General features: G+C 38.5%; 8 protein-coding genes and 3 non-coding genes across 17 annotated transcripts; 8 read left to right on the forward strand and 3 right to left on the reverse strand.

The window, feature by feature from the left end:
• The first annotated feature begins 3,276 nt into the window (after positions 1 to 3,276).
• map3k14a (mitogen-activated protein kinase kinase kinase 14a) lies at positions 3,277 to 16,426 on the forward strand. 2 transcript variants are annotated; one of them, XM_067476676.1, is made up of 16 exons: positions 3,277 to 3,425; positions 9,610 to 9,876; positions 9,960 to 10,038; positions 10,162 to 10,384; positions 10,668 to 11,072; positions 11,147 to 11,281; positions 11,385 to 11,514; positions 11,942 to 12,070; positions 13,467 to 13,571; positions 13,668 to 13,825; positions 13,939 to 14,089; positions 14,381 to 14,650; positions 14,750 to 14,856; positions 15,289 to 15,427; positions 15,541 to 15,641; positions 15,737 to 16,426. In XM_067476676.1, exons 2-16 carry the CDS (start codon positions 9,624 to 9,626, stop codon positions 15,896 to 15,898), a joined length of 2,547 nt encoding a protein of 848 aa, XP_067332777.1. In that variant the 5' UTR covers positions 3,277 to 3,425; positions 9,610 to 9,623; the 3' UTR covers positions 15,899 to 16,426. The 2 variants fall into 2 exon arrangements, with proteins under 2 accessions (XP_067332777.1, XP_067332778.1); XM_067476677.1 differs by lacking the exon at positions 3,277 to 3,425 and adding an exon at positions 7,548 to 7,729.
• A 654-nt stretch (positions 16,427 to 17,080) lies between these two features.
• On the reverse strand, positions 17,081 to 20,418 carry LOC137099611 (apoptosis regulator BAX-like). The gene is made up of 6 exons (XM_067476678.1): positions 20,334 to 20,418; positions 19,698 to 19,746; positions 19,446 to 19,604; positions 19,189 to 19,324; positions 18,793 to 18,897; positions 17,081 to 18,688 (listed from the first exon to the last, which is right to left on the reverse strand). The coding sequence occupies exons 1-6, from the start codon at positions 20,359 to 20,361 to the stop codon at positions 18,590 to 18,592; spliced, it is 576 nt and encodes a 191-aa protein (XP_067332779.1). The 5' UTR covers positions 20,362 to 20,418; the 3' UTR covers positions 17,081 to 18,589.
• A 355-nt stretch (positions 20,419 to 20,773) lies between these two features.
• Positions 20,774 to 23,303, forward strand: rps11 (ribosomal protein S11). The gene is made up of 5 exons (XM_067476679.1): positions 20,774 to 20,841; positions 21,333 to 21,473; positions 21,796 to 21,871; positions 22,435 to 22,564; positions 23,104 to 23,303. Exons 1-5 carry the CDS (start codon positions 20,827 to 20,829, stop codon positions 23,225 to 23,227), a joined length of 486 nt encoding a protein of 161 aa, XP_067332780.1. The 5' UTR covers positions 20,774 to 20,826; the 3' UTR covers positions 23,228 to 23,303.
• Positions 21,528 to 21,612, forward strand: LOC137100641 (small nucleolar RNA SNORD35). Its single transcript, XR_010910946.1, has one exon. It is a non-coding gene; the product is annotated as a small nucleolar RNA SNORD35 (small nucleolar RNA).
• On the forward strand, positions 22,269 to 22,353 carry LOC137100642 (small nucleolar RNA SNORD35). Its single transcript, XR_010910947.1, has one exon. It is a non-coding gene; the product is annotated as a small nucleolar RNA SNORD35 (small nucleolar RNA).
• LOC137100643 (small nucleolar RNA SNORD35) lies at positions 22,907 to 22,991 on the forward strand. The gene has a single exon (XR_010910948.1). It is a non-coding gene; the product is annotated as a small nucleolar RNA SNORD35 (small nucleolar RNA).
• A 24,845-nt stretch (positions 23,304 to 48,148) lies between the features above and the next one.
• Positions 48,149 to 55,698, forward strand: lfng (LFNG O-fucosylpeptide 3-beta-N-acetylglucosaminyltransferase). The gene is made up of 8 exons (XM_067477859.1): positions 48,149 to 48,680; positions 52,552 to 52,600; positions 52,803 to 52,905; positions 53,001 to 53,154; positions 53,266 to 53,351; positions 53,647 to 53,812; positions 53,929 to 54,014; positions 54,111 to 55,698. Exons 1-8 carry the CDS (start codon positions 48,282 to 48,284, stop codon positions 54,175 to 54,177), a joined length of 1,110 nt encoding a protein of 369 aa, XP_067333960.1. The 5' UTR covers positions 48,149 to 48,281; the 3' UTR covers positions 54,178 to 55,698.
• A 7,692-nt stretch (positions 55,699 to 63,390) lies between these two features.
• Positions 63,391 to 83,932, reverse strand: ttyh3a (tweety family member 3a). 3 transcript variants are annotated; one of them, XM_067477322.1, is made up of 16 exons: positions 83,636 to 83,932; positions 82,447 to 82,631; positions 80,033 to 80,202; positions 78,457 to 78,568; positions 78,085 to 78,305; positions 77,218 to 77,313; positions 76,763 to 76,835; positions 75,870 to 75,945; positions 72,470 to 72,525; positions 71,929 to 72,021; positions 71,040 to 71,132; positions 70,138 to 70,274; positions 68,789 to 68,971; positions 68,275 to 68,350; positions 66,911 to 67,012; positions 63,391 to 65,533 (listed from the first exon to the last, which is right to left on the reverse strand). In XM_067477322.1, the coding sequence occupies exons 2-15, from the start codon at positions 82,570 to 82,572 to the stop codon at positions 66,932 to 66,934; spliced, it is 1,593 nt and encodes a 530-aa protein (XP_067333423.1). In that variant the 5' UTR covers positions 82,573 to 82,631; positions 83,636 to 83,932; the 3' UTR covers positions 63,391 to 65,533; positions 66,911 to 66,931. The 3 variants fall into 3 exon arrangements, with proteins under 3 accessions (XP_067333423.1, XP_067333422.1, XP_067333424.1); XM_067477321.1 differs by having other exon boundaries at positions 82,447 to 82,669; XM_067477323.1 differs by lacking the exon at positions 66,911 to 67,012 and having other exon boundaries at positions 82,447 to 82,669; positions 83,636 to 83,930.
• Positions 83,933 to 84,708: 776 nt separating this feature from the next.
• On the forward strand, positions 84,709 to 94,067 carry snx8a (sorting nexin 8a). 3 transcript variants are annotated; one of them, XM_067477829.1, is made up of 14 exons: positions 84,709 to 84,967; positions 85,069 to 85,135; positions 85,843 to 85,989; positions 86,753 to 86,882; positions 87,655 to 87,845; positions 88,056 to 88,176; positions 89,607 to 89,743; positions 89,885 to 89,965; positions 90,057 to 90,217; positions 90,394 to 90,523; positions 90,619 to 90,687; positions 91,249 to 91,398; positions 92,049 to 92,198; positions 92,544 to 94,067. In XM_067477829.1, the coding sequence occupies exons 2-14, from the start codon at positions 85,130 to 85,132 to the stop codon at positions 92,622 to 92,624; spliced, it is 1,554 nt and encodes a 517-aa protein (XP_067333930.1). In that variant the 5' UTR covers positions 84,709 to 84,967; positions 85,069 to 85,129; the 3' UTR covers positions 92,625 to 94,067. The 3 variants fall into 3 exon arrangements, with proteins under 3 accessions (XP_067333930.1, XP_067333929.1, XP_067333931.1); XM_067477828.1 differs by having other exon boundaries at positions 85,862 to 85,989; XM_067477830.1 differs by lacking the exon at positions 85,843 to 85,989 and having other exon boundaries at positions 84,710 to 84,967.
• On the reverse strand, positions 94,065 to 98,109 carry nudt1 (nudix (nucleoside diphosphate linked moiety X)-type motif 1). Of its 2 annotated transcripts, none has more exons than XM_067477831.1 (4): positions 97,949 to 98,109; positions 97,705 to 97,861; positions 95,833 to 95,996; positions 94,065 to 94,445 (listed from the first exon to the last, which is right to left on the reverse strand). In XM_067477831.1, the coding sequence occupies exons 2-4, from the start codon at positions 97,854 to 97,856 to the stop codon at positions 94,273 to 94,275; spliced, it is 489 nt and encodes a 162-aa protein (XP_067333932.1). In that variant the 5' UTR covers positions 97,857 to 97,861; positions 97,949 to 98,109; the 3' UTR covers positions 94,065 to 94,272. The 2 variants fall into 2 exon arrangements, with proteins under 2 accessions (XP_067333932.1, XP_067333933.1); XM_067477832.1 differs by having other exon boundaries at positions 95,833 to 95,978; positions 97,949 to 98,101.
• A 661-nt stretch (positions 98,110 to 98,770) lies between these two features.
• Positions 98,771 to 102,150, forward strand: mrm2 (mitochondrial rRNA methyltransferase 2). Its single transcript, XM_067477926.1, has 2 exons — positions 98,771 to 99,151; positions 99,754 to 102,150. Exons 1-2 carry the CDS (start codon positions 98,803 to 98,805, stop codon positions 100,182 to 100,184), a joined length of 780 nt encoding a protein of 259 aa, XP_067334027.1. The 5' UTR covers positions 98,771 to 98,802; the 3' UTR covers positions 100,185 to 102,150.
• Positions 102,151 to 143,320: the final 41,170 nt, after the last annotated feature.

Raw genomic sequence — 143,320 nt, forward strand, 5'->3', positions numbered from 1 at the left:
TATTTAAAATAGAGTCAGTGATGTGAGAATCATGTTCAACAGGATGGCAATAAGGTATTCTGGAGTGCTTAGGAAACACCTAAGAATGTGCTACTGCCATGAGTACAATCAGTCAATAGTAATGTATTTATATAACACCTTTCCCATAGGTTAATGCAATTCAAAGTGCTTCACATATCACTAAATGTTTATGAAAAGGCTTACCAAATAAGAGCAATAAAACATAAAAACAGTCAAAACAGTGACAATATTGCACACAGAAACCATCAAAGGAAAGATAGAGAGAAGATGATAACAAGGTACACCGAATGAGGTATATAATGCATAAAGCTACAAGACAAGAAGACTAATGCAAAAAATAAAAGACTAAGAAAAGAGAATAAAAGCAAGTAAAATAAAAATAAAAATATACATTCATATATTTACATTTGCAATAAATAAATAGTGCACCAAAAATATTTATTCGAAAGCAATGCTTAAAAGGTGGGTTTTAAGTTTGCCTTTAAAAACATCCACACGTTTTGTTGTCTGAGATCCTCAGGAGGACTGTTTCAGTCAAACGTTTTTGTCCAGCACTTTTGAACAACTAAAAGACTAGCGCAAAAGGATTTGAAAGCACATACTGGTTTATCCACAGGAAGCATCAGATAGGTAGGTTGGTGCAAGACCATTATGTGCTTAAAGAATAAATAAAAGATAATAAAATCAATATGGAAGCTGACAGGCATCCAGTGTAAGGACTTTTAATCAGTGTAGTGTGTTCTCTCCTTCTTTTCCCAGCAGTACTTGGGCAGCAGGTACTTACATTAGTTCACTCTGCTTGATATACAAGTCAGTTTGTGTCGCTCAGAGAGAGAAATGGCCAGACTTCAGCTATGCTTTTGAGGTGGTAAAAAGCAGATTTGATAACAAGCCCTACAGGAGGCTTCTTGAGTTGGAAGACGTTCTATGACATGCAGGCACTAATGTTGAATTGCAAAATGAATTGCCTGATTTGACTATGTTTTGACATTTTTTACATATAGAATAAGTGCTATCACAACATGAAATAGGCTATTTATGAACTTGGTTTTCAAAAAGAAGAAATTAATAATCACAGATAATCAGTATCCTATATATCTAGCTTCTATTCACATGTGACATGGACACAGAACTTCCGGCATGTTTCTATATATATAGCTGCTCAAGTAACTTTCAGTATGTCAGTATTTATATCCAGCATTTACCACTGTTCAGACAGTTCTGACAGACCCGGCAATGGCAATATAAAATCACGAGCACTGTGATAAATAGTGAGGTTTTTCATTTTCATGATTGTATTCGTTGAAATTATGTGGAGATTTACAGAGTGTTCCTTATGTTTGTTGTCCAAACTTGACCATTTTTCTCACCCTCCTTAAAATCCATGTTTTCTATATGAGAGACATTGACACATACTAACTGATCTTTACAGTATTTAACTATAATAATGACCTTAGATTGCACATCAGGCCAGCTACAGTGTAATGTTACATGTAGCCTAAATATGTGAATCAGAAAAATCTTTAGTCAATAGTTTGCAACTCCATCTTGTGGTACTTTTGAGTCAATACACGTAAATATAAAGTAATGAATTAATAATTTTTTTATTTTATCATTTTACTATCTAACATATAGGGTTATCCTATACAAAATACAAACAGTGGATTAACCATTAATAATGCTAAAGTGAATAAATTTTCAAAACAAATGCTACAGAAATATATAAATAAATTTATAATAATCAAATAATTGATTATGCAAATAATTGATACTGCAAATATAGTGAAGGTATCTTTTTCAAAGAGTATTTTCCAATATATATGCATCTCCCATACTAAAGTAATCTATTGTTTTTCTAAACAATGAACTTGTATTCATTATACAAATTAAACAGTAAAACTTTTTCATTCATCTTTACACAGACTTCTGGAGGTTGGGAAGATGTGAAAATGTAATCAGGCCTGCCTGCAGTCCAGACCTTTCACCAATACAAAACATTTGGCGCATAATAAAAGAAAAACATCCAGCAACAAAAGCCCAGGACGGTTGAGCAGCTAGAACCCTGCATGAGACAAGAATGGGACAAACCTCCTCCCCAAAAACTCCAGCAACATGTCTCCTCACTTCTCAGACATTTACAGACAGTTGTTAAAAGAAGAAGGGATGCCACACAATGGTAAACACCGCCCTGTTCCAACTTTGTTGAGAATTGTAGCTGCCATCAAATTCAACGTGAGGTAATGTTCAAATTTCTCAATTTCAACATCTTATACGTTTATGTTCTATTGTGAATAAAATATGGATTGATGAGATTTGTAAATCATTGCATTCTGTTTTTATTTACATTTTACAGATCTTCCCAACTTTTTTGGAAGGTGTCCTATCCACATTTTATTCTGTTTGTAACTATAAATGAAAACATATAATAAGCACGGGCCTTACCCCTTCTTGGAATTGGACAAAAGATTTTTTTTTTCAAGAAAGTTAATCAATCTGTCATAACGAATAGAGGTAGAAAGCTTGTACACAGTACTCAAGAGGCTAATACCTCTATAACTAAGAAGGACTCGAAAGGCCTCTTTTTGTGATTTTCAAATACGACCGATGATAGATTTACACCAAACTGAAGGGAATTGACATAAATGAAAACATTTACCAAATGGAGCATGCAGAATGTAAAGACGACATGATATTCTTAAGATTAATGGCCTTTAATAGGTTTGTATTACTTAGTGCCGTTTGGTCTTGTTCTAACAAAACCACACAATTAGAATTAAGCATCTGTAAATTATGGTCCATCTCATGTTTAAAATTAGCAGCAAATAAATTCTTAAAAACATTTTTCTCTCTCTTTAACCTAACTGTTGGAATATTACTTATTTCTTTTTAAAGGGTCATTATTACGGTAGGGATTAAGACCTAACTTTCTGGTACTGTTCTAAAAGACAGAAGGATTTAAAGTCTGCACCTTTTCTTAGGCCTACACGTTTTTATTCCAGTCCACCTCAGCCTGTTATTCAATCATTAGCGCCATTGGCTGGTGTCAGCTCACTTTTCACATCTCACAACCATTTCCTCCTTCTTCTTACCTTTACGAGTTGAGCTGTAGCTGTCAATAAGAACACAGGAGCCCACGGTTTTAGTTTCAAATTAAAAGCATAACCGTCACTTACAGAAACATGCAAAAATATTACTAGCGCACAGGCACCAAAACAAACGTGCCAGAGGAGTTGGCGATTATTGTTAGTAGTGCCAAAGTGGTTTGTATAATGTGACTGTATGATATTGTCGTACATCTAATGTAACATAGTCGTTACTTTGAAATGCATAACCGGAAAGAAGATATATTTTGATTCTAAACCGATTTGATCGCAATCGGCCGACGCCTACAACCTATAAACTCGGTAAGTAAATTATCAGCTCTGTTTTTGTCTTTAAATGATTTGTGTAGAATGTTAAACGTCTGTCTGGCTTTAGTAGTTTTATTACTCTTTTGAGACCAGCTAATTTGTCAAACCTTTGGCTTCCGAACGAATAGGAAAACATATTTGCGTGTGAAATGGCGGTAACGTTATTGTTAATGTGACTGGAGGAAGTAGTTATTTCGGTTCACTCAGAGCTCGTATGCTCCGTCGAAGAGGTGTACAGCTAATGGGAAATTAACTGTCATGGTTTTTGGCGACTGCTAAAACAGTAAAGGCCACAAGCATTAGACACAGTTAACTCGGGCTGCTGTTACTGTAAGTTTATCAGAACAGGTCACTAAACTTTTGCAAAACCGCCTTTACGACAATTGAAGCCAGATGTTCCTTCAGTGGTGCTGCTTTTGTTAAACGCTTTTGTTTGTTATTAAACGGGATATATCTGTATGAAAAGAATTCTTTATATTGCTTTTGAGAAATAGACTTCTTTTCAAGTGTCCAGAATCATATTATAGCTGCATGCAGTTTTAAACATTATGTCATTTTAAGCTTGTATGTACCTGATTGATTTTTTTTTTTTTTTACGAAAGGCAGCCTTGGCAGGTATAGTGCTGTATTTGTGCAGCTTCTCGCAACTGCAATTTCTGGTACAAAGTAAAACTCCTGGTTTGCATTTAGAGCTAAAACAGCACTGGCCTAGATCCATTCTTGAATGAGAAAACAGCTGTGTTCTGTCAGTGCAAATGTCTTTTCTCCATCTGCAAATATAGAGAGAATGTAAAGAAAGCAATCATTGGAAATACACCAGACCCCATACTCGAGATCCTTTATAGAGCCTTTGTCCATGATACTATATAAAATATTTGAAATGCAATCCAGACTTCAAGTTATATACATAAATTGTTTAACTTTAATTCATACTTGAGTGATTTAAACGTCACTCCTCTGTAACTGATATAAGTACTCAATTAATCTATTAGGAGGTTAAGAGAAAATTCACCTACAGTCATTTTGAAAATCATTTTAGTCAAATTGTTATGCAATGACCTAATAGTGTGAGTAGAATGTAAACCTGTGCAATTGTAGTATGCAGGTTTCTGAAATGGTCTGGACATGTGTAATGCAGAACGTTTTCCTGAGAAGCGGCCAGTGTTTTCTTTAAGGAATGCTTGCCTGTGTGTTCTGTGGTCGACTTCAGGTTGTGTCCCTTTTTCTCAGTCCTTACTAAAGGCTTTGGAATTTCATTAATCTGTGTGGGAGTATAGCACACAGATACTGGTTCGGTATAGGCATTAATTTTATATGCAGTCATTCCAAGGTTACTAAGCCAAACTGGATTATAAGTATTTGTGTTGTGGGTTATAGTATGTATACCCTTAGGTACTGGTTTATTAATGTAAGGCAATGCAGCAGCCCTGTAATAACATGTTGGAAATTCCTGTGATCTTGATGGTGTTCTTGTTTTTGTTGACATTGTAAAAAAGGTGTTGGATAGTGGCTATTGGATATATGGAAATTTGGTCCGTAACAAAATAATCAGTTCAATTATTAGTTAGTCGATAGAAATGTAATAGGCAGATATGTGGCCTATAATATTCCATTTGTATTCTGATTGACAACTTTTCTTTAACTTTCTTTAACCAAATAAGAAAAAGTGCCAAAATAATAATAATGAAAATAAATCTTTATCAGTTTTTACTTGCTTTTGATGAATTTAATATCTGAGACCTATTTGTTCTTGTGTTCAGCCATGGCATCTAATATTTACTGCCATATTATTAATATTCTTTTATTCTGTTCATTCTGAATCATTCACTGCTACTGGAAATGTCAAATGTGTATTTGACTTTTTCCTTGAAATGTTTAAAGTTTTGAATAACTCTGGCTAATTCAGTAGCACAGACTATATATAGTTGAGTATAACAGTGTCAACAAAGATATTGTTACAATAAACTGTTTCATAATTACAAAGGAGGCAGTAAGCAATTTGCATGTTGCTTTTGACTTGTAGCAGAGCCTCACAAGTGGTATTCTAAATTTCCTGTGTACTGTAGCGGTTTTTATATGAGTAAGTTGTTTTGCTGCTGAACAGAGAAGCAAGTGAGATTGATTTTAGATAAATACAGAAGTGACCTAACATTGAAGTGACAGCTCATATGCTTTCTCAAAATTCTCTTGGGGGCAAATATTTTCTAAAATAAGAACCCCATAAATGAAATACTTTATCAAATTTTTATATGTTTTGAAATAAAACAAAGAAACTGCTGCTGTTCTTGATGATGATATTTTACAACATGTGTTTAATAGCACAGTGGCTAGAGGAAGTATTCAGACTTCTTCACAATTTGCACACTTTACTGTGCTGCAGTCAGTTTGAATTGATAAAAAAAAGATAATTTATGCTTATCATTCTACATTCATTCACCCATAAAGACAAAATAAAATTGAATAAAAAAAATCAAAAACAGAAAAAAAAACTTTTCCTATGGCTCTTGTTGTATGTGTGTGTATGTAAGGTTCCACAATTCACACTGTATGGCAGGACAAACCCAAGTTATGAAGTCATAAGAACTTTCAGAAGTTAAAAGAAAACATTTCTAAAACTTTGAGTGCACCCAGAAATACAGTATATTAAATGTGAAATCAAAGACATTTGAAGCCAGTAGGATTCTTCCTAAGGTGTTCCATCTGGCAAAACTGAATAATTGGACAAGAAGGGCCTTGGTCAGGGAGGTAACGAAGAATCCAGCAGCCACACTAAAAGAAGTGCTCCGCAGAGATGATAGAACCTGCTGGAAGGACGTACATCTTCGTAGCACTCCATCAATCAGGCTTTTTTGATAGAGTGGTCAGATAGAAGACACAACCTGTTTAGATTTAAAGGACTCTAAATTCATTAGGAAATGAGACAAAAAAGTAATGAAATGAAAATATTCAAATTCAAAACAGCTAAGTTGTTGTAAAAGACAAGTAAGTAGTGCTGAATATTGTATTTGTTATTTGACAACGTTGGCAAAAATATTGAAGTAAACAGATTAATAAAACTGGATAGAGTCCATTTTATAGGGTGCTGCTTGTAAGTTCGACATGTAAAATACCTTATGCATTGTCACTATAATTCACCAGTTTTTTACACATACTCTCTAAAGATAAATATAATTCAAATTATTATTTAACATAAATTGTGTCTATTTAGATTTCTCTACAGTTGCTGTTCAGGCCTTTTACTTTACTATTTATTACCGTGGCAAGTAATAGTATTGGGAACTGGTATTATAACAGCCCTGCTACGGAATGTGTTTTTATTCTGTGTTACTTGTGGCACTACATGAAACCAAGTATGAAGGGCTGTGTTTTACTTCCAGTCCTTCTTTGCCGGAGACTGGGATGTTGGCTCACATTTTAGCACAACGGTGTCTGAAGACGTCTCTCTGCATTGACTTTCAGCCAGTATCCAGAACTATACGTCCCACCTCATTCATTAATAGATACCCTTCAGTTTAACATCCCATAATTGGTTACATTCTATGGTTATTGAACTAAACATTTCAAGGGCAAATTGGAAAAAGTAGCATTAACTCGTTCCATTTAAAAATATATTTAAAACACAAATATGATGGACTTATATTAGCTGGCTCATAATAATAATAATAATAATAATAATAATAATAATTCATCTAATATATAAAGCACTTTACGTTTGTCGACAAATCTCAAAGTGCTTACACAAAACTCTTTACTTGTAATTTATTTGTGTGGGTGAATTTAGAAGGTTAATGAACAATCCTAAAATCTTTAAACAAAATGCACAGAGCAATAAGACAGTTATGTAGTGTTGATTGTTTTTCTTTGTACTTCTGTAATGATGCTAATCATTTCTTAACATAAACATAAAGCCTGACAATATCTTGATATGCATAGGCTTGCGTTGTGCTTATGCTCCTGTCCATAGTTGATCATCAGATGCAAAACCAAACATGTTATCCTGTAATCTAGTTAGAGGGAAGAGCAAGTAAGCCAGCCCTGTTGGAGGGAGCAGAGGGAGGGGGGAATATGGGGAAGTGAGATGCATTTCCCATAAGTCATTGTCACTCTGCTCCTCCCGCCTGGTTGGCTGAGAGCCAGCATCAAAGTAGAGTGGAGCGGCAGAGACTGAGCCGATGCCTTACTGAGAATTAAAGCATGAAGGACAAGGCAGACAAGCAGCTCTTGGTTTTACTAATGTAGAGGAGGTATTCAGAGCGGATCTACAGGAAAAAGATCACAGTTCAGACTGGCATCTTTTGGTATGTCTAAATGCCCCTCGGCTTCCCGTGTACACAGAGTTGTTTTTGTGGTTATGTTTATTGCACTGGGGTTTTCTCTATTTCCTTTCCACGTAAATTCATTGGGGTGTGGTGTTGCTGTGCCGGGCTTTCAGTGCACCGGTGCAGAGTCTTAAGAAGGAAATGACAGTTGAATTGCTTTGCGCTAGATAATCTGTCGGTACATGAAGTTTGGACAAAGTGTAAATAGTAAAAGTTAAACGGCTTTAATTGAAATTCGACTGCAGTTTCATCTGCAGTTTTTTTTTTTTAATTATTACTTCTATTAGCACTGTCAAAAGCAGGAGTATACTAAAACTACTCAAATATTCAGATGATAATCTCATGATTAATCTTGATGCGCAGAAAGAGACAAAAGCTGAAAAGAATTGGTGAACTATAATGGACACACTGATGCAAAATGCTGCAGGTGTAGTGTCAGTTCTCAGTTCGTCCCTTTCAAACTGCATTCATTGTGTAGCCTGTAGCCAATGTTGAGATGAAAGCACTGTGTCTGAGAGTTTTGATTTTAGAATTATAATGTTTTGCTAATCATAACCTTTAGACTACAGCCATTCAATCATGTTGACCATAATTCAAATTTCAGCTTGTTTGTACCTGTACTTTACTTCCTCTGAGTGAAACTGAATGCTTGTGTCTAACGACACAGTTGCAACTGTCAAAACAAGGCTAGGGTTGAATTTCCTGTCTCATCTGCCAACCGGAAACGAAAGTTTCAGTTAATACCAGTGATCGCCCTGCTCCTAAACTGACAGGGCATGGTAAGATATGTTAATTATGTGTCAAAGTGACAAAGAAGCAGATTAATCAATATTAAAGTTTATGAATCATCTGCTTTGTTTGATTACAACTGTTGATCAAGGAAATGAGAAGATTAACTTTTTAGGTGTGGTAGTATTTGACAAATGTCAGATAAAAACAAACACTAATAGTTATACAATTTTATGCATAGCCAGATAAATGAAAGGGCAAGAAAAGACCAAAAAACAGAAGGTATGAGATCTTGAAACCAAATTTGAAATGGGGTTAGAACCCACCACGCTCCTATTAGCAAAGATTAAAAGCTAATTTGTTACATTGCATTACATCATTTATAAAGGTCATTTACTAGCGAGAATAAACAGTAACCATGCGAATTACTACATAAACATGATCAACAAAAGGAGACTAATTCAGCAGCACTGTTAAATATATCTGTTAAATTTTACCCTTTTTTTGTCTAGGGTAATAGCACAGAGAGGCTACCTCATCAGTTGGGCAGTTTATCCACATTTAATCCTGCTGGTCAGGTGGATTAAACGTGTGACTATGTGATCACAGCCTTGCTTCTTGCCATCAGGCCACCACTGCCTCCGTTTTAAGTCAGCTCAAAGCAAAAATACCAACATTTGTTTCATCTTTATATATGAAAATATGATGCATGTGTTTATCATATGCTGAATGTTGAAACATTTGATTATCTTCACTAAGCATTTTTCACAATTTACCAACGTTTCTTTGAGAAAATGGTTAATCAAGAAAAGATTTGTGACTGTAGTTACTGTATAATGTATTGTAATCCTGGTTTTATCGTCACCATATATACAGTCAACTCCTTACATCCACAAACAAGCCATTGATTCTTCTTCAGAGAAGCATCAGTTCTCTGATGGGTTCCCCAAAAAAGGCACAAATATTTAGAAAAATCAGGTTGTGAATATGGTTCCAAAGATACTGTATGTGATCAGCTGTTGTTACAATGATTTTTTTTTTTTTTTATTTAGCAGTAATGCGGGTATTCAAAGACAAATGTCAGTCCTCTGAGCCCTTGACTTAGAGTTAGAGTGTTATTCTCTTTCCAGATCTAGCAGATGAAATGGCGGTGAGGCAAAGGATTTTCAACTCAACAGCACCATTCTCTGGGTCACCTCAAGCTGAGCTCAAGGGGTCATACCCATCCAGCACAGCCCTTGACCAGGAGACAGAGGAGGAGGAGGAAGACGGAAAGGACAGCAAAATGGGCTACCCACATTTTAACCCTATAATTAATAAACTCTTGACACATGGAACTGCAGAGCAAGTGGGAGAAATGCCACTGAAGAACTCGACCTTCATTGCTCAGGCCGAATGTAAATATGTCTTTGTGATTTGTTTCAACACTCCAAATTAATATACTTGGACAGAAATAATCTAAATACTGTGCTCTCCTCAGGTGAAACCCAGGACTCCCAGGAGTTTAGTCCATCTTGCTATGAACGCTCCTTTGTTCCCTCCCCCAACTGCTTCACCAGGTGATATGACCTGACTTTGACAACATTGCTTGCAATTCAATGCTCATATTTCTTGACATATGTTACACTGTTTTGTTTAATGCCATTTCTGGAATTAATATTGTTGCTCTATTTTTGCATTAGTCTTTCCTCAGAGCACAACAATGTGGCGTGGCCTACAGCAGCCTCTGAACAGGAGCCAACCATCACATCGGGACTGATCACCCCCAGGAAGAAGAACAAGAAGAGACAGAAGCGTAAGGGAAAGAAAAAACAGGACAAGAAGAAGGAAAATCAGCGAAACAGACATCGCATGCCTTCTGGATTCCCTGAACAGGAGAGTGGAAGTTCTCTGGTTCAGATTGTGGTGAGAACTTTTATTGTTTTTTACATCTAACTGAAATGTGTAACAGCTATTGAAAGTGCAATTTAGAAGCAAGTTGGTAAGTAATATACTTTTATTTCTAAGACAAGTCCTCTTCAAGGATAAATTAAAACTTTCTTTGGCAGCCATTGCTCCGCTTCTAGACATTCCCATGCACTAAATTGAGATAAAGCTGTTTCTCACAGTCTTTAATGTTCAGCCCAAAGCTGCTTACTTTAATCACCATATAGTTTGATCAGCAATGCTGTTTGGTTGTCTCCTGTAGGAGCAGTTGCCCCTTGGAGGCAGAGACAACCTCAGTGGTTCTTGCTGTAGCAGCATTGAAAGTTCAGAGGAGCAGGACAGAGGGCCTCCTGTCTACAGCCATCAGATCTACAACACAGGCTCTAGCTGCGCACCTCTAAGCTGGAGGCCACTAGATATCTGCAAACCCCGGTCCAGCCCCCTCTCCAGCGTCCATTCCTATGCAGATGACAGCGACTCAGATTCCTGCAGCAGTCTGGGAGACTGCTCGTTGGCTCTTGCTGGCCTCAGGGGCAGTGTCAGTCAAGGGGACCCTTGCTATGCAGGGCCCTTTTTCAAAGATGTGGAGAGGGAAGCAATAGAAGAGGAAGATGAGCTATCAGCAGCTGATTCAGTCTGCAATGAGGGAATAATCTTTTACAATGAAGTATGTTCTGCTTTACTTGAGTCTACTTCCTGTTTAAAATGTCAACCAATCTAACTTCTCACTTTTCATGACAGAAAATTCAGCCAGTGGATTCTGAGTATAGGGAGGGGAGGGAGTATGTCCTCTCAAAGTTTATCAAAGAAGGGTCCTACGGTGAAGTACACAGTGCACAAGATGTCAACACAGGCTTTAAATTTGCTGTTAAAAAGGTAACAGTGCATATCTCCCCAATTTGTTTTCCTAACTGCCTACCTTTAAAATGAGTGATTATGTCTACATTGATTATTCATTTGTTCCATTGTTTTCTCACAGATGGCTCTGAAGAGGTTCATGAGTGAGGAGGTGGGTGCGTGGAGTGCCCTCAAATCTCCCCGTGTGGTGGAACTCTTTGGAGTGGTCAGAGAGGGGCCTAATGTTGTCCTTTTTATGGACCACAAATCCGGTAAACAAGCCTTTGCTGTGGCTTTTATACACAGCACATTTTGACTGCACTCACCACTGTTGTTCACATACAGAATTAGGTTTAAAATAGTTGATTTAAATGCGATGAAGTACAAACACATGTACAGTAATTGCACTGTGGGGATAACAAGGTTCAAGTATGTAGAAATGAATGGAATTAGTGTGAATTAGATGTGGAAGTGGGTGATTCTGGGATGGTAGAAATTACGGTGCTATGATCTAAATTACAGCAAACATATGTGATTGATAAACATACCTCACACTTTTTCCTTTGTCATTTAACTCTACTTTTGCTTTAAATGCTTCCCTGCAGACAGTAATCGTTAAAGTAACAATTAAAGTCATTGTTAAATGAGTTGCTATTTATTGGTAAATATTATTAAGACAAAATCTGCTCTGACTTCTAGGCTCCTTGGGACAGCTGATAGTGGAGCGGGGTCAGCTGCCAGAAGATCTATGTCTCCACTACCACTTGCAAGTCTTAACAGCGCTGGAGTACCTAGTGAAAAAAAAAGTGGTTCATCTGGATATTAAAGGTAGGTTATACAAACTGGATATTTCTTTGTCACAAATACACAATAGTTAAATATACATAACTTTCCTGAGTTACTCTAAAAGCATCAAAAGCCAAATGTTGATGCCACAATAAAAAAACCTATTCGATCTCTTAAAGGTGCATCTCTTAGCCACATAATTACTGATTATATCTTGATTCAAGTTCCTAAGAGACAAGTTAATAAACGTATTTGAATCATTGTCAGTATTTATAACTTAAAGTTATCACTGCAATGCAGAAAAAGCAGAGAAATAGGCAGGTTTTTCACTTATTTTGTAAAATTTGGGAAAACTGAAGTTAAATTTTTATTCCATTCCAAGTGCAGGGATAAAGTAGGAAATGCTGATACAAGTAAAACAAAATCTGTTTGACTTTTACTTATGGTACCTTGTGGAAAACAAAACATTCAGAGAAAGTAAGTTGGATTGCTAATTAGTTCTCATCTAAGGATTTTGTGCAGTTTTGTGCAGCTGTTGTGTGGAACACAAGTGTCATAGATACAGTCTAGATCTGATCTTCACCTGTGTGAAACCAGACTACCACAGAGAAGATGAGAGGCTGGGAATTTCCCATAGTGTGACTCACTGCCTTTTAGAAACGGCGCATGTGCACAAAATCAAGAGAGCAAGAAAGAAAGGAAGAATGAAGCAGAAAGGGGGAGGGGTGGTAGTGAGAGAATAAGAGCAGAAAAGTACTAGGATAAAAAGAAGGTAGAACATGAAAATAACAGTGGAAAAAAGTGTAAGAAGTAAGGAAACAGAAACACAGAAAAGGAACTGAGTCAGTTTAAGAGCAAAAGCAACAAAGCTGTCCTTTTCAGGTTTCTGTTGTGAAAGGACACAGCATAATTGTGCTGTTGCAGCTCAGGCGCCATCTGCTGTCTGTAATGCCCCGGAAGAAGCAAGGCAGTTGCTCTAAATAAATTTGCTGCTTGTTCATTATATGTCTCCAAATTCATTCCAGGTTAAATTGTTAAATCAGCTGTCAGTTTCACTTTTTTCTGGAAACTGCTTAATGTCTGTGTGGCTGCCATTTTTGTAATTATGTCATCCTGTACTAAACTACAAAGCAAGACACTGAACCCCCAACAGCCCATCCCAATCCCGGTAGAAATTGATGATGGTTGCGTCAGGAACGGCATCTGGTGTAAAAAAAAAAAAAAAAACAAAACAAAAAAAAAAAACAACTTGCAGGCAGATGATCTGCTGTGGCCTGAACTCACAGGATAAGCCGAAAGAAAACTACATAGCAAAAATCATGGACAGTGACAGCACTGAACAGTACCAAGATTAGAAAAGTCAATTTAATTAAAGAGAGCATTTAAAAACAACACATCCTGATCTAAGTGCTTGTCATTGCCTCTTTGTTTCCCACAGCTGACAATGTGTTGCTGTCGGAGGACGGTAGAGACACTTTTCTGTGTGACTTTGGACATGCTGAGAGACTTGACAATGTGGGACAGAGCCTCAGTGGGTCCAATGGTAAATAGTGTGTAACTTCAGTGATTAATCTAAGATGTGTAATTTTTCCACTCCCATGTCTGAATTCAATGTTTTTCCCAATGTAATTCAATGCAGAGCTCAAGGGAACAGAGACCCACATGGCCCCTGAGATTGTAAAAGGGGAACCACGCGGAGCTAAAGCAGATGTGTGGAGCAGCTGCTGTATGTTACTGCACATGCTTAACGGGTGTCAGCCTTGGACAAGATACTACACCTGTAGACTTTACCTGAAGGTATTCTTCACAGTGACACAGACACTACACCCTGATTCATCACATATGTTTAGTCTGCTCTGCATAGTATTCACATGAAACCTTGAACTAGTCCACTTTTGCGGTGGTTTCAGATTGCCAATGAGCCCCCCCCTTTGAGAGAGATCCCACCTTACTGTAACCCTTTCACGGCTGAAGTGATAAAGGCAGGACTCCAGAAGGATCCAGTGCAGAGAGCATCAGCATCAGATCTCAAAGAAAAAACTGACAAAGCACTGAAAGAAGGTGGCTAAAACTGCGTTTCAGTTTTTTTCTAGTGTTCCTATCAATGCTGGTCTCCGGGGTCACAGATTTGGTTTGAGAAGTGGGCGGTGACACAGTGCTCATCATATATATATATATATATATATATATATATATATATAATTAACCCAGTCAAGCAAAGAAATTCTGATAATAGTATTTTTTTTTTCATAACAGGGTAGTATGACAAAAAACCCAAATGTCAGTAAACTGTATTGTAGCCTTATTGTAGTACTTTCCTTTATCTTGATGAATGTGTTTGTGTAATTTTAGCTGGAGGACTTGTCAGCCCAGCAAAGGGACCTTACAAACCGCCAGACTCCCTGCAACTCATCACTAGCAGTTTTGACTATAAAGTTGAGGAGGAACATCAAGAGTCTGTTGAGAAACAAGGGAGGGGGAATGATTACACAGAGATTGACTCTAACGAGCCAAAACCAGGGTTGCCTCTCTGTCCACAAATGCTGAGCTCTGAGCCAAACCACAAGAGGGCCAACAATATCACCACCATGTCTGAACTGGAGCTGCGTAAACTGGAGCGAGGTGTGGCTTTTATTCATATTCTGCTCATTTTCTTGTGTTCAGTCTGGTGCAGGTTTGAACTCCACTCACTGTTACTCCACTCTATTTGTTTTACTGCAGAATTCTATTTGAGCAGTCTTTCCCAGCCTCAGTCTGCTGAGATGCAGGAGCAGCTCTTGTCTTGTCTCAGTAGTGACACTCCCAATTGGGAACCATCGGACAAAAAGGTAACCCAAATTACACAATAGGACATCTTTAATTTACTTAATTGTATGAAGAAAGAAAATAACCATGTAGTTGTATATTTGTAAATCTGAGTTATCACTTGTTTCTATGCATAAGTCCCAAATGTTGCTAAGACCACCATTTTACCATAATCTGTACCCCCATCTTAAAGCTGTGTAGCCAATATGATGTAATTATAATTGTTTGGATTGGCACATTAAGCCCTTGGTTACTTGTTAGGACTTATGAGTTAATGTGATCACAAGAGACATGAAGAAAAAGTAAAGGATTGAAAAGTGTTTTCTTGTGGTATCATTTAATAGAAATTTTTCAATTCAGTATAATAAATTACCAATTAGACCTAAACAATATTCAAGATATTTCTTGGTAAACAAAGAACTTCTCATTTTCTCCTTTCCAAAAATGTATTTCAGGACTCTGGCCGCTGGTCCCTAAGCCCAGGGGATGACTTCAGCTCTGGTGCGTTCTCCGACAACAGTCAGCCAGATGTGCAGGACTTCAGTATGGAATTACTGGGCAACAAACAACTACCTCCACCTTGTTGTTTCGAAGGTAGGATAAAAAACATTAACATCTCTGTTATTTGGATTTTTTTAAACTATAGTACCAGACTAAATATTTGATGCTATTTCAATTAAATCCTGTGTCTCTCTTCTCCATACCAGGGGTGGATGTCCACATCAGAGACTTCAGCAGAAGTAGCATCCGGATCAGAGAGACCCGGCGGGTAAAGGTCGGCCACATCGCCACTGGAATCAGTGACCAGGTGAGATCTATGAGGATTACACATTAATGCATCAATTTCACTAAGCGCAGGATTACTCTTGTTTAATGCTTACATGTGCCTCTCCTTATTTTTAGATCTCCAGGCGGGTCTTCACTCTGGAGACCCAGCAGGGCAAGCAGATTGCTCATGATGAGGAGGTGCATGAGTCTGGTCTGGAGCTCTGCTGTGTTCCTGCCCCAGACTTCAGCCCGGCCTGGAAGTGGAGGATCAGAGACGGGGTTCTGGAGACTAGATAGAGTCCACAACTCTCCCCTCTTCATCAACAACTTTCAGCTTGACCAATAAGCACGATGTCTTGATTTTAAGCATTTTTAATGGCCTCTCTTTGTGTCTGTGCAAGGACCAATTTTTTTAAATCTGTGAAATGCATTTTTCAATACCTGCCTTGTGTTTTAAATGCTGTGATGGGTTGTTGTTCAGTTAAGATAAACTTGCAGTTTGAAAAAGTAAAAGGTACTGTACATGCACACTGGAAATCTTGAATGGCCTCTTCGGTAATGTCCAAAAGGTAACACAAGTGCCAAAAGTAACACAAACACGATGAGTCCATGCTACTATTATCGGTGCCATAAGAAAACAACAGTGGCTATCACCGAGTAGTAAGTATTATGGTGACAAAATCTGTGTGAAGTAATTCAGTGTTCATTGCTGCATACTGCTGTGTACCCTTCTTTCCAGTGTTTACTCACCAGCTGGGAGTCTACTGTGATGTTTAAGTTTTTTTATATCTTGCTTACATAGTCAATAAACAGTATACTCACCTATGCACTGTGTGACACATTATTAATTACATTTATTTACCTATTTTCTTTGTATCACAGTTGCAACATGAGCATAGACTTACCATTTCTTAGATTCAACTACTGTTTGAATCTTCACCAATGTCTATTTGGGCCGTGAGCAAATTGAAGGTGTGTCTTCAAAAAAAAGGTGTGCCCTTAAACATCTAGTTAGTCTGATGCACTTAGTTTTGTATCCACTGCTGGCTGGATAGTGATGTCATACAAGAGTTTCACTTTCCATTTCTAGTCCCCAGAAAATAACTTGAACTTCTTTTTTGTTTTCACCATCGATAATATGTCCCCTCAGAATGAACAACTCTCAAAAGATTCATAGAAATCTTAATTGAAGTTACTGTAAATGATGAGCCCTAGATGTTCAATACATAGTTATGGTGGACCCTGTTACCTTTACACTAGCACCATTATCAGGCCAAATCTACGTGTCAAATCAACTTGTAAATGTAACAGACATGTTACCATGTAAAAACAGTGTTCAGGCCCCCTTGTGATATGAACCCTTTTAATTTTGTACTCTCAAAACACTGCCAATGTGCTAGCTACAGATATCATACACACTAATTTATTTACACACCTAACTGAAAACATATCTTTAAAAAAAACAATAACAGCATAATCTTGAGTTTGTAGATTTGTATGATTTTAAAATATCCCATTTGGAAAATTTAATTTAAATATCTCAATAACATCTGAAATATGTGACAAAACAGAGTATAATGGGGCTTTAAAAAAAAAGATTAACTTTATGTGCGGTAGCACTACTTGATATGATCCTCATTCCTAAAGTAATTCATATCTATACCCGCAATAAGAGTTTTAGAGATTTATTTCCCGTATTTTAACATACAAGGTCACTGCAAAAAGATTTTCAGAGAGACTTGAAACCAATTTTAACGTTACAAATGTGATAGAAAAAGTTGAAAACCTCAGAATATCAAAGTGATTTCAGAGTAATAAAAAAAAACACCAAGGCACTGACAAACAAGAAAAATGTATAAAAAGCCTTCTGCTGCGTAGATAGGATAGCAGTTGGAATTACTCGCATAAAAATACAGTACTTTGAATAGGTGTAAAGTGAGGTAAGATTCTGTGAGCAACCCAATGCTTTGTGTCCACAGTGCAAGTTCTTCCAATGACAACAGGAAGCTTCAGTTTGAGGTGTGGCTCCAATTGCAAAACATTACAAAAATCACAAGCAGGACTTTTCTCATTAGGAGCCCCATTGTGATCAAAATGCTGGTCAAAATGTTTGAAGACAGCATGTGGTTGAATGTTACACACAACATGAATTTTGACTCATGCAAGTCCTTTTGCTGAGATCATATGCCATTTCATCAATTTGATGATTAATGTTAAATGTAACATGCATTATACACAAGTGCCTGCTGTGGCACTTTTTATCAATTAAAAATATGGTTCAACAGTGTTAATGGGAAGAAAGTACTTAAGGTTATGTTTAATTGTCATATGTGTACCATGTCTATTTCATGGTTTTTAAAAAATCTCTATTTAACGTGAAGGGATATGGCCACATACTAACTTGCTTAATACCAGCAGGTCATTGCAGATTTACACCAATGAACACTCCCAAATACACAGGATTTTTAGCACACAGACACCATGAGATGGTTGACATGGTGGGGAGATCAGAAATTAAAGTAGAGTGTGACAAGAATAGGACTACTATGAAAAGAAGGCTGAGAGGAAAATCCTAAATTCGTCAAAACATATCAGTCCTTACAACATTTAGGACAGAAAACATATTGCAGTTACTTTTAATCTGTCCCAAATAAAAGATAAATTATTTAAAACACATTCCCTGCTCAAATCTGACAACCTCTCCACCCCATCTTGTGCATTTAATCATGCAATGGTCACTTCCCCAGTGGCATAGGGATCATGGTATGACAGTGTGTTCGGTCAAACTGCCAATCCTTAAGACACGAATGGGATGCAGAAACAAGGAGTGGGTCACTGTGTTCAAATACAGGGTTTCCCTGTTCAACTTGTTCACACAATCATAAGTTCTCTCTCTTGTCTTTTAGATGTTCTTGTGTGTTTTTGTTCCTGTTCCCAATGCTGTTCGTCCATAATTCTTCCCATCTTTCGCTGGTCTTCAAATATCTCTTACATCTTACGAATGACTAGAACAGTGGTGAGAACACCAGCCAAGAAAACGCCCACTGTCTGCCATGTGGGTGTACCGAAGTAGGAGCGAATGCCCTCCTAAAAAAATAAATAAATAAAAAATTTCAGACATATGGAAATTCTAATTCTATCAAATTCTAGTCAACGAAACGTTCCAGCTGCGATCCTTTTTAGATTCTTACCCATCCACCTTGCTCGCTGATCCAGTTGATTAGATGCTCCCGAAGGTAGTCCATAGTCCATCTGATAATCGTTCTGATGATATCAGGAACTTGGGTCACCAGAGCCTGAGAAGATACGAAGGGAAGAGGTTTGGATATATTGTATTCAACAATAGAGGTGTGTGTGTGTGTGTGTGTGTGTGTGTGTGTGTGTGTGTGTGTGTGTGTGTATATATATATATATATATATATATATATATATATATATATATATATATATATATATATATATATATATATATATATATATATATATATATATATATATATATATATATATATATATATATATATATATATATAGTTCTTTTTTTCCCTTCCTTTTTTTCCCCTTTCCTACATTTAGGCTTAACTCACTTTGATGACAAGTCGACAGGCAAAGTAGAACAGTGCAACCACTCTGCCCCAGTTGAATTTTCCATCAGAGAAGATCTCAAACGCAACTCTCACGAACATATCTTTTGTGGGAATGAGTGACGAGTCATTTAGCATCCTGCGGAAAACAACATTAAACGGTAAAGCAGGACGTACTTTACAATTTTTACTCTTAAAACCTCATATTACATCAATAATTAAAATTCGTTGGAGGAGACACCCAACCGGAGAAACGCTACCTTTGGAGGTCTACATTTGCATCGAGCTCGTCTCCAATCTGCTGAAGGCAATGAGCAAGCTTCTTGTGGTTTGGATCACACAGATCTCCTCCACCAAGCTGTTCCCGGGTCACTACCACATTACTGTCCCCATGCCTCTGAATCCGTTCATAGATGAAACTGCACAAACATAAATATGCATGGCAATAATTATCATCTGACTATTTACTTAATCAATACTAAATAATCAGTAAAGGTGTATTACATACTTACTCTTTTAACAAAACCGTCCCTACTTCCAGTATTTGATCTGAGGTATTTCCTAAAAAAAAAAAATAATAATAATAATAATAATAATAATAAATAAAATAATAAAAAAAATAAAAAGGACACGCGCCGGTTTTACTCTTTATACATTTGTGTTTGAATACAACAGGCTCAAGCGGGCAACATGTTCAGACATGTAGAGGCGGCACCTTTTATCGACTATGCTAATACTTGTTAGCTAAGGTAAATCAATCTCATTAGCGTTAAGTTAGCGGTTTGGTGTCTAGCGGTGCCTAATGTTAAATAAATTTTGAGCCAAAGAAATGAGAACAGGTAGCAGAATGTGGTGTTCTAAAATCGGTGGTTTGGGTTCGTTTAAACACATATGTTAACTCACTGTTGCATAGGTATCTCTAGCTAATGAAGCTAACGCCATGAAGAAGCAAAGTAGTTTGATAACTGCTAGGTGCTAGCTAGCGTTTAGCTATCTTGCTAACTACAGTTGAGGTAGCTACATTCAAATTACATTAAAAACATTTTTAAGTAAATGTTAAACGTATCAGGTTGTGTACGTTTATCAAACTATTGGCGAACGTGTCACCGTCAATTTGATCTTATAATATTGCTGAATCTAACTGGTACCTTGATCTCCTCCCGGGTGTGATGCCATCTTGTTGACTGTTCAGATCGTTTTGTACTTTCTTACAATCACGTGACAACATACAGGTCGTATGTACTTCCTTACAATCACGTGACAACATTTGAGTTGTTTTGAGGGTTTATTAATTTAACATATTGTGTTATTGTATAACATTTTAGCACAGGTATAAGTGATATTATAAACAGTGGCGGTGAGGTCATTTATTATTAACTAGGCTTCCTAGATCTTTTCATGGCAGTGTGACACTTATCACGCAGTTCATGGGCTTACGATTTTGAATAGGTTGTTTTCCAAATAAACATAATTTTAAATGATGTGTTTAAATCGCTTATTTAGCGGGTTACATTGAAAAGTAGATGAAACAATGCAAATGTTTTGTGAAAATTTGAGCCTCGTATACGTAACTTCCTGTGCCTCGTAGCCTTCAGGCCGTGGCGCGCATGTTCCGGCCTCTTTACGACTCGGCTGGCAAAGATGGCGGATGCACAAGTACGTTCAGCTAAACGGCGTGGTGAATTTAAATCGAAAAAATACATTTAAATAAACGACTTAGGCGTTTTATTTTTAATGTATATGTTTATGTACTAACTATTCATGACCCTGAGCTATTTAAAGTCACTCAAATGGAGTTCTACACCTGATATTTGTTTATGTATTCCTGTACACCCTCGTGTAACGTTATCGTTGAATGCTAACTTTGTCAACTAGCCTAGCCTGCTAACTAATTACCCCTTTTCAGAACAGTGCCTTAGTATTTCTATATTACGGATGTAGCGATTCATACAAGGGCGGTCATCTTGTACTTTTTAACATTAGCCACCTTAATCTTTCAGATAAGGAAGTAAATCTTGAAGAAGTGGTTTAGCGAGGCCGGTTAGGGATTGAGTAAGGGTATCGTTAACTTGGTAGTGTTTCTGATGCATGTAATCGTAGGTTATTGTTTCACTGTTCGATAAATCTGATCTTGATGATTTTTGCAGACCGAGAGGGCTTATCAGAAACAGCCCACCATCTTCCAGAACAAGAAGCGTGTTCTGGTCGCTGATGGTGGCAAGGAGGGCAAGGAAAAGCTCCCCCGTTACCACAGGAGCGTTGGGCTGGGCTTCAAAACCCCTAGAGAGGTAAATCAGTTTAACAACTAGAAAACTAAAGCTGTTAAATGTTTAATCGTAAGTTGCAAATGATGTTTTTCTCACGATGGTCTTCCAAGCCTTAATGGGTACTGACGACAATGCCTATTGGCAAAACTGATGCACTTATGTGGCCAAAACATAAGAACCACCTCCTATGAGTTAATTGCAGAGCCACTGTACTGGGTTGCATTAAATTGCCCAGGTGGCTGTAACTTAATGCCTGATTGGTGTGTATATAACTGCACAAAAGTCATTTTATGTATGGGAACCTTTTATACAGTGGTAACAATGCTATCTCTGTTTTGTCCAGGCTATTGAAGGCACTTACATTGACAAGAAATGCCCCTTCACTGGAAATGTCTCCATTCGTGGCCGTATCCTCTCTGGTCAGTTTAATCATTTTTAAAGAGGCGTGACACCTTTTTTTTTTTTTTTTTAACTGTCTCGCAGACTGATATAAAACCAATGTCACACAAAGTGAAATTTTAGTGCAAACACTTTTTTTTTTTTTTGGTAATTGTCTTGCATTGAGTCTAAGTATAGCTGCCACTAACCGGTAGTGAATGGGGGATTAAGTCTGAGAGATACACACCCTTGAGTATATTTTAATTTCTGCACTGCATAAATAGTGCAGGGCTTAATGTGCATTTTTGTAAGTATTGACACTTATTTTTGACTGTAAGGAATGAGTTTTAAGATGCAGTAGGATCATTCCAAGACCAATGTCTTAACAGGCTAACATTGTACAAACATTTACAATTTATTTATTTTTTGTCACTCTCCTGCATATGATGTTTTTTCTCACGATGGTCTTCCAAGCCCCCTGGGCTCTGACGACAGTGCCAAATGGCAGTACTGATGTATTATAGTGACAAAACTGGAAATGCTTACCTTGACTTGTGCTTGTGTTGAGTGCCTTTTGTAATTCTTTTGTAAATCTGTCTATAAGGTGTGGTCACCAAAATGAAGATGCAGAGGACCATTGTTATCAGACGTGATTACCTGCATTACATCCGCAAATACAACCGCTTTGAGAAGAGGCACAAGAACCTCTCTGTACATCTGTCACCTTGTTTCAGGTACTACATCTCTTACATATTTTAGGGGTTCCTACAGACACAGGAAACATACTGCAGTCAGATGCTGATGATCTGATTTTGAGATTTTTTTAGTTCACAATTAATTGTCCACATATGGACTGGGAAAACGATCCCAATAATTATTCCCCTTATCCAAGATTGATTTCCACATTTGGGTTAATTCGCCACTTCACTATCTAAATGTGTATAGTATTAATTTCATTCCAAAAGCTGTGCAGTTCTATCACTTGGTACAGAAAAGTAAATGATAAACAAATCAGGACTAGTTTAAGTGTCAGTTCATGTGATTTTCAAACATAGCCAAAAAAAGTCCAGTTTTGCTGCAAATGATGTTTTTTCTCACGATGGTCTTCCAAGCTCAAGAAGCTCTGACGACATTGCCTTTGGCAAACGCTGATGCAGCTTTGCTTTACACTTTGTGCTCCAACAAGCTATTTATTATATTTATCTGCTTGATCTTGGACAGAGCTTTTCCAACCATACCCTGATGTTTGTCTTAATTGTTTTTTTTTCTGCAGAGACGTCACAGTAGGAGACATTGTGACTGTTGGAGAGTGCCGACCCCTCAGCAAGACTGTGAGGTTCAACGTCCTCAAAGTGACAAAGGCTGCTGGAGCCAAGAAGCAGTTCCAGAAGTTCTAAACATGTGACTATGAACAGGAAGGCTGTTATTGGCTAACTTGTCAGTGTCAAATAAAGAAGACCTTGTTTAAATTTCCTATTTGATCACCTATTTCATTTAATAAATCCCCCCCACCCCCGCGCTTGGAATTAAATGCCATCAGATAAGCAGTTATGCTTGACCTTTGCTTCATTTCTAAAGTTTACTCAGTCTTTGCTAATTTGCATTAAATGTGATGTTAGTGTTTTGTACTACCTTTTATATATAATGGGGAAAATGAATTCTATTGAAAGTTGTTTTGAACATTGAATTATCAAAACCTAAAGTTTATTCAGGCTGAACATTAAATAAATGTTAAACTTGGTGAAGACAATTATTTTAGACAATGTCATGGTTAATGAAATTCTCAAACATTAGGATGGATTAGGATTATTCTAAACATTCTAATCAACTGTCATTGTCCCATAGACTCCAATTGAATTCGGGACTTATTCTGAAACATATTTTCACTGTTTATTTAATATCTGCCTACCTCAACATCTATTGCTTCCTAGTGATGGTAGCATTTTTGGGGCCCAGTTATTGCACTGTCATCACTTTGGAAGGTCCCTGGAGATTGTGCTCTAACAAACCTTCCTGTCATAAGTTGTTTGATCTGCACATCACAAACTGAAAACTTTGTATACATTTTATTACATTAGTGTGAGTTGGATCAAGAACAAAATGGTGTGAATAATTCAATCAAGGCAATTAGATTTTTATGAGGCGTTTAAATGGAAAAAATAATTGGTAACATTTGCTAACCTTAACCAGTTATGAAGAGGGAAGGGTCCACAGGTCCTACACACCACAGCAACTGAGGTGAGGGGCTGAAAAAAGTTGAGCATGTATTTCCTCACTCCTTACATGACATCCCCACACAGTCTTACAGTCCTAGTCGATGTCATCAACTTGTTCTCCTCTGAGTGGGAGGTACAGGGCATCCATCTAAAGGAGTCGGTGATCCTAGCCTAGGTGAGGTTTTTATCAGATTGGGAGCAAAACCAGCTGGGATTTTAGAGAACGATGTATAAATTAACACAAAGTAAGCTACTGCCCTACATTCAGTGAGTATGAAAACTTTGAATGTACATTAAAGTATGACCTTAAAAAACATCTTCACCTATTACATTTATGTAACGCAGCAAGTTTCTAATTTTAACATTTAGGTTTTGTTTAAAATTAGTCATAACTTAAGAGTTGATGTGTTTTTAAGTTTTAATCTATCTACATTATGTTTGTAAACAGCGCCGCCTAAAGGTTTAGAAATGTCCAACAGGTTTTGCACACAAGCTACATTCGTCCAGCAGAGGGCGATATAAACCCGGTTTATGTTGACAGACTAGTCTTAGTCAAATCCAAATAATCAATGATGAATCAGTGAGGGAACTAGTCTATGTATTTGTTATACCAGATAAACTAGAGATGAAACAATAACTGTTCTATTCTAATACTCAATTTATTCATACAGTCAATACAAACCAAAGATATGCTTTAAAAATAGATGCAATTAGAGTGAGCTGGAAACAAACAAATGCTGCTGAATCAAGGGATATTTCATTATGAAAATATTCCCCTTGTTTAACTTCATATTTGCAGCAGCTGCTCTGTCATTTAAAGGTCCTTTACCCTTAACTATGGCTTTCTGAAAACTGTGATCAAATCAGACATTTGCACAAGGAGTGATACAAAATATTAGAGACACAAGATGCTGTTTTTGTGATTGCTTGATTTGGTAAGGGTTTTATGTAACGAATAAGTTGATCAACATGGTTTCAGCATCACTTTAAGCTGATTTAGCTATGACCTTGTTCCTTTGTAAACCTTCAGCCTCAGTAGTGTCTAAGATCCAAATTAAGTCATGCAAAATCAACTAATCCGGATTTCAGAGTGTACGTTGCTTGGTTATTTGCATGTGTCCTTATTTCTGCTCGTGAATATGACAGCTTTTCTATATGGGAATCAGTGATACCACCCTCCACTCAGCCTGGCCTTCCGTCTGGTGAATGCCATGGCAGAAGATTAACATAATGAAGCTCTATGCGTTTCTTTTCTAATGCCCCAGTGAATGTGGACCATATGGTGAAGACACAAAAAGGAGAAAGTGGGTATGTGAGTTCATGCGCGTAAGTAGTCCCATCATTTAATGATTAGCTACCATCAATCTGAGGGTTTAAAAAAACAAAACAAAAAAATATTTCTCCAAATTACTGTTTTCATTTTTGTTTTTTGTTCTAGTAGCAAAAATCCCAGCTCTCCGCCCAAGCTGCAATATTTACCTAAACAGCAGCGTCCCAGTTTCAAACCACAAATTGTCCTCTTAGTACAGGGGCTTTCCCAGACGCTACGGGGGGGTGGGGGGTGGTGTATGTAAGTGTGGGGAGGGGGGTCAGGATGTTCTCTGAATAACAGGCTCACTTATGTGCAGACACCCCAGGGAACACGATGGCCCAGCAGGCCACCCAAGCCACTTGAGTACATACATGCTCCCACAGAGTGTTTGTTTGAGGGCAGAGGTCTGATTACCCCAAAATTTGAGCAATTGTAATAAAGCCAAGCTGTTCATGTATGTGTGCTGTTGGAGCAGTTTATTATTACAGATTATCTGCTTATCTGTTTGTGTTAAATGTTTGTTAATCAGAAAGTCATGATGAGACCGTTTGGATTTAAACAGAGTCAACAGATATGGGAAAGAATCCTATTTGAGTTGAAGTTCATTTTAACAAAACCAAACTCTTACCACACATAATTCATATATGGGGGCACTGATGTGCACAACATTTAAACATTTCTACCTATGTCTCCTCAGACTGAAGCAGTGGACACAATGTTTTGAAATGTTTCACTTCACATTCCTCAACTTTGCCACCGTATTTACCCAGTGTCATGGGGACGTTCTTGGAGTCGTGCTTACTTGTGTATCTAATAGCATGGATATTAGCTTAGAGAGTCAACCCAGGGAGGCTAATAGTCACTATCAAAACATAGGCCTTCTGTTGGCTCAGCAGGAGGTTTGGCCAGACGAGGGGTCACATAGTCCCATCCTGCTAGCAGCTAGCAGCACCCAAACTGCTTCCCAACAGAATCAGCAGCAGTAGATCTGATAGGTTGAACAGATGGAGCCAATGTTATGTGGTAAAACGGGCTGTAACAGCCCTTTATCCTTTAGCCCTTTATCTGTTCTGTCAGGAGCAGGCCTCATCTCAGGCTGTGCTAGTATCACTTTTGGAGAATAAGCTATTTCAGAATAGTACTGTCTAGTATGTTACATAGTTGTCATTGTTTTAAAGCATCACTTTAATGCTGCAGCTAGTGAAACGAGAGCTAATTTTATGTGTTTAAGATACTGCTAGATGGCTGAATCAATAATACAGATTATTTTATGTTTTATTTTATAAAGATTTATTTAAATTCTAACTTATTTTCTTCATTGTGATTTCATAAGGGTAATGTGTTCATTTGTTTGTTTGAGACAGTAATAGTATAAATGAAGTGTACAACTCATTCTGTTTTTTTTTCACTGTAATATAATATGCAATCATTAAATCGTCAGGGTCCAGCAGCTTACTGCTGGAATACACAACAGGAACACTGTGGGCTTCGCTAAGGGTCAGCACAGGGTCACTGTCCACATCTGGACATGTCATCAGCTCTCTAGATCTACACAAAGACAGCCAGTGTTCCTGGTCCAAAGGCAGACTGTCCAACAACATCCAATTGCTAAAAAATATGCATCATTATATTCAGTAATCAACAAATTGTCGTTTGAACAGGCTTCAAATTGTACTTACTCATATTAAATCTGGACTGTGATGGTCTGTTGCTGGGGTTTAGTATCAGTGAAAGTAGATACGGTGACTAATGCGCATGTCAAGATCAATTACTTTCAGGTTAAAGGTTCTGGACACGGTTAGCAGCATCTAATGTGCACAACAGCACCGTGAGCTTCTTAACTGATTTTAAGTGAGTTACCATATGTGGCTGCTGCTCTTCACTCACACACTTCTTCTGTCTCATCAAGCCTGCAGAGCTGCGTCTGTGTCACTGCTTTATAAAAACATTGGTTGTTTACATCAAAGTAAAAATTATCTGAAGGGTAAAGCTTCATTCCTGCTGAGAGCAAATGATAACAAAACCCTGATTGATCACTGCTCACCTGTCCTGTCTGGTAACCCGAGAGCCTTGCAGGCACATCCTGGATATTAATTCTAATTTAATGTTCTAATGTTCGGCCGTTTGTATGCCTGTCTATCAGGCAGACTGCATATTTGACATGTGTGGGCAGCTCCAATTTTACACCGTGTTGTCAGATCAAAGACGGGCCTGGTGCTGGCAGGTCACAGGAGAGTGTGTTATGTGCAGCAGCGCTCTTGGGTCATGTGTTGCCCGTCCAGCATGACTGTCATCAGAACATCCCTGGGGTGTGCTCTTGCTGACTGATGGCCTCACTCCAGAGCCCTAAAACCTACAGTCCACAAAGGTGGCAGGATCTGGACTGCAAATCTAACAAGTAATATTGTTAGTGCTGTGTATGATGCCAGGTGACTTGGGTCTACAACGCATTTATACACACAGACATGCTCTGTTACAGCAACAATAAATAGAACTAAAAGCAGAGCAGATGCTACAAATAGTTATTAATAAAAAAACATCAACAACAAAGGATTATCACACAAATACCAGAAATTCTCACATTCTTTGAGCTTGTATTTGAAACTGCAACAAAAGAACTGTAAAGTGTAACACTTCTCTCTATAAAAGGTAACAGGAGAAACTCAAAGCATTGCCCTACAGCAACAGTTTGTCCAGCTATTGAGCGGTTCCTCTAAAGCCAGAGAAATTCACCCCGGCAGATGGCGGGGCCGAGGCCCCCGAGGCCTAAGGCAATGCTACACCCTGGGACCCGGATATCTAATCATGCCCTGTTGAGTCTCTCACCTGCTGCTCTGCCACTCACAATGTTATCTCATCTCCCTGACCCATTGTGGCTCCCATTGGTGATAATGATAGTTGAGAGACCACGCAGTGCTGGAGCAGAGGCTCCCTGTCCCTGGAGAGATACACGATCATGGGAAATCTCAGAGTAATCGATCTCCCCATCATGCCTCCTCTGGTGGATCTTGTTTCGTATCACGGCCCACAGCTTTGTGTGTTGTTTGAGTTTAAGGCACAGATAGCTTTGATATTCGTCAAGTTGCAGGTTTTATTACTTTTTATAAATTAAGTGTTGACCTCATTAGATTTTACATGGCAGTGTAATCAAACAGGAAGTAACTTCAAGAGCAGAGGACACTTGCATATTAGCTCCTTAAGCTGGAATATTTTTCTCAGACAGCAAAAAAAATCTGTGTAATATAAACTCTAACAAAAAGTCTAACATCTATAATTGCATTCATTTTTTTATTGATGTTCTCTTGTCTTGCCACAATGGGAGAACATTTCCACTCTTTCACTATGAGTTCATAAACTGGCAGACCATGAATCTGCCGCCTTGGGTAACCACAGTTGGTTGCATTTTGAAAACCCAGTTCTCGCAACCTATTTAACCAAACCGCAATGCTGTTGTTGTTGTTGTCTTTTTTTGCTCTCTGCTGTTTTAATTTTCACTTAGTCATTTTCCCTGAGAAAGTACTATCCAGTTCCTGCATGACCTCAGTTCCCAGCAGCTCAGTTAGAGACTGTCAGTGTGGCCCAGTTCTCACTGAGCTCCACTGCATCATTAATTAGACTTTCATAGCTTCAGCCTAAATGTGTATTTCTTTAGTATAATAGATCACTCTGTGGATCAGACAGTGATTGGCTATGTCATAAATAAGATAAAGGTTTGTTTGTCAAAAATGTAGGATTCCACAAGAGAAGATCCAATTCCACTTTAACCATCCCAACTGAATGCCTAACCCTACCCCTGACTTACAAACACACACAGACATGCACACACGCACAAACACACACACACACACACACACACATACGTATGCAATAAACATGTAGAGTATGTTTTTGACATTCTATTTAAAAGAGGATGTTTAGCTTTTCAAACTCTGTTGTGATGCAAACATGAAGGAAAGGAAGTGAAGAAAAGATTCACAATGACGTTTCAATGCCAGTTTCTCTATGAACAGAAAAAAGAGTGTTTTCTCACTTCAGTAAACTATAGGTGGCTGAGGAGATTAAACAAAAGTGATTATATGGAAAGAACACACCCAATCACTGTTTTTCCTCTTGTAGTCACACAGCCGATATATAACGAAGTAAAAGAAAGCAACACTTTAATAAGGAAAAAAAAGAAAATTAACTCTTTATGACTTCTTGCTTTATAATTGTTCAGAAAGTTGTTCATGCAAAGTGCTAATAATGTTTAGTATGTTATGTTTATAGCTGTTAGATTTATTGAGCTTGACATTATGCAGTTCATGCTTATTTCATGTCACAGATCTCTGTCTGAGGTCTAAATGAACAAAGACCTGTCCAAGAAATGTCCTCGTGTGAAAAATGGAAATTGTTGAAAAATTACAGATCATGACCACTGGATGTTATGACCCTGTCTTACAGGGCCCCCTCCTTGAGAAACAGTGAGGAGGTTTCACTGCAAAGTGACACAGCTGATAACCCTGTGGATTGTTTGCCTGGGTGCCAGAGCATCTCTGTTTCACTACAGTGTGTTAAAGATGATGGAGATAACAGCAAAACCCAAACTTCACATTTTTCTCCCAGTAAAACAAACACCAAATGTCCTTATCTTGAGATAGATTGCATCTGCAAGGCCACCGCAATTCAAAGACAGGAAACTCTCGTGTTTTGTAATGTTTGCAACTCAGAAGAAAACATACTTTGTTAATAATAGGGATCAGACTAGAGACAGACTTTACCATTAGGCAAGGTTACAATGTAGAGGTGCCCTAAAAACAGGAATGCGCTTCCGCTGTGGGGACTCCTGAAAGGGACAAACCAAAAGCCTTTGATCTTTTATAATCTTAGGATAACTTAGTTTCAGTAGGTTTAAATAGAAATACACTTGTCTTAGACTTAAAAAATAAAATACATAAATATGGAGGTCACCTATATCTGTGTTTGCCTGTTGCTCCCAAATCACTAAATCCGATCCTGGGTCAGACTGAATATGATTTGCAAGCTGGTTGAGTGTAATCATAATGGTCTATTAACTGCCTTATAAACCAATTTATCATTTATATGCAGGTTAGTTCAAACTGAAAAGTGACTGTTGTGTTCCTTGATCATCAAGGCATGAGGTTAGATTTTAAACACCATTTTAAAAACAAAATTGTTCAAAACTATAACCATATTTAGCAATCAGCTTAAAAATATTGTTAGACCCACTTTACCAGCTGGATTCCACTTCTATCAAACTCATTGTGGAGTCCATCAATAACAACTGAATCAATTTGTTTGCTTTCCACTTATCATGTGGAACAATGTGACCAATTTAATGACAGACATGGAAAGAAAAATAAAATCAAAGCAACTCTGCATCATTGCAAAGGGGCCCCAACATAAACAGTGATCTGTAGAGCAGCAGAGTAAACTTCCTCTGCTTGCACTGGTGCAGACGCTTCCTGGGGGATTTGAGCGACACATCAGATTTAACCTCAGTCTCCGTAAAAGTCGGAGGTGTTTCGCTCTGCAGGAAAATGGGCCAACCATAAAATTCAAGCCACATGCGGATCTCATTTTTCTCTTGGTCCTCATGTTACTGTAACCAGAATGGAAGAACCAGGATTACAGTGCCTTCAAAAGATTTTTCCGCATTTTGTTATGTTACAAACACTAATGTAAATGTATTTTGTTGGTATTTTATGTGATAGACCAACACAAAGTGGTGCATAATTGTGAAGTGTAAGGAAATTGTCTTATAAAATAAATATCCAAAAAGTGTGGTGTGGGTTTGTATTCAGCCTCCCTGAGTCAATACTTTGTAGAACCACCTTTTGGGATATTTATCTACCAGTTTTGCACATTTAGAGAGTGGAATTTCTGCCGATTCTTCTTTGCAAAATAGCTCAAGCTCAGTCAGCATCTGACCAGCAATTTTCAAGTCTTGCTCTGGCTGTATGTTTATGGTTGTTGTCCTGCTAGAAGGTGAACCTCCTCCCCATTCTCAAGTCTTTTGCAGACTCACAGGTTTTCTTCTAAGATAGCGTTATATACTTAAAAGGTTGCCATCTTTGACAAAGCCAATTTTTGGTCAGTGCTAGCGGTCGGCTGCCCTCAGAAGTATCTGCTCAACTATTAAATTTGCTACAGATGTGTCTTTAACAGATATACTGTATCCTAATATGATCCTCTGACATCATTCTAGTGCTATTATCAATTCAAAAAGAGTGACAGTGAAGCAATTTTACTACTAGAAGAATGGGCAACATTTTTTCAATATTCAATATTCATGGTTTCTACAGATGTATTTGAACATGAGTATAACAACCCCATGACATTTTCTCCAGTACCATGAAATTTTGTTTATCAACTGATGTTTTTCAGCAAATATCAGATATAATTGTCATATTGCCATTGGCAATTTCCATATCTGCTAATTTTGCGTTAGTAGCAAATAAAGATAGAACCCATTGTAATACGTCTAAAATCAAAATACTGGTATTAGGTGAGCATGTAGCATGAATATAGACCTGCATTCAAAATTTGCTTCCTAACATTTGAGCCACAATACACAAGCAAAACAATTACACAAGCAATTAAATCGCATCTACCTGTTTCCACGTTATTTACTCTGCTGTGTTTAGCCTGTTTAGCTTGCATGGCTATCACATTGTGTTATTTTGTCAAATATCATGGTAGAAGGGATTTTCATGAAATACTGTAAAAACATGCTAAACTAAGTAAAACCGGGGAATTTTCAGTTTCACCCTGAAAATCAAACAAATCACATCATAAAAAAGTATGGATCTCTTCTATTTGTATTGTTTACTCTGTTCTGTTTGCTTAACTAAAAGCATGCAAATACAATGCGACTATTGTCCCCTTTTCACATTATCTTGTGTTACAATGACTTTCCTCTCACAGATGATCTCAGCACTAAGATGTTTTCCGAGAAACATGCCCGTTACATGATTGTTCTGGTGAAAGTGGATTAACGAGCTGTTTCCACTAATTCAGTGTGTTCTACAGCTTATTTTTGATTTCCTGCTCCGCAACTACAGATTAGTATCTCCGGTGGCAGCAGCCCAACTGCAACAAACCCTTGACTGTATGAGGGTCCTTAACTTCAGCACCCTGAGAAACATTATAGCCAGTCTGAGAAGGCATAGCACTGGATAATTGAGACCTGATTGGGGAACAGTAGATATGTGTGAGTTTTAGCGGGCTGGGGGGAGCCCCACCCAGGGAGACCGGAGGAAGCTGTGCAGATGGAGGTCAGAGTTGGATGGCTCACATCCTACTCAGTATTTGTCCTGTTATTCCAATCTCCGCCAACACACACACACACGCACACAGGATCCTGATTGAGGATTATGTCCAGGGAATCATCTAAAAAAAATGCACTTATTTAAAACTCTGCTCCACAGAGATTTTGTAAGTCAACACAAACCCTCTTCGTGAGTTGCTTCATGAAGACTTGAAAAGATACTGCAGTGTGAGCCACAGGATTTTTGGTGAGTTGTAAAATTTGGTAATTGGGATAAACTTGCCATGACACACTTTAAAAGTCTTGTAAAGTTGTATAATTAGAAAGACTTTTTCTTCTAAATGGCCATTTGTCATCTACAAAGGGTCCCAGATGCAACATTACAGCGGGACTTGGCAACAGTAACATCCTCAAAGTTTAAGGCCCTCCAACTGGTATTGATCATTTCCATACATGATATCCCTCCGTGATGTTGTTGCATGACTTGTATTGAAATATTCCAGGCTGTTCCTGAATTCGGCATGCAGAAGCATAAGCTGGTTGATGTTATTTTTGCACAGTAAAAGAGCTTTCTTGAATGAAAAATGTGTCTGAGCATATCAGTCTGTGCCCTCTCTGGATTTTATATTTAGCAGCCATGACCAAGTTTTGATCCCATTAAAGGTTGACACCAATTTATGATCCTGCCCTTTCCAAAAATACCCAAACTACCCTGCTGTGTCATTTTATCTTTGATGTATTTTGTTCAAATGACAGGAAAAAATATAATTGATTGTGAAACAACAAAGGAAAAATTACAATGAGGACCCTTCCTGGAGATGTGACTATGTTCACGTTACCCTGCTGAAGTCATGGTGAGGCAGATCAGGCCAACTTGAAGCAGCCGCGGTGATGACCTGGGAAATCAAGACATTTTCCGTCAATACCACAGAGACAAAGAGATGTCAAAGGAAGATGACCCCTTCCTGCTAATCAGAGATTAGCAGAGAGGAAAGAACTCCTCCTTCCACTTCTGCTCCAGCAGCGATTTCCATATTTGTGTTGGCATGTGGAGGTATGTGGAGGTACCTGTATCCTTTCTGGCAGATTAAATGGATACAGAGACAATAATCTTATGGCTTTGGATGGAAAAGTAGACCTTGAAGGTTTCATCGGTCAAGTTTGTTTATTATGTTTGAACTAGAGTGGATTTCCTTTCTGTAGTTGTGAGGGTGGGATGTTGGCGCTCACATATATAGAATGCTATGATAATTTAATTTTTTTTTACATTTTTCTGCACCACATTCTTTATTTTATTGATAAACAAAGCTAATTTTACTTCTATAGGGAATATAGGGTGAAATCTTGCTGTTTTCAACTTTTTATCCCTGGTACCACCATAGCCGGTTGGTCTTTCATGTCAGGACTAATACATTTTAGCAACTGCTTCATGGCCTCACATAACATTTTGTGCAGACATTCATGGACGAGATATATGGTCCATAAATGTACAAATGGTGGCATAAGCAAATAAAACACGAATAGCTTGACAAAATTTAAACCTTGCAAGTAGATTTGATAGACAGCGTATATGATGTTATAAAGGTCTTGTAAAGATAACAGGATCTTTGAGGAATGGAACAGAATGGCCAAGCATTGCCTGGAGATCCATATCCACATATGTTTTAACCTGTGCTTTCTTCATACTGGCTGAATTTGTCCAGAGTCCCGACCCACTTACTTTTATTCATTCATTTTGACTATAGGCTGTGACCTTAATAATGTTATACAAATGTCATGTGTCACAGGACAGAAAGCTCCCATATAAGGGGAGAGCATTTGGCCTGTGAACATTGTCAGAGGACCCTTTGTGGATGGACACAGACCCCTAGCAAAATGAACAATGGTGTTTTATGGACAAGATCAGGCAGAAAAAAAGACAGTGAGGCAATGTTCTGCTCACAAAATAAAAAGTGCTTCTGCAGAGTGTTTTGCAATGTCTGTTGTTTTCCAGAAGCAGTTTATTACTTGACTTTGTGGAAAGTGTTTTGTGTTGTGGTTTTCTAATTAAAATGTTTCAAGGGTTTCTGGATTTATCACAAGCACTTTATCACCATTCATAAGCTTTGTTGGTCAAGGGCAGATGGTGAAAGTTCTGGTTTTGTAACGCTCTGGAACAAGCTTGTCACTAATGTGTCATTTTAACTCGTTGCAGTGAGGATAACACGTAATCCTTTAAAGAAGAATTTCAGCAGTATTGAATTAACATATTCCTCGAAGCCTTTCTGGAATTCCGTTGCAAAAAGGGTGTGACCAGCTCTCGAGATGGTTTGTGGCCAGGTGAGTGGTTTATTGGCCATTTACTGTAGTTCATATTGAGATAAATTGATAAAGTCAAAGTTTGATCAAAGGACACTGGTGGAAAGTCACATTCCTTTGCAGTCATCACCTCAAAGGAAATGAATCACAGTCGAGCTACAGTAAACAGTCAAAGGACAGCAAGCTGTGTTTTTTATCTCTGCCTTATTTCCGTGGCACCCCATGGCTTTGAAGCTCTGCAGCTGAAACCATCCCCACAGACATTGTAGTCACTGCTTTTCTGAAAATGTAGTGTTATGTTTGTCTACAGAAAAAGCATTAGAAAAACAATGTGAAAGGAATGATAAGAATGATAAATATTGTGCTAAAAAATAGCGTTCTGAGATAAGACACTGTGAGCGGTGGAACGTTCTCAAGCACAAACTCCATTTCTAGACGTTGGGGCACTGTGTAAAACATACATACAAAAGTAGGCAATAATCAGCAAATCTTTGAAAATCTACTTTTGATTGTAAATGGTACAAAGATAACATACCAAGTTTTTACTCGTTTGAAACCAATACCATGTGTTAAAGAAGACTTCTTTTACTGTATCAACACTCATTCTGTATCAACTCACGCATTTTGGAACTGAGAAAACAAGTGGCTTTAATTTAGAAAACAAACTGCTTAACAGCACCTTCATTGTCATATTTTTCTCTTCACAATGCTAAAAGCGTTGGTAAGAGGTCTGTACAGCAGGTAGTATAGACATCAAGACACTGCAGACTGCAGATCATAGTTTGGTATTGTGTCGCTAAAAGAAGGAAGGCTTCCCTAAAAAAGTATTTTGTCTGGATGTCAGCATATGTCACATCAAACCTATTTATTTTGTTTAGCAGGACTCAGATGTTCAAGTTACCCACCATCACACATGTTGGTGTGCGGGCGTGCACTGGAAACAAGTTAAATGGTCAGTCTTCTCTATAGCACAGAGAGCTCCCATGATCTCTTAAAAGAATAGAAACGTTTGGCTCATCGGACCATAGGACAGTTTTCTTCTTCATCTCTTGTCCTTTGTGAATGACTGTGGGCCCTAAGAAAGTTGCAATGCTCATGGATGTTGTTAATATATGGTGTAGTTGTACATAGTTGCTTTTAGTATTACACCTTTTTTTTCAACTAGGCAAATATGTAAATTTTTATTTTTTAAAATAATTTTCAACATATACTTTTTATAACTAAGACAAGGTTTCACATTCTCATTTTATTTACCTTTTACACCGCATTCCAACTTTCTAGAAATGGGGTTTGTAATATTAGGATAATATATAAAATCATGTAACATTTGAAGAGGTCATACTTCACATTTGCTATTTTGAGGACATTTTCCTTTTAATACTTAAATATTATTTTAAAACCATGAATTTTTCCTGCAATTATTAATCTAGGAATTTTCATCCACTGCTGTCTGTAACATACATTAATTCGGCTCTTAGTGGATAGACCATTATATAACAAACAACATCTTGTTTGTAGACTGTATTATTACTGTATGGCATCATGGTGGAGCTAATTTTAACAATATTGCGTACATTTATTTACTACAGTCCAGGTCGTGGCTCTAAGTTCTGAAACTGAATCTGTAATTCACATACTTTCAGAAGCTTAATAAAGGCTCGTTTTGTCAGCATCCCAGAGCCAAGAGTCTTGTTTTATATCCCAGACGGCTTAGTGATGCAGCAAGTTGCCATGGAAACCAGGGCTGTGTGTTGTGTTGCTTGTGTCAGAGATCTGCCCTTTTGCCCTGACCTCTTCCCTTTGTGGCGGCACACTTTCCCCAGGGGATTTCTCATGCAACATCTGCCCTGTCTCCCTCCTCCTCCAGAGCCACCCACTCCAAAAGCCAGAGAGCTTCTGGACTGGCTCCTCTCTATAAAGGCCATCCCCACACACCTGCTGAGAGGGTTAGAGGTCATGACCCAGGCATGAACAGCTCCAGTTAGCACCAGATTCTCATAGAACATTACAAAGGAAAAAATGAAATTCTCACACTTTGCGAGACAGACATATGAAGAAGAAAATCAGCCATCTCATTGTTCTTCAGGTGATCAGTGGAAAGGTTTTTCTATTATTGGAATGTCTGATGTGTAAACTAGAATATTTGTTCCTTTGAAAACATTTTTCACTTTCATAGGTGTAGTTTCATGTGACTGCGGATCATGGAGAAAAGGAAAGGGAGTTCCCTGTGGTGCCTGCTGCATCGCTGCACCCTAAAGGAATCACCCAGTCCTCATCAATCTGTCTCCACATTCCTCAATAGTGGACAAAGGGACTCCACTCTCTCTGCAGCAGATGGCTTCGCCTCGGGCTGTCCACGCCAAGCTCCCATTGTTTAGGCTCCAGGGATCTTTTCGGAAACACTGAGATACTTCATTTCACATTAGTTTTTTGTGTTCTACTTTGTAATTTATTTTCCTCCACCACAATTATCTTTAACGGTTGCTACTTTGCAGATTAACACAGGGTATTCGTTTCTATTGTCATATTTAAAATTTGATATTTATCTATTACTATGAAAGTAATAGTTTTAAAACCTTTGTGAATTATGTGGAAAGCAGGTTGAAATAATCTGACCAGAATATTTGTTTCACTGTAAGTAAGAGCTTTAGAACTTCAGCTAACGTTAAAATGAGTGCATAGATGAGAAAAACATGACAATAAGTAATATGTTAACACCCTAAAAGGGCAGTTCTGCATAATACAATAATTACTTTAGATACTTCATTTGCCCATTTCAGATAAAAATTGTGTACTTCAAAAAAATGTTAAATGCATAATTTTCCTTGTTATATAATATTCTGCTCTATTCTTCTCTATGTGGGCTCTAAGGTGCAGTTTGTCCATAGGTCTTGTAACAATTTTATGGCCTTTTCTTTGTGGCTCTCTTCTGTTCTGGCAGGAATTGAAGCCTTTATGATGTGGGCTTCCTTGAACGTGTTCACTAAAAAGATGCAGCACCTTTGACTGACTCTATTTAGCAATTAACGTAAAGCTGCCTCGCCATTAAAGAGCATGCAGCCCTGGCTCTCTGTGCTTTTTGTGAGGGAGCCGACTATGTTTAACACATCTGTTGTCTCCAGTGTCTAAGCAAACCACGGACAGGTCCGTCCACACTGATCCTTTTATTCAACTGTGAAAAGACCTATAGGAACTCCTGATTGATGGTCTTCATTCCATTGAGAATGGAAAGCTGGATAATGGGAAGAATAGGCAGCCACCATGCCAGCACACCCCCTGCTCCACGTCCCTTAGCATCCTTATAAAAGGTTCCTCTTAAACAGGCTGATGTTGAGCTTAATCACGCTGAAAGGAGAAACAATGTCGAAGCAAGTTTTAGTTTCCATCTCTAAAGTGAGAATTTTCCCCTCTAACATCACAACATTAATAGAAAACTTCTAACCTAAAATCTAAATGTTATTCTAAGGCACAATTTAAATGAATAAATAATGTGCCGTGTGCAAATTTTAAGCAAATTCCTAGATTTGTTAAAGAAAAATGCTAAGGAAGGCACATTTCCATCCATTGCTGAATATATAAGTGTCTTTGAAACTTTCCAAATGAACAACATACAAGATTATGGCATTTGTGCTGTTTTTGTTCGTTTGATAGTGTAGCTACAGTATTTCCATTTTGCCTCAATTCATAGACCAAGTTTCCCTTCACCTCAGTCAAGCATAGAATAATATAGAATGAGTTTTTACATGTTGAAAATCTGCTTTCAAACACATAGAGGGAAATGCACCTATAGTTGCTTTTCGTTAAATCAAAATGGCCAGGACTGCATGCTTTAGATTTTTAATGCTTTCAGCAAAATAAGTTAAAGGATAAATGAACTTCAGTTGTCAATAGCTTGTTTTAAACTGTCCACATTTCTCCTGCACATTCCTCACACACAGAGTCCTGGACAGTGTAACTAAGGATGAAGAGCATGAGGTCAGAGATTCATGGGAGTGGAGTGTTAGAGAGGTCAGAGGATGTTTACTGCAACGCTTCAGCATCAGTGATCAGGACAGCACGAGTACAGAGAAACAATAGCCAAAACAATGTCCTATTTAAAGATGGGTCACTGCTATTTATAAACCAGAGAAGAGGCTGGAAGAGGTGGGATAGAACATAAAGACAACATTTCATGCTTTCTGTCCATGACATGCCTTTATTGTTGTCCTTTCAACACTATTTTTATCACTGTGCCTTGTGTTTCCAGCTAACTTGAACTGATGAATTCTCACCGGTTTATTAGAATAAGCTTTTATTTTGGTGCTTCTAAAAGGCCCATTAAAGTCCATTATATATTGGCGATAGGCTAAACAGAACAGCTACAAAGGGCAATAATTTGCTGCCGAAGTAGCTGATGATGTGTTCACATATCTGTTATTAGCTGAGGTGGATTGTGGTCTCTCATGTTGAGAATGATGCTGACACACACTCAACAATTGCTCAATAATTTTCTAGTGCTGTGCCGTCCTGAATGAATCCCATGTGTTATTCCTGATATTCATTGTCTCCTTGTGAGATCAACTTTTAAATCAAAATAGACACTTGTGGCCAGACACAATGGGCAGCATTGTTTCTCTGTGAAGGGAGAGCATGTGCTTTGCTAATGCCACACTTGCAGCAGCCAACCTCCTGGACAACTCGTACATTCAGCATTTGATTAAGGACCACAGTTATGCATGGATGACTTCCTCCAAGGTGCCTGGAGGTTGTGGGAACAGACCAGTGAGTAAGTGTGGCCTCAATTGCGGGCTAGTCCTACCTCAGGGAAAAGATTACAGAATTTAATGGGGGAAGACTCACTTTACGTCACACAAAGCCAAGGATATTTTTAACAGGACAGAACAGGCTAATATATTCACATATGCACAACTTTACACACACATACACCATTTGACCTGCATGCATTTTGGGCTGTTCGTTATGAAATACCATTGATGTCCTAATGACAAATTAAATGATATATGAACTATGTCAACTGCATTCTTTAAAGATTTCCATTTTGTAGAGGAATAATGTTTTAGTAATAAAGTAATTATTTATAGTTATTTCTTCTTATTTGCTATATGAGAAGGTTATACATAATATTATTATGTCCACTGTATTGTGGATATATTTGAAAAATTATGAGCAAACATTTACAGAAAAATTTCACAGTCTATAAACATATATGATCTTTAGTAATATGTGTCAAAAAGATATTCTTGTCATATTCTCGAGACATTTAAAGTACTGGTTTTGTTAACAACAGTATTTTGTGTCTGATTTGTTGATTTCTTTCATGTAAAAGATAAAATCTTAGTTACAAATCCCCCCTTCTTCAAATGTGATCAAAAATGTCTCGAATTTAAGGAAATTAAGAAAATTTTCAACTTTCAGTAGATTATATTGAAAACAGCCGAGTACAATTCTGCACTAGTTCTCCTACCGAATAAAGATGAAACATCTGATTAAACTGACTTCAATTAACTTTACAGGAACAATAACATATTAATCATAGATTGGAGGGCCCATTGACTGTCTAAAGTCAAGAGATAGCAGCAATATCATCACATGCTGAGGGCAGTGGCCAAAAAACAGACTAAAACAAGATTAACAGTACAAGGTCAGGTCCTGGAGCGCGAATGTAGGGCTGATCTGGGGTCAGACTTGTTTAAGCCCAGCCTAATCTCAACACATCGGCGCCAGTGTGAGTGCTCGGCATCAGACAGCCTCCCCTTAAACAGTGTAATTAGTGTGGCGCCCATACAACCTGTGAGGGAGAGGGGCTGGTTGTCTTCTAAAGAAGATTAATCCAAGAGCCCTGGCAGGGAGAAGCACCTGCCTCACAGACTGGCAGAGCGTGAGATCTAACACTAACCACTGGGGAACAAAGAGTCAACCTGGTATCTACAACATTATCTCAGTCCTCCCATGAAAGCACTGGATCCCAACCTAACCTAGGTTATGGATGTCTCTCATGGGGAGTTAAAAGGTTGCGGGCAACACTAATTCTATGGTTTTTAATGGATAATACTAGAATTAAGAACAATGAATACTCACAGAGGTCAGATAAGAATCCTGCTTCCGACAATTTGCAGAAATACTTAAATAATTACTTAAATGTTCACTTAGAAAACATTGTGTGAAACTTTTACATTATTTACATGAAAAAAAAGCCAAATCCCTATTCTTTTCATGAGTTCCTGACAGTAGAACAAGGCCTCATCTAATCCATTTAATATGAGAGGATCAGCCCAGTTGGACCCACCACAGGGGATAAACCGCTGCTCTGTGAGATGGAAGCTGCTCTTGTTCTGTGGCTGGACCTGGGCCAAAGCTGGTGCTAGAAATTAATCCTAGTAACAAACAAACTGGATTGATGAAGGTGTATGTGTGTGTGTTTGTAGAGTCGAAAATGATGCAGGATTTCCTGACAGGTGGTATTTTGAATAAACACCATGTGGCAAACCCGGCCTGGCCTTATTGAACTTCATCCTTTAATACAGTGTCCTCCTGTCATTTAAGATCAACTTATGTGATTTTAATTGAATTTAATGGCTCATGAAAATCAATACCAGCCTTCAGTGCAGGGAAATGAATGAGAGATCATAGAAAAATAAATCTGCCGTCACAATAATTCATCAAGAATTTGCTTTTTTAAGACCCTTTACTATTTTTACTACATGTCCATATAATGGTTTTATACTATTATTATAAGCAATTCTCCTCATATTGTGCATGGCACATTCAACCAATTACCACAGTGTCTTTGACAATTAGCCAGGGTTACTATATTGTCTGTCACTGTTTTCACATGGCAGTAAAGCAATTTAGCTGCCCTACAGTCACATCTGCTTTTCATTGTCATGGCTCCTTAATTTGTCTGGCTGCTCATGTTGCTGTATATCACCCTGCTCCCTGCAGGGCTCCCTCTTGGTAAACAATAAGCCATGACTGAACTTTGCCACTCTGCATTACAAAAACATGAACTAAAATCCTCATGAGCCATAAAAACAACACGGAAAAGGCAAGGCAAGTAAGAGGAATCTTGTAGATTGTGGGTGATTAATCGTTTTAGTTGCTAATAGGGCTCCGGATGCATAGCAAACATTCATTAAGATCCTAAATAGCTACAGATGTATGTATGTTGGAGAGATGACTGACCATCTGTCATTTTTCTCAGTGGGGTACTGCATAGAGTATTAGTATCAGTGGGGAGTATTGTAATTAGGCTCACTGTGCACCTAGCTTCTCAGAAATGTTTGGACCTTTTGTGATGCAGGATGCGTGCTGTAGTTGCCTTTCAGCCCAGTGAGAGATACCACAAAGCCCTGAGGCCTGGGAAGTGAGGTGGTCACAGAGGAGTGGCCATTTCTAAACAGATCAAGTAACAAGATTCTTTTGGCCCCAAGAGGTTTGGCCCCAAGAGGGTCCCCTCGCCTTTTTACCTGTAGTCACATGATGTCCCATACTACATTCTACTTCAGGAGTTCACAGCAGGAAGTCTCCTTTTTGATTTGCACTTAAGGCCTTTTCCCAGGAAGTAAACTTATAACTAAATACTTGATATGCAGCCAAATGTCCTATCACTAAGCTACACCCCACCTCACTCTGGGGCTCACATCATTCATAGAAATCGAATTTATGGAAATGACGAAGTTTACAAATAGTGGCTCGGTTTATCTCCTAAAACCTAGTCTAAGGAATTTTGACTGAAGATGTCTGTAGCCATACAGATAACTATGGAAGCTCATTTATACCACCAAAATATATATATATATAGTAGAATGATAAAGTGAAAGTAAAAATATCAAATAAAAAAAGTCAAAATTATCATTAAAAAGTCAAAACAAGTAAAATAGAAAATATAAGATGTGTTTTTTTTTTGTCCCAAAGAATGACAAACCATCAATATTTCTTAATTTTTAAATGTTTTTTTTTTCAACAATTGGATTCTATAGAGCTCCTTCTGTAACAAAAGAGAAATTATATAACATCCAGATAACTGCCAGAGTGCTCGGCTGGACAGGGATTAAAATAGGTCTTCAGTCCAAACATGCCCACAGTAGTTGAATAGATACCACATATTTTGCACTTCTCTTTAATAAATGTATAAACCACCAGGAGTAGAATATAACTCAAGTAGGCTACTGGACTAAAGTATGAGATTGAGGAGTATTTCACGCCACTTTAATTTGTATATTATACTCCACTTCAGGTATCTTTAGTTTTTTACTTGCTGCTTCCTATTTTTAGTTAGAATTTATTTTAACTAGGTTAGCTCAATCATATAAAAAATAGAATGCTTTAAAAAAAAATGAAGTATGTATAAGTATAAAAAATTTGTATTAACTTCAAAGGCCCCAAATTTACTATAGAGTGTTTTTTCAGAGCAATAGAGCCAACTGTCCTTGTATCGACTCGAGAGGGCAAGTAGGTACCAAAAGGTACTCCCCACCCCCGGACGCACTGCATTTGGGCTTGTCCACAGGCCCACTGAGAAATTGCCTGGTACAGCAGATGGCCAGTCCACGAGTGCCGGAGTGTAACTTCATCAGTTTCCCACCGGAGCCTCTCTCTCTGCAGCACTACTCTTCCTGCTGCCCTGTGAGAGTCTGACACATCAGACTACTCTGTCATTTTCACAGTATTAGATCTCACAGCCCCATTCTTTCACCATAATACAGACAGAGATCATATCTCGACACCTCTTCATGCTTCTCATCACAAAGCCCTGCATGTATCAATGGTGAGAAAGGAGACAACAAACAGGAAACCATGCCAAACTCCCACATCATTCATAATTCAGACTGTCCAAGGCCTTTTTCTGCTTGGAGCCACAATTGTGAAGCCGTGAGGACTAGACTAGACTAGAGTCCATTCAATTTAATGTGTCAATCATTTGAACTTCCCAGAACAACTAGAGCTTCACACAAAGAGAGAATGCTGGGATGCATTAGACTGACAGAGTGGAAGTAGGACAGGAGCAGGGGGTGACAGGCAGGCCTGAACACTTATGCAAATAACTTGTGTTTATGGGGAGAACAGTGAAAGGGGAGCAATTATGACAGAGGGCCACTTTAAAATAGGACATCAACCACCAGCTGTGGGTTTCCTGTTTTCATTGGATCTGCAGAGTCATGTTTTTCTCTTTTGCAGCAAAAACCTCTCCTGGATCAGAGCACTGAACGTGTTTATTTTGCTAATAAAACATCCTCAACATAAATTAATAAATAAATCAAGAGTGAGCTAACTGTAAAATGGTTATACTGTCATGTGACTACAGAGCTCATGCATGTTACCTCTCGTGTGTGTGGCTCGCACATTTGATGTGTTTAAATGAGAAAGGACCTGATTAGAAGACATGTAGCATTTAAAGTACCTCAGTGACTCCAGTGTCTTTTCTTTGTCTGCTGAACTTCCCAGCAAGGTAGCTATAGGCCACAAGCACAAAAGAGTTTCTACTTCTTAGAATAATGGACCCCAACACAAGGGGCCATTTCACACTTTTTAGGTCATGCAATCACCAACTTCCTGCCTCTCCAAATTTACATTACTCTATTTAAATACCTCAAAGCTGCCAACAGGTTTTAAAGGAAATAAAAAGCTGGAGGGTATGCAGTCAAAATCTAGTTTCTAGGGATGTTGAGTGGGTTTGTACAGTGTTGAAACAATTGTGTTCAAAGGATGGATGATATGCAACTACACAACATTTCTCCATGTATAATTTCTTCAGGCTGCTATTTCTTTGATTTACAAGTCTACCACACCCAAAATGTGGTTTAAAAATAAATCCTCTTATTGGAAAAATGAAAATATGTTCATAATGTCTGGGCATGCCAGTGTGTGACCAGACTCCCTCTGATTGACCATTTACACTTAGACTAAATCCAACTGCTTTGGCAGAAATTAGCAGCTATATAGAAAATATAAAAAGAAGAATCACAACTAAACCAGATACTGTGAAATAAGAATACTTAATTTGACCTAATACTTAATGAATACTTACTTAATGTCACCACATTTGAGGATATAGAAAGACTATAGAAAGTAACCTCTATTAGATAAAAAGATGTATCCAATTTAATAGAAAAGAAGTTAGATTTTAAACACTTTTGGGATTCTGTGACTGTGGCATTTTAATGGACATGATACAAAGTACATTAACCTGAATACAAGTTCAGTACTCTTTGTGATATTTCCATTTCATATGAATTTAGTTCTTTATATCTAAACCCTTTTTTTTGATGTGGTTTGGGGAACACGTGAAACTGACAAATCAAAGCAAACACAGAAATGATCTGAAAGGCTTGTGAAATCCTTATTAACAAGAATATAATGTGAATGCTTTAACAGGCTGCAGGATTTTTTGCTGTGATTTGCGAGTTAATTTAATGATCCACGATAACTGCTTGTCTATGAAATACAGCAGGTTGAGTTTGGAGGGGCTAAAAAGGGGGGGCACTGCTACTACTATCCACCCAGGTTACAGTATATTTAGTTTGTGCACAGTCTATAAGACAAAATGAACATTTGCACCCCTTCTTGCATTATCATTATGGCCGTTGTGTGATATGACAATTTGTCCTGCCTTTCAACTAAGAATCCAGTCTTTTGTTCTTTTTTCATTATGTTACCCGGGTATAGTTCATTCACACATATGGGAACTCTCCCTGCAGACAGAGGAAAAATAGACCTTATTTATTTGTCTGAACCATTCTCAGCCATGGCCCCTTGGAGAGTTCTCTCTGTTGCATGAGGAGGGAAACTGAACCTGAGTTGTGGAGACGATGCCCAGTGCTCAGGTTTTCACTTCTGGTGTAACCCATAATCCCATCAGAGCTGGTGTGGCCAAAGTGGGAAAACAAGCAGGACTGAAGACTGATGCCACTGCCTCTGATCCTCAGACGGTCAGTCAGTGAAACCAGAACAAATAGAATAAGGAGATAAGATTAGATTAGAGCTGCAACAATTACTATTTTAATAGGTTTACAAATATATAATTAAAAGTAACACATAGTTAAAATGTCAAAGATTTGACAGTTTCATGTTCTCAAATTTGAGAATTTTCTACTTTACTTGATTTTACAGTAGGTTTTGGAACTTTTGGTCACACAAAACCAAACCAATGATAACATCTAAGTGTGTTCTGAAGTTTTATAAACCCAACTTTAACTGTGAAAACACTGTGAAAGCTTAAAGTTTGCGAGATGTGGAAATACAACAATATTTTAACAAAAGACTGAGAAGGATATTCAAAGGTTATGATCTTGACATTGAAATAAATGTGAGAAACTGGAATTTGTTTTTATTTGAATCAGTCACTAATAAAGAAAAGCAGAAACGGTCAAGAAGTCATCCTTATTATGCAACAAAATAAAATATTAAATAAATGGAAATATAAGTTGAGCTAAGTTTCTCAATCGCATTGTGTTATTTTTTGAGAAACTGAATACTCTGTACAGAGTATCAAGTCAGAGCTGACACTGTAAAAAGCTGAGTGTGCAAATGTTCACACTTAATGTGACGTACCACTAAGGAAATAAAAGATACTTGGCGTTGTCCTAATGTTTCCTGGGCAGTTGTGGGATAGTCATCTAGATGCTCATGCAATGTCACTGGACTGGGAGGCTGCGTTGGTTCTGCATCTGCTGTATTGTATGTTCATCATAATCAGCTTTGAAAAAGTAGGAACTATAAATAGTTGCTGTTTATTTTTACTATCCACTGTGGATTTCACAGATCCCCCAACACCCATATGATCAGGGGAAAAATCAAGGGCGCTGTAGTGTTTATTTATGGGTTTGTGGGCACTATGGTGAGGAAGTGGGCTTGTTTGATGAAACTGTGACTAATTTCGCTGGAAGTTAGCAGTAAGTTTAGACGGGCAAGGCTCAAAGATGAGTTGTGGGACAATTTCAGTAGAGACAAGATTTTTGTTTTCGTATTATTTCTAAAGGGAGCACAAGGTTGAAATAAACCACGAACCGAAAGGGCCGGCTGGCGCTAATACAACTGGAGAAGTTTACTCTTTCACTTGCCATTTAACAAGCAACATTGTTTCCATCTGTCTACAGAATCAAAAAGAGTTTCCAAGGTGGGACGAATGCCCTGCAAGCTTGGCAGAAACAGGAGGTTGATAGTGGAAGAATGAAGATTGCTAAGACAACCCCTTGTGCCTGGTTTCTTATACTTACAATTAAAAGCCTTTCTAAGCATACTTTTTAAGAGGTGAACAAAAGGCTTCGTCAGAAGCAACAAAGCAGAGAAATAACTCATGTCCTGTGTGTCCCAGATTTTAAAAGAATAAAACACCTGCAGTCTAGAAGAGTTTTTTCTCATGTAAATGCTTTGGACAGACACATTTCTGGTGCTTCAAGTAAAGACAGGGGAGTTAGAGAAGCAGGATATGGTGAGAATTTATCACAGACATGAATTGTATGACTGGGTTTTTCTCAGACACCTCAAAGGACAGCCTTGACTTTGTGGAGGTGTCCACATATCAAGCATCTGGTTTCAAACCAAAAATCATTTTAGCTGAGTTGGGATAAGATGCATTGTGTACAAAGCATTTAAATCTACAGACACTTGCATGCATATTTGTTTGATACCAAGCTGTTCAAACATGATGGTTGCTGGGAGTTGGTGGCTTCTGAGGCTCCACCAGCTGCATGCTGGTCTAAATGGAGCTAACGTCTTTTGGTCAGCATCCCAGCACCAGACGGCACTCAGTTGTGAGAATCAGAATTTGAATAACAAGTGTTCAGGAATGGCCAAATGTTTAGAGTCCACACAAGGTCACTGAAAAACAATAGAGCCTGTTACTGTGGTGAACACCAGGCTCACACTCAGCTGAGTTTAAATAGTTTCACTTTGGAAAAAAAAGTGTGGTTTCAGCTTTAGGTCTTGAGCATAAACTTTTTCTCAAATGAGTCATGGTTTTGTGTTAATGATGCAGTATTTCTCCAGGTCTCCAGATATTATGTGTAATGGTAAAACTGCAACTGACAACACATTTACTCTCTCTCTCTCTCATTCTTTGTCTTTCTCTCTCTCTCTCACACACACACACACACACACACACACACACACACACACACACACACACACGCACACACACAGTCATATTCACACCCCAGTTTTCAGGGACCTCCCTGCAGGCGTGGCCAACATGGAAGCTTATATATTTCCTCTTGTGACAAGTGACTTATTTGATATTCAGCTACCCAACCTGACGGACTTATCCTTTTGTGTTTTATTGAAGAAAAAAAAACGTATGGACTTATCAGTGGGGATTCGTTGCGCCGCTTTGTAGTGTTTAGTCGTTTTTAGTTTTAACCATGTTGAAGAACAATGGAAAGAAGACAGCTATCTCTGTAGTCAGCACAGCCTGTCTCTGCCTGCTGCTGCTCGTGGTCGCTGTGCAGCATCTCCGGGTTCAGGTGGCTCAGGAGACGGATGCAGGGGACACCGGGACACGTTCTCTTCTGCAAGATGCCGCGCAAGAAGAGGAGGGCGCGCAGAATAAGAAAGGATTCTCTGCGTACATCACCAAACTGACCCGGGGACGCAGGGAGGTGGAGAAACCTGCAAGCTCCTCCGCATCCGCCGCCGACCCGACTCCAGCTGAGGACATCACCGCGAATGACATCTTCATCGCTGTGAAGACCACCAAGAAGTTCCACCAGTCCAGACTGAATCTGCTTCTGGACACATGGATCTCCAGAAACATGCAACAGGTAAAGAAATGCAAAATTTGATTCATGTTATGTTCGTTTGCCACGCGTAACCACCACTCTGTGAAACCCAGGCACAAAGTGTATATTTGAGGAAATGATCTGCTTGTTTGTGGATTGATTTCATTGTTGCTGAGCCTGTGCTGCTGAGCTGAACAATAAGCCAGTGTAGGCAGGTGATGGCTGTTTGATGGCTGCTTACAGTGCGGTATTGTTCCCCTTGTCACCAGATGACAGACTGAAATAGCCACACAACCCCTGTGAACCATGCTGAATTTCCTCGGCTGTGTCACTTTTTATTCCACTCTAAATGATGTCCCTGAGAACTGGAGGGAACAGCTTGAGGACTCCCTCTTCTCTTGCGCTCTCCCTCTCTCTCTCTCTCTCTCTCTCTCTCTCTCTCTCTCTCAGCCCCCCTCTCTCCCCACTCTCTATTATCCCTCCTCCTTTTGGGTGCCCCTGTGAATGGCCCTGGTGCAATGGATGCTTCACAGCACCAACTCCAGCGCTGTCCCCCTTCCAGGACTAACAAAGCATCTTTCTGAAGGGGGAAGAAAAGCTTTCCCAGCCCCTTGTGTCCTCTCTCTCCATGGGAACGTGGGAGCTGAGTCTGGGTCAAGCTTACTGCGGAGGGATGGGAAAACGGGGGTTTTTAAGGGGATGCCTGGTGGGACAAAGGGGTGCATCTATAGGCAGGTTTGTGCTGAGAAGTAGCACGCTGAGTACAAAAATGTGGCCTTGAGAGCCGAGCTCCTCTAGAGGCTGCACAAAGACACTCACAGCTATAGTGTCAAAGTTATTTTATCCTGCACCCAGAGGTGTCATCTTCAATGTCAAGCACCAGAAAAGTGTGATATCTGGAAATGTGTAATATTAGTAGGCTGCGACAATCCCTTGCTAATGGTAATGTCCAAACCAGGCTCTAAAGCATCTGCTCATATGTGAACGGATTGTGTTAATTGGTTGTAATAACTGTGCTGGATGATGCTGGTTAACCCATGTGACAGAGTTAACAGCAGGGCTTATAGGCAGGCAGCTGGTGGGTGGCTGTGCAGACAAAAAGGACAGACTGAGCGCCACAATGCAAGAGGGAGTGCCTGAAGAAGGGTGCCAGGTGGTTGGGGGAGACACAACAAAGGGCGGTCTTAATGCCAGCCATATGATGCTCTGAGTTCCCACCGTGTACATATGGGCCATCCCCTGTATTCAGGTTTGATTCTCACGCTCAGCTGATGAACATCTGTGGCGCATGGAACACTTTTTTAGCAGTAGACACAAGTATTATTTCTGCAAAAATAGAGGAAAGGTACACTGTTTTATTTCTGTTTGTGCTGTTACTTTTATGGTCAACGAGGGATTTCATTACTTGTATCCACATGGAGTTGTTATCTTATGCTGCTTACATAAGAGTGGGAAGGGCAGATTAGCTCTGATTTCTGTGTTGACTCAATACTGAGCCCATTCAGAAGAGAGAAGAGCATATCTGTGCAAATCCAACCAGGTAGCACCTTGCTAATTGGTACACTTCACAGCTGATAAAAAACTAAGGCAATATTTTTTTTAATTGCTGCTTATTTTGTGCATATTGTACATTTTCCTGTTTTCTATTCTCTATTCATCACACAGGAACAACACTGAACAATAGTGAAAGACGGATGTTAAAAGAAGTTGATCACAACCTTTCCTACTACACATAAACAAAACCACAAGTTTAAAGTTTAACGACGCTGAGATGATCTGGACCCTTCTTGTTCTACTTTTGCTGACCTGATTAGTAACACTGGCACGTAGTAGCTGCTTTTAACAGAGCCTAAATTCATTTTGTGAGTTTTTGGACAGCTGGCACTGACATCTTCATGGTGGTGTGCCATGCATTCCTCTCTTTAGGGTACGATAATTAGCCAGCTCTCCAACAATGAGCGTCTTAGCATTGAGAAGAAAACACTTGGCGCCGAATTTGAGTGAATTAAATAGCTGCACTATGAAGTAGTGAAGTACAAGTGGTCAGAGAGGCTGAGTGCCATTCAAGAGGAGCCTGGTGTTTCGAATCTGGGCCTGGTGTCACACAAGCTTTTTTTGCACTGGTGCACATTTGCTATTTACTTAATCTGTATCGATGTATCCGCTACAGTCATTTCAGTCCACTTGTGAGTTTTTTTTTTTTTAATAACTTCCTGATAAAATGTAGAGAAAAAGCTTTGATAGTTCGAGACAGAAGGGGGAAGGGTGGAGGGGAGTCTGATGCCCTTCCTTCCCTTGCAGCTGGAGACAGCCAGCCAGGCACCTCATTTGGCTCAGACTGGGCCGTGCCAGCCCTTCCTGTGGTCAGGAGTGCAGCCCCCCCCCATTTTGCTCTCATCTCCTTCTTCTTCTTACTCTGTGCCCTCTTGCCTCTTATCTTTGCTTCACACACTTTTTTCTTTTTTGTTCCAGGTCTGAATCATTATTCCTTGTAAGTAACTGTTTCAGTTTAAGACAGAACAAAGAGAGAAAGAAAACTTTCCCCCAAGAGGTTTCTCTTTAGTTAACTCCTGCAGCTGTATGCAAATGCTGGTAAACATATAGAATTTACCCAGTGGAGACTTTACCCAGCATGAAAACTCACAGCATTGTTCTATTCAAGAGGCTCTGGCCTGGAGGGGGAGGAGGAGGCAAGACAGGGGGTGAATGGCCACACACGGTTTCTGATTTACTAATCAGCATTGAGATTCCCCCCACTCCTCCCTCTCTTTCTGTCAGTGCCCTGGCAGCTCTGGCAGCTGCCTCGGTGATTAGACTACCTATTCAATGGGCTTTAAAGCAAACAGCACCAGCCTCTGATCCCTTCACCAGTGAAACCACCAATTCTCCTTAAACAAATACAGGCTCATGGCTTTTGCATCGAGCCACATCTGTTCAGAGTTTGTTCCATAAACACTTTGGGCAGGCTTTTCTTTGGAGTAGAAAGACATCTATTGATACAATAAAGTCGGCAACTTGTTTAAAGATACAGATCACAATTTGCACATGCTTGGCAGTGAACTTGTGCAGCGGACGTGTGGTTACCGCTGACGAATGGCGCTCTGTCAGCCAGGGTTAAGGCAGCACGACCTGGCATGTCGAGACACGTGGCGCAGATCAGGTAGCGTGGCATTCGGCAGGTGCTGCCTCACCTGAGGTGAAGAGCAAACAGACCACTGGCGGTTACAAAGCCTGCGGCCGGCAGCTTTTTCATCTTCCCTAGACAGCAGCTTGCACCTGCTCAGTGTGAGCTATCATAAAGAGGAGTCTAGTCTTCCCCTGCTTCTTTAAAGTGTGTTCCTGTAATGTGCCCTTTCTTGTTATCTCCTTTTATGACTAACTGCTGCATTTAACAACCACCTGCAGTTTCGTGGTTTTGAGTCTGTCAGTCACACAGCAACAGGAAACAATAAGGATGGTGTCATATCCATGTTGACTATAACATTTATACTTCGGTTTTAGTAGCATTGAACATGTTGAAACTTGGCAGCAGGTCCAGCGGAGAGCAGGGGCTCAGCCGGGGGTCGGGATACATGAATGGGGTGTGTGTGGGGGCGGACAGTCTGCCTTTTCCTTTGTTCTATGTCTGGGATGCTTCGGGGGTGGCTGCATAGTTGCCATGGAGAGAGTGAAATGCTGCACAAAAGGCCTTTATCAGAGCAGGGGGTTGTTTAACTCAATGTGTTTTCCACTGCATAAAAGACACCAGGATTGATGCTAATCACACCCGGCATCATAGGAGGAAGCAGGACTTTAGACACACTGTTGAATTTGATCGTGTGACTGCTTCACATGACCAGTCAAAGTTGTTTTGATTAAGTGGGTTCTAAAGAGCAAGTGCACTTATGTCTGATTTCCCCCTCCTTGTTTACAGACTTACGTCTTCACAGATGGAGAAGATGAGGAGTTAAAAAAAAAAATTGGTAAGTTTTATGAGGGGGATTTCATGTCGGGAACAGAGATGCACTTTGTTTTATCACAAAGCTGGGAACACACGAGAAACAAAATCATTTTCTAAAGGCCAGACAAATACTGCTTGGAGCTTTTTGTCCTTGTAAAAATTAGACTTCATTTTAAGGTGTCATCTTTAACTAAATATACTGTTTTCTCTCACTGTTGCCACAGGAAATCATGCAATCAACACCAACTGCTCTGCAGCTCATAGTCGACAAGCTCTGTCTTGCAAAATGGCAGTGGAATATGACAAGTTCATAGAGTCGGGGAAAAAGTACATATCACTACCTTTTTAATTTAAGTGACTTTTTTTCTAATTGCTTTGAACATGACAGAATGTAACACTAATTGTCTGCTCCTGCCCCTTAGGTGGTTCTGTCACGTTGATGATGACAACTATGTGAATGTCCGAACTCTGGTAAAGCACCTGTCCCAATACCCCCACACCCAGGACATGTACATCGGTAAACCCAGCTTGGACCGGCCCATAGAGGCCACAGAGAGACTGGGGGACAACAAAATGGCGAGTAGAAGAATGGATATTTAAAAACAAAAAAAAATTATAAATGTTTCACTACCTTTTAGGTTGTCGTATAATATGTGAATAAACAACAATCTCCATCTTCTCTTATAGAAACCAGTCAACTTCTGGTTTGCTACTGGAGGAGCAGGTTTCTGTGTGAGTCGGGGTCTGGCACTGAAAATGAGTCCATGGGCCAGGTAAGATACAGATCTACTAGTGGATAAAAGGTTAAAAACAGGCAAAAGGGCCTAAATACTTTAATAGAAAACACACATTTTAGCAAATGTGTGTTTTCTTTTAAAAATAAAACTCAATGACAAAACAAATATAATAATGTACAATGTTGTTGCTGTCATTGAATGAAGTTTGAGAACAGTCACAGCCCATTACATTTGTTAAGCTGCGTTCACACATGTTGAACAAACGCTGACTTGCAGTCTGTGTTTCACATCAGCACTGATCAGGCGTCCTTATGGTTCTTTGTGTTTTCAGTGGCGGTCACTTCATGAACACAGCAGAAAAGATCCGTCTGCCTGACGACTGCACCATCGGCTACATTATCGAGTCGATTCTGGGGGTTCCCCTCACTCGCAGCAGCTTGTTCCACTCCCACCTGGAGAACCTGCAACAAGTGTCAAGATCTGAGATTCACAAGCAGGTGAGAGCTTCAGTCTGTTTGTTTTTTTAAAGTGTCTCTACAGTTTTTGGAGCTCTAGTGGAAATAATGAAGTCTATTTTAAGTGTCTTACATTTATGCTGTACGTTCTCCTTCAGATCACCCTCAGTTATGGGATGTTTGAAAACAAGAGCAACATCATCAATTTGAAAGGGGCTTTTCCTGTGGAGGAGGATCCATCAAGGTAAGAGATCTGACTGCGTTTAGTAAGAAACAGGCACAGGTTTAATCTCATCGTTCTACTAATCCAACCCTTAACCCTCTGTTTTCTCTCTTCCAGGTTCAAGTCTGTGCACTGTCTGCTGTATCCAGACACCCCATGGTGCGTCCCTCAAGTTGCCTTCTAGGGCGACTGCTCCTTCTTCATCCTCGTCCCCATCGTGCCTCGGTATCTGAAAGGCTCGTTGGGACCAGTGTATGGTATCAGACCGTGCCGCTGCTGTATTGTTGGTGCAGCGAGTGCGGTCTTAAATAGTTTTACTGGGCTGCTGTGCGGCCCGATTTGGGACTATTTCTTTGTTCTTGTTCAGGGCCACGACCTCGGCACATAATGCTTGGGTGGAGGTCTCCAGCTCTCAACAGGAAGTAGCTTTCAGCGTTAAGCTTTGCAGGCAATCAGTTGATTTTTGTGATGTACGTGTTGCTTGTAAATGTATCTGCAATTCTTATAGAATGTATTGTCATATATTCAAGCCCTTTTGCCAGCTTTATTAACATTTGTTTTTGCTTTTAAAAATGCAAAGCCATTCAGGTCTACGTAGGTAGGCTTCTCGGCTTTTAACACATATAACCAGGCATTTCTGTTTCGATCTTTTTACTGAAATGACTCCGGACAAATGCTGTAATATGAAGATGTTGTGCTTTTAAGCTAACAGTGTTATTAGTCCTTCATATCTGAGCTGGCAGGAGGCAGATTTCCAAATGCATCCTTTGGTGAGCTAATCTAAGTTATGTCAGGACAAAGCACTTTTACCTTTTCCACATTTTCTGGTAAAATTACCTAATTTATGTCCTTTTAATGACATGCTTTAGAATTGGGTCCAAGCTAAAAAAAGAAAAATAACCGCTCAAAATCTCAGCATCTATTCATTATTATGTATTTAAAAACTCTTATTGCATTTGTTACAATCAGGGAAAACTAATGAGCAGAGGAGATTTTGATTTGGGGTTACAATCAGCGTTGCGTTGAAAAGAAAATATATATTTTGGTTTGAAAATTGCACAGTTGAGTTTCAAAGATACTCATGTCTAAAGGGTGAAATGTGGATGAATGCCATTTGTAATGTTCCCAAAACAGCGAAGATAAAACAGCAGTGGCATTTAAATAACTACGTGTGTAAACTGAGCCTCAGTCTATGATAGTTTGCACAATAGACTGATGAGACTCTCTGTTATTATTATTATTAACATGAATGTTCTGTATTTACACATAATACTGGCTGTTTACTGTTGAGCCTTGTGAGGTGAGAACTTAACAGGAGCAACATCAGTGTTTCCACATGGAGGTTTTCACTCCCTCTGTGTCGTCTCTCACCCATATTGGGTTACACTGTACATCTTGATTACAGTATTGTGTACTGTGACTTTGTTTAAAGGAGTAGTGAGTGTATGTATATGTTTAGATCGTAATTTCCTCTTTGTGGTTTACATACGCCTTTAATGACCTGGACCATGATTTTTTTTGTACTGCTTTGAACTGTGTGGATAAATGACTGTGGTGTTTATTCTCCAGTATCTGGAGGGCTCAAACAGTTCATTCCCAATACTGGCTTCTCAGGGATTATGAGCTGATCCTGGTGTTAACTATCACGGGACCCAAATGGGACCTAAAACTTTCAATAAAAGTGCATAACCACTGAGAAACTTTACATATTTGGTCATGTTGTTTTTTGACTGGGTTTAACTCGCGTTGTGCTTTACTGATGTTTGACCCTTTGTCAAACAGGAAATCAGGCAGCAGAGAGAATGTTTTTTAATAATGTAAACACTTTTATGCGACTTTACACTTTCTCTTCACCGTGTTTCAGGTAGAAATATTGTACTTTTTACTCCACTGTTTGTAGTAGCTTCTTCACAGATGATACCTCCACATAATAGGAGGTGAAGGTTTCAAATATAAGAAAAGACTAAAGATGAACTAAGAAGTGATGCAGTACACAAAGTCAATACTTTCTTTAAAGTACCACTGACAATTCTTAATTCAACTTTAAGTATATGCTCTCCATTTTCCTTTAAGTACAATAGTACATGTAGCATGTTAAAAACTAAAATCTAATTTATACAGATACTGGTGATAACATGAATGTACCAGTCTGCTCCACATTTGTTCAAAAAACTATTAAAGGTGAAGGTCTGGCACCTGGTAAAGATGGAGCCGATTCATTGACACAGCTGGTTCATTGATAAAATGACATCAACATTTTTAAGAGTCTCGATCTGCAAAAAGTAACTGGCAACTAAATGAATGTAGTAAGAAAAAAGTACAGTATTCTCTTAATTCTAGCGTAGTAACATTAGTTGGAAATAGTACTTCACAGTTATAATTTCTTAAACAAATGTACTCAGGGTGAAGTATACAAACACATACTGTATCTGAGTTATTAGTAGTTCCAGTAAAAATAAATCTTTAATGCTGAGACAGGGACTTTTTGATACTGTGAAGGAAAAGATTAATGTCCTGTGTACAACCACCCTAAACCAAAAAGCTTTTAACCAATCAAATCATTAGTCTGATAATCAGAATTTTATTTCTAAATGCATTTTGATGTCCTTTTCAAAGCCTTTCCACAATGTCGTAGTAAAAAGACACAATGACTCAACTTTTTAAAGTGTCCAGATTAAAAGGAAGTGTAAAATATTTAGTATCACCCTCTTGAATGCTGCATGAACTCTGTCAGGCCTGTAACTGAAGATCTATCGCCAAACCCTTGCATGAGAGACAAATCATTTGGAGCAAACATCTCCACCACAAACCATAATCACAGCTTTGCCTTCCAGAGATGTATAGTGGGAAAAAATGAAGTCTTTTATGTGTCTAAATCTCATGTTCAAACATACATCAGTCATCTGCCTCTAATTTTTTCTCTCTCTGCTGACTCACACAATTTTCTAATAAACCTGGACAGACATTTGAACCCATGCGTCGTGTAAAGTAGCACAACTGAAACAATTTCACTGGCATCTTCACTCATTTATCAAGGCTTTGCTCAGCTCGCTAGCAAGAAGCAGAGACTGATCCCTCCTCCGGCAACGCACCCATGGGAAAAGACGGCATGTGGCTTAAGTATAAAACTCTTGTATTAAGTGGGCAAGTTGTGAAAGTGCAAACAATAATCGGATCAACAGCAGTTTGATCTTTTCCAACAAAAGGCAAAGCTTTTCACATAAATAACAAATCATTAAAGTGTTGCTCTAATCTGTTAATCATTTAAACCTTACAGTCACAACAGTCACTTATATATGTTTAAACGGCAATTATAAATAACATATGTTGCATTGGGATGAGAGGAAATAAAACGAAACATTTTTAAAGGAGCCTAAAATTATTTCCTCCAGCTCATTTGTTATTCCTCAGTGTCAGTTTTCCTTCAATCGGTCACATCTGTGAGCAACTTTGAATGAATGACATTTATTGCATGTGATTACTGTCATGGTGGTTTCCCAATGTTTATCTTTTCTTTACAGCAATTACAGTACGTCTGGTCCCATACCAGAGGCTCCTGAACAATAAATGCACTCATACTGAGCTTTTATGCCGTGAACACTCCAATTTTCTCTTCATAAAGCATATAACCCATCATAAAACTGTGAATTTCAACACTATTTTCAGACAAACTTTAGTTTAGTCAGCTTTAGAGGCTGTGGTAGGCGGATTTTAGTCATGTTTGAGCTGTTCTGCTGAGCTAACAGGGAGCTGCAGGATGTCTATGTCAAGTCTTTGTCAAAGAGCAGTAACTGAATTTTAGGCTGTTGACACTGATGCATTATTACTGGGCTGCTGTTCCACTGGAAACTGCAACAATCATTATAAGACATGCCTTTAGTCAGGATCATGATTAAAAGTATAATTCAAGCTTGACGTGTCCAAAAGCCTGTTGTTCAACTGTTGACACTGCTTTGCATATGGACGATGTCGCAATGGGTGAGAGATGATAAAAACATAAACCGCCAACTGCACGCCTCCAGCGTCAGTCGACCACCTGCCTGTCAGTGAACTGTGGTGAAACAAGTCTGGAGGCTGTTGATGGGGCTGATAATCATTCGGTGATAAAGGATTCAGTCTCCAAATGTCTATCAGGCTCTATTTACTAAACACAAACATCCTGCTGGCCTTGTGTCCGTCCAGAAATTTCACCTCAGGGAGAAACCAAATAAAGGAGTGTGAGGTGTCATGTCTGTCACCCATGTAAGGAGCCCACAGCAGTTGGGAGTGTTTATGATTGTTAAGACTGGTTCTCACACAGCTCTGAACAATGAAACTTCATCCCACAACAGGATATTGTGTGTTGCTGTTGGTGTAAATACAAACACAGAGGCAGAGACTTTTCTGATTTTACCACCACTGCAGTTTTCCAGTATGTTTAGAAATGTGTAATTTTTAATATACAAACATATAAAAAATATTGAATTTTGAGGCTTCACGGGTCATGATTTCAGTCCTGTGTAGAGATGAAAATACCTGCTAACAGTTTATTACACCTTGGTGTGTTTCCTTGCACCTCCAATCAATGCTGTTTATTAGGTCACTGGCTTGTTTGACACAAAAACAAACATGCAAATTTAATTGTCTCTAAAATGGAAGAACCCAGAGTGGATTCGGAGTAGATCTGGTGAAGTGTGGACGGCTGACGCAACAAGAGGGACATTCCTCTGACTGCAGGGGATTACGGAGATGCTGGCCACTGGCACATTGTCTTCATGACTTTTCTGTGCTATATCAGTCAGTCTCCAATTAACAGCCTGCTTTGTCTGCAGGATTAGAGCAGTGGGACAAGTCCCACAGACCCAAAGAGAGATCTCACAGCAACTGGCACAGCACTTAATCCTGCTCAACATGTGCTTCAAAGGCAGACCAAGTGGGAGTTTACTATAATCCAGGTATCACATATCCCTGCGACATAGAAAGACTTGAACTTTGTAGTAAGCAGCACTTGGGTGGAGGACTCGAGGAATTTAGGAGAGAACCAGTCAACCTTGTTCAAACTGACCAGAACTTTTTTTCTCAGGACATTTTAACATTAAGTCATGTCATTCTGTTTCTCCAATTTTCTCTTTTTTTATAATCATATCTTATTTACATCTATATACTCATCCTTATATCTTTTTATGTCCATCCTGTAGTACTTTGACACCCTCAGTAATCATTTACAAGTAATATAGACATATATATTACATTTCGTCTGTATTTATTAGCAAATATAAATAAACAACAGTTTTACTTAACATTACTGTGTTTACAGCACTTATATTTCTCCAATGAAGATGTTTTGTGTCATTACAACTGCGAAATTGCCATTGATGACCTTTTGTGCTTGATGTTTAATGTCAAAACCTTTGCAGAAAGTGTTTAAGAAGCAGAGAAAGTCATGATGGTTGTTTGGAGAAAAACATTCAAAAGTCTAAAATAATACGGACAAAACAATTATGTAATTAGTTCCATGCATCAGTCATGGTGATTCAAACTGTCAATTTTCTTCGGCTACAGTTTATAAAATCAGTCATGTGAAACTATTTTGCAACAAAGTAAAAAACCCGGAAATCATGGTGCTTGGCAGAAATGCAAATCAGGATGCAAACGATGGTGTATGAGCTCAAGCTCTGATAGCTAATCACTGCTGATGCAAGAATGTAAGTAACCTCAAACAGGAAGAAGATTTTGAGTCTCCTCAGTCTCACCTCAGTGTCCCCCACCCCCCACCCCTCACTCATCTCACCAGCAAAGAGGGAGATGTGAATATACTGTTTAAATGGCTGAACCCTTGAAAGCTGTGAGCCCGGACTCTGCCCGACCCTCCACCCTTAAGCACTGTGCCTGTCAGCTGTGTTCGGTGTTCACAGACATTTTTAACACCTCACTGGAGACCTGTCACGTGCCAGCCTGCTTTAAGGCCTTAGCCATCATACCAGCCCCCCAAAAGGCATGGATCATGAAACTTAATGATTACAGACCCGTTCCCCTGACTGAAGTTTTTTGAGTGCCTTGTGATGTTCCACCTTAATTTCGATATAGACCCTCTTCTGGACCCCCTGCAGTTCGCCTACAGAGCCAACCCCTACTTTATCCTCCAGCATCTGGAGTCCACAGGATGCTACGCCAGGTTACTGTTTGTGGACTTCAGCTCTGCCTTCAATAAAATCGTTCCAGCCCGGCCCCGGCAGTTTGTGAGGCTGGGGAAGCACGTCTCTGACTCCTGGACCATTAGCACTGAATCCCCCCCAAGGCTGCGTTATTTCTCCTCTGTTATTCTCCCTGTATACCAACAGCTGAACATCTGAACACCAAACTCCTTGTCAAACTCCTGAAGTCTGCAGATGTCACAACCCTCATCTGCCTCATCTGTGATGGAGACGAGTTGGCCTATAGGATTGAGATAGAACATCTGGTTTCATAGTGCAACATGAAAAACCTCTAGCTCAATGTTCTAAAGACAGTAGAGATACTAGATTTCAGGAAGGACGCAGTACCCCTCCCCCCTGCAATCCTCTGTGGCACACCGGTAACCTCTGTCGAGTCCTTGCATTTCCTGGGCACCACCATCACACAGGAGCTCAAGTGGGAGCAGAACAGAGGCTGTACTTCCTGCGGCAGCTGAAGAACTTTCACCTCCCTGTGAAAATGTTGGTGAACATCTACACTGCCATTATTTGGCAGTGTCTGGTTTGCTGCAGCCATGGCCAGGGACAAGGCCAAGATGCAATGCATCATCCACTATGCTGAGAGGGTGATTGGCTGCAGCCTTCCATCTCTTCAGGAGCTGTATGTGTACAAGACATGGAGATGGGCAGCCAGGATCACAGCCGACCCCTCGGTTCACGGTCATAATCTCTTTCAGCCCCTCCCCTCTGGAAAGAGGCTTCGGTCCATCAAGACCAGGACCTGCTGAACAGTGCCACAATCTCACCCTGATAACCCCCCCAACCTACGATCAGTCACTTTCACTGTTTTAGTTGAACTATTTCCCACTGCACACTCACTTCTTCTGTGTACAGCTTTTTCATTTTTTGTTCAAATTCCTAGTACTGTAAAGTGTTCTTAACTGTGCCTCACAATAAACAGTTTTCTGATCCTGATAGTGATTCTGATATTTAAACTTTGTCTGAATGTGAAAACTTTCACTCTGTTTTTATAGACATTGTGTTTTGGGATGTTTGTTTGTAACCTTGGTAATAAGGAAACATAACCATCCTGGCTATGAGCTGAGATCATGTGATTAAACCTCGAATGTGGTTCATCTGAGAGATGGTGGTAAACCACTGGCAAGCACTTCACACAGAAGAACTAGGCTGACTTTCAAAGAACGAAAAGGAAAAGGAAGTGCCTTGAAAGAAGCAAGCAGGAGTCTCTCTATGTGGAGGAAAAAGACAAGGACGGGGACAACCAGACACCTCAGTGAATCCTCCATTAGGTACGTGCTTCTTCCGACTTATCTGGGTTATGTGAACAAAGGAGGAGGTGAGGTGTGAATAACATGAGCACTGACTCCCAGGACACAGCTGCCTCCCTCTGAGCCTGGCCACAAAGGAGACAAACCAGGCTCCTCCTGATGTGAACAACAAGGCTGCAGGGATCCCTCCAGAGATGAGAAAACAAAGGTGCTCATGCCTTGGGGTTTGTATTCAGTGCTCATCATATATTCTGCAACAAGAGGATGATGAGAAATGACTACCTGACTGAATACACGTTATTATCCTAATTTGAAAAGCTGCTGTTACACATTTGATGTTGGAGCTTCACTGCACCAACCAGGTGCATCAGAGTGTGTCTCTGTGCTTTGAATTTCATCGGCACTGAAACAAATGCAGCCAGAAAGGAAGGAAAACAAGCTGTATAGTTGCCGTGGTAAAACATGCAAAACCACACAATTATTCTCATACATTATTTCCTGTGGGCATGGAGAAAATATCCTCCAGACAAAGAGCTAACAGGGCTGATTTAGGAGAAATGAAGAAGAGATGGGATGCGGCCTACACTCAGATTTAGACCAGTAAAACTGGTGCATTTTTAAATAGAAGTCTTGCCTTGAATGGCTTGTGTGTTTCTTGGACGTTGCGCAGCTGCCTGGTATTGAGGAGGCAGAATTAGAAAGAGGTCTGTGGTCCAATCACCTGGCAGAGAGCCCAGCCAGACTCAGGAAGTGTCTGGGGGGGCACTCCTTCCCCACCACACCAATCCCTCCTTCTCCATTCAGATCTGCACCTCAAAGCATTAGTAATGCATTCCTCCAGTCCAGCAACAAGCAGGGTAATTCAATTTCCTCAGCAGTGAAACCGTGTGAAATTTCATTTGCAACTCTGGGCGAGTGTGTGTAAAAACCTCTCAGCCTCTGTCATGCTTTGTTTGTTTACTGCTTTGTTTAGTTTGCCCCCACAATAATCAGCAGGAAGAAGATGATGTCATGTCTACATTCACTAATTGAGACAAAAAAACACACAACATTAGAAAAAACATTCAGTATTTCGTTCCAAATTGATTTTTTTCAAATTTTGTTTATATCATGTCAAATCTAAAAAAGAAACATTCTGGATACAAATTTAGTGAATCATTACTAAGCCAAATAAAAATGGAGAAGTCTAGTTCAAATATAAGGGCCTCTCCAATTCTTTTTATAATCCACTCCAGCCCCCAAACTTCAATGAGATGTCAGCCTGCATCTGGCTGTTGAAATGAAGGAAGTTGACAAAACCAGACTAGTGGCCTGGTGCTGACACTGACCTCTCGCCTGCTGTCGAGCCACAGAGGTCAGAAACACAAAGCCTCTCTGCTGCACTCAAAGTGATTTAAATGCAGGCCTGTGGTCTGTCATTGCACTGCAACACACACTGTAGAAACCATACACATTCAATACAAAAAAGGGAAAACATGAAAAATATTGAGAACTATGGAAATGTTGAATTAAAGTTAAATGTCTTCAAAACTGGAGTGGTTGAAAAAAGAGAGATCAGGAAGGATCAAACAATCATTTGGCAGTTTATTAGTGATACCAATCTGAAATCAATGCAATCTAATATTCCAGTCCTGTAATAAATCCTAGGTTTATGAAGGTGATAATATTCATTTTTCCCCCCTTTAAAGTGTTTTATTCATTGACTCAGCTTTTTAGTTTATAACAATGAATGTACTCAGTGACACCTCACTATAATAAAAATTATTTTTATCCATCCATTCAATTGAGCTATATCCCCCTTTAAACTGATTTTATGTATCTTTCAGGTTTCTAAAAACATAATAAAATTTGGGTTAAAAAAAAGCTCAGTCTCTGTGTACAAGGATAACAACTGTGACGTTATGCTGCTACCTAGTGTCTTTTCCTGGAAATAAAAAAAACAACATCCTGGGGCTGTACAGTTAAGGTTGGTTTAATTTTAAAACACAGCATTCAAGCTCAGTATAACCACAGGCTTTACGTGTACACATTTAGAGATTTCAAAATTATGTATAAAAAAGTGATTACATCTACAGTGATTTTCCAGAAAAACAAAAAAACCAAACTATTCACATTAATGAAGCAACACTCAAAGCAACACTGCTTTTGATAAACTTTAAAATGAAAATAAGTGAAGAAAAAATCTATGCGCAAATAAAAAATATGAAGTATTTTTAAAAAGTAACAATGGAAAGTCAAAGTTTTTTGTCTTCATTTTGTAAATGTTGAAGATCTGTACAGCCTTGCATAACAAACACCAAAGAGAATACTACTACTACCCCAAAACAGAAAGATTGCATCGGTATAATGTTTCACAAAACATAAATGATTTTAAAAAAAAAAGTCAGGCTCATTTTCTCCTCTGATTGCACAGGCAACCAGGATCAGTCAACTTTACAAACAGGTCTAAAGTAAACCAATTCAAAAAGATATTCAGATAGTGAAAGAGTAGTGCTTAACTTGTTGGCACAGTCGTAAAAGAAAAAAAAAATCATCTCTTGTACTGGTCACAAAGCACAAATAAGGGAAGCAAGTTGAAGCAGCAGAAGTACAAACATCTCACTCCACATTTGAAGGATCGTCATGCTTCGAAAGGTAACAGTTATTCCAGAATATACTGAGGGCAGGGTTATCACAATCCATTCACATGACGCACTCCTCCACCGCTCAACTCTACTTTGTTATAAATGCTAAAACACATTTGGGAGACACTGCATTACCAATGCACCAGGTTTCTCTAGGAAATTCTCTGTAATATGCATATTTTCACACACACACTTGCATTAAAACGCCTGTTAGGAGGATCAGGGAGCAGTTTAAACTGTTGGATTGGGTAGAGAAGATCAATGCTGAACGGTAATAGATGCGTGTGCAGAAACATGGAGAGATAGCAAGCAGTCTACTGACAAGAGCGAACTACAAATTAATTCAAAACTCTTGTTGCAGAAGACAATAGCACATGCTCTTATATCCTCTGCTGCTTCACTGTTGTCTTGAAAGGATCGAAAAAAAAAAATAGAAAAACTTTGTAAAACTCATTGTGGTTTAATTCCTTTTTTCTTTTCTATGATGACCACTGTCATCCTAGTTGCATTTCTGTCATGCAGCTCATCTTTGTCCTTATCCAATCCTCTGAGTTTCAAGTTCACAGCTTCCATAAGTTACAGTCACTGCTGTGGAAAAGTGGCTCATTACTGTATCTTTTTTAAACCACAGGAAATAACAAGTCGTCCTAAAAAAGGACAGAGAAAAAAAATATATATATCAGACCTGTAAAACTGGTCACTGACTAGAGCATATTTAAGATGAAAGGCAAAACCAAGTCAACATGCATGTGTGAGATTCAGCATGTTGAAATTAGGTGGTAAAAATAAAGTTTCAGATTTGTGTTTTAAATTCGACAAACAGTGTGTAAAGTGAGAAATGATGTCTACACTTCCTCCGTAACTATGTTTAAGGCTTTTTCCTCTCTCCCCCTGTAACAATAGTGCAATACAGTACTTTACAAAACAGCAACCAGTAGTAATCAGTGTCTACAAGCACTTCCATAGTCCTGCAATTTCACTGCAATTCCTTGTTGGATTTGACACTGTACATGTCATGATGCATTACTTTAAAGAGAAACTATGTAAAAGACTGTAAGAGTCAGTCCAGGCTCCATCCTAATAAAATTGCAGATACATCCCCAGCACCAATAATTTCTCTTGCAGTAGTAAAGTAAAACAAAAAGTAGTAAAACAAATCACATAAAGATTGTAAAAAAATGGGGAAAGGTATCTACACTCCTGAATCATGAGATGTCTCACCTGACCAGCAAAAGCACATCTGGTTTTCCATTTTTATCAGGTGAGACAGTCATGGGTGGAGGGGGGCCAGAGATTGATTAAAAAAACAAACAAACAAACAAAAAAACACAGGTATGAGAAAAAAAATAAAATGACTGAGTTTAGAAACATTAGAGATGCAAATAGGATGAGTCCATTGGTGTTTAGTGAGCTGGAGGGTTGTTGGGATCTGGTCGGCTGTTGGCCAGGTACTTTGCCCGCATGCTGGAGGTGTACTGTAAACAGAAAGTGACACAGAAGAGCTAAGCATGAAAAGCTATTTCACCATATCATAAAAAGCTATTTTACTATATAGTAATCTAGTTAATTCAAATCCAAGCTAACTTCAAAATGAATTGCATGTAAGAATTTAATAAATAAAGATTCAAGGATTCTGCTTTGTTAGGTACAAGGTAAGAAAACAACAAGAATGTCAGTGGTTGAACATGTTTACACACACACACACACACACACACACACACACACACACACACACACACACACACACACACACACACACGGGACATGCAAATGAAATCAAATTCACAAACATTTAGCAAATTAGAGAAAATCCTTCACATATTACCAAAGTACTGAACTCTAAAGGGACATAAATAACTCAAATATGGTACATCTACAGAGGACAAGGACATCAGAGTACAAGGAGCTGTATAAATATACACAGGCTGTATCTGTATTCCAGTTTTTGCTGTTAACTTTTAGGCACACTGGCGGGGTTGGTCATTCATATACATTTTGGATGCACCCATGCATTTCTTGAATGTGGGGGCCATAGTGACTCACTGGGTACAGCATTGGTTGGGATACAGAAGGCCGCGGGAACGAATCCCATGCCTCCAGGCATGGCCCCCACCCAGCCACCAAGGGCTACCTTGGTGCCGGTCTTGAGCCAGAGGGGAAAAAAAAAGGGGGGAGGGTTGCGACCGGAAGGGCATCCGGCATAAAACACATGCCAAATAAACATGGGGAACATGTTCCAGTGTAGCGACCCCTGAAGGGACAAGCCCAAAGACGTTGATCATGTGTTTCTTGAATACAGGTCATACAAACACAAAAGGCTCCATTTTAAATTCATGTGAAAACCACATGTAACTCAATATTTGGACAACCAGTGCTAAGAATATGCAAAATATGGGTCTCAATTAAAGAACAAGACTTGCCCAACGTGTTAAAAAGATTCTGGACAATGACCTGAATATGCTAATCCATACCAGTGTCTGTTTATATAGTAAACAACAACGAAAGAGTTCACACTCAAACCCAACAGACCCAGATGATCAGGACAGAAAAAGTTTATTGGCTTCATAATTTCATCTTGACTCATCCTTGTAAGCCCAAGAGCAAAGTTCCTCCCAATTTACCTGTGGTGTCTGGGTGGGGGGTGGGGTGGGGACATGCCGCATGGGGCCACAGGGAACAAGCATTAGATAAAACACTAGGTAGGACTCTAAGCAGCAATCAGGACAGAAAAGGAGTGCGGAGGGTCCAGCAACCCTAGTGGGATCTAAACATGGGGTGAGCAGAACTGGGAGCTTGTGAGGTGGTACAGAGGAAACAGGCCAGCAGGTGGAGGAGGCAGGCATGTTTTGTACCTGTTAGCATAGTAGATGAAGTTACCAAAACGATCTTGAACTCTCCGAAGGCTTTAACTGCCAGCAGTGACCACTATTACTGTCCGCGGCAGTCAAATACAACTGGATGGGGTCGCAGGGAAAGAAAAAAAATAAAAATAAAAAATAAAAAGACAATAAGAGAGTATAGAGAAAATACACAAAGCAGCGGGGGAAACACTGGGGATGGCAAAATGTCTGGTAGAGGTCCAGGCCAGTGGGTGCTCAAGGAAATTACTGAGACTGGCTTGAGATACATGATTTAACATTGGTTCGCCATCTGCAAACTGTGTTAAAAGGAATCTTCTACACAATAAAGTCTTAAAAACCCCTTTACTCTAACACACAGCCCATCGCAGTACTGATTTTCATTAACAGTGTTATAGTCTTCAGACTTTCAACGGCTAAAGTACATTCAACAGCCAGGGAGAGGGGGGGACAACGGAGGATGCTAATGGGCCTTTCAATAAAAAAAACAACAAACATGATACAGAGATCCTTTCCTGGGCCTGTTCTTTACAAACATACTTTCATTTTTTTCTAAAGGAACTTTGCCTGATGAAAGTCTGAAGATTGACCTCTTTTTAATAAACAAAGATAAAGTACAATGTTGTCAGAACTGGAAGAAACTGGGTAGGTCACTCAGACTATGTTTGAAGGATGGAAGCTCACAAAATCAAGAGGTTCTGCCAAACCAACATACTGCTAAACAGTAAGCTTATAAGCTTGTTATGGTATCAAATCAATAAGCAGAATCTTTATCAATGTTTTTAAGTGTATGTTTCTGGTTAATATGAATGCTGTTGCCATGCAGTACAGGAAAGTAAGGACTGAAGTTGGACATTGTTAAACCAAGGATCCAGGAACCAGGAAAGCAGGGAACCAAGGATCTTTACAGAAACTAAGAAACTAAGCACTTACACTCAAAGAACCTGGATGACAATTTCAGGTGTTATTACTTCTTCTTGTGCAGGACTTTCTAAAGCATTGGGAACTACTGGGGCCGACTCTCGCTGATCATCCTAACACAAGTGCAGTGATTGATTGAGCCTGTGTACTACTCCGTTTTCCAAAAAAAAAAATAAAAGGACTTCTGATATCAAAATTTAAGCTAGTATTGGCTTGTTCTTGAAGTTTAAACAAAGATCAACATGATGATCCTGTTGTTTTATAATCTTTCAGTTGTCTAGTTTGGAAAATGCAAAATGAAATGTGCAAAGTTTCTAGTTTAGTTCCTGAGTTTGGATCCTCTGGTTCCATTGTTACTACACCCTCATTAAAGCCTGCCAAATGACCCAGAGGTGCTCCTTCAATTCTCATGCATTTACAGGGAATGTGACACCTACCGAGGGGGGGGGAGACTCTCGTCCGATCAGCGGTGCATTTTCACATCGTGAATTCTGGAAGTTGGCATTCTGAGCCCTGTTGAATTTTATACACATTGAGAATAAATACAGACAAGCATGCAGGTATAATACAAACAAAATATTTTACACATATGAAAAAAAAAAAAAAAAAAACTGGCTACATGAAATTTTCCAAGTCAGTTCTGGTTACCCAGGTATTACAAAACAGAGTTAGAAACTGGGGATCCCCTCCCCCACTCTTCCCTGATGCTGAACTTTACTCATGAGGCAGAGTGGGTTTCACAATATCCCAACTGGAGAGCAACAGCTGCATTATTTTCTACAGGAGAGCTGAGCATCTCTGTGGGGACTTTTAAACAGGCTCCTTAGTACATGAAGTATCTAATACTAGCCACACTGTGAATGTCCTAGGCTGTGCTATGAAAATAAATTACCGCCTACATCTGCCTCTCACTTAGTGTTAATACGTAGTCAACTTCACATAATGACTCACATGTATTCAGTAACAGGCGCATTGCTGACGGTGTGGGCTGCGGCGGGAATAGAGGTCTCGCTGCCATAACTGCTGCCACAGCTGTACAGGCTGGGCATGTGGACGCGGTACAGGTTATCGTGGTTTTGCCTTCCCCCATGGCTCGCTCCTCCAAGAGACTCGCTCTCACTGTCCTCATCGCTCCTGAAAATACAACAAACAATGTGAAGCTACTACCACCAGATGGACCCCCTGTGCTATGAGTGATTAACAAAAGGAGCACAGAAATGCCACGTGGTCACATTTGGTGTTTATTTTCAATTTCGTTTTGTTTCAATAATTGGTTTCCGTTTTTGCTTCACAATTAAAAGCCCAAATTTTGCTTGAGCCGAGGAAACAATTTATTTTACTGTCAAATAAAGGCAACAGCCTATGTTTGCAGAAAGCATACTACATGTTTCTTTCCCCCCCAAACACAGCCCAGTGAGAGACAACAATGCACTGAACACAGTATGTGAAACAAGAACAACACTGTCAACATGGAGCCTGTCTCCCTCTAGTGTTAATGGCACCCACAGGGTTTGTCTGTGGGTCGTATAACAAAGAATATATGTAACTAACAACAATTTAATGTAAATATACGAATAAAAAAATGCTTGTTACTTATACTGAATAACACAAATAAAACAAAAAGATAAATCCTTATATTAACCTCATGTTTCAGAATGTAATTTTAGTAAAATGAATGAGTTTGAATGCATCCATACAACAGTTCAGCTTAGATTGGTAGTGTGTAAGCCTCTGCTTTATAACAGGAAGCTCCAGCTGAGAGCAAACTGATCAACATGCTCCCTAATTAAGATCAGTTAATTTGGTGGTGCAGCTGAACTGACGGCTTTGCCGGAGAGACCACTTTCCTGGTAGCCATCCTGCTAACCTTGTAGGAGAAAGAAATCAGAAAAATGTCAATCCTCTGCTGTGGAAAATGACGATGGACGATGGTTGTGCTAGATTTAGGCCATTTCTGCACAATTAGCAAGAATAATGGGAAGTAATCTATTCAGAGAGGCAGCTGAAGGTAAAAACACTAAATCTTTAAACAGCAAACAAACACAAATCTTACACAAAAATAATCTTGCTTTCTATCGGTACAGAATTTTTAAATGAATGACTTTGACCCATTCTCATGCTGTACAACAAGAGGGTTAAAAGATTTGCTAGAAAACCATAATTAATTGATAGGCTTTATCCTCTTGAATTATTTCTAACCATATAGAGTCCTGCAAACAAACAACTTAAAAGCTTCTATGCTGCTTCTTACGTGACTGTGAGATGATGAGAGTATACAACCTGATGGCAGTGAATCTTACCTCTTGCCTCGCCACGTGTGAGGCACACTGCAAACAATTGAGCTGAACATTAAAGCAGTAACAAAGGAGAAGAGCACAAGGTAGATGAGGCCCTCCAATCCATCATAACATAAACCCGTCATGGCCTGGACGTAGTCCTGCAAAACAGAGAGGTGAAGTTTTTTTTTTTTCAGCATGTAAAAATAGATCGGAGTTTGCAAGTTTATGCCTAAAGTCTAAAGCATTTTTATTTAAGTAGGTAAAAAGTAAAACAAGACCACAGAGATTGTAAGCAGGTAGACTTTTTTTCTTATTAAACATAGACTCTCAGATACTCTTTTATATGTATTCACTATGATTTCTCATTTAAACTAAGCAAAACAAATGAGCTCACAGCTACAGGAATACAGGAAACTACAGGCAGTGCGTTTTTACTCAGGATTGAAAAATGGCACACTGCTCCAGATTATAATTCTGGATGATTCTGCATGCACAGCAGAAACATTTTGATTTCCAATGATTATAATTCTAGTATTCATAAAATATTAAGCTTCAGCATAATTAGGAACCACTTGTAAAAGCAGCAAGAAGGAGCTTTACTTGTACATGTGCACTTGGAATGTGGAACCCACTAAGACAATCCTCAAAGGCATACTGATAGCCAAGTACTTAGAATTTAACCAGCTTCCTAAATGGTACATAACCAACATCAGCTAAACAAGGACTTGCATTCAGGAAGGCAGATGTTATTTAGTGTGACAGGTGTAGTGAGCTGTATGAGCAGAAAAGAAGGGTTGCTTTATACAACTCAGCTGCACTACAAAGATGTCACAACAAATCAATCCCCAGGCCAATTATTACAGATCTGGATTGACACTATAGTAAGAAGCTCTAAGTTTGTAAGTCTTCTCAGCCCTGCTCACCATGTGCAGGCTGCGACAGTCCACCAGTGCAGTGAGCTGATGTAGGCTGATCTCTGTGGTGTTGAGAATCCCTTGGATCTCTTCCAAACTTGCCTGGTAATAAATGAGGAAAGGAAATGTCAAATTTCAACTGCTGAACACCACTTTGCACCAACCAACAATTACAAAGACACTTTAAAACACTAAAATCGCACAATTCTTGCAGAACGCAACTAAGTGGTGGTTTCCTGCAGGTAAAGAATAAGAAAACTTGAACATTTGCAAAATCAAAGCAAAGAAAGTAGAACAGCAGATTGCAATTTCCTTTAATTCACAGATTATTCATCTGATTCATATTAAGGAATGTATCTTTCATTGATACATTGCCGTACACTGCAGCTCCAGCTGAAAAAGCAGATTTAGTGTCTGATAAATGTTTAGGACTGTCCCCCTTCTCCTGCCTCTTCTCATTACAGTTTCAGTAAAAAACAATACATCTGATTTCCAGATAAAAATTTTTGACTACCTCAGCAGGTTTCCCACCATGGCAATAGGAAGTGAAATATGCCTCTCTCTATTCCCAGTGTCAGCTCTCATTTGTGCCTCTGTCAACTCAGTTTAAGGACCAGCGCAGGACAATACCACAGTTGTTGTTATATTCACAAGGGCCAGTGAAAAACTAATGCAATCTAAAATGACAAAGCAGGTCCTAGGTGGGCTGTCAGAAGGTCTTTGTGAACAGGTGCCCTTCACACCTTTTCAATTGTTTGGTCCCATTTACTGGGACATTCTGTCACTACATATGGTACAGGGTGGGTTGTGGCCTGAGAATAGGGGGATATTTATAGAAATAGGAAGCCTTTAATATGCCACTCTAGTAGAAACCTTATTGATACGGCTTGAGACATACCTTAGTTTGCTTGTAGTCTCCAGTGGCAGAGCGCAGCAGTTCAGACACATCATCCTGCATCTCCACCAATGCTTTATGACTCCCAGAAAGTTTCTAAAACAAAAGATAAATATTGCAGCCGCTCATAACATCTCAACAGTATTTTCATTTTTAAATCAATACCAAGAACCTGCAGTATTCTGCTTTCTTTTCTTTACTGTTGTAATAAGAGTGGTTGCCTGGACTTCAGAAATTCAATAGTTTTGATTTATTAATGTATCTTACTGAAAAATGTATGTAGAAACTAGATTTACAGTAAAAATAACAGCTAACACAGATACTTTGAAGCAGAAGCATTCTGTCAGTGGCTGCTGCCATGCAAAAAGAAATAATAATAAGAAGAAATAGAGATATTATGTCTATAAAAATGTGTCTACTCAGATTTGAATGTATAAGCATAATGTTATGTATAAATGGACAGGATTTATTAATTTAAAAAATGGTGGTGTTATTTAACAAGCTGAAACCCCAAACAAGAAGAAACTATTCTGGCAACACAAACCTGTTGGAAGGGGTTACTTTGTTCCAAACTGCAAATAAGGTAGTACTGCAGGATTTCTGAAAGTAAAACGACAGCAGAAAAAAAAAAACAATATGTCAGAGAGACAATACAATTATTTCTGTAATGGTTTTGATTTTACATGAAATATACAATTTAAAAAATAGGGGGCCTGGTGGTTCAGTGGCAGAGCATTGGGTTGGGATGCAGAAGGCCACGGGTACTGGCCATGGGTGGTCCAAAGCTGGGATAAAAATGGGAGGGTTGCTGCAGGAAGGGCATCCAGCGTAAAAACACATTCCAAATCAACGTGCGGAACATGTTCCGCTTTGGCCAGCCCCTGAAGGGACAATTTTGTTTGATAAAGAAAAGCAGCTAATGCTTACATTTGAGAGGCTAGAACAAGAAGGACACCCATTTAAACTAAAACCAACCAGATGCAAAACGTGTTCTTTGAATTTATTCGATTGTAATGTTGTGAAGTAAAGCAGGTGCCATCTGAAATTCAGACTTTTACTCCTTTTTATCATATTTAGCCATAGCAACTTGTTAGCAAACATATTTATCAACGCATTCAGCAGTTAAGGAGTAAATGGATCATTTAAAATGCGGAGTCACGTTTGTGTCCACTATTATCTCTCATTTCGGCTCTGTTGTTGGACTCCAAACTCCTTAGTTTCTAAATGCTGCACTTTGTTCATCAGCTAGTCTTCAACTGTTTGTTTGCTGTTCGGAGCTGAACATATACCGTTCAGTGGGTTTTCAAGAGCTTTTGCACTGAAAACAGCTGCGTGTTGTGCGACAATCTACAATATAAGAGCAAACACAGCAAATTGCTGCTCAACAATGAGCTGAAACTTACTCTGTAAAGCTGAAGGTAACTGCTGATTCATGTGATGATTCTCTGTATGTTCATCAGTAGTGTTTACAATGCCGTTTGATAGGTTGTTATAAAAATATATATAGGCACTTCAAGAAACAAAAAAGTTTAGTGTATTAATTCTGGTTGTCCTTTTTTTATTTTACCCTCCTGCTTCAGCCATTACTGTTCTGTTCTAGGAAAGAGGTCAAGAGACACTTTATTTTATTTTCACTTTCCGTCTTGTCATGCCCCCTGCAGCCCAGTTAGAGCTTGACTGATTCTGTTACTGTGCACCCACTGAGCTAATCCTGAGCTCTGACGTGAAATGTTTCAACAGGATAAACTTCACACATGCTGCATCTATATGAATTAATCACTATTTTCCCCTGATGCAGCTATAGCAACTTTAACACCAAGTGCAAAGGTATAAGCTTTTTTACAGTTCACAGTTTCATGCAAAAGAACACAAACAGTGGTTACATCATCTCTGAAGTTATTTTTCAGTTACAACATGACCAAACTTGTATGCTACTCATAATGCAGCATGAAGCAAAGCAGACTATAATTAGGCTTTCACATGATATTATACCTGCTTCAGTTAATTCTAAACCCCTTTAGTGAGTCGGGGTTGACAAGAAGTCCCTAATACAGTAAGGTAGGGACTTAAATGCTACAGCAATGTCCACAAACACAATCTGTGAGAAGAACACCACTACTAATCTAACATATGGTGTAAATGATGTCCACACATGCTGCTGTGTCAGGACCTTCTTTCCCACACATCTGTGTATAAGAGGAGAATTTCCGGAGCAAAAACATATCAAGAGAGCTTCTGTCACACAAACACCCACTCACATAAATATCTGGTGAAGCAGATTTCCTGGAGCCTGACCTTTGGTAATGGATGGAAATGTTTATGTGTCATCATAGGGCATGGTACAGTTTTTTGTGTTACTAGGTATCAACTCTATTTCATGTTTCATGGAGCAAAAAATTAATCTGCTAATAACTTAGTGATAGAACCTCAGAGTAAAACCTCTCTTACAATTCAGTGGACAAGGCAGGGGTGGTGTTCTGTTTTGTAATCAGATTCATTATCACTGAGACACAGCTTTGATTTCTGGTCACAAGATGGCTTGTTTATTGGACAGAGATTTGGCAGCACATTATCCCACCAGGTTTAAATTTTTGGCAGGATAATAAAATCTAAATAAATTAGATTCCAGTTTCTGGAGCTATAGTCAAAATGCTCTCCATTTTGATTTGTCTATTTTGTCATACTGCAGCTTTTCCAAGATTGAAAAACTGCTGTCTACCAGATGTACCGTGAAGCACAATGTTCTAACAAGAGTATGACCTCTAAGTACACGTTTGTATGTATAAAATGTAGTTGTTTTTTTTAAGCCTTTGTCCTGGAAATATCACGCAACTGTACCTAGAAGTAGAGCACATCTTATTCCCTGCTGCTATCATTTGCTTTACAATGTATTGTACAAACTGAACCGTACACCCCATATACAGAAATACTTAATGCAACATGACAAACTGAACAGATTATGCTCACTGGGAAAATAAACAAAAACTAGGCTGACAACTGTACAGAAAGCAAACTCAAAATTTTTTTGTCCTTTCGGTTTATCCCGTGAGTTCAGGGTCACCACAGCGGATCATTGTCCGCATGTTGATTTGGCACAGTTTTTACGCCGGATGTCCTTCCTGATGCAACCCTCCCCAATTTCTACCGGGCTTGGACCGGTACTGCTCGGGAGGGATATGGACTGTTAGGGGTTCAGCGTCTTGCCCAGAGACACTTCGACATATAGCCAGGGCCCGTGATCGAACCACTGACCCTGTGGTCCATGGATTATTCAACTGCTTCAGATTTCTTTGAGATCAAAAATTATTTCTTTGAACAGCTGAATTGTTAACATTTGTTACAAGGGAATGAACATAACTTAATTCCCTATTCTGCATGAAACAGCCCTGAGGCAAAATATAGCTTAATTATAACACAGTTCAGTGAGTGGAATGAGTTAGCGCTCATGGTTCAAATGAACCATTCATTAAAACATTTACGCTGATAAGCTGATTGATCTTCTGAACTAAGCAAAAACTTGGTTTATGTGTTCAGAAATGCCCACATTTTAGCAGAAAGGAGGAAAAAAAGAAGAACTGAAGAGAGATGCAGGGAATATACGCTAGTGTATCTCGGATCCTTTTTTTCACTGCTCTCACCTCCCTTACTTATTGAACAAACTGGGCAATTACCAAAATTACATGTTTTAGAGTCTTCTGTGCCACTCTTTGATATTTTGGGAGTTAGGCTATTTTTTATGGGCCTTGGACAAGACCAAGCCTGACAGTATTCTCTCACAGCTGGACAATAACAGCCTCCCTCCTCCCAATGCCGTGATTGAACAATACAAGCTAACATGTCTTTAATAACTGTCTAACATTTATAATTTTGAACGGCTGACTGATTAAATATAAACCAACTCTTACCAATATGATCACGAACAATGTTATGTGTGTGATTCATACCTTGATTAATGAGTCCATGCTGCTGTGCCACTTTGGTGACATATGTATCTGGAGCAAAACAGAAGTCACTGGAGGTCTAGACAAGAAACAACAAGAGAACTTAAAAAGAAGAAGACAAAGCTGTGGAGACATTTTCACTTCATCTTAGAGACAGTGAAGTGAAACAAGTTCACCAGCACTGTCCTAAATGCACTGTTATCCTTGATTTGAGAGGTTCACTGTGTCTAAGTTGACAGCAATCACAAAAACTAAACCAAGCACATTTAGATGTGATGTTTGACTCATCTACAGGGAATAAGATAGATAAACATATTAAATTTTCACAAGTGCAGATTTACATTTGTATGCGGAAAAATCATATTGGAGATAAGAAATATGCAATACACAAAACTTGAATTAATGCACCTGTAGTCTGTATAGAAGTAGTTTTAGTTCTCCATAAGGCACCCAGATTAGCTGCTTTTGCTAAAGTGCTAATCATTTTGCCTATGATGCCAGGTCTTATTCACCATCACTAGGGATGGAAATTATTTATTTATTTTTTTTATAAATGGAAATGAGTGACCAGCACTAAAACAACATGCCTGTAAATTGTTAGTGTGACCCACGTCTAAAATCTGTTAAATACATACAAATGTAATATTACAACAAATGCACGAATTTTAACAAAAACTTTTAGTGCAGGAATACTTTGCAGAAAGCATCAGACATATTCTTACTTTTAATGGTCACTGATTGTATTTCAGTACATGTTTAGAGAACATTTTAGGTTGTGATTAGGTAAAATAAAAACAACTCACTTGTACAGTGTTAATTAATTAACTTTAGCCTTATATACAATAAACTGTGCTGCTTTGCCTTAAACAGAATCATGCTCTAATGAAGACACTTACTGCAGATACAGCCAACTCCAGTCCCAGAGAGACCCAGCTGAATACCATAGCTACTACACCAAACAAGCACACCCTGGGGAGAACAAGAGGAAGTGTAAGTATCTTTAACCTGAAGTGACAGAGAAAGCCAACTTGCACACAAACAGCAGAGGAAGAGATATGATATCAACCATGTGTCTGAGCATATCATGCATCAAATTTGACTCGTTTTCTTTTGTAAGTAAAAACTAGTTTAAACAAACATTCAGGTAGCAGAGCTACATCAACCGATTCATTACATAATGTATTGCATTTTTAATATCTACAGACACAATTGTTGGTATCCTTCTGATGACTTGGTGGCTTTGGGCTCAGTAATTGCCACACACATTGAGACAACAGCTAAAAGTACTTCCCAGGGCAAAATCATTTTCTCTTGAGTCACCTTGTGGCCATGATCTCATGAGGAGACTCACCCTACTAGCATTGCTTTGGAGTTGCGAATGAGGCCAAACAGCACCAGAAGGCAGATGAGCACATCGAACAGTAGCAGGCCTATGTAGCCCAGCCACCTGTGAAGACAAATGTCACTAACAAAAAGAGGCCAAGAGCAGCAGAGCAAACCATCCTATTCATACAAACCATGCAGTCACACTCATTTAAGCACTTAGCTTGTAAAATTAAGATCCTTAACAGGTTATTCTTAACTGAAAAAAAAATAGTAATAATTAATGTAAATATTCAATATGAAGGTGAAACTAATGCTAAAACCAATTGTTTGCTGTGGACATTTTTCAAATTTAATTATTCAATTACTATTACAGTAAGTGTCCTGGCAACCTGGCAGCATAGTATAAAGTCAATGGGAGTCCAGATGGACAGCCACAACATAGTCTTTAATGCTTTCTAACAAAGTGCAAAATACAAGCCTGTTGCTTAATGAATGGTCATATAAATAAGATTTGTTCCATTTGGTTGGTGCTTTACCCTTTTTCCCCACTCTAGATTCACTCAAACATTGTAATTCAGAACATATTCAGCAGAGGAGCCTTAGCCAGCACTGGGGAAAAGACCACCAGGGAAGAGATCAACTAACTTTCAACAGAATACTCAGAGATGAGTGATAGCTGAATCCTCACAAGGCTGTGGCATGCCTACATAAAAAGTTAAATAAAGAGATGCAGCACATAAGTTATGAACTGTTGTTGTCTGCGATGCTCCCATGCTTATCAACAGTGCTGTTTGCTGCTACTGTCACTCCTAACTCTGCTGCAGCAGACTTGGTAATTTTGTATGCCACTTATTGTTTCATTGATGCTCACACTCCACTATTACAGTCTTACCTGTACCAGTCATAAAGCTCCATCTTTACGGCCAGCTCCTCAAGAGAGAGGTCGGTGTTGTGCCAGAAGGGAATCTCCACCATCTGTCTGACCAGCTCATCCAGCTGGCCCTGCAGCTTTTGGACGATGGACAGGTAGTCCGCATGGTGCTCATACTGGCCCTCAAGCTGCTGCAGATTGTCATCTACTGTCCGGTTTAATGAGGATGTACTGTCGTATACCTAGAGTCAAACCAGGGACAACCAGGATCAAGTTGGGGCTTAGACAAGAAAGAGGATTCACTACACTTGTCTGATAGCAGGAAAAACCCAGTGGTGTTAATGGCAGAGGGGTGGTGAATTATTGAACATGGTATGATTTGTGCTCTTTTACCAGCTTCTGCACCCCAGTGATTGTGCGGTTAGCATGGCGGAGGGAATACGTCAGCTGATTCACTCCATCGCAAGTCTCGCCGTTCCCATAGAAACCAACAGCAATGCCAGCGCTGAGAGGAGACAAAAAGGAAGGGAGGGGGACATGGTGGTGAGGAGGAGGGATTAGCTATAAAAGACATAGAACAGGCAGAGAAGAGAGCGAGTGAGGGGGATAGCAAGGCAGGGACTGAGGCTCGTGAACTTCATATTAACCCTGTCGGCTCAGACCCCAGTCAACAGGCTCCTTTCAGCTTAAGCAAAAAGACTCCATACAGATCCATGGAGACACAGAGGAATGGGGCAGCTATGCCCCATACCCCACACTAAAGCTGACAAAGGCTATACTGAGGCAAAAGATCACATCTCATTTGCACAAACCGACCTCAGGTTGTCGAAAAAGCACTTGTGGCAACTGCGCAGGACAGTTTCTATACTTAAATGAAGAGTAAAACAATTTTCACAACATTATAAATGTTCCAACAATATACTTTGTTGGAAATGCTGATCTACAGTGTAGAGTGGAGGATATTCATGGTAATACTGCTTTGTAAATAGCTTTTGAGTCTTGCTGTGCTCTGAGAAGCAGTTTGAAAATATTGCTTCCTGCGTTGCAGTTGTTGGACTTCACTAACTCTTATGCCAGAACAGATTTTATCAAGTGGCACGATGATAAGCAAATCACTTCAAGCTACACAATTCAGACCAAGACTAACTGTGCTCAGCAAGGAGCACTTAGTGAGTCAAATGGTTTTCCCTACCTACAAAAGGGCTACTAATATCTTCATTTCTCAAAAAGCAATGTGAAAACAGCAGTGTCATGGCAAAAAACAAGATCAACTCTGTTGCAACATGAACCTGTGGAAACTGTACTGTTCTTTCAATATCTGGGAAAACAACATTTAAAGGATTGTTTAAAAACGTAAAGCTAATTAACATCAGGAAACAGTGACAAAATACGAGGCGAGAGCCTTAAACCCCCATGTATTTTTAATTAAGTTTTATTAAGATTGATCAAGGATTCAGTTTCGTTTTCAGAACTGAATTCAGATTTGATCAAGTGGTTTCAAACCCTATCTGAAAATGTGGAACAATACAGGTGGGATGAGTCTGTGTAGTGTTTTTTGGTAATTTTCTGGTGTTTCATAAATCAAGTTCTGACCACCTTTACATAGACACAGGTAAGATTGGTCGGCTATCGCCTGATTTCTTGTGTCTTCAATAAGCAGATTAGATAGTGACGACACTACAACAGGCAATGCCATTGGCAGAAAATGAACATGCACCTTAAAGATGATCTCCTCCTCTTTTTGTTCATTTTCTGATAAGCAACCAATGATCTTTTAACATATTACCAAGCATACACTATACAGCACGATAAGGTCAGTGACGTGTGATGAAATTGCTGTCACTACTGTAGTCTCTAGTGCACTCTAAAAGTGGCAAAGATTTGCCTAACTACATTCTTAAATGATTTAACGATAAATTAAAAGAAAGTGCAACTGTGCTTGGGGTGTTAAATTCATACAGATACTGACCTGCAGACCAATGTTGCGATGATGACACACCAGGCTGTGCAGCAGCAATCGGCATTGGGCTGCCTCTCACTTTTGTTCCGCCGGCAGCACAGCCAAATCGAATAGAAGAGCAGAAACAAGAGGTCCAGGACCAGACAGGCAAGTGCGATACCCCCCAATAACAGGATGGACTGATGGATCCCAAACAAACAAAGAGTTATGGAAACTTCATTGCTGAGATCCCTTTCACATGAATAATATATACAATGATAATGGGCTTCCACTTATTCACCTTCTTTTACATGTTCACATTTGTTATGGTACGAGGGATATAAATAACATACTCTCTGCAGTAGAGATGCCTACATTTGTCTTAAGATTTGTCCTAAATGAAAATAAGGATGAGATTTATGTACAGGTGAGACTACACTGGAACACATAAGATGTGGAAAAAAAGCTGATTACAGTTTTGATGAAGACCACCCTGTTCTTTTAAGCACAATAAAGAGATCTACAGATCTAATTGTAAACACATCCAGAGACAAATGAAAAACTAGAGTGAAAAGCTTGTTGTGAGTAAGACAATAAAGTCATCATTCTACACTTGGAGATTTCTCAAGCTAGTAGTAGGGTGCTAAGCTCTGCTAGTTAAAAGCGCTCGGCCAACGGCAGCACATCATATGTAGGTCAGACAGAGAACCTCTGCATTCACTGTATACTTACTCCTCCTGTGGTAATTTTCATTCTGTCACTTTTGTTTTGTACCAATTCATTGTTGTCGGACACTAACAAGTCAAACTGGCTAAACCAAAGAAAATGCCAATGAATGACTTGCACAGCTCTGTAAACATGTTTTACTGACTACAACTGTATTTACTTTGAGTAATAAACTCAATAATCTTAGTGCAAATTAATATGGTGCATCACTTCTGTATGATGTGTAAATCATGATGATACTGTCTTACATTGACCAGCACTGACCGCTAAAACCATATCATCAAGTCAAGACTTCCTCTGAAGCCTGAGTGAGAGCATTATACTGGGAATAAATAACACCCTGCCACCACAGTAATGTAGGTTAATAACTATAGTTTAGAATGACTTCTCATCTATTACTCTAGCAATAATGTAAGGGAGTGAGATCATGTGCTTTAACAGCTGAATTAGCTCTGCAATATGTTTTCATTCATCCCATTGACTCTTGTCCAAATACACAAATTTTAACAGTGATGCTGCATCATGCACTTTTCCTACCAGGCAAAGTATCAACCCTCAGAAATCTTCAAAACAATAAATGTGAGGTGGCACAAAGATTATGATGACGATCTTTCTCAGCAAATATTCCCATTTCATCTTCTGTTATATATTCCTTAAAAATGCCAATTGTATCTGAACTAGAATCTAGCAAAGACACAGATCAAGTATAGAAACTTGCTGCAAATAAGCCACAGTAAAAGGGATGCGCATTTGTCTTTTGAAATCCTTTCTGTTTTCACAGATCTGTAAACAGAGTAGTTTAGAAAATCTGAAGATTTGGTAAACTACCTTTATATATGTTGATTCCATCAGCTCTCAGTAGTTCCAGACACATATTTAATAAAAACTTCCATGAGTAAAAGGCTGTTTACATATTGAGGCAGGAGGTTCAAATTATTGAACCAGAATGTAGATAATAAATCTAATAAATCACTGTAGTGAGAGACATAAGTGAAAATTCAAAAAAAAAAAAAAAAAAAAAGCATCTGTTTAGGTAAGAGCTACAAACCTGCCAAATGTACTACTGCGAGAATAAAATTACCAAATGATCAATTTACTCAAATTTAGAGATTCTCTTTTATATCAACCATGTGAACGAATACTGTAGGGCTCTCCACTCCTCATGTCTTAGCTGTTCACTACCCTGTAAAGTTTCCGTCTGGACACCTGATACCTGTTTAACCACCTCTTTAATCTGAGTACATGAGCTTTTTCAAAACGCATGTCAGAGCACAAATAGCACTTGTATTATAAAATGCTGTTTATCTGATCTTAAAGGAAATATTTAAGAAATATGCGAATGTGTAAGAGATATTAAGTGGCCTGCATAGGGCAAATTAGACAACCCCAGTCTGTTCATGTCAGTAGAATTTTCAGACGTGGTTACTCACAGATGGGGACATGGATCAAAAGGTGAAGAGCAAGTGAACAGAAGAAAGAACAGTTGCAAACTGTCCATATGTCACAAAGAATCACTAAGGATCACTAATGTAATGTAATTTATCACTAATCCAATAAGATAAATTTATATCGCAGACATGAAGAAAGCACTGAACCTATTATTATCGTACTCATTATGGACACCAAAACATGGTGATAAGTTAAACAAACAATGGTCCTTCTTGCAAGTTCTATGGCACTTGATATAAGGCAAAGGAGTCAGAAAAGGGTCACTTTACCTGCTGATATGGCCAGTCATCTGGTCGAAAATCACTGCTAGTTTGCTCAAACTTGAAGTTGAAATGGGGGAGTCTGTGTAGCAGGTTCACCCACCATGGTGGAGAGTAGCTAACCACCGCTACCATGGCGTGCAAATGTTGATAAGATCAACCCCAGGGGCAGTCAACTTTAAGGATCCTTGAAACTGTAAACAGGCAGGACAGTCTACCTCATCAAATCTGTCTGGATCCGGCATGAAAGACACAAACACAACCAGTATAAATCTAGCATGGGAAAGCTAAGCAAGTGTTAGATATGGTCTGGGGTGGTCCTAGAAAATTTTTTATTGGGGTGTTCATCCTAGGGCACGTAGTCAAAACAGAGTGGCAAATTTGGAAGATACATTCAAAACTTTCAATCTCAGATAATCCCTTAAAACCCTTTACAGATATAACAAACTGACTATTCAATCAGATTTATCTATATAATTCTACTTCTTCTACTACTACTACTACTACTAGTAATAATAATAATAATAAGTTTATAAAATGTTTGGTCAGCGAGAAATAAAACCCAGTTGTTTTGCCAAAATCGTCAACCTAGTTGCAAAAGCTATTAAATTCTAATGTGAAAAAATATATTAAAAAACACTTTACACGTACAAACATGTTATTATTTATTATTTATTTGTAATCATAATAAATCCTTTCAGTCTCAAATATGGTCAGTTTGTTTTGTGCTCGCGATTTTGTAGCAGGTATCTAGCACCTTTTTACATCCAAGCAAGGCGGCTGAAACCTGGGGTGGTTAATCAGATTTTGCACCACTCCACCCGCCCCTTAATACGGTACCTACTAATAATATCAAGTTAGTTTGATTGTGGCGATCCCAAAAAATTTAAGTTTCATACTTAAATGATAATCAATACATACTAAACTCCATAATACGTACTAACACTTAGCCTCAACGCTGTTACTACTTGTCACAAAGTAACGTTCTCGGTAAAACTAGTAGCGCTAGCTTGCTAACGTTAAGTAGCGTTATTATCCCAGCGACCTGAAGCTTAGCCGAGCTACTTAGCCACTCACTCACTGTTGTGGCGCTACTTTAAGTCCGTCTGTAATGTCAGTTCCGAAACCCCGAGTGTCGTGGCCCGTTTACATTTGGTGAGCAAAAATAAAACAGCCAGCTTTTTAAAGCAGATTATACCTGTAATGCAGCTAGCGTTAGCCGGGTTAGCTGCTGGTTAGTTCGGTCCGCTGAGAGTCGAAGGCGAATAACAACAACTCTTTTGTTCCACTTGGCATTCTGCTCTGCGGTTTGTTAACATCACAGGCCGGTTTTGTTCACTTTGTAAGTCCTCAGTTCAGCTCATGCAGTCTTTGTCTGTTCCTCCGCCAAAAACCTGCATCCACTTATTAGAGTCAATGGAGCCCGGAGCCAACGCGGCGACTATTCACGACACTCAACCAACTTGCAGCCTCCCCCGACCCGGCCCGCACACAACCCACCGGCCCGGGATGAAAACGACCCGGCAGCGCCACCCGGAGGAGCCATCGAGCTAATGACAGGTTCAGGCAATGTGGGAAATGTCATTATTAAGTGCTTAAGAGATAAATACATAGATAAATCTGATTAAATAGTCAGTTGACTAAAACAGTATTAATGTAGGGTCAATTTCGAGTTAGTTTGCAAGTATTAGGCCTATCAATTTATAAGTAGGCTAGCCAATTAGCCCCTTTCTAATAAAAAAAAACTAAAGTAGTAGTTGTTGCAAACTAACTTGAAATTGCCCCTACATGAACATTTTTTATTTTATTTTATCAATTTACTAATTCATTTAAACGTGCTTTAGGGTTTAGGTTGGTTTCTGGGTACCTGGAATAATAATGCTTCTAGCTTTACAATATTGAAGATGTAGTTATATAGATGTATTTATAACTAACATATTCATTGGTTGCAGGTTAGTTACTTACAGTACTCTAATGATGGAATAATTAATTACTCGACACAGATAAATTTAAGCAATTTGATAAACTAAACATTAAAATAAATTATTTTTGTATAAGTAAATGGAATTTACTTGGAATTGAAATCACAACTCTACCAAAAAATGTTGTGTTTACAATTAAAGGTAAACAAAATGGCCTGTTGAAAAGCTGTGACACTTGATTTCAAATTTGTAATTTGTCATTACAGCTTTTCAATATTACACAAGTCTAATTTGGAAAGGAAGTTGAAATTTGCATTGGGCACTTGGAGGTTGCAACCCTCAACAGTGAGTTTGCAGGAGGAAGAACAGAAAAAAAACATAACCAAATTAATTGCACAAGTGAAACCAGGATAAAAATAGTTCTTAAGAGCCATTCTTAAGAGGACAGAATGTCTCAGATTATTTGGTGAAATATAGGCGACATTGTGAGAGCTGCTTAGCGGAGCTGCAGGAAGATAAACACAAGCTCCAGCGACACTTCACACATTCAAAACGTTGAAGTCACGATCATCGCCGCACTATGAGAAACTCATTATCTATCAGGGCATGTGAGTGTCTGCTCATAATGCTCCAATACTCCAGGTTTGGACTTTAACCAGCGCTCGCTACAACTTTAAGAAATGAATTACTTGTTTTTTCTTTTCTGCAGGAAATCACACGGAGGTGCTCTTGTGCTCACATGACAGGCTGCACCATGGCAGGAGAAATCAATGAAGGTACTGTGAAAAAACGTATTATAGTCTTTTTAACACGGCCTTTCCACATCAATTCCCGGCTACCTTAATGTTTTGCGTCGCGCTACAGTGTCAGGATAGTAGAAATACTGTGTTAAAATGTGGATATTCCGGCTTGTGAGCTCTCGACGTGAACTAATGAGAACTTCGGGTACAATATAATCGGAATGAAATAGCTCCATCCTTAAAGCATTAATTTGTAGTTAATTTGAGTTAGATTCACATATTAATGTTCACTCGGTGACCACTGCCATCGAGTATTAGGTATACACATTACTTTAATGTCATAGGGGCCAAAGGTTTTAGAAAAGTTTTCTTTTTTCCTGCCACGTGAAACCTGTCAGCTGGTCTTTGCTATACTCCAGCAACAAATTACCAGGTCTATACTCAGAGATTTACCATCTTCATCTTATCATCCACACAGTGATGAGAGTCTTAATGCACTGAATTCTAACGTTTGCATTGTCGAAAAAATTGGTATTTTAAAAGCTTCAGCGTATCCCAAGGCAACATGCTGATGCTTTTAATACCCCAATCTGTGTTTGGATATAAAATCAGTAGGTCTACAAAAAGTGTTTTTTGGTACCACACATTGAAATAGAAAAATATTTTGAGCCTCTTAATATTTGATGAACTATTTGCTGCTGATTACATGTGACTTAGATTTAGATGGTTGTGATGCCCTACAGGTGTTGTTCCTCCTTTTAGGCTCAGTTCCTGCCTATTACAGGGAAGTATATGAGGCCGTCCGCTATAGGACAGATGAAAGAGTGCAGGTTGAAGTTTTTCAACGGTTGCTCCAAAGGACAGATCTCCCCAAGGCGGTTTTGGGCCAGGTGAGCGGTCCATACATTTCCAGTGCAGGATGAACATCAAGATGCTGCAGCAGGAGACCGTTTTTAAGAAGCTGTAATACTGCTTTATATGCGTTAACTGTACTGCTTTATGAAATGGAGGAAGCACATGTCAATAAAACATCAGTAAATAATATCAGTAATCAGTAAATAATAATAACAGAATTTAATAAATCTTCTTTCTATACCTAGTCAGAGGAGGGTGCAGCATTGAGCACAAGGGTTTTCAGTTGAATATAAATTAACAACTAACAGTCTGAAAGTATTGTTATCAGAGGTATAAAACAATAGGTCAAACACTTGAGTGTCGAGTATGTGACATCCTAACTCAAATATGTGTTTCATTCTGATAAGATGTTTTGTCACTTACTATTAGGCAATGTAGATAATGTAGATATCGGTGCAATGTCATGGGAAAAAGAAGCTGGTAGTAGCTTTGAGGAGACTATAGACATGATATTACATTCGCTTTAAATAATTGGAAACCTGTCATTTTAATTTAATGCTTTGAGATAGTGCTTAATTTGACACCACATCACTGTTTTGAACTTGCCCTAATTGTGTGGTATATGTCAGAGGGAGTTAATGACTCAAGTATTTTCCTTTTTCTGACCTCCTCATCATATCATTGCCTTTGTGTCTAGTGAGCATTTTTTTTGCATAGAGGAATGCAAACCACATTTTAATATACGTCTCAGACTGAGAAACTCTGACCTTCAGGTCATATTGTCTTTGTCCCACTCAGATTGCTGAGCACGTTGACTCCACAGATGGATTCCTGAGCAAGTTGTCCTTCTATAAAGCGCTTGCTTTGATTGCACTTGCTCAACAAGGGAAGCAACCAAGCCCCAAACTGTTGGAAAACTGCATACAAGGTAGGCGACATTGCTACAGTGACAACTGTGCAATAAAGGTTTTGCTTAATGAGTAGCTTGGTAGTTCCTTAGTGTGTCCAAGGTTTTTCATCTTTTTTTGGCTCACACAGACCCAAGGTTTTATGCTCATTAAAAGTTTACATGTTTTACAGGTTTGCAAATTGTACAGTGATCGTTATAAAGCAACAGATGGATTGTTTGTGATAGCATTTGGATCAAATTTAAATGAAAAAAAATCCACCCCCTTTTTTCACAGTAAAACAAAAGCCAGCATTTCAATTTAGTCAGCATTAATTTTACTTTTACTTTGTTTCCCTTGGTAGCAAATCTATTTTTGTGTGTTACATTCTTTTATAGTGAGTGGGAAGATAATAGGAGGAGAGTGTTATGGTTTTCATAGAAGTAGCCATTATAGAAGTAGCCCTTGTGTGATTATTTAAGGCCCCTGTCTGTTTTTTCAGGTGTGGCTAGCCTCATGCCACTTCCTTACCTGTGAAAGAACATGTTTTCTGCATTTTTCACAGTATGTTACATTAAGAACGCAGCCTTCTTGGAACCTACAGGAAGGGATAAATAAGAGAGCACATGCATGATATGCTCAATACTGTGCTAGCCAGAGGCAAATATTCAGACACAGACAAGCTGCTGAATAGAGAAAAGCAGTTTTCACACCGACATTCCTTACAGTTGGGAAATTCATTTCTTTATAGATGTATTGCGCTAATCACAAAAAACAAACATTAGAAATGGGTGCTTGCTGTGTGCTCAACAGAGTTACCAAAACCTCAGCTAGGTGATCCGAAGGACCTGACCACATTGAGGATGCAGCCAGCTGAGGAGGACACACTGACAATATCCCAGACGCTGGACAACCTTTTGGCCAGAGACACCGTTCACGTGGAGCTCATACCTGAGAAGAAGGGCTTGTTCCTCAAGCATGTTGAGTACCAGGTCACCAGCCAGGCAAGGAATCCTATAAACCCTACTACACACAAATAATTGTGTTAGGAGTAACCAAGAAAATTTAAAAATGTTGCTTCATGACTCTGCATATATCATAAACATCTTGCACTTTTTTTGCTCAAATTTATGTTTTAGCAGTTGTTTATGTTTCATGTAACTTCACATTAATTTATTGGGAGGAAGTAACAATGTGGCTTGTGTGTTTTTTAGCGTTATAAAATATCGGTTTACCGACGGTATAGTGATTTTGATGTCTTCCATGAGGTTTTGCTTCAGCGATTTGCCTACAGAGTGGTGCCAGCACTGCCACCTAAAAGGATGTTAAAGGGAGGTATGTCATAAAAGGGCAACTTCACTCATTGTCAACTTGTTTCGTGGTCTTAGTTTAGGGCGTACATGTATATGAGTGGCGTTAAACTGTCCGTAGCCTTCACTGTTTCAAAATACCCTTTGATTCTAAATGAAAAAGTCCTACAGATGATATTATCAGGAGGATTTTTTTTTAGTTTAGGTGATGTGAGCTGGTTGCTTACCTTATGATCATCTGGACTGAAAAAGTTACCGAAATTTGTGCACAACACTATAAAAGACAACTTAATTTCAGATCTTAAGATCAAGTAAAAAGACACTACATAGGAGAATCCACCATGCACCAAAATGATCTTTTGTCCTCGTGTACTGATGTTTAGCTCAGGGTTAAAGAGCGTTCCACTGATTTAACATATAAAAGATGTATATATTTTCAATTTGATGCATTCTTCTTTCTTGTCCAAGCCTGGCATCTACTATAATTTACTTTACTATACTTTACTTTAAAATAGAGATTAGGAACAGAGGTGGTAGGAAACTAAGTACATTGTACTTCAGTATGATTTTGTAGTGCTTGTACTTTACTGGAGTATTTCCATTTTTTGGCTATTTTTACTCAACTACAATAAGAAAAAATATTGTACTATTACCGCGCTACATTAATTTTACAGCTTTAATTACTTGTTACTTTTTGCAGATGAACAATCGTTATACAAAATTGGTTAAACACTTTACATAGGTACAAAGCTGATTAAAATCTGCACAAACATCACCAGGCGTTCAGTATTTGTTCCAGACCAAAGTACTAGGTAACTTTAGCAGTTATTTTTAATTAATTACTGTAACTTTTCTTTTCCATTATTTTTTCCTTTTAAAAGTTTGTGGAAATAATCTGGTCTAGACTTTTACATTCCTGTTATTAACAGCATCAAATTCCTTAGTATTTAAAATACGTTTTACTCACTGGAGTACTTGTACTTTTGTACAAGTAAATTTTATATCATGTACTTTTGTACTTCAGCTTAAGTAAAGAATTTGAAGTGGTACTTCAACTTGTACCAGAGCAATTTCTTTAGGCAAATACACTCACTTGTTCCTAATTCCTGTTCTCCAGATTTTTTCCATTTTCAAACACGTAGTTTTCAGTTCTATTTAACATGGCCTCAAGTGACATCACTCAAGGCTATTAACCAGGTCTCGCACAACTTCCTCTTGAGCTACAAAAGACTTAGGAGGAAGTAGTTACATGTGATTCATCCCATCCCATTCATACAAACACATGACTCTCATTTCCCCATTAAAGTCTTAGAGGCTGGCATACTTTTGTCCCACACAAATACTCTCTGCCCGTTTATAGCCTCCTTAACCCTATCAGTGTAAACACTCCAGGCTCTTCCCTACTAAAATACTTTAATATTAGCTTTTTTTGTTTTCTCTGTTATCCATTGATAGTCCTGACCTCAGTCTCTGAGCGTGACTTTATTGAGGGGAGGAGACGTGGACTTGGCAGATTCATTAACTTGGTGGCACGACACCCTTTCTTCACAGAGGATGAGCTGGTCAAGACCTTTCTCACCTTCAGTGGTTCTGTATGTAGTTTCTGAAACCTGCTGCCTGGTTTTTGTGGCCTCAGCTGTTGCACAATAAGCATTATCATCATGATGACTGACATCCTGTTCTGACAACTCTGTTTTTTTCCCCTCACCCACTCCTCATCTCTTTCCAAACAGGATGTTCAGACTAAGCTGCGTGATACTTGCAAGAAAACAGGTGATGAGTTCATGACCAATAGAATTGCAACCCAGGCAAAGGTTTGTTTCGGATGCACAAATGAAGACTCCTTACCTAGTTTCCCTGCAAATAATTACTTGTATTTAAACATTTGTTTGATCTGTTTTGTAGGAATATCTTCCAGCTGACATTCAGGCTCAGTTCTCGACAAGCAGAGAACTGATTAGAAATATCCACAACAGCTTCCAGAAGCTGCGGGACAGAGCTGAGAAAATGGCAGAGCGCTCTAAGGAGAATGCAACTGATCTCCTCCTGTTTGGCAAAGAGCTCAGGTATTTCATTATTATGGTTATACAGCCTTTCTGTTGAATCCAGAGGTTTGGGACTGAGAAAGCAAATGTAATAGGATGCAAATCCTTGTCTCTTTCGTGATTGTTAGTTTGAAATGAGTTTGGCTGAAAACACACTACAATATTAGATTCTGTCCCTGTAATGCTGTTTTCTGCAGTGCACTGGGCTCAGATGCGTCGTCTCTTCCCTCCTTGGCCTCTTCAAAAAGCACCTGGGGGACCCTGCGTCAGTCTCTAAAGAGTCTGTCTGTGGAGTTTTCTGTGCTGTCTGACAAAGCTGCTCAGCAGGTACAGCCCTCAGTCCTTTATCCACACCACTTGCTCTGCTGTGCTTGTCCAAAACTGGCACTGGGTAATAAATGTTGTTTTGCTAATGTCCTCAGGGTAGACGGGAAGAGGATGACGTGGTAGAAAAACTAAATATTTTCCTGGATCTGTTGCAGTCATACAAAGTAAGTCAGTTTCAGTTCCTTTTTTTTTTTTTGCCTTTTTTTTTCTGTGTTCATTTAACGTGAGCCCTGCTGCAGGAATACCCCAACCTTTTATAAAAGGTGATGTTGTTTGGATGTTTGTTTCAGATTGCAGGTTAGGGATGCTTAGTGTATGAAATGGAGAATTTTTTTTTTTGTAAATCAGTGCAATAACACCAGTGTGTTTTCTGAGGGAGAAATAATAAATAGCTGTGTAGTTACAGTCAATTCAGTTTCAGTTAGGTACTAACTCCAGGAGATTATGTGATGATACATTTAACAACTCTTCCACACTTGGAAGTGTTGCTTTTTTAATAGTGGGTGGATTGTTCAAATTTAACAAGTGATCAGATAAAGTGCCATTTTTTATTCCTATCCTAAATGTTCTCAAACTTCTTAAATCTATCTGTAGTATATGGTTACAATCATTTCATAATTTGTACAGAAATAAGTATCTTTTAGCTGCTGTGTTGTGCAGCATGGTGCCCTGCCCTTTTAAACCCAGTAAGAAGTGCTGTTATGTGACACTGTGTTTTCCTCTAGGATCTGTGTGAGCGTCATGAGAAGGGCGTGCTCCACGAGCACCAGAAAGCGCTGCACAAATACAGTGTGATGAAGAGGCAGATGATGAGCGCAACCGTTCAGCCTAAAGAGCAGGCGTCTGTGGAGCAGCTCGAATCAAGAATTGTTCAGGTGCTGAATCTCTTTCAGGATGCTCCCTGATTAAACACTGGCCTGAATGTTCCTGTTGCCACATTTGCCACATTTGCACCATTATCTTTGTACTAAACTCTGTCATAAGTTGAATTTAGACATTTTCACAAATTGTGAGTATCAGCACTACTAATGGCTGCTGAAGTATTTATAGTTCATTTTCTTGTTGCAGTTTATTTCCATTGACAACTTCAGTGAAGAGGTGCGGGTTACAAAAGTTGAATAAGTTATAAACTTTCACTTGCAAAGAATTAAAAGACAAATGAAAACACAGTGATTTTAAATGGACTTATTTAACTCTGGTGCTGTATGAATCACTAATATTAGCTATACTGCATTTTTTAAATGTCACAGGGTGTAAATAGGACTACGATTTGCAACTTTAGACTGTACATGCTTAAAAGGTCCCGTGAAATAGATTAATCTATATTTTAGTTGTGAGCTAAATGTGGGGACTTTCACTGAGCAGAGCCTTATCAGTCTTGTCTTGTTTAACCCATTTTACTCGATTGAGTGCAAACATTAAGATTTCTGAATGCCCACCAAAAAAATGTCAGATTGCAATCTTAATTTGATAAAAGGTCAGGATTTTATTCTGTGTTTTTTTTTTTTTTTTATTGTGTTACTAGCAAGAAAATGCCATTCAGACCATGGAGCTGCGTAACTACTTTTCCCTGTTCTGCCTCCACCAAGAGACGCAGCTTATCTTCTCTTACCTCCCAATCACGTCCCACATTCTTGGGGCTTTTGTTAACTCCCAGGTTCAAGGACACAAAGAGGTGAGACTGCTCGTCTGGAAACAAAGTTTTTACACAACTTAGTCATGTTGACATAAGTGGGTTTAGATTTCACATGCACACATATACCATTTCCAGCTTTAAAATCCAAGTAAGGCGCTGATATTTTCAGTTATGTTTCAACTTGTGAACATTTTTAGAAGGCTTCTGCAGATGTTCATGAATATAAATTTACTGAACTTCTTCTAATTTCAAAGGTTTGTAAACCCGCACAACACTAAGCAAAATGTTTCAGCAGTGTATTATATTTGTGTTCAGTGCTACTGCAGGAATTTTGTTAAGAAAATGTAGATAAAATAAAGTGACTTTTCGCTTTTTTTCCCACAGATGGGACAGGTGTGGAATGAACTCCAGCCAAAGCTTGGCTGTCTCTTTGGTGATGATAATGGATTGAGACCGACCATCTGAATCCTAAATGTGCATGTGAAGTAGAAGAGAAACACTGATGAGAATCATAAACTCTGCTCTTTGAGCTAAAGCAAAAAAAACAAAAACAAAAAACAAACCTAAACTGCACAATGTTTTTCCCTTTATAACTTGTTTAATATACATTCTATTTAGGTTTTTAATGTACAAGGCTTCTCACATTTTGAGTTTTATTACCAATCGTATCACCTTGGATTGAAAGGGACAGTGTGCTTGTGAGGTAGTTTACTGTATGTATTCCTTTATGAGGATATAATGCTCATTTCTAAATTACCTTTAATTAACCAAAATACACGAAGGATGATCCTAATATATTTGCTAAAGCACAGATTTTTAAGCATTTAAGAGGTTTTCTACACTAAGATAGTTGAGAAAAATATCTTTATTAAAATATGGTATTATTCTCATCTAAATCTCCAGCTATAGGTTTTTGGTTTCACATAACAACTTTAAAACTTTAAAACAACTTTAAAATTATTATTGTATTTAGATACAGATGTTTAGATTATTATTTAGGATGTTTAGCAGCATACTTTATTTTTTGTTTTTAAAGAAATGTGCTTTTTCTTACTGTTTACATTGAATAACATCTTTGTCTTCCTTGCTTAAATTGTGAAACTCCCCATTTTTTACTATAAGCTGAGTAGGATGCTACAAAGGGCAGAGATTGGAGTTTTATAAGATGTACTCTGCTGCAAGTAGCATAATATATTAATATTAAGACTAAGGTTATTGATTTATTACCAAAGATAGATGATACATTTACTTAAACTAGATTATGACTAAATAGAATATGACAGAATTCCTACAGGTTTTATTTATTTTTTTTAAATTTCTGTCTTTATTTCACAGAAACGTTGTAGGGCTTATCACTCCATACATGGTGACTACCCTACCTGGCAGGGCACTACTGCAGCTATCACAGCTTAAATTAGTCAAATATTGTGTATATGAAAACACACAATCTGGATATTTTTTCTTTGCTTTTCCACCACCTTTCTAATTCTCAGACATGAAATGAAAACAGGGATGCACATGTGAAGGGTCACATATACTTAATCAAAACATCGGGGGAAAAAAGGACAATTTGACATTTATTTAAACTCCTGTTTTAAAAATTACCTCACTAGTCGTCACCATCTGATTTCATCACAACCACACCAAACTGACTGTGTTGACATGAATGCCAATATGTAAATGAGTATAGTTTGTGTAGTTCAACTTTTATTTTATGAAGAAACTAATAATGTATGAAACACATTTTGCAACAAATGTAATGGGAATCACAAAATATAAACTATGCACAAAATACAAAACCAATAAAGGTATTGCTGTAGATACTGTAAATATATACAGAAAATAAAATCATGCTTAACTGTTTTGTATCAGTTATCCTGAAAAATAAAAGGAGGAAACTAAAAATCACTTTTCGGTGTTTAAATTTTATTATGTATCGTGGAAATCAGGATTGACAACTAAGTTTTCAGCTGATATGTTGAAAAAAAAAAGTTTTATCACATTTCTATCACGTGATTTCTTCACGTGTACACTTACACAACGTTTTAAGTCCTTAAGTGATGTGTCCTTCGGGTGAAATGGAATAAAGAGCACTTCACATGAATATGTTGTATCACAGCTCCTCCACCTCCTCCAGTTTGTGGCTTAGAATCATTTCATGACCCTGAAACTTGAAGTATCCAACAAATTTCTTTTTCTGGAGCATCAAAGGAAACCACAGGATGTCATCAGCCCACATCTGACTGAATGGAATTTTGTCACATTCAAACCACTGTGGCCTCATTTCTGGAAAACGAGAAAATAATATCTATATTTTATCATCATTCTTTTAGGACTTCAGGAACTTTGAAATATCATATAAGACATTGTTATATTAGAATGCAAAAATAAACTATTTCCAACTCATCTCCTGTCAGCCAATAAATGTCAAACATAATGAGGACTCTGGATTTTTGTCCCTTATCTTATATTTGATTTGTATGCGATTACTCATCTAAAAAGGACTTAAAAATGTGTGAACCTGTCCTTTTAACTGACAGTGCCATCAAAATTATTATTTTATTGTCCTTTCGGCTTATCCTGCGAGTTCAGGGTCGCCACAGCGGATCATCTTCCGCATGGTGATTTGGCACAGTTTTTACACCAGATGCCCTTCCTGACGCAACCCTCCCCAATTTTTGCCAGGCTTGGACCGGCACTGCACAGCTGGGGATGGGAACGGGCGGTTGGGGGTTCAGTGTCCTGCCTGGAGACACTTCGACATATAGCTGGGACCAGGGATCTACCCAATGACAGTGGCATCAAAATAATACTTATATGAAAAGAATCAACAAACCCAAAAATTTCAAACCGTGCTAGGTTTTAAATTACATGAAGTCTGGGTGAAACTGACTCTTTTCCCAAAATCAAAATAACTTGTTTCAACTTGGGCATGATTTTCCTTACTAGGTGGTACATAATTTGGTTACCTCATTTGTAACCTCTGCATGTGCAAATGTCTCAAACATGCCAACACTGCTCCCAAATCTACAAACTTCATACTTATCACACTTTATCCATAGTTATGGATATAATCTGCTCATTCTTGCCTCATGAAGTCAGTCTTAACTCAGCTTCATCCTCTCAGTTTTCACTGAACGTTAGTGCATTTTCACATTCAAACCTGTGGTTGTGAAACTTGTCCTGATCTCCTGACTCCTCCATGAGCAAATGCTTCTTGTGTGTCTCTGGATTTCACCCTGCTTTAACATTTTATTGCAAACCAAAAACTTTTCCTTCTCCTTCTTCTCCAGGGACTCTGGCATTAAAGTAACATACTGTAAAAGGAAGTCAAGATTAAGAGGAACTAACCGTAAAAATAGAAAAATTCACTTATAAGGGAGTTTTAACACTTCAGTTACTTGGAATTGTGAACAACAATAACAGAGAGTTCCTCTTCAGCTCGAAAACGCATTAAAACGGCTGGAACAAGTGGCACTGCTCTTTTTAAATTAACCACTTAAATGTTTTTTAATATTACAAGTTACTGTCATTGCAAAATTATCACATTTTATTATCAAACACTATTCACTTATAAAATCTCTTAATTTTTTAAATTTAGTTTAAAAATATACCTGAATACTTCACTAAACATAAAACATAGTGAAAACTGCGGTGTAGTGAAAGAACGTACCATCTGATTCTGCTGGTTCTCCTTTGTAAGTGTCGGCTCTGAAAATATGGACGTCAAGTAGCTCAGTTTCTCCGATAAATTCAAACTTGATGTTTCCGACCTTCTCGAGAACATCCACTGTCAGACTACTTTCTTCTTGCAGTTCTCTAAAAATAAAAGATGAACTAAAATTTGGATTATGCATATTTTAAAAACAAGCTCACAGTAAACATTACCAAGACACGTCATAGCAACTAAAAATGGTAAAGTGGTGACTTGGTGTGTCATAGAGTCAAAAATGTAAAAATAAAACTTATTTTAAAATGAGCTACAATTGTGTGACCAGGAATGCTTATCTATAGCTGACTCAATGACAATGTCATTCTCAAAGAATTTAACTTTAATACATTGTATGAAACACTATTACAAGATTTGAATCTTTTCCATTAGTTTTATCTGAACACCACACACACATCACAAAGTATATGTACACTAGTTGATTTTGTCTAAATATTTTCAGTCACAACACTTGATTTTAAACATTTTTGCCTCCTTTATTAATAATAATAAAATAACAAAACGATGCAGCAAACACAACTATACTTACACATAAATCTACAAATGGGAGCCTGCATGCACCAGTATTTAGTTTATTTAGAGTTATTTTTGTTCTAAACTGTGACAAACAAAATACCATGACGTGACTGATTTATTCAGATTTCTTTACACTAAGCAGCTCTTTTCATTTTTGGCAGAAAACAACTCGTGACAGAGCCTGATTGCCTTAAGGGTTTTTCCTGTAGCTTTGGAAAGAACTTCCTGCTGATGATACAGTACAGACTCTTTCATTTATCGTATTAAGCTTGCAAAAAGCATAAACTCACATCTTAACTTTATACTTGTATGAGCCAATCAAGGGTCAACAGTTTAGTTATTTGTTTTATGTAATGTGTGTCTATGTGTAATGTAATTGTTTTATGTAATGTGTGTTTGTGATATGTCTGTGTACTGAAGATGTCATTAGTGACATTATATGGCTTTGATAGTTTACATTTGATGGTTGTCTTTGTAGTTTACCTTTTAGGTTGTTGACCAGTGGTCAAGGAAACAATGCAACGCTAAGGGTTTGTTAAAGAGAGATGCAGTTCAACTCAGCTACTGTAGGGTGCAGATGTGACACGATAGCAGAAGCAGAGGAACTGACAACAAGAAGGAGGTGGACCGCAACAAGGCAGAAGAAAAAGGTTTAGCTCTAGTGGCACACGGTTTCTTACCGAGTTCTGCAAGTCCTGTGAGTTCAGACATACTTTGAGAAACTTGTTTGATGAAACTGCTAGTGAACGTGCTTGTGAGATCACTGGGCTTAAAGTTGTATGTACAATTGATCTGTTATCGGCTAAGTTGAGAAGCATGTACAATAAATGTTCAATGTTTGTCTAACAACGATCTCCGGAGTGAAGTGCTGAAACGTCAGATTCGAGTAAGATCACCTCTACAATACTTTTCTCATATGTTCCCAGTTTTCTATCCTCCACCTAATGCTGTACTCCACCTAATACTGCCTGTGCTGTAACAATAAAGAAAGTTGTTGGTTTCCAGCTTGTGTAATGTTTTTATTAAATGAATGCAAGTACCAAGTGTTACATATTATACACTGTAGAGCTAAAAATTGATTGTGGAATCAACCAAATCTTACCAAACCTATTGTGCTTCTGGGGGGACTACAGTGCATAGTGAAACACATACCAGAAAAGTAAGAAATGAGAAGGATTTGCACCCAGTGAGGTAGAAAGACACATTTCTCTGCAGCTTTCACTGCTTTGTTTCAACACAGACACGGCCACACACTGTCTGACTCTTAAATGAAAACCTGAGTTTACTTGGGTAATTTACCTCTTTGCAGCGTCTTCGATTCCCTCTCCAGGTTGAACTTTGCCCCCGAAGCCGTTCCACTTCCCAGCCCCAAAGCCTCGCTTCTTCATGCCCAGCAGCACCCTGCCCGGCTGGACCACCAGCACCAGTGTCAGCAGCTTGGGGTTCAACATCTCACCTGGAGGAAGGAGGAAGGTTACATAAAGCCAACAAAGACATAATGTTAAGCAACAGTCGCTGGCAGGTCAGCTCGTCCTTGCCTTACCGAATACTTTCTGCCCTAAATATGTGTTAAACTTATTCTTTTTTTCCCGCGTTCACCTCTACAGACAGCGTCACATGACACTCTGATACGTAAAAACGTGGATTGAAACGTAAAAACGCGGACAGATCTGATGCCCGCAAGACTGGCATCAGCAGGTCTATCGTTTGCTATAAAGATCAGACATTGTGTTGGGTTAAAATCTGCTCGACTAGAAACTGCAGACATACACCGATCAGGCATTATGACCACATTATGACCACCCGTGCAATTAAATGCAACCTATTTACAATGAATGAGGTGGTCAAAACCTCTCTTATAATGCACTCGACTCCCCTAGCCACCCTATCACCTTTTTGACCGTTTCAACTTAGAAAAAATGATAACCCTGTAAATGGAATTCATAGCAGATCCAGTGTATTGTGTTGAACTAGATTGCATAGGTGGTCATGGTTTTATGCCTCATCGGTGTACACTCGTTACTTTAAAATATTCCAGTGTTATTGAAAATGCAAAAAAATTATGCAAATTATTATTCAAATATTTATAAATTATTTACAATTTATTTTATATTTAATTACATTTATACATCAACTAGATGTACCACTGCAAATTATATACTCAAGTTGAAGTACAAGCTCTAAAATGTATTTAAAGCTACAACTACTGCAATAAGAAAGGAATGTATTTTAAACAGTAAGGAATTACTACATTAGTCTAGTTGGGAATTGCTGATTACATTGTCAGTAATCTTTGTGATAATGAAATGTAAGCGACTATCATAGGTAGGAACTATTGTTCTCAGTACTTTGCAGTAAGGTGACATCTTTAGGGATCACACAGTTTGTCTTTAACCAATGACAAGTTGTATTTCCCCGCAAGCGCAGTTAGGCACACGGGAAATCAAGTCAAAAACAATGTGGTTCTTCTCTCTGCGAAGGAGATGTGTCCACACATCTTCATGTTTAATGAAGAAGTTAAAAGGTAGAACCCCGGCGGAGCAACGCTGGCTAACACGACAGCTCCGAGACCCGTACGTCAAAGCTTCTCACGCCCAAAACTTTCGGTGCCGAAGCGCCTTCAAGCTGCTGGAGATAGATGACAAGTTCAAGCTGTTACAGCCGGGATTCAGTGTGGTGGACTGCGGAGCTGCACCTGGAGCCTGGAGCCAGGTGGCAGTCCAGAGGGTCAACTCAGCCGGGACAGGTAAAAGGAGAGACAGGTGTACATGTGACGAGGGCACCGGTCTGTGTTCTGACAGTGTAGAACACAGAAAGTGTGCTCACTATAGCCATAGGCCAAATAAAGCAATCCAACATTTCTGCCATTACTGACTAAAATGTAAAAAATACAGTAGGTGGATGCAATTATGGATAATAGCCTATTGGAGAAACAAATAGATTTAAATTAATATACATTTATAAATAACAAAGTTTTGACTAATTCTATCAAATCAAAAACATGTCTTAATACAACAATTTTTAATTAAACTTCATTCCATTCAGAAGAAACGCCTGATTTTCACCTGAAGGCAAACTAATACATCTACTCAGATTGTAGATGTATTGAGTGTGTAAATGTACTGAGCCCACTGAGCAGCTGGGTCAAAAGAACCTATGTCTCCATGTGTGTTTTTATTCTGCTGGTCAAGAGACGAAACTGGCAACTTTACAGTCACAAGGTCACTTCTCTAACCATTAGGGATTTTATTCAGAACTAGTGATCAATTAAACAAGCAAACTTTAACTACAGTATTTTAATAGTTCTCACTGGATTATCGTCAGTTTTTTTTTTTTAAATATTCCTAGATCCAGAGTTACCACATGGCACAGTCGTTGGAATTGATCTACTGAACATACCACCTTTAGACGGTGCCTACTTCCTGTCCAGTCATGATGTCACCGACCCTTCCACACACGCTAAGCTGCTGGCACTGCTCCCCAACAACCAGGCTCATGTCATCCTGAGTGACATGGCACCCAACGCTAGCGGTTTTCAAATTATGGACCATGAGAAACTTGTTGCGATGTGTTTGTCTTTGATAGACTTGGCTGAAAAGATTTTACGGCCAGGAGGCTCACTGCTTTGTAAATACTGGGATGGGTTCCTTGTTAATAAACTCCAGGAGAAGCTCTTGAGTTCATTTAATAGTGTTCGGACTATAAAGCCAAGGGCCAGCAGGATGGATTCAGCTGAGAGATATTTCCTCGCTAGAACATACAGAAAGCCAGCAAAATGACTGTACTTGTCTTTTATTTTCCCAAAGCAAATTCTAAAATTAACAGCTTGGTCAATTTATGTTTTTTGAGCATCAATAGAGAAGCCCTTTTTGTTTTTGATGAGAAAATAGATCAAAAGCTGATGCTCACTTCATAGCTTTGATCAAAAGGTGGCACTGTTGAGGCATCAGTAAAGCTCACAACTGCACAGCCACACCACACACTGTTGCTGGCTCTCTGTAACTTAACACATTACTAACAGTAAATCAGTAATATGTAAAACCTATGCGAGAGTCATGAGTGTGACATTTCTCAAGAGGCCAGTGCTGTATTTCCTACTAACTTATTGTTTGCCAGACAGTGTTTGTTTTACACACAGTTTGGGATTTGCTTTGTTACAGAAAGTCATTTACCGGTGCTGCTTAAAGCTAATAATTTGCACTGCCAGCCATGTAGAAATATGTAATCATTCTCTCATTGAGAGTTTATGAAGGGAAAACCTAACACATAACAGTCACATCCAGCATGACTAATGGGAAGTGGGATGATACTGAAGCTTGGCACTATGCAAGTGTTGTTGGGCTCTGCTCTCTGACAGTCGAGAGATGGCCATTTCCTGGGAAAATGGTTTCAGGCCAGTTAACAGATTTTCTTCTAAAATTCTAGCTTAAATCACTAGAAAAGAACTGTTCATTCTTATTTGTTTCTGTGCTTATTCATGCTGATTTGATTCTGTTCTGACCAGTTTCAAACCAGTGGTAATGAGGATAAAGGATGTTTCTATCAGAGTGTAAACCTATTATTGGATACCACAAAAATCTATATGGGGATCCATAGTATAGCTGTGCTGATAAAACATCTGAAACGTCATAAGTGTTAGTGTTTGCTTGAAGTCCAGGCAGTCCAGTTGCAGGGGCCGGGCACATACTTTTGGGCTCTGGACATACCCTCAGTGGGCCTCCTTTCCTTTAAACACTTTCATGTATGTTGAAATAGCTTAGTTGCTTCCTCTTTTATCCTTTCTTGGGCATTTTTGTCAGACAGAGATGGGGAATGACATGCAACAAAACAGACCCCAGCTGGACCAGGAGCACTTCATCCTGTGGGCCACCAGGTTCCCTCCATGAAGAAAAGCCTTAATAAAATGCATCCATTGTTTTGGGTCTCATGAAAACCAGTTTGGCCATTTGTGTTAGTTTAATGAATGTGTATTATTTCTCAGACAGGCACTAATTTAGAACATTATTTTCATGATGCTAGTTAATGTCTTTCATATAGAGAGCTGAAGTGAAGTTAAAACTTCCATGTTCTTCTCCAGATTCCCAAATCCTTCAAAATCCAGTTATGATAATGTTCATGGAACATGAACTACATTTTCATGGCAGCTGTAGTTTTTGCACCAACTTTTTGGCTTAACAAACCCATTTCTACAAACACAGATGAAAGAAATGTTGAGTGACAGATTGCATTGATTTATAGAAGCTAGTTGAGCACAGAGAAACCTGGAAGTAATGACTTTGGCTCCATAAACCTTAAGAATATGTGGGGGGAGACAATATATTTTTTTGCCCTCTAAACTGCAAAAGGATTGCTTTTACATTCAATAATAAAATACAAGTAAACAAGAATTCACTGGAGTCATATCTTTAAAGTGTTCGTAGAGTTCGCCCTTAATGTTTGATGGAAAACCTGAAGCATAAAACAGTGCAAAATGGCTGCATTATCTCGTTTAGTAGCATCTTCATAAGCTCATTGTCACCTCATCCTCAGTAGTATGGAGGGAAATAAATGCTACTTCTCAGCAAACTTAGCCAGGACACTGTACAGCTGTTTTCCCTCGAATTCAGATTGTTATTGGCTTCCTTTTCTGTTTGGGTAGCCTGAACATTTCTAGGGACTTTTTCCAGCTGAATACACATTCCCCGCAGCATAACTGGAAGCTCTTTATTCCTTATGAAAATAACTGCTAATAAACTGATAAATTAACATTCTTATTAAAATCTGATTATTTCTAAATGAATCTTTAAAGTCTGATGATTCCACAAAATTAAAATTAGAAGCCTCATCAAACATGAAGTTGCATTTATGGCGGTGAAGGTAGAGATGGCTCACATGAATAAATTAATATGGGGAATGTTTGGCTGTTCTGTCTCAAGAGAGGAGAGTAATACAGTATGAACAGAAACATTCATGCCTCTGCAGAAAAGGGGGATTGACCTCTTAAGATTATTGTTTGGAATGAATGGGAGCAGCCACGCCTGTTGATGAAGCGGATAGTGAAAGATGTGAACAGATGACCAATTTTACTTCTCATTACTTGTTAATTATTCAGCCCTTTGCTATGTAGATTTAAATTATGCCAAAATTACTGTGGGATTTATGTAAATTCCAGTGGAGCCGAACACTCGAGCTCAGGATGAATGATGATTCATTCATAGGTTAATTCAGTCTTCTCTGGCCAGCTGCAGGTTCAGATGTAAATATTAGTAAATTACGAGAGAAAAACAGTCGCAGAGCCTCTAATTTCAAATTCAGATCTGATGCTGAGATGCTGTAATTGCCTCAATGATCACCTCGATTTGAAAACAAATCTGCCACACAAAAATATCATTTTAAACTACTTCAGATGAATATGTTTGTATACCCTCTATTTGTCTCATGTGATTCACAATATTAAAGCAATGCATACAAAAATCCTACACATGATTTGGATTGAATATATAGTCTATGTCCGATTCCAACATATTTCAAGCTTCAAATATTCGTAGGATCCTCTCTGTTTTCTGTAAGATTAAGTGTAAGGTAATATATGATTAAGTTAAGAGGATGAAGAGGAGTGTAATTAGGTGCCACTTAGTGTCACCTTAATCAAGTAGCACCTGGACATTTCTGTGCATTACCACACAGTCTTTTGGAGGATAGTAATTTCCTTTACAGCTTATGAATAAAATTGTGTTCACTTGAGTGAGTTCTTAATAGATACGTACATGTGCTTCTTTCTGTTTGCTCTGATGGTATTTGCCCTTAAAAGCTTGCACACATATGGAAAAATGTCTATTTTGAATTTTTTGAAGTCGGAAAAGTATTTTTTCTCTATATCCATGCTCTCATAAAATCTTATAAAAAAGGATCACAAAGACGCCAAATTCCGTTTATGAGGCACGAAAATTGACATTTTGTAAGAGATACTGTGATTCTTTTTAAAAGAAATTCTCTCCAGCTCAATAATAAATTCAAACAATCTTTCTAATATTGACACAGTGGAAGTCTGAAGTTTACAGGAAATTAAATAGTCTGTAATATCATTTCTAACCATCGTGCCATTCAATCCCTTGGCTGACCTGAGTTGCCAAAATGAATTGCTTGTCTGACAACATTCATCATTCCCTGAGCCTGTCCCTGGATGTTAGCAGAGTGAGCCAAGCAGGCATTCACTGACACAAAGTAATGACTACCATTATGATGATAATTTTATACCTCCGTCACAGATAAACGAATTTGAAATCTCAGAAATCTCTTTTTCTGTGTCCCTTTTTGCAGTTTATGATGCTGGTGTTTTGGCAAGTTATTTGACATAATGACATTGAAATTTCCCTGTAAACATCTGGGTTTTTGAGAAAATGTGGGAGCTTAAAATGAAGCACGCAAATTAAATACTCATGCATGTTCACACATGATATTAAACCCAAAGCACTCCTGTGCGTCTCACGCAGTGAGGTGTTAAAAGTCTGCCAAAAACTTCCAGGTGCTTTTGTTGCTGCCTCTCTAGTGCCATCAGACAAAGGGACACATGTCAGTGAATAATCAAGCAATCTCCTCTTGATCTTTGCTTTGTTGAGGTTGCCCCGGTCGTGCAGAAAAATGTCAGGAACATTATTGCAAACAGGGTGAAGGATGGTTGTGGGAGGAGGGTTAAAGATACAAGGGAAAAACAAAACATTGGCTGCAGAGAACAAACAAAGCACAGGGTGATCTCTGTGGCACCATTTTCCATCCCCATATCTACTGACATTTACTGGGAAGAATGGAAAATGATTGCAGATGAAAAACAAAAGATAATAACCTAATAATGTTCACATCATTTTAAATGAGTATTTCCCATAGGGTGCATTCAACAGACTTACTTTTAAGTTCACAATGTTGTAGCAAAGCCTAAACTTCTGCCGAACCACAACAAAAGGTTTGTAGATAAATGTGAGGTGGGAAAGGAGGATGGCAGTGATAAAAACATTCCACATCATAATCTTCACAGTTTTTGTAAACTGACTACCCAGTGCTCTGTTTTGGAAATTACAGCTATTACTAGAGAAGGTCTAGGCTGATGAAACAGTCTGCCCAGAAGTGGAAGCTCTCGTTTTTAAAAAACACTTTAAACATGAGTATAGCTTTAAAATCCACTGGAACTCATGAATAATAATCAATGATCAGCATCAGCTTGCCTTTGAAAACCAGAAGATCACTTACCAGCCTTTGTAAACACTTCAAGCTTTAGTAATGGTTAGATCTTGATACCATGTGTTTCCTGTGAATCACCGAATGAGTCAGTATGAATTAGATTTTTTTTTTTATTCCAGTTTGTTATTTTGAAAATAAAGTTGTCTATACCTAGACTATGTAAATCTACATAATCACAGTTTGTGAATGGAGAAAAAGACTGTGAGGGTTCTGGTTACAGTCAACTCCACAATAAGAATTGGATTTTTAATCATTTCATCATCACTGGCTCAGGGACAGTGTTAGTGGATCTACAGCAAAGCTCTGACGTGTCTACTCACCACGGGTGAAGCAGTTCACAGAACACTAAAAATAATAAATTAGACTATAAATGTTGTTTTTAGTCCAAATATATACAGGTCTTGGAGTGTAAATAGTGAAGCAGAGCTGTTTAATAGCAGGGAGACTGAGCAAGGTGGATATATTTTGAGTTTTATGCTTAAGTTTAAGTTGCATATTATGGCTTTAAATAGAGAGTCCTATGCAAATCTGTAATTAGTGGGAGAGCTGTAAGCACAGCTCTCACACTTATGAGATCCTTTATCTTTATTAGTGGGAGAGCTGTAAGCACAGCTCTCACACTATTGAGATCCTTTCTCTTTATTATTAGTGGGAGAGCTGTAAGCACAGCTCTCATTAGTGGGAGAGCTGTAAGCACAGCTCTCACACTTATGAGATCCTTTTCTTTATTATTATTATTATTTCGCCGTTTTTCGGTCACTATCTCCTCCTAGACGGTTTGTCGTAGAAACTTCGTTCCACTTCCTAAACGTAGGTCTCTTTTAGGAGATCTATGCTATTACTTTTCTTATTAATAACTTTTATACTTTTTATTATATTTCACTTTTTATCAACTTTTTTTCCCATTGAAAATGAATGGAAGCCACTTAAAACTTCCCTTCAACTTGCCACTTTTCATCTGCCTCTTGTGTCATCATACTTTGGAGTAGAAACTTCATTTAAACTTTATACGGGTCTAGATCCTTTCAACTTTTTCTGGGTGGATCAGCTTCTTTGTATCTTTTATACTTTTTGAATAATCGCAGTTTTAGTTTTAGGCAACTTTTGGAGCTTTTTCAACTTTTCCATTAGTGTGTATTGCGGAATGTTGGAGCAGCTAGAGTGGGTGACATCACACGCACTCTAACTTTTCAGCTTCCACTTTTAGCAACTTTTTTCCTTCTTTTCCTTCTTTCCTTCAATCAACTTTAATCTTACATAAACAAACTATACATCAGAATGTAGGTATTTTTGTCTTCTTTCAGTAAATATAACTCTCATAGTGACAGGACTGACGGTTCTTTCTCCAAGAGTCCAGAAGCGGAGAGAGTGCCGTCTGAAACTCCCATTGGAGCCCATTATAACAGAGGTTCTTAAATTCTCCTCAAATCACAAACGGGGGGCTGTTTTCAAATTGCCACCACGCCTTCATTTTATGGAGTATATTCAAATAAAGTACATCAGTGTGTTCATTGAAGCCTTTTGTCACTCACAGTTTTTGAATTGTTTCGATAGGACTAATACTTTTCATATTTTGAGCATTTTGCGAGGCATAGTCTCAGTACTTTTCCAGCCTGCCTTTGCATTTGGCTCACATGACTCAGCAGGCAGGCAGCAGTCATTGTCATGGTAACGGACACAGCTGCATGACGTCATGTAATCAGCCTCAGAGCTGTGTCCACACACTTTACCTGAGTTTTTCTCCCTCAACATACACAGTGGAGACACACACAGACACACACCCTCACAGACAGGAAATACCCTTTCAAAATAAAAGCCTTTCATAATATTTTATCCACTTTTTAGCATTTAAATGCTAAAATGACTTTGTGGTGAAGTTTCCCTACACACACACCCTCACAGATAGGAAACACACTTTCAAAATAAAAGCCTTTCATAATATTTTATCCACTTTTTAGCATTTAAATGCTAAAATGACTTTGTGGTGAAGTTTCCCTACACACACACACCCTCACAGACAGGAAACACACTTTCAAAATAAAAGCCTTTTATCATTCTTATTTTAATTATTTAGCATTTAAATGCTAAAATGAGTTTGTTTTGAAGTCTCCCTACAGTGGACACACAAACTACCACACAGACACAGACAGGAAACACACTTTCAAATTAAAAGCTCTTTTCAACTTTTTTTTCTCAACAGTTTTTCAGCATTAAAATGGTTCCTTCATTTCTAAGTAGTTACTTCTAGCTTTTTTCTTTACACTTTAATAGCAACTTTTTTACTTTGCTTCTTTTTTTTGTTTCTTTTAACTTTGGGAATATTTACCTTTTCCTTTGTTTCTTACTACTTCTTTCCACTTTTGTTAATCAAGTTGTTGCTTTTTCACTTCTTCCTTTACACTTTTAATAGCAACTTTTTTACTTTGCTTCTTTCTTTGTTTCTTTTAACTTTGGGAATATTTACCTTTTCCTTTGTTTCTTACTACTTCTTTCAACTTTTGTTAATCAAGTTGTTGCTTTTTCACTTCTTACTTTTTTCTTTACACTTTCAATAGCACCACGCCTTCATTTTATGGAGTATCTTCAAATAAAGTACATCAGTGTGTTCATTGAAGCCTTTTGTCACTCACAGTTTTTGAATTGTTTCGATAGGACTAATACTTTTTCATATTTTGAGCATTTTGCGAGGCATAGTCTCAGCACTTTTCCAGCCTGCCTTTACATTTGGCTCACATGACTCAGCAGGCAGGCAGCGGGCAGCAGTCATTGTCATGGTAACGGACACAGCTGCATGACGTCATGTAATCAGCCTCAGAGCTGTGTCCACACACTTTACCTGAGTTTTTCTCCCTCAACATACACAGTGGAGACACACACAGACACACACCCTCACAGATAGGAAACACACTTTCAAAATAAAAGCCTTTCATAATATTTTATCCACTTTTTAGCATTTAAATGCTAAAATGACTTTGTGGTGAAGTTTCCCTACACACACCCACAGACAGGAAACACACTTTCAAAATAAAAGCCTTTTATCATTCTTATTTTAATTATTTAGCATTTAAATGCTAAAATGAGTTTGTTTTGAAGTCTCCCTACAGTGGACACACAAACTACCACGCAGACACAGACAGGAAACACACTTTCAAATTAAAAGCTCTTTTCAACTTTTTTTTTTTCAACAGTTTTTCAGCATTAAAATGGTTCCTTCATTTCTAAGTAGTTACTTCTAGCTTTTTTCTTTACACTTTAATAGCAACTTTTTTACTTTGCTTCTTTTTTTTGTTTCTTTTAACTTTGGGAATATTTACCTTTTCCTTTGTTTCTTACTACTTCTTTCCACTTTTGTTAATCAAGTTGTTGCTTTTTCACTTCTTACTTTTTTCTTTACACTTTCAATAGCAACTTTTTACTTTGCTTCTTTTTCTGCTTCTTTACACTTTAAATATCAACTTTTTACTTATTTACTTCCTCCATTGTTACTTTCTACTTTTTTCTTTTCTTAATTCAACTTTTCCTGGGATTTTGGATTTTTTCCTTTTCTTGTCATCTTCTTCTTTCTCTTTTTGTTTGTATTTATCTCTCTTCAGCGTTTGCGGCTTTGAACGTACAAACGCCTCTGCTCTCAGCCGCTTCTGAGCGGTCGGCCTCTACCGGGCGACTTAACAGCTCTCCCACGTAATTTCCTTGGAAATTGCCTTTTCTAGTTATTTTTATTATTTCGCCGTTTTTCGTCCGCTATCTCCTCCTAGACCGTTTGTCGTAGAAACTCCGTTCCACTTCCTAATCGTAGGTCTCTTTTAGGACATGTGGGCTATTACTTTTCTCATTAATAACTTTTATACTTTTTATTATATTTCACTTTTTATCAACTTTTCTTCCCATTGAAAATGAATGGAAGCCACTTAAAACTTCCCTTCAACTTGCCACTTTTCATCTGCCTCTTGTGTCGTCATACTTTGGAGTAGAAACTTCATTTAAAGTTTATACGGGTCTAGACCCTTTCAACTTTTTCTGGGTGGATCAGCTTTTTTGTATCTTTTATACTTTTTGAATAATCGCAGTTTTAGTTTTAGGCAACTTTTTGGAGCTTTTTCAACTTTTCCATTAGTGTGTATTGCGGAATGTTGGAGCAGCTAGAGTGGGTGACATCACACGCACTCTAACTTTTCAGCTTCCACTTTTAGCAACTTTTTTCCTTCTTTCCTTCAGTCAACTTTAATCTTACATAATCAAACTATACATCAGAATGTAGGTATTTTTGTCTTCTTTCAGTAAATGTAACTCTCATAGTCACAGGACTGACGGTTCTTTGTCCAAGAGTCCAGAAGCAGAGAGAGTGCCGTCTGAAACTCCCATTGGAGCCCATTATAACAGAGGTTCTTAAATTCTACTCAAATCACAAAGGGGGGGCTGTTTTAAAATCGTCACCACGCCTTCATTTTATGGAGTATCTTCAAATAAAGTACATCAATGTGTTCATTGAAGCCTTTTGCCGCTCACAGTTTTTGAATTGTTTCGATAGGACTAATACTTTTTCATATTTTGAGCATTTTGCGAGGCATAGTCTCAGTACTTTCCCACCCTGCCTTTGCATTTGGCTCACATGACTCAGCAGGCAGGCAGCAGTCATTGTCATGGTAACGGACACAGCTGCATGAGATCATGTAATCAGCCTCAGAGCTGTGTCCACACACTTTAGCTGAGTTTTTCTCCCTCAACATACACAGTGGAGACACACACAGACACAAACACACACACCCTCACAGACAGGCAATACCCTTTCAAAATAAAACCTGTTCATAATATTTTATCCACTTTTTAGCATTTAAATGCTAAAATGACTTTGAGGTGAAGTCTCCGTACACACACACACCCTCACAGACAGGAAATACCCTTTCAAAATAAAAGCCATTCATCATTCTTATTTTAATTATTTAGCATTTAAATGCTAAAATGAGTTTGTTTTGAAGTCTCCCTACAGTGGACACACACAAACAACCACAGAGACACAGACAGGAAACACACTTTCAAATTAAAAGCTCTTTTCAACTTTTTACGTTTTTCAGCATTAAAATGGTTCCTTCATTTCTAAGTAGTTACTTCTAGCTTTATTCTTTACACTTTAATAGCAACTTTTTTACTTTGCTTCTTTCTTTGTTTCTTTTAACTTTGAATCTTTACCTTTTCCTTTGTTTCTTACTACTTCTTTTCACTTTTGTTAATCAAATTGGTACTTTTACACTTCTTCCTTTTTTCTTTACACTTTTAATAGTAACTTTTTACTTTGCTTCTTTTTCTGTTTCTTTTCACTTTAAATATCAACTTTTTACTTATTTACTTCCATTGTTACTTTCTACTTTTTTTTTCTTTTCTGAATTCAACTTTTCTTGGGATTTTGAATTTTTCCTTTTATTGTCATCTTCTTTCTTTCTCTTTCTGTCTGTATTTATCTCTCTTCAGCGTTTGCGGCTTTGAACGTGCAAACGCCTCTGCTCTCAGCAGCTTCTGAGCGGTCGGCCTCTACCGGCGACTTAACAGCTCTCCCACGTAATTTCCTTGGAAATTGCCTTTTCTAGTTGTTTTCTGTCATTTGTTTTCTACTTGTTATCTGAGTTTGACAAAACAGCGGCTGTAGCTCAGTTGGTAAAGGCAGCTGTCCATGGTCCATTGGTTCAATCCCCAGGCTATATATTCAAGTGTCTCTGGGCAAGACACGGAACCCCTAACAGCCCATTCCCATCCCCAACTGTGCAGTGCTGGTCCAGGCCTGGAAGAAATTGGGGAGGATTGCATCAGGAAGGGCATCCGGCGTCAAAACTGTGCCAAATCGATCGGTGATCCGCTGTGGCGACCCTGAAATCATAGAATAAGCCGAAAGGACAAAAAATAAATAAAATTTGAGATTAACAAAGCAAGTAAAAATTCCTGATTTAGACATGTCGTATGTGCAGTGTTTTTGAGATGCTGTGCCCATAACCTGTAGCTCAACATAAAAAAACAAAGAGCGAGGCAGGGCAGCATCAGTGGACTGTTGTTGTGAAATAAGGATGTTGCGATTAGGTGGTCTGACTATGCTCACATTTCAGGCCTTAATGCTCAATTCATATTTTCTTGTCAGATCCAGTAGCTCCAGTCTTTTTATGTTGATCGTGTTGGTAAGTGACAACTTACAACTTGTGGGGAGAAGTTCCAGTTTGGCTTGAATGGAAACTTTTCCATCAATAACCAACAGATCTCAACTTTCCTCATTTCCATTCACCTACATCTTTGTTGTTGCCTTGCTCTGTGGTTATTTTAACCGGACGGTGTGGCGGCGACACTGACTGATGATGACAGGCAAAATGCACGTGGACACAGAAAGGTTAGAATCTAAAGAAACCACATGAATTCTGATGGAACTGTTCAGACAGTGGCCACATTTTCAGAGCCCAAATATAGCTCAGAGCTAGAACCACATATGTGAGTGGCCCAGATCTGAATTTAAAAAGTCTGATTTGATTTGTGTGCACCAAATCATGTGACCCCAACTTTAAAATCCATCAAGACATTATTTGTGATTTCAACCTACAAATGAACAGCAACAGGACAATGACAGGGCTGCAACAATTTCATCTTTATCTTGTTCATAGTCGACAAAGAAAGGGTGACTTATCAACATCAACATTTTAGACGAGGCAATAGCAGATGCACGCAGAGTTTTTTTAGTTTAATCACTGCAATCACGTGCAAAAAGAATAAAAATTGAATCTAGATTTAAATGGGGTTTTTGTTTTCTTTTCCATTTAATGAACTTGTTATGGGACAAGTGGGACGCTATCTTGTGGGAATCGTGGAGCCAATCTGCTTACTGTTGAATAAATGTTTTTTTTTCAAATCCAACTGGGAATGAAGACTGGGCAGGGGGACAGATGGTGCAAGCGCTAAATGTATGACATCTTACTTCATATTTGTATAATGGACAGAAAACATTTTTCCAGCTGAGACAAAATGGTAAAGTGGCTGATCTTCCAACACAGCCCTAAAATCTTACTTGAATGAAAAAAAGTAGTCAGAAATACACATTTGTACTAGCTAGAAAATATTTTTAAATTAAATTTTGAAAATATTTTAGTTGTGGGGTCAAAATTACACTCGTGCTGCCACTATTTGCATCTCATGGAAGTCTGCAAGGCCGTGATTATGTAATTATTATTATTATATATGTTTCTCAAACCCAAAACTTTGACGTAAGATTCTCCCACTTAGCATCTTAGGTAATGAGACGTCCCCCCTGGATTACTTAAAAAGTGCGAAAAAGCGCAGGGGAGTCTTTGGAGTGCAGCTGCTCATTAATCTTTCTAAAGATGCTGAAGGCAGGACTTGACACGGTTGTACAGTGGGTGCCCCTTGGGTCCATGTCAGCACTGTACGGTAACGGAGAGCTTGTTGTACGGCCGGAGGCGCTGTGTTGGGTGTTGCTTTTCTCAATCAGAAAAGGAGATAGATCGGATGAGCTGTCTGTGAGCCCCTATGGTGCTTTACTGGTTGTTATGGTTGACTTGTCTCATTCCTGGAAGGTGCGAATTGGGGGCGATGTCATCCTACCAGCAGGAGAGGAAGACAGCACTTTTGGCAAGGCATCTAGCATTCTCTCAGAGTGGAGATCAGCGGGAGGTTGATGAATGTAGAGGAAAAACATATCTTCATTCTTATGCAGGATAATTGACTTATACTTGTTACTGGTTTACAGCTTTGGTCGATTCAAGCTGTGATCTTAAATATTCACATACTTTGCAAAGATCCTGTGTTAGTATGAAGGACTTTTCAATCTCAGGATGGTTTGGATTATCTGTATGAGTGTTTATATATAATAAGTTATGAAAACAACAACATATCACTTGTACACTGCTAAAAAGCTCAGCTCATTCTTCCTGTTTTCCTCACTTAGTTTTATCTGTTTCATATTTATCTGTCTGCGGCAAAGCAAAATGAAAATGTATCCAGTGTTTTCCTCCTGGAAAATTACTGTGGTCACCTGGGATTTAAGACAATATTCTGCATGGGTATAGAGATGCTTTGGAAGGTTTCTTGTTTTGCCTCATTGCCAGAGGAACCTTTAACAGGCTTTGAAGTGAACTATATAGGATGAGACTCTGATTAGAATTGAAGTTGAATTCTATAAAGTTGAACTTCTATAGCAGCTCAGAACTAAACAACAAGGAAACTAGACGTTTCAAATCAGTTTAAAACGCAATATTCAAACAAGTCAATGACAAAAATGAAAATGAGAAAAAACCAAACCACCAAAAGATGGATGTGTGGCACATGGTGCTGAGTGGGGTTTTTGGTCAGGAGTCTGAAAGAGGTGAGAGGTGGCCTGATGAGACAACGAGCAGCACCTGAGTCCCATTAAGTCTCCATATCTCTCCCCGTCCTTCTGCGCAGTCACAGCCTATTCCCACTGCCTCACCATATGGTGGCTTCATCTCTTGCCGTATGAATTTATTTTATGAAAACGGTCTTTTCCTGCTCTCTGTTTTTTCTGGCACAGAGACCTGTGGCAGGAGCCACATTTGAAAACTTTTCCAACGTGAGATGACTGGCCTCCGTCTGCAGGATGAACACAGTTCTCTTTGTTTCCAATTTTATTGTTCTGATTTAGTTTCAGAATTGCTCCATCACCCATTTCCCTCAGCCTGCTGTTAAATGAATGAACGTCTCTTGCCGTGGGCTTCTGGTTTTGTGAAGTGAAAGAGAAAAGTGGAAAACTCCAGCAAAAAGAAAACACGTTGCCTGAAGAGGAAAACTCTGGTATTTTGGGCTGGTTGCTGTGTGCCTCATTTCCCATGGGTGCCATTGCAGTCTTGCTAGATTTAGTCAAGGTTGATGAGATGGTGGAGTGATGAGACAGCCATGAAGGGTCTAGTGATAGGACAGTTTTTGATTATAAAGAAGCCAACACGGCAGAATGTTCATTTACAGACATGAATTATAACGTCCCTGCTTCTTCTTTCACCTTAGTTTTGTTTATAAGCAAATACAGCTAAGTGTTCACCTAAAAATTAAACAAGAATAAAGCATTTAAGTAAGTAAACAGAGAGAAATAAAAGGAGGAATCAACATAATAAATGAATAGAAATTATTATACAAAAGCCAAACTACTGTTTGAACTGTTTCACTCCTGGCCTGGAATCTCAGACTCTGTCTACATTGAGGTGACTAAGTTGTAAAGCCCTGTTTTTTAAGACAAAACGAGCCACACTGGGGGTTTCAGCTTATTTTTGCAATTACTTCAGTCTGCATTAAAATGCTAGTGCTGTTTCTCCTCTGCACAATGTTTATAGCAAGCAGACATTAGGAAGAAGATTGTCAGTTATGGCTCTGTCACAGAACAAGCAGCTCCTTTCTCTTCATGTGGACAAAGAAGTCAAACTGCTTTTAAGAGTGCAGCAATAATCATAGAACAAAGCATAAAAGATGATTTAGCCAGCTGAATGTGAATATTGTCTCAGTGCTTCAAGTCCTGGAGATACCTAAACTCATTTTATCACCAGCACGTGTGTTATCCAAGCTTGTGGTTTTGGGGGAAGCATGTGCTTGATTATGATCAATGTTTCTAGTTTGATCATTGTTTGAAAATATGTGAATAAAATGTTTAGCTATTCATCAATTCCCCCCCTATACATATTGTTAATGTTGAAGCACATTGTTAATACTTCAATAGACCATAGACAATGTATCATGGTATTGTAAAAGTCTGTTCACACTGTAGGGGAGGGTAAGTTATAAGACACTGTCCAATCACAAACTACAATGATGTAATCATTGTCATATGCCGCGTGTCCTTTTGAGCTGACAGGAGAAGTTGCACCAACATGTTGGGTTTGTAACCGATGTAAGAAAGTATTTTTTAGTTATTTTTATTAATGCAATGTGTTGCAAACAATCCACATGGTAAAACTGGTAGCTGTGTATTGGCTGCTTGGAGTGGGGATACATAAAATGTTAGATTTCGTATTACAGCTCACTCTGGCAATGGGGTAGGTTGTAACAAAACCCTTTCTATTTGACATTAACTCATAATCAGTGACTGTGCAGTAGATGTTTTTATTTGTACTAGTCAAATATGAGTACTGTGTATCAAACTTTGACAACAATCGCTGATGCCCCAAGTGTTACTACTGTTCCATCCCTAATCTCCCCGAACAGTTATGTGACTTTTTTGGTCACTTTTGTAACAATCTCTGTTAGTATTGTTGTGTATCCACCTCACCACCGTGGTTGTTATAGAAGACCATGGATAATTTACGTGACAAAGTTGAACTAAAACTAATGGAACTTAATAGTGAAAAATCACCATTGTCAGAGCAGCTGAAACAAAATGATCTCTCATCATGACATTCACCGTGGAGGGCACTCTGCCCTTGTCTGTTTTTGGCTTCGATTTACCTTTTTAAACAGAGAGTCCTACCTGTACAGCAGTGAAACTGTTCCAAGTAAATGTGTTTAAAATTTTTAAACACTTTCATTAGCAGATATAACAAAATTCCTTTTGATATGTTTGAATGTCTAATTTTCCATTAAATGTTTATTCTGGGCTTTGCTGCTATTTTGATCACTCTGCTTGTATTGATTGAATGCAACACAACTGAGTAAGAATTTTGGCCGGAACTTTTAAAAAATAATTTCAAGCTTCCAAAATAAATAAGGTTTGTTAGAGGGCAAACAATGACACTTGAAATCTTTTGCAGCCGTCGGAGCTGGACTCAACAAATGGATGTGTGTTTGTAGCAGTAGGAGCAGTGTGCACACAGTACTTGTTCTTAAATCATTCTCTTGTAAAAAATGTTTCTAACTTGCAGTGTGACCACAATTTGTTCTTGCCACTTTGACAATAATGTGGAGTAGGAGTTGGCTAACACAGATATCTTATCTGCTGGTGAAAATGATCTCAGCTGGACTTGGGACACGATGAACAACAAACCCAATCTGTGATACAGTTTCCTGCTCTTTTATTTAGTTTGTCTGTGCAGCAGGTGGACTGCAGGCTCAGTCTGGCCCCATAGCTCTATATACTCCTTATTAATAGAGGTCTGATTTATTATTCATATGAGTAGTCCGCTGTGACATTCTGGCCATTACATGTGATGCATCAGAATACCTTAATTATATTCATAATTAATTCTTATTTCTCACTCTGGCACCTCTTCCTTTTATATGATACAGTGAATATTAATATGTAAATCAATCTGTATAACTTAAACATAACACTGTGTGACATCCTCCTACTTTGCTTTTTCTGTCCTGGATGTTGATATGGTGTCTATCTGCAGGGGCAGGACCTACTGGCCAGTATAAGCAGTGGCATGGGACACACCTGTGTCCAGTGCACCTCATGCATATATAAGTCCAGGGCAGTGGCTAGATCACACACCTTGGCATTGTAGGGTTTTGGTACAATTTTACTCTTTCCAGACAACATCTGTGCAGCACATGTAATCCACACTACCCCCACCCCCCCACCCCTGACCGACTTGGTCACTGATACAACTGTGTTTATACAGAGCCAAGCTGATGTTGCATACACTCCTCCACCTGTTGTTTACACACTTTTTAAGAGAGAAAACACTGTTAGTCTTGACAAAGCATAGAACAAAGAGTAAAAGATGATTTAGCCAGCTGGATGTGGACATTGCCTCAGTGCTTCAAGTCCTGAGTTTTACCTAAACTCATTTTATCACCAGCATATATTCAGAATTTACTTCCAAATACTTTAAATTTGGATTATTTCAACTGGTGTAGAGAAAACAATTACAATTTGCAGCAGCAATCTTCAACTGAGAGCCATCCCAAATATTTGTGGTTATCATGTTTACTGCTGGCTGAAAGATGGACAGTAGAGCAGAGGATTTAGTCCAAATAAGTTGGTGTTTGAACACACTGTGTGTGGGCCTTTAGCTGTGCCCAAGGACAGGTATGTGTAACCGGCCCCACTGCATAATTTGACTGATTATGTTAATGGTTTCAGACATTGGTGAAAAGCTGGGGAGGTGGCTAAAGCTGGGCTGGCTGTGTACTGGTATTGATCATATCATGATTTTATTCTAGGTAATCAAGTTCTCAACCAGATTTCCAGGCAAATCACCATACAGTAATTCACAAACTATCAGGTCAAAACTAATGTAGGAAGAAAACCAAACCTGTACGTATGTATCTTACTGTGCATCAGCTCTTTTGTCATTAGATCTACATCTTTTTGTTGCATTGTTGATGTGGTATTGCCTCTAACAAACTTTAAACGTAACCCTGATCTTTGATATGACCAGTCCATATGGGAAACTGAGTTTTTTGGTTTCAGAAAAGCTGATCAGAGTCAGATCAGATAAATCTTGCATGTGTGATGGCTATAAAAAGACATCTTCAGTTGAGCTCAGATTCTACAATTCTCTATGGCAACGGGTAAACAAAGATCAGGGCTCCCATCAAGTGGAGCTACAAATGTTAACGTGTGACATTAATGGACATTTATCTTTAAAAACACAGAAGCAAAAAAAAGGCCCTGAATCAATAAATTCACACAGTTATATTAAATTCAGCATAGCCCATCCATTCATTACGTATTAAATTCACATTTTCTTAATGAATGGTGAAATGCTGGACTCGTTTCTTACAATAATTTATTACCTTTATTTGATGCTGCTGGAGACAGATGATTATTTATAAACCTCTAATTATATTCTTATAATCATCCAAAAAGCACTGAGGTTAAAAGTCAGTGCAAACGTTTATGCAAAATCTTACTCAAACAAATTACTACTTTGATTTGCAGTGAATTCAAACACTGTATTTTAAAGTTAAGCAGCTTATATTTAACAATTAATCTTTTATATGCCCAAAAGGGAAAATTCAAGGCCTACAGGAGCCCATGGGCTGTGACACGTGTAAAAGAAAACTAGGCACAAGTTGAACAGAAATATAGTTACATTAAAAAGCAGAATGCTAAAACAGAGAGTTGGCATTAAATGACATATACATTATGTACATTGAAATAAGTATATATTCAATTAAAGATTAAAAAAAAATATATATATATATATATATATATATATATATATATATATATATACACACACACACACACACTGCTCTTGCATACCTGTACTCATTAAATGCACTTGATACCATGTTAACCTCCACAGATAGCTGAAGGTGGAAAAATATCTGTGGTTTAGTTTTAGTTTAGTTTTAAAAAATATTGAAGACAACAAAAGTAAGGCCGAATGCAAGATCCAGTTACTAACATTCATGTTCATGTTTCTCAGTAACTACAGCTTTACCTGACTTTGTGTGGCTTAATTGTGCAGTGCATTGATGAGGATTTTACTTTCATTATTGGCAAGTACTCAAATGTACGTACGTGCACTCAGTCTGGGAAAAAGTTCTATGAGAACATCCCCATATTATACTATTATACTATGCTTTACTGTCAATCAAGTAGAATTCGAGGTAAATAAATACAACATGGCCCAGCGTGTAAAAATCTAAAAGTGGGGGGAGACAGGGACATTGTTAGGTATTACAATCATGTTTATAAAAATTCACAAAATCTCATAAATTCCAGAAGGCTGACTTAAATACACATAGTTAAGACATTTTAAGGATGTCCAAAAGTGACTGGACAGATTTCGGAGCATTTTATAACCTTTGTGGAGTTTGAATGTTTAAAAAACATAAAGCAAACATCACCATTCACAATGATTCACTGTGATTTTATGATTGTTGTGTATGTAGGCTTATATCCAGACATCATCTTATCCCCATGGTCGCGGGGGGCTGGAACCTATCAAAGCTGTCATAGAGGGAGACAACGAGTACAACCTGGACAGCTCTCCAGTCTGTCTCAGGGCCAACACAGAGAGACATACACAGACAGACAATGGGCAATTTAGAATCACCAATTAACCTAACATGCACGTCTTTGGACTGTGGGAGGAAACTGGAGTACCTGGAGGAGATTGCTAACGGCTCCAATTTGTGCTGCCCGTGTAGGCTCTACAGACATTGAAATTACATCCTATAATCACCCAGATGATGACACACGCAGAAAACACTTATGAAGCAAATATTGTTATCTCTGCTGAGAAAGCATGTATGTTTTTCTGCTCTTCAAATATGTGTTGCAGGTCTATTATCATTTTGCTCAAATATGCTTGATGGCACCCTGCTGGAGATGAGAACACTAGTGTCAAGTATTACTGTAGAAAGTTCTAAAAACCCATTCTAAAAACATGGCTTCACAACCAAGATAATTATTTGAAGTAAAGACTGGCCAACCCGTCCCTACAAGCCTCTTCTGCTGCCCTTAAGGCCGCATCTCTCCATCACATTGTCATCGACAGTTACGCCCAGTGGAGCAGGTTACCAGTCCTTGTGCCTCTGTTGTTTTGGCTTCCTGAGAAAAGAAAGGTTTTTACATTCACAGGCTGAATTCAAACACCCAAAACATACAATTTCAACACATCTCAGCCACTTCTCTGGACTCATAGGTGTCTTGTTGTGGAATTCAGCACTAGTCCCCTTCCTTCACAGTCAGTCAGATTTTATAGACGACCTGCTCAGTGTAGAATTGTGGATAGGCCATATTCCTTCAGTTTATTAAAGTCTTTTCTTGTATCCACCGGTGCAGATTATGGCCAGGTTACTGATTTACCTATAACTGGAAATTCCTGAGAGAGATCTATACGTATCTGTATGTGCTGTTAACATTTTAACACTTTAAAGGGGCTGAATACTGATGTAATCACTTATTTTCAGTTTAATGTTTTAAATGATTGTATAATTCAATGTCTAATGTAAAAGTTAACAACTCCTGAAACTCCTAAAGGGGGTGGGTCATTTTTGAAGGTGGTGGTGCTGTGACGTAAAGAATTTACCACATAATCTGGAACCAGCACAGTAATGTTGTAAATGATTATATTACAGGTGCTAAAAATACAACTCAGGATCATGTGACTGTTTAACAAACAGAAAGTGCATCGATTGAAGTTGGGACTGAAAACACGCCTGTGAGAGCAGATCTGAATGAAGTGAGTTAATCAAAGGAGCAAGTTGCCGACAGCACATCCATAGTATTGATGTTCCATAAATAAGAGGTATATTTTACCTTTTGACAGGGTTCCTAATCACTGAGCCATTTCAGATCAGCACATTGGACAAAATATCATTTTGCTGATATGTACTATCATGACTTTTCATTCATGGTTTGTTTGTTTACCTTAATGCTTAGAAGATTGTGTGTGGTTGATAATTGAACAGCTTGGTGTTGGTTACTAACATGTTATAATAATATTACTTTCCCTGGTGTAGAGTACTCTAAAAATGCACAAATAAAATGGCCAAAGAATAATTTGATGTTTATTATTCACAGTCATCGTACTTGCACACGTCACTATTAGCAGCACCATTAGCAGTAAGCTGACGTGGGAGATGAAAGTGCCTTCATTCAGTGTCTGGAAATATTCCCATTACATTGATTTTGTCACGACAAAAAGTAAAAAGAACACTGTAGCATGTAAATTGCATGCAGGCAGTGGTTTTTCACTGTGAAAAACACAACCTCAAAGCTTTTGAAACCCTTATTGAGACAGCACCACAATGTAAAGCTTGGGGAGATCGCGGAGCATATGTGATGGTTAAACTGTTGCCTATTTCCACTACGTTCTCTAAACCATTCAGACAATAAACCTGCGGAAAAGTAATATTAGGAGTAATGCAAGATGCAAGAATGATATTATTAATTTAAGTAATTTTATGAGGAATACAGTATATTACATTTGCTAGGTGACAAGACCAACACTGATTATGACACAATGGCTTACAATCTGAAAAAGCCATAAAATGCAGCAGCATTGTTTATTACTGTTGTGGTCATGGTGTTTCTGTGGTTTTATTGCAAATCAAATTGTCAGTTTTCTGCATCTTTACAGACATTGTATTTCACTTTCCACAATAAATCATCCAAGGCTCTGGTCCAGTGTTCAGTTATTTTCTGTTCTGTTATTTTTTATTTCTGTTTTATTTGTGATACTTGGAATATATTTTGGAACTGTACCAAAACCACTGATACACACTTTGTTATAGGAAATGATCATTTACATTTTTTATAGTACAATAAGTAAAAACCAATACTTTTCAATTTCACATTTTAGTGTTTTTCAGTTCTGTTATGTGAATGGGTTGTGGACAATGATGAACCTTCAGCCTGACTGTCTGTTAAAGAAATTGTTTAAACTTTTTTCTTTCATCAGATGTGACCAATTGCAGCACAAATGAGAAAACCAGAATTCTCTGGGGCCTAAAGCCTCAATTTACGTTACATGGTAGAGGACTGTGCTAAAGCCTCATTCAGTCCCCCATTCAGGATGTGAACACACTGTTTTGTGTCCAGAAAGTGGCTGTTGCTTTCGTGGATAGAGGCAAGTATTGGCTTATAAAACACTGCAGGGCCTGGGCCATAGATAGCAAACATAAAAATACGATTTGTCTGATTAATTGGAAGCTTTATTACTCAAAAATGTATATAGCTTGCAGTCATGGTGATATCATAATTGCTCCACTACTGCATAGTGAAATGGGACTTTTCAGTCAATATTGCCACATTTACTTCAGGAAAACACATTCAATCGTAGCAGAAAAATACCGATGAGAAGCTAAACAAACATAAGACATGATTCAGAGGAAAAACAGAAATAAGAAATAAAAGTTAACCAATATTTGTTAAACTCTTTGTTTATGGATTAAACTCGGATTAAACTCGAGATACCAGACACACTTTATTTCTCAGTTTTTTATTCTATCCTTTGGACAACAGGCTTCAAATCTTTATAACCATTGCAATGATCAAACCCAAGCAATCCATCAAGCAGAGTCATGCTGGTCCTGTGGCCAACAAACTATTACCTTATAATGATATGAGGGGGCAGTTTACTGCTCTCTGTGACCTATGAAAAAAGCAACAAATTGTTGACATGAGACGGAGCACAGATCTGGTTCTTTAAAGGGTGAGACTAAGCGGGATTTTTTTCATATTTTGACTGCCTCAGTGATAGATATGGGAAAGTCACAGTCTGTAACACGTTTCAAAATGACAGTCAGGTCGACCACAGGGATGAACTAGCAGGAGAACTGGTAGATATTATTGGTTATCTATTGAAATGAAAATAAGTATCACAGCATCAGCTTCATCCTCTGCAGGACACTAGAAAATTTTTAAGTCACTCAACTTGATTCTTGGCAGAAGTAGCAGTGCAGACATATCGATTATTTTTGGTCAAAGTGTTGTGTGTTTTCGTGAAGCAGGAAATCTCTCTCCAAGCCAGTGGTGCATCACTGTTCAATAATCCTGTGTCCTGATCATGTGTGTTCATCCTAATACACAAGTGGTCTACCTGAAAGTTATTTCTCATCACAGCATTCGCAGCGGTCTGTCAGGGTGAACACACAAACAGAAACACACGCAAACACACACAATACTGTGTCCATGTTGCTTTGTGGTTTTTAAAAAAAAATCTAAGTTATGAAAAAAATACAACAAAATGTCACTATTAATTACTGTAATTTTGAACAATGATAGATATAAAAGATATAACTGAAGATTGGGTGCCAAATGCTTGAGTCAGTGCACAGCCAAGGCCTGTGTGCCTCTGCATTTATTATTTGTAATGTGTATTTGTTTTAAAATGTCTTGTCAGGGATGATTTATGTGGTTACTTTAATAGAAAATTTGTTGAGATTCAGCAGCAGAAAATCAGGTTGCATTATCCATGACAAAATTGAAATTAGCTTATTCTCCATCATCACACTGGATATGCAATCACAGTGCCAATAGATGAGTAACCTATTATTGAGAGTCTGGTCTTAAACTTTGGCAGACAAAAACAAATCTTGCCTGGTTGAGCAATCTTGTGTATCACCTTAGTTGCATTTCTAAACTTCGGTATAAGGCTGAAGTCTTGCGCTCAAGACGAGTTTTTTGTTAATTTTCTCTTTATAATTGTTTAGATTGTAAAATGTCTTTTTGTGTATAAGAAAAAGCATAGCAGTTGTCATTGATATGAATACACATCCATCTATCCATCCATTATCTGTACCCATTTCAGGGTTGAGCAGGGCCTTCCCCAGCTGTCACTTAAGACCATTCAGACATGAAATTTGGAGAATGTCAGAAGGATCAGGTCCTGACATTGTCTGGAGTTTCCCACTCAGACATGTTACCAACGTGGTGAGATAGTCCATGTGAAATACTTTGGGTAACTGGGCAAGGGGTGGTGCTTGGGCACTTCGAGCAGCGCAGCCATATTCTTAAAACATCTGTTGTGAAATGCTCACCAGAAGCCGTTTCACAGCATCCCTGTTGGGTTAAGCTCTGGGCTCAGTGACTGGGCAACTCCAAAAGATACATTTTGTGTCTTCGAAGCCATTCTGTAGATGTAGTTGCATCACCCAGCTTCTATTGAGCTTCAGCTTGCAGACAACCGCTCTGACAATATCCTGTAGGACACTTTGATAAACATGGCAATTACTTTTTCCTCCACAGTGGCAAGAGGTCCATATCCGCAGGCAGCAAAATCATGATGCTTCCTCCACAGAACTTTACTGTTGGGATTATGTTTTTTTTATGTTAGTATGCTCTTCCTGTTGCGAACACCTGACTCGACTTGATGTTTAGAGGCATCAGAGTAATAGTATTCCCATTACATTTCACTTTCACTTTATATGTTCAGTTCTTGTGTTTGGTAAAGACATGAAAGTCCATGAGTTGTTTTGTCATGTGACAATTAAAGACCAGGTATTCCTCTATGTTTTTTTAAGCTGAAAAACACTGATGGAACCAGTATTCTGTGTTGAGGGCATTGTTTAAAAATAATTTTACAATGAGTAAATGTTGGGTCAGCTGTAATTTAGCATCATCTGTTTTTGCCATATTCACGTTCATAAAGTAAGTCCTGAGCCAGACCAATTTCATGAGCAGCCACATGTTATAAGACACACCACATTACTTCATTATCATCCATTTCTTCACCATCCACTGTAGATCTGTGTGGGTGGTTCAGTAGAGTCATATAAACCTGTAACTCATCTGCAGGGCAATGGTCTTGTTATATTAAAGTTATCAAAACAGTAATTCTCTTCTGCTTTATGTGATTTCTGGTAATGTTTATGGCTGGAAGAGGCACTGGTACTCGAATTACAGAGATAGATTTAAATAACTGCCATGTACAGTCCTCACAGTGAAGGTAATGGCTATTTTATCTCCGATTATAAAAACTAGTTATTTGCTATTTGGGTTCTTGTTGTCTTAGGCATGTCACCGCTCCTTTGTGTTTTTTGGCAAATTATGATTTTATGTTTTATACCAGTGACAACTCTTGATATTGAAATTTTTTCATTTTTATTTACTAACAAATAAACATTTAGTTATTGGTACAAAAGGAAACTGGGTCTATCCAGTTCAATAATAATAATAATAATCATTCATTTTATTTATGAAGCACTTTACGTTTGTCGACAAATCTCAAAGTGCTACACAAGCAGATTAAAAGCAAGAAGAAAACATAAAAAACCTGTAAAGCATAGAAACATATAAAACATAACATAACAAAGCATAATAAACAATATACAGGCCTTAATAGTTTTGTAAGGATAATTAGATTGACTAACAAATCTGTGAAATCACAATGCCACTAGTCTAAATTTTCACTGAATATTGTTACAAAGCTCACAAATGAAGGCCCAATAGTAAGCATGGCAAAAGTTTAAATTCAGCATTCACTTATTAATGTAGTGGAAAAACCTTATATAATACTATAAGGTACTTATTCATATATAAATAAAGTTCACCTGAAAGAGGCAAAATGTGACTTCAGGCTGAGCTTGAATAGAAAAAAATCCCATTAAAAACCTTGATAACGAACACATTGTTGCTGCACATGAAATCTAATAATTATGAACCTGGAGTCAAAGTCTTCCAGGTTTTTCTCACATTACATCATCCTTACATCAAGCACACATTAAGGTGTAAATGGAGGACAGTAAATTAGGGAGATGCTGTCGCCTATTACGTTCCTAAATATTTGCAATTATAGGTTTTGCACTGTGTATTTATGGCTGCATGTATTAGCAGCAAAATTACCTAAAAATTAAGATTAAATTAAGTACAAAAATCAAAGCATTTCAACAGTTTACACAGGGTAAAACATCTGCTTGGTTTTATTTTAAGATGTCAGATTATTGACCACTGCTGCCGGACATGTAGCATCTTTAGCTAACCTGCAAGCACCTCACCTACTGTATGTAGGAAATGATCATAGAGCTCTTTACTGTTTGGTTCAGGACACAAATTGGAAATGTTCCCTGCTGGCCTTATCAATATCTCAGATGATCATCACTTTAACAAGAGTTCTTATTGACTATTTATATAAAAGACCCTTATATCAATGTTATGGTTTAGAAACTTAAATAGAAGTGCTCATAGCTTCTATTCCCAAGGGCCAATTCCAAAGCTACTTTCATCTGCATTTTGTGTTTAAGTGTTTTTGGCAGCGTGTTTGAACCTTCTGATGTTTTCTGCTGAATTAGTCTCAATTGTAAAATACTTTGTTGGCTGTCTTTGCTCATTTCCCTCAGGATGTTGTTAGGTGTGTGCATGATGATGTGTTCACTGTGCCGTTTTAGATGGTATTTCTGATGAAACTGAAGCATTTGTTTTGGGTGGTGTACTCTGCCATTACAGTATCTGTTGCTGTTGTTTTGAGGGTTTCCTCCGGTCTAAGTGCAAAGATGAAAACAATATTATTGCTCTCTACAAAACCCATTCACATATTGTGTTTCCATCTTTCCTGTATGATGCTTCTGGATGCAAGCCTTATTTAGATAGTCATCTGGTGATTGTTATGGCTACATTGCATTTCAAAAGACAGGACTTAATGCTACAACTCATGAATACTGAGCAAAGTCTACAGCTGATATTTCTGGTGCTGCAATTTAAGTGGCATCTCACGTTTAAATCTGTAATCTGTATATTTCCTGCTACTGTTGCGGACATGCTTTGTCAGTGACACGCCACACACTATGTTCCCATCCCATACACACAGTACAGGTCTACCACGTGCAGCAACTTTTGTTGTTAGCATTCTGAATTCACACACTGTCATAGTGAAGCCATGAGAGTTACACAGAGGATTAATAGTTACATTTAATGCAACAGTGCCACACAAAACATTTTTAAATATTGTATTCACACAAATCAGTGAAAACCCTCAAAATGAGCCAAAACATTATTTAATCTTCTCTTTATCTGTTAATCTTCTTTATCTCTCTTCTTTGTTTCTTGTCTGAAAAACTTTGTTTAGTGTAAGGCTGCAACTGGTAGTTATTTTAACAATCAGTTAACCTAATCGGCCAATAGTTTTCTTCATCCTGTGATTGATTGGTTATTTTTATGTAAATCTCATCAGAAAATGATGGTGATTTTTCATATGGTGTGTCACATAAAGAAATAATGCTAATTTGAGGCATTTATGACGTTAACTGCTATTGGTGTAGGCTGTATGTGGTGCATATAGTTTTCCATCCAGTATTTGTCGTGTCATCAACAAGTGGTTTGGTTAATAAAGTCTTGCATGGTCTCTCATGGACATATTTTTATTCCAGTCCTACTGCAGCAGCTGACTTTTGACAAGCATAACAACAGTACACAGAATACTGTGTGTTTGTACAGTAGTATGAATAACGCTGGTTTCTCTGGTGTTGAATGAAGCCATCATTATGCTTTCATCATTGGTGCTTGATGGATCACTGAGAGCTGTCTCAAAATTGGACATTTGCAGCTTTGAAGAACAACATGTCTTGAAATGTGATGGAACTTTCAACCTTCCTCCACATAAGAGCCACATCTTCATGCCGTGGTAAACATGCCACAAGTCTCAGAAGTTAGAATATGGGATATTACACAAAACTGACAAACATCAGCACAATAGTAATAGAAAGGAAAAGGCAAACAACAAAAACTATTTTAACAAAAAACCTTCAGTGTGATCTCAGGAAATTTGCTTAAAGCATTTTTTGTTACATTTTCATTTACATTACACTAATGGAGCTAAGAGGAATATATACAGTATACAGCTGCAGAAACAAACCTGCCTGAAGGATTTGTTTCTATTATTGCCCCGAAATTAATTAACTAACTAAATCAGTGTGTCCTGCAGCAGTTTCCTTTGGTTTGTCCTCAAATTTGACCCATTATGAGTTGTGCTTAAATTCAAAGGACACATGTCCTTTGGAAGATAAATATTTCTATATTTAGTTTATGTTGCTTGTTGTGGTGTAAAACAGCCCCACATTTATAACTCATTGGTATAAGGCAGTGACCTTTTTATAGTTTTAAATGTAAAATATTTAATAATAATTGTTTAACAAAGGGTATTCTCTTTTATGGTGTAAGCTCCACAGTGGGGACGTAAAATGTAAAAGTGCAACAGGGTAGTTTATTTTGTGACAACTGGCAAGCTTAAAAAAAAAACGTGCACTAAAAAGTCAAGGGCCTGCTGCCCTTTTGTATACAACAGGTGATACACAGTTTTTCTTCCCCCCAAACAACATTCTGGCCAGTTGTTTGATTTTGCAAGGTGTCTCATTAACCTCTTACAACAATACTACAGCACTATAGTACTACTAATAAAAAAGCTAGCTGAAGCAAGCAAACTAGAAGTTCATGTGATACATTTTTTGACTATCATACATTAGGAATACATTTAATAAATAATACAACCCACGAGCTACTCCCGATCTGAGCTGACTGGTAAGAAACTCTCCTCCCAGGATACCAGCTGTTCATGTTCAAGTGACAAAGCTTCTTCTCCTAGCAGCCATAAATATTATAACAAGAGCAGAGGAGGAAATAAGGTGACACTGTTATAGAGAAAGTGCCATGTGTGTAACCAAAAGTCCCGTAAAGTGTGACCCATTATTTGGTCTAGTGGAAAAATAGTTGTAGAAACGGTTTCTCCAAGGAACAATGCACTAGTCTGACCATGCTGCACTCTGCATGAGAAAGGCCTTCAAAGCAGGACAGACACAGTATGTGCCTCAAGTACGAAAGACAGAATACAGATCTCTGCCAGCACTTTATGCAAAGTAACAGATGGAAGTAGACCATGTTTGTCTTATCTTAGGAAATTATTTGTTGGTGAAGTGATGTACTGTAAAAGGTCTGTAAAGAAGGTTAAATACTGAATACTTTTTAATAAAACGTCATTGTTATGCAACAGCATTGTTTCCCCTCCAAATCAATGACAAACGCAGGTGGAGGTGGATGAAAAAGGAACCACCTGTTGTGTGACATTTAACAGTTAATTTTCATTTTAGCTTGCGTATAATTTAAGTGCTGCTCTCCCTGGGTGAAAAAATACCTTCCAAGTATTCTCAACTGGAGTGAGAATCTACAGTAATCCCATGAGGTTACCGCCTGCCATATTTCTGTAATTCTTGATGGGATTCATAAACTGTAAACTATTCAGATTGAGCGTGGCAGTGCAGAGAAACTGCAACATCAAAGCTAAACGTCTCGTTGCTTCAGGTTCGACCCATCTGAATTAGGACTTGTTCCTTCCCCCTGAGATAGACATTTCTCTGTGCCATGAATAAAAGAGGGCTACATTAGCATTACTCAGGATTGTAACAGTGAAGAAGACAAAGACATTACTTGATGCCTTAAAATACTTCCACAGGATCTAATCAGCTTTTACTACATACATTTTCTCAATATATATGACACTTTAAAGTGCAATTCAGAGACATGAAAGTGAACAGATAAGAAAAGCCTTGCCTGATGTAGAGCCCCGGAGTGTAAATGACTTCTTCTAATTGCTGCATTTAGACACCCAGTGTGGGTGAAGAGAGCAATTGGAAGGAAGGCACAAGTTGCAGGTGCAATGGAAAAAAGATGAAGTGTGACGTCTATTTCCATTGTAAATAAAATGCAGTATAGACAGAAAATGTATTGCCTCATTTTCATTTTAGATAACACGATGCCTGTATCATCACATCTGCAACTACAGCTGCTACTACCAGCACAGTTTCTCCTGTTAAACCTGTATGCTGCTTAGCTCCAATGACACACACACACACACACACACACACACACACACACACACACACACACACACACACACACACACAAACACAACTTGCAACTGACATTGTCAATGATTTGTCAGAGATGGTGCAGAATCTTGTCTTCTGTTTGTTATAATAATGTGAACATACTCTCGGTTGGTTTTGTTGCTTGAAATGTTTGTGCACAATGTAAAATGCACAGATGTTTGAGAAATTTCTCTATTTATATTCATAAATCTTCATAGCACATTGACTGGCTAATATGAACTCATTTCCTTTGTGCAGAGATTCAGCGAGGAAACAAGAATGGTGCCTTTCTTTTCCTTTTTCTCCAAACATCATTGCAGTCTTTCATTTAAAGCTTCCAATGTTTTCAGCTCACTGCAGCAATTCACAAAATTACAACAGGTATCAGTGAGCTTTTTAACCATTTAGATAAAAGATTGAGTCATACTGACTGGACCCTGGAGGTTCAATTATCTAAATCTATTCATCTTGTAAATGGAAAGTATTGATTGAATTGATGCTAACACGGGTATGTGAGAATGTCCTCTGGAAAGTTGCTTACAGGGAGAAATGAGCCCTAACATATGATACCACTTAGATTTAAATGTTCAGAACTTCCTAACTTTCTTATTAAAAAAGATATTTTGCAAATACAAATTACAAAATATTTTAGATAATGTTACTTGCTGAAAGAAACGTGTGAATGTACACTTGACTGATAAATCTAATAATTGAAACATCCATTATCTTTGTTTCAGCTTAAATCCGACAGATGCAAATGAAAACAAAATGTTTTTTAAGGCTATAGATCAGGGGTTGGCAAAATCATTCTACATGTCAGAAATCTGCCACAGTGTGATGGGCTGAACACATGTCTAACTGTCTTGTATGTCTTGTATTGGGAAAATTAGCCTCTACATATACACATTTCTGCATACTAAAACATGACAGACAAAATTAGTTTACTCAGTTAATTGCACTAAAAAACACAAGTCAACAGGCTGTAAAGTTTCCTTATTGATGTTGTAATTTGTGCATATGGTTTGGCATTGTGTTGCTGAAATAAGAAAGCACTATCTTGAAAAAGATGTTCTCCAAAACCTTTATAAATTGTTTAGCATTAAATGGTGCTTTAACGAATGTCCAAGTTACCCATAGTGTGTGCGTTAATGTACCCACAGCATCAAAAATGCACATTGATAACAAGTTGGATGGGCCGTCTCTTCTTAAGTGTGGAGAATGTAGTGCCCTTGATTTTCAGAAAGAATTTCAGATTTTGACTTTTTGATCTACAGGACAGTTTTCCAATTTAAATTAGTTAGTCCCTATTAAATTAGCTCATGCTCAAAGAAGGTGGTGGCATTTGTGGATGTAGTTCATGGTGTTTCTTTGCATGGTTTTAACTTTAATTTGTAAATCCATCAGCAACAAGATTTCTCCAGACTCAATAAATGATTTGTCTTGGAAACAATAGATGATATAACATTATATTAAAAGTGTTTTTCACGGAGCGATGACCTTCACCCCATCTTTACTTGTAAGATATGAACCAGATGTTTATTTTCAGCATTATATAACTTCTCTTGCCCAAGTCAAAACCTTTTTTGAAAGCTGTTGCCCGGCATTAAATTAAAAAACAAAACACCATTTCTCACTTTTTAACACATGATGTTATCTTGGTTTTATTTGCAAACCAAAATTGGTTTCAGCTGATTTGCAAATCATTGCATTCTCCATTTAATTACATTTTAGAGAGCTTTTCTGGAAATGGAGTTTGTAGCTATGGCCCTGTCTCCAGGTTCTCTGAGAAGGACATTGTCCAAAGTTCAAGTAGTTTTGTAAAACTGTCTCTAAAACTGTAATTTGTTTGGACTTCTTTCTTAGTTAGAATTGTTTCACTACTCATCCAAAGCTTCTTCAGCTTTTCAAACATCTTTGTGTAATCTTTACAAGAAAAAAGCATTGAGAGGGATTGAGGGTCTAAATGGTTAGCTTTACATGTGCATTGTAGTTTAGAACAAAATAGTTCACAGACCATTTCAGGCAGATGTATCTCATACAGGCCTGAATGGCTCAGCACATCTGTTCATTTGTAAGAAACAATCTGAACATTGACGTTGTACTTCTTGTCCCAGTTGGTCCTGACATTGATATTTTTTCAAAAGACACCTTTCCTTTTTGTTAGGTCAGATTATTGCTGCACTGTCCCGTTTTTTTTTTTTTTTTTTTTTTTTTTTTTTTTTGATGATTTCCCCCTCCTTGAATGCCTTGCTGTTCTGGGCAATTTTGTGAGCTGTCACATAAATAGCTTTGACTATTCTCTTCGTTTGTTGTGTGGAACTTTGTAAATACTTCTTGCTGCTTTTGTATTTGCAAGAAATTGTTCAGAAAACTGTGTCTTCTCTTCTTGTGGCAGATTCTTGTAAGTTTCAGTGTTTTTTGTTCTCAAAGCATCAACTCATATTGTAATGTTTAAAACTGACAATATGTTCCATGCAAACGTAGCAGACCTCTTTACAGGTTACTCCAGAGAGAACTCCCTGCATTCAAGCTAACCTGCTTTGGTGCTGTCTTCATTGCTTGAGAGCTTATGTCAGAGAGACAGTGTCAGACTCAAATAATCCTTTCAGTTGTGAGATGTTTGCCTGCATTTAAAAATAAAGGTCACTGCATTTATTTCAGAGAAAAACTGAAATTTGTTCTCAACTAAATGTTGTTCAAATGCAAACCATTTAGAAACTGGTTTATCATTTCATTTACAAAGACATTTACAAAGATTCTATTTGGCTTTGCGACTTGTCTGCTAAATATGGTATATAAGCTGCATAATTTTCTTGAAATAGGAGAAAAGCAACAATGTTTACTTTACTTACTGTGACTGACTTACTGACCCTAAACAAAGAATATTGAACAGTTATTGTAGCAGAAGAAAAAGAAGCTGGCATTTTAAAGAAAAAAGAAAAAAACTCTAAAATGTAAGGGGATAAACAACGACAGAGAAGCCTTTCAATGTTATATTATTTTATTTAATCGGAACGAAGCTTTGGCTTTGGTCATTTCCTCTGATGCTCACATAATTGTAGTGAACTCGACTCATTAAAGAAGTAAGCTGTTGCTTAAAGCTTGATGACTAAGCGGTGCTCAGCTTGGTTAATTAAAAACTGGAATTTTAAATGTAGAGCTTTAAATTGAGAGTGTTAAAATTATGCAGGAAAAACAGAAGCCAAACAGTTTTATTAACCCGCATCAATGGTAAAAAAATCAAAAGTTTTTGAAAGGGGGAGGCTCTAATCTATTGAATGAAAACATTCAGCTGCTTTAAACATGTATATTAAATATAATTTGATGATAAAATCTAGAAATCTGAGGTAGTTGTTGTAAACTTTATGTGTAATCTGTCCAGTCCTTGGCAGTCTTTGCTAGTCTCCACGTGTGTCCCCAGCTTTAGAGGTAAGCCAAACTTCTAAACAGGTTTAGTTTCACTTAAAAACATTTGCATGTTTAAAAAAGATCAATACTTGTTGGCACTGTATTGATACCGTCTTGTAAATGGAAATATCACAGAATTTCTCTATATCATTTTTTTAACACTACTGAAGTAGCACCACCTCAGTAACCACTGGCTTCATAACTGAAACCAACTGCAGTTCGCCTACTTTACCAACCACTTCACGTCTCTCAACCAAGGATCCGCTCTGATCTATTTGGGATTTTAGTAGATTCAGATCTTACTTTCACCACTGCTGTCAGAGCAAGCACAGCCCTTTACCACATTACACTTTCTATATAGACAGAGTCAATGTTTGTATTCTCAAAAGATGAAGAGAACAACGGTCTCTAAACTAAAGGACCATTAAGCATCTGCAGCTCATTCAGTTTGTTGTTGAATGTTACCTACCTTACTCCACTTCAAAAAAAATCTTTACACTGGCTTCCAGTAGCATAGAGAGTAGATGTCAAAGTGTTGCTACAGGTCTATAAATCACTGAATGGGTTTGGCCCAGAATACCTATTTAAACTAAAGAGGCCTCTAAGATCCAGGGACTCTAGCTCTACTTAAAAGGCCTCGAGTCAAACATGTTGAAGTAGCCTTTGATTACTACACATCATGTACCTAGAATGAACTGTTAGTCAACTTATTACCCCAAACATAGACAGTTTTAAATATCTTTATATTGACATGTGCCTATATAACACAGGCATTCTGTCTCTACATTTGTTTAGTTGCTACTTTAAGTATTTTAATATTATCTGTTATTATGTGTTTTGTAAGGCATGTCATGTATGTTTTTTCTCTTCTAAGTAATGTTCATATCTATGTTTACCACCTATTCACTAGCTTAGACTATCTGCTGTTTGGCACTTAGCAGTCACTGTACAGTAAATCCTTAAAGCTTTTTTGTTAAAAAAAGCTGGCTGGTAAAACTGAAATCTAGGTTCATTTGAGTAGGTGAAAAAAACCAAACAGTAAAGTTGGGAGCAGAACAACCAAAACATGTAGCTTGTATATGGTAAATGCCTACAGTGGACATGGTCGATCCTTTTATCTTGGCCTTAAATACATCTTAGTGGCAGTTTTACACTTTTCTGTCTGAGCATGAACCCAAGGGTAGGGAAATGGTACGGTTTCGAAAACCTGCCAAAAATCTAAAGAGATAAGGGGTAAAAAGGTCATGTAGTTTTATTTAACCACAGAAGTTTGGCTGGTGGAAGGTCATAACTGACAGTACACTTCTGTGCCTTGACCACTGAGCAAACAGGACTGAGGGGCTCTCCCCCGGGGCTGCCACTCTCTGCTGTCTGCTGAGAGGATGAGGCACAGTGGTGAAGCCTCTCTGCAGAGCACCCATGGGAACCAGGCTTCTGAACTTTCTGTCATAAGCAGTGAGCACCCATGTCACACTTAGCTTGTTTTGTTACTTATACTTGAAAAGAGGCTTTAATAAGCCTGCGTGTTTCAATGTTTTCATATAAATATTGCTTTCTGTTATCAAAGATCTGCCATGTCTAAGAATAGGGCTTTTTCAGGCTTTCTGCTTTTTTTGATAGAATGACATTCAGTACCCTTTTTACCATCGTATTAGTCAAAAAATGACGAAAAGCCGTTGGGACAACAAGACTTAGCCTACAATTGTTTGTGCAGTAATGTGTATTAATTTGCTGACATTTACTGTATTTCGTGTTTTGTCAGTATTTCACAGTTGCTCTGAATAATAATTTCTACAACTAATTCTACAATAAATCAACATGGCCTGCAATTTGCCCATTATGAGCTGATAAGGTTATTAAAGTAGATGTAGTAGTGATCTAAGCCTATGTGCATAATTCCACTGTCACATATTAGTCATTTGTAGTTTATTTCTTTATATACTTTCAACTACAATTTAAAATGAAACTGATGAGAAAAAATTCTAGGAATGAACTAAATTCAGTGCTATTTGTGAACCTGTAGATATCCTTGCTAAATAAATGTCACAGGTTCCACTGGAATCAATAGCATCTTTTTATTAGTGAAGACATTTAAATCTAAACCACTGTTGCTTTAAAAGAACAGATCTGGAAAATGAAGCCAGTCCCTAAAGTCCCATCCAACCTACACTTAGGGTCCAATTAAAGGAGTCAAGCATTACTGGCCTTCACGGGGTACAGAGATCTGGACTCTTTGTTTATCTTTTATTTCAATTGTACAAAACACATTAGAATTTGGCTTCAGTGTGCTATTAATAAGGACCAAAACAACATAAGCTGTACAGCCAATGCATGTTCAATTAGGATTATGCAGAGACACAATTCAGTGGTAGTGCGGAGTTCAAGTCTTTATGAGGCTTGTCAAACTGCACAAACTTCCATCTGGCTTTAAAGGATTCAGATTTGCAATTAACTAAAGCAACAGCTAGGAGAACAATGCACCTACCCCAGCTATCCTCATTCCAAAGCTCTTCCATTATTTTAACAAGCACAACAACATATTGTATGTTAATAGATTTCTTCCCCAGTCCTCTAGAGCTCACCCTGCCTCTTGTCAGTCTTGGTGATTAACAGGAACACAATTCAAATTTCAGGGCACTGTGAAACATCAGCATTTGTGCTGCACAGCTTATGCACATACAGTGTTCTTCATGGTGCCACTCGTTTCTTTACCTGGCAGTTCACTCTTCAGGGAGTGCTTCAATTTGACCTTTTATGAACACCATATTTTGAAGTTCAGTTGTGTTAATTTAAGACGTGATTGCATCCCAAACAAATCCCTTGGCTTCTCCCAAAGCTTTATAAATACTTATCAATACACTCTTAGCTGAAGCAGAAAATGATCATTTAATTTATGTTTCAACAAGTTAGGCTTATTCATGATACAATATTTCACTAACACGGTTCGAAAATCCATCTATCCATTATCTGTGAACGTTTATTCTGCACAGGTTTGCCGGGGGGTGGGATCCTATCCCAGCTGTTATAGGCCTAGAGGCGGAGTATACTCTGGACAGGTCACCAGTCTATCTCAGGGACAACACAAAGAAACACACAGACAGACAAGCATTCACACCTATGAGAAATTTAGAGTCAGCAATTAATCTAACATGCATGTCCTTGTACTGCGGGAGAAAACCAGAGGAAACCCACACAGGAACGGGTAGAACATGCAAACTCCACTGGCCACGATCAGTTGGAGACGCAAACTCACAAACTTTTAGCTGAGTGGTGGTATCACAGGTGACCCGCAAAAAAAATTATTTGCAACTGGTTAACAAATTTATATTACATAGCGCATATGTGCACAGAAAAAAAAAAAAAAAAAAAAAAAAATCAATAAATGTGATGAAGTAAAAGATGAGAATGTAAATATAAATTAAAATAAATGAACAGATTTATTCATTTTTTAAAAATGTTTTAACTAGCACAAATAAGATTACGTCTTATTAGGATATTCATTTAATGCCGGTGATCAATGCAACCGCAAGGGGGCACAAGCCAGTGTCTTCTTGTGCCAGTCCCAAGTCTGGATAAATGCAGAGGGTTGTGGCAGGAAGGGCATCCGACGTAAAACACATGCCAAATCAAACATGCGAATCGTGACAAAGGCTTCCATACCGGATCGGTCGGGGCCCGGGTTAACAACGACCGCCACCGGTGCTGTTGACCTACAGGGTACCGGTGGAAATTGGACTACTGTTGGTCGAAGACGAAGAAGAAGAGGAGGAAGGTGTGTTCGTAGGCAGAGAGAGAAGAGGAAAGCTAAGAATGTAGGACTGACAGTAGGGACTTTGAATGTTGGTACTATGACAGGGAAGGCTAGGGAGTTGATTGACATGATGCAGAGAAGGAAGGTGGACATACTGTGTGTCCAGGAGACCAGGTGGAAAGGTAGCAAGGCTAGAAGCTTAGGAGCAGGGTTCAAGTTGTTTTACCATGGGTCAGATAGGAAGAGAAATGGAGTAGGAGTTATATTGAAAGAGGATTTTGTGAGGAATGTTCTAGAGGTGAAAAGAGTATCAGACAGGTTGATGAGCCTGAAGCTGGAAGTTGAAGGGGTGATGTTCAATGTTGTGAGTGGTTATGCCCCACAGGTAGGATGTGAGTTAGAAGAGAAGGAGAAATTCTGGAGTGAGTTAGATGAAGTGATGCAGAGCATCCCCAGAGGTGAGAGAGTTGTCATTGGTGCAGATTTCAATGGGCATGTAGGTGAAGGGAACAGAGGTGATGAGACTGTTATGGGCAGGTTTGGTGTTCAGGACAGGAACGCAGAAGGTCAGATGGTGGTTGACTTTGCAAAGAGAATGGAAATGGCTGTAGTAAACACTTTCTTTCAGAAGAGGCAGGAACATAGGGTGACGTACAAGAGCGGAGGGAGAAGCACTCAGGTAGACTACATCTTATGTAGACGTTGTAATCTGAAAGAGATCAGTGACTGTAAAGCATTGGTAGGGGAGAGTGTAGCCAGACAACACAGGATGGTGGTGTGCAAAATGATGCTGGTGGTGAGGAAGATAAGGAGGACTAAGGCAGAGCAGAGGACGAAGTGGTGGAAGTTGAAAAAGGAAGAATGTCGTTTAGTTTTCAGGGAGGAGCTGAGACAGACTCTGGGTGGTTTGGAGGTGCTTCCAGATGACTGGACTACTACAGCTAATTTGATCAGGGAGACAGGTAGGAGGGTACTCGGTGTGTCATCTGGAAAGAGGAAAGCGGACAAGGAGACTTGGTGGTGGAACGAGGCAGTTCAGGAGTGTATACAGAGAAAGAGGTTAGCTAAGAAGAAGTGGGACACTGAGAGGACTGAAGAGAGTAGACAGGAGTACAGGGAGATACAGCGTAAGGTGAAGATAGAGGTGGCAAAGGCCAAACAAAGAGCATATGAGGACTTGTATGCTAGGTTGGACACTAAAGAGGGAGAGGTGGATTTGTACAAGTTGGCCAGACAAAGAGATAGAGATGGAAAGGATGTGCAGCAGGTTAGGGTGATTAAAGATAAGGATGGAAATGTATTGACAGGTGCCAGTAGTGTGATGGGAAGATGGAAGGAGTACTTTGAAGAGTTGATGAACGAGGAAAATGAAAGGGAACGAAGAGTAGAAGAGGTGACTGTTGTGAAGCAGGAAGTAGCAAAGATTAGTAAGAGTGAAGTGAGGAGGACATTGAAGAGGATGAAGAGTGGAAAGGCAGTTGGTCCTGATGACATACCTGTGGAGGTATGGAAGTGTCTAGGAGAGGTGGCAGTAGAGTTTTTGACTAGTTTGTTTAACAAGATCTTGGAGAGTGAGAGGATGCCAGAGGACTGGAGGAAAAGTGTACTGGTACCAATTTTTAAGAACAAGGGAGATGCGCAGAGCTGTGGCAACTACAGAGGAATAAAGCTGATGAGTCACACAATGAAGTTGTGGGAAAGAGTAGTGGAAGCTCGGCTAAGGGCAGAGGTGAACATTTGTGAGCAGCAATATGGTTTCATGCCTAGAAAGAGTACAACAGATGCAGTATTTGCTTTGAGGACGCTGATGGAGAAGTACAGAGAGGGTCATAGGGAGTTGCCTTGTGTCTTCGTAGATTTAGAAAAAGCGTATGACAGGGTGCCGAGAGAGGAGCTGTGGTATTGTATGAGGACGTCTGGAGTGGCAGAGAAGTATGTTAGAGTGGTGCAGGACATGTATGAGAGCTGTAAGACAGTGGTGAGGTGTGCTGTAGGTGTGACAGAGGAGTTCAAGGTGGAGGTGGGTCTGCATCAAGGATCGGCTTTGAGCCCCTTCTTGTTTGCTCTGGTGATGGACAGACTGACAGATGAGGTTAGACAAGAATCTCCCTGGACTATGATGTTTGCAGATGACATTGTTATTTGTAGTGAGAGCAGGGAGCAGGTGGAGGAAAATCTAGAGAAGTGGAGGTCTGCTCTGGAAAACAGAGGAATGAAGCTTAGCCGCAGCAAGACAGAATACATGTGTGTGAATGAGAGGGACCCAGGTGGAACGGTGAGGTTACAGGGAGCAGAGGTGAAGAAGGTGCAGGACTTTAAGTATTTAGGGTCAACGGTTCAGAGCAACGGTGAGTGTGGAAAAGAGGTGAAGAGGCGAGTGCAGGCAGGTTGGAACGGGTGGAGAAAAGTGTCAGGTGTGTTGTGTGATAAAAGAGTATCAGCGAGAATGAAAGGAAAGGTGTTCAAGACGGTGGTGAGACCAGCAATGTTGTTCGGCTTAGAGACTGTTGCACTGAAGAAAAGACAGGAGGCAGAGCTGGAGGTTGCAGAGCTTAAGATGTTGAGGTTCTCTTTGGGAGCGACGAGGATGGACAGGATCAGGAATGAGTACATCAGAGGGACAGCTCATGTTAGATGTTTTGGAGATAAAGTCAGAGAGGCCAGATTGAGGTGGTTTGGACATGTTCAGAGGAGAAACTGTGAATATATCGGTAGAAGGATGCTGAGGTTGGAGCTGCCAGGCAGGAGGTCTAGAGGAAGACCAAAGAGGAGATTTATGGATGTAGTGAGGGAGGACATGAAGTTAGTTGGTGTGAGTGAAGAGGATGCAGAGGACAGAGTTAGATGGAGGCACATGATTCGCTGTGGCGACCCCTGAAAGGGAGCAGCCGAAAGGAAAAGAAGATTTAATGCCGGTGATCGACAGGTGTCAGTACACACAGAACATCACAGCTTGTTGCAGGTGCTGCATAGCTACAGACCGGTAGAGTCCCATACCGAGTCCTTCCCATACTGTGGCTGCTGTATGTGTTTTACATTATCAGGCTGGGCAGGGTGCATATGGGATTTCTAGACAAATACAAACAATGGGTCTGGTCTAGTGTTGGGGCTGTGTTTGGCCCCATGCAGGACTCTGCTCTACACTGTTGTACAATCATTAGTGTTGTTTTATGGTTCCAGAAAATCCAGCAGGGTAACACATCTTCACTCCATAGGGTCCAGTCACAGCAGGAGAGACAAAGAATCTAATAGGCTGTTTAGTGCTCCAGCGACTCACTGAACCTGAAATGTGCCCTATTGTTCTGAGGCACAGTGCACAGGATGAAGGGCAGGAACAAGGTGGAAAGTTTATTCAGATAAAGGGGTTGTTGGTGTTGCTGCACTGACAACAGGAATACATCTGTATTCAGGGAATACAAAGTATCCTTAACATCTTTATCCTTAATGTAAAAGTGTTTTAATTCAACATTCTCTTAACAATAGGTTTTAAATTGGGTAAATGATAACTTCAGTAATTAGTTTTCAACAACCACACAGCCCGTAAGCATGTACACCAGAATTTATATTTGTTAAAAGTGATTTAAACATGTAATTACACCATGAAACAGGAGGACTTCAATGAACATTCTGACCCTTCTGAACTTGAGTAAATGCTTTAAGGGGGAGAACACTTGTTTGTTTTGTTTTTTGTAGCTTTTAAAGGCAAAAAATGACATTATTGGGGGAGGATAAATTTCCAGTTTAATTTTTTATTCCCCCCTAATTTTAGTGATTATATGCATGATTTTTGAAATAAAGATCTGCTTTGAATGTGAAGACATCAGCTGTTGGTAGTCTTTGAGGTAAATCAGTAGATTCTGCTTCTATCCCCACTCCTACACAGACAACCCACACAGTTATCAGGCACTCTGAATAATCTATTCAGAGCACACTACCAGTGTGATAATATGTTGGAGGGACCAGCCAGTTAATGATACACTTGTGATTCTGTGTAAAAAAGGTTTGCAGATACTGAAAAAATGCCTGTAATAATGACACTATTTGATGGTCTTAAGTTTTACTTTCCAGTTCAGATGTCCTGGAAAAAACTCCTTAAGAGTTAAAGCACCTGTTATATGTTGCCTGTTTGATATTGACGCATTTCATACTAATAAATCATGAATAAGGTTGAACTAAAATGGATACAATGGAGTACTTGGACTTGATTTCATTATTGTTATATATTTTTTTATTTAATAATGAACCTTACATTGACAGAACAGCAATGGGAACAAACATGGCTGCAGATTATGCAACATGTTATGGGGGTTGAACATAGAGAATGATTTTGTATTATATGGATTTTGTCAAATCATGTGGTAACGTGACATTCAGTTTTCCACATTATGTAAGTATTTGTCAGGGCTGAACTAAAAACCTACTTATTTACAAATCATGCAGTTACAGAGAACATTACTGTATGTTTAAAGTCATGCACATTGTCCAGCCAATGATTCACTCTCTATATATTTGATCAATATTTTTATTAGATAACCATATGCAGAATGATAAAAGACATTTGGTAAATTCAGAGAGAACAACCAAGTCTGCAGAGGTTTTAGCATAGTACAGAAACCTCCTTTGGTGGGTATTCAAATCCAAACATAGCCAGAGGCTTCTTTTGGTGTGGGTATGTTTCTAAAGTTAACAGTGAGAAGATCAAAATACACACAGGAAGACAAGATTTAACATTTGAAGCCTAAGTTCAAGGGTTCCCAGATGCCAAAACATTGCACAGAGGTTCATAATGGTTTAAAATCTAATCAAAAACAACTTATCCATGGACGACAAGTATGTTTGCACAGAATACTGAACAGCTGGGTTCAGCTTTTTTGCAAGGAACTTTAGTTGTTTATTACACTTTTCATATACAACCTAAAAAAAAGGTTTCAGGTTGTATTACACCATTTTCAGTTAACGACAAGACTTTAATTATGTGCATATGTACAAATAATTGTCTTACTTCTGAATGCTATATAAAGTAATAAGCCCAAGTTGTTCAAACAAATTCAGCAGTACTTTCTGGTGAACACAGCACCTTATGGTGACACATTACATTACATTTATGTACTGCGATTTCTTTTAACTTGTCAACCAACATAATGCAGCATATCTGCAATATGCTACCTACCTCTAATTGCTCCCCAACTAATTTGTAAAAACGTGTTTATTCTGTCTACCTGGGTATTAAATTTTGGGCCACTGCCCCTGACAATTCAACATCTGGAAATTGAACAGATAAGTTGTTACTCTGGTTGATTGAACTGCTCCACTGTTACAGGTGAAAATAGTTCTTAAATGCTGTAAAAGTAGGGCAAATACCTGAGGAGGCCACATTTCATCAGGGCTGTAGATGGCACCTCACTTAAGAGCTGGTTCGCTAACATGGACTCACAAGCCTTAGAATTTAATTCTGTTGTCTGACAACCACTACCCACATAGCCACTCCTGCACTCCATGTTGCAGTAGTGGCTATGTTATATGTTGAGATGCAGAACACATATGTATTCCAGTGTGGATTCCTTAAGGTTCATTTCAGCGTGTATTCAACTAATAGTCCTCACACATAATGTCAGTGTCCTCATTGATGCTGCCTGAAAGAATATAGTCAGGCTTTAAAATTTAAAAATGTAGTTGTTCCAGCTGTCATTAACCAGAGACATATAACTTTTATAGGTTGAAATAGCTTGTCTGGCAGTTCAGAAATTGCATAATAATGAGATTTACAACACAGAATGTGGACAGCTCTTGATTCCTGCTAATAGGGTAAATGGTCTGCACTTATATAGCACTTTTCTACCTTACAGGTACCCAAAGTGCTTTACACTGATTCTCATTCACCCATTCACAGTCACGATCAGGCACACACACTCAAACCGATGGAAGTCGGGCATCAGTGTCTTGCTCAAAGACTGTCTGATATGTCACAGGAGTATCTGGGAATCGAACCAGCAACCCTGGGATTATTGTTTAGTGTTTAAACAGCTGCCCTGAGTACTGTATATTGTATCCTCTCAATTTGCTTAGAAAGACTTGTGAAGTTACAGTATCCTGAGACATTAATGTCCACACATTAAATGCACACACTGACATTATGGGTCATAACTTATGCAGAGCAATGTTGTACCACAGAATGCAGTTTCAGCAGTTTTAGGCTTGCGAATTTTGTTTTCTCGATGTCAGTGAAAAAAATCTCCGGTATGTAATCTTGCCAAAACCAATTAGACTACAGTATATGTATATCGAGAATTCCCACATCAAAATATAAGCACTCTTCTGAGACAAATGCTAGAACTGCAAAGTTAATTAATCCTTGCAATCAGAGGTCTGATGAAATAAAAGCTGAATGTTGCCCCTCCCAAGGCAGCAGTTACCAAAGCTGTTCTGCTTTTACTAGTTCTGCAAAATGCTTAAGAGCCAGCTCCAAATCTAAAACCCAATGCACCTTTTTCAGTCAAGCGTTGCTCGTAGGAGTTTAAAGCTTGAGTGGTAACCAAAGTATTCCCATCATACCCCTGTGAGAACAGCATCGATCAAGACCGGACATTTAGTAGAAACACTGAAAAGCTGGAGTCTTACAGCAACAAGAATGATACAACTGGACTGAATGATACAAATAAATACATTTAATTTGCCAGTTCATCAATTCATCATTCAAATTTGAAAAATTTGATCATTTGTTTGTCAGATCAGTTTTTATTAGCTAAGCATATTTGCACAAACAAGGAAATTGTTTCTTGTAGCTCTCATTCACACTGACACAATTAATAGCACAAAGCTGGGCTAAGTTTATTACAACATATGGAGATTTAGAATAAACGCGTGGGTGAGGAGAAGTGATCATGTGAAAGTAAGTGATAATGAAACAAGAAACCTAATAATTTATATTATATATATTTATACAACAGCTTTTATATGTGCAGATGTGAGTAAAGGTTCTGTATATACAGCTTGTATTTGCATGTATCTTTACACTTCTTAAAATGAAATTGTAATTAAAATACAAAGGGCACGCAGTAGGACAAGCACATAAGACTCCAGCTTTCGAGTGTTACACATCTCATCATTAGTATCTCATCAATGTTTATCTCTTGAGTTAAATCTTAAAGGGTGACTTCACCAATTTTCAACTTGCTGTCTATGGCTTTAGTTTAGGTTAAGTGTACATTAATTAATTCACGTTTTTTTAACTTCCTTCTGACTTCCCTATATCAAAATATGTGATTTTCTTTTAAAACATTCAAGTTAATCAGCTTCAAATCCTATACAAAATACATTAAGACTAAATAATAAACACACATCTACACCCGATCTGTG

The sequence above is a fragment of the Channa argus genome, chromosome 15, assembly GCF_033026475.1.
Source record: "Channa argus isolate prfri chromosome 15, Channa argus male v1.0, whole genome shotgun sequence".
NCBI lineage: Eukaryota > Metazoa > Chordata > Actinopteri > Anabantiformes > Channidae > Channa > Channa argus.

What these genes read in the sequence shown, in the direction of transcription:
- map3k14a (XM_067476676.1), top strand. Translation starts at nt 9,624, where the DNA reads ATGGCGGTGAGGCAAAGGATTTTCAACTCAACAGCACCATTCTCTGGG. An exon ending in GGTTCATCTGGATATTAAAG is followed by an intron (nt 12,071 to 13,466) that starts GTAGGTTATACA and finishes TGTTTCCCACAG; the next exon opens with CTGACAATGTGTTGCTGTCG. An exon ending in CCTGTAGACTTTACCTGAAG is followed by an intron (nt 13,826 to 13,938) that starts GTATTCTTCACA and finishes CGGTGGTTTCAG; the next exon opens with ATTGCCAATGAGCCCCCCCC.
- LOC137099611 (XM_067476678.1), bottom strand. Translation starts at nt 20,361, where the DNA reads ATGGCATCACACCCGGGAGGAGATCAAG. An exon ending in ACACCCGGGAGGAGATCAAG is followed by an intron (nt 19,747 to 20,333) that starts GTACCAGTTAGA and finishes TTTTTTTTTTAG; the next exon opens with GAAATACCTCAGATCAAATA. An exon ending in CCTGTCGACTTGTCATCAAA is followed by an intron (nt 18,898 to 19,188) that starts GTGAGTTAAGCC and finishes GTATCTTCTCAG; the next exon opens with GCTCTGGTGACCCAAGTTCC.
- rps11 (XM_067476679.1), top strand. An exon ending in GCTTCAAAACCCCTAGAGAG is followed by an intron (nt 21,474 to 21,795) that starts GTAAATCAGTTT and finishes TGTTTTGTCCAG; the next exon opens with GCTATTGAAGGCACTTACAT. An exon ending in TCGTGGCCGTATCCTCTCTG is followed by an intron (nt 21,872 to 22,434) that starts GTCAGTTTAATC and finishes TCTGTCTATAAG; the next exon opens with GTGTGGTCACCAAAATGAAG.
- lfng (XM_067477859.1), top strand. Translation starts at nt 48,282, where the DNA reads ATGTTGAAGAACAATGGAAAGAAGACAGCTATCTCTGTAGTCAGCACA. An exon ending in TTCATAGAGTCGGGGAAAAA is followed by an intron (nt 52,906 to 53,000) that starts GTACATATCACT and finishes CCTGCCCCTTAG; the next exon opens with GTGGTTCTGTCACGTTGATG. An exon ending in GATCTGAGATTCACAAGCAG is followed by an intron (nt 53,813 to 53,928) that starts GTGAGAGCTTCA and finishes GTTCTCCTTCAG; the next exon opens with ATCACCCTCAGTTATGGGAT.
- ttyh3a (XM_067477322.1), bottom strand. Translation starts at nt 82,572, where the DNA reads ATGGTAGCGGTGGTTAGCTACTCTCCACCATGGTGGGTGAACCTGCTA. An exon ending in CACACGTGGCGAGGCAAGAG is followed by an intron (nt 68,972 to 70,137) that starts GTAAGATTCACT and finishes TTGTATTTTCAG; the next exon opens with GAGCGATGAGGACAGTGAGA. An exon ending in GCGCCTGTTACTGAATACAT is followed by an intron (nt 68,351 to 68,788) that starts GTGAGTCATTAT and finishes AAAATTCAACAG; the next exon opens with GGCTCAGAATGCCAACTTCC.
- snx8a (XM_067477828.1), top strand. Translation starts at nt 85,099, where the DNA reads ATGACAGGCTGCACCATGGCAGGAGAAATCAATGAAG. An exon ending in AGTACCAGGTCACCAGCCAG is followed by an intron (nt 87,846 to 88,055) that starts GCAAGGAATCCT and finishes TGTGTTTTTTAG; the next exon opens with CGTTATAAAATATCGGTTTA. An exon ending in CTGTTTGGCAAAGAGCTCAG is followed by an intron (nt 90,218 to 90,393) that starts GTATTTCATTAT and finishes TGTTTTCTGCAG; the next exon opens with TGCACTGGGCTCAGATGCGT.
- nudt1 (XM_067477831.1), bottom strand. Translation starts at nt 97,856, where the DNA reads ATGTTGAACCCCAAGCTGCTGACACTGGTGCTGGTGGTCCAGCCGGGC. An exon ending in ATCGAAGACGCTGCAAAGAG is followed by an intron (nt 95,997 to 97,704) that starts GTAAATTACCCA and finishes TCCAAATTTTAG; the next exon opens with TTCATCTTTTATTTTTAGAG. An exon ending in AGAACCAGCAGAATCAGATG is followed by an intron (nt 94,446 to 95,832) that starts GTACGTTCTTTC and finishes CTCGTTTTCCAG; the next exon opens with AAATGAGGCCACAGTGGTTT.
- mrm2 (XM_067477926.1), top strand. Translation starts at nt 98,803, where the DNA reads ATGACAAGTTGTATTTCCCCGCAAGCGCAGTTAGGCACACGGGAAATC. An exon ending in GGTCAACTCAGCCGGGACAG is followed by an intron (nt 99,152 to 99,753) that starts GTAAAAGGAGAG and finishes AAATATTCCTAG; the next exon opens with ATCCAGAGTTACCACATGGC.